The sequence below is a fragment of the Camellia sinensis genome, chromosome 11 (genome assembly GCF_055761805.1).
Source record: "Camellia sinensis isolate YWXY chromosome 11, ASM5576180v1, whole genome shotgun sequence".
In the NCBI taxonomy this organism is placed as follows: Eukaryota; Viridiplantae; Streptophyta; class Magnoliopsida; order Ericales; family Theaceae; genus Camellia; species Camellia sinensis.
In genome coordinates, this window is record NC_138971.1 from 20354250 (window position 1) to 20498428 (window position 144179).

The 144179-nt window shown below is 38.3% G+C and overlaps 2 protein-coding genes across 13 annotated transcripts; both read right to left on the reverse strand.

Moving 5' to 3' along the window:
• Positions 1–53374: 53374 nt before the first annotated feature.
• Positions 53375–69600, reverse strand: LOC114318651 (UPF0725 protein At4g28920). 2 transcript variants are annotated; one of them, XM_028265588.2, is made up of 4 exons: positions 69112–69600; positions 68824–68955; positions 68441–68637; positions 53375–53712 (listed from the first exon to the last, which is right to left on the reverse strand). In XM_028265588.2, the coding sequence occupies exons 1-3, from the start codon at positions 69391–69393 to the stop codon at positions 68446–68448; spliced, it is 606 nt and encodes a 201-aa protein (XP_028121389.2). In that variant the 5' UTR covers positions 69394–69600; the 3' UTR covers positions 53375–53712; positions 68441–68445. The 2 variants fall into 2 exon arrangements, with proteins under 2 accessions (XP_028121389.2, XP_028121390.2); XM_028265589.2 differs by lacking the exon at positions 53375–53712 and adding an exon at positions 59909–60363 and having other exon boundaries at positions 69112–69547.
• A 22826-nt stretch (positions 69601–92426) lies between these two features.
• Positions 92427–103260, reverse strand: LOC114318650 (uncharacterized). 11 transcript variants are annotated; one of them, XR_014343638.1, is made up of 6 exons: positions 102900–103248; positions 102606–102737; positions 102469–102492; positions 102298–102366; positions 94193–94232; positions 92427–92700 (listed from the first exon to the last, which is right to left on the reverse strand). XR_014343638.1 is itself a non-coding variant. In XM_028265585.2 (5 exons), exons 1-4 carry the CDS (start codon positions 103176–103178, stop codon positions 102328–102330), a joined length of 474 nt encoding a protein of 157 aa, XP_028121386.2. In that variant the 5' UTR covers positions 103179–103248; the 3' UTR covers positions 92427–92700; positions 102298–102327. The 11 variants fall into 11 exon arrangements, 3 of the variants coding, with proteins under 3 accessions (XP_028121386.2, XP_028121385.2, XP_028121387.2); XR_014343640.1 differs by having other exon boundaries at positions 93760–94232; XR_014343639.1 differs by having other exon boundaries at positions 93230–94232.
• Positions 103261–144179: the final 40919 nt, after the last annotated feature.

A 144179-nucleotide genomic window follows, 5' to 3' on the forward strand; every position in this document is an offset into this window, starting at 1 on the left:
CAGGGAATGATACTCAGGGAGAGCACTTTTGATCGCCATTCTGGCTTGAAGCAGACTTGATCTTAAGCTTGAGGTAGAGGCACACTCGCACTTCAGAGCAATGGCAAAACCTGAAGAGGTACACACGGAATGTAGTCTCGGAACTTACTGAAGTTGGAACAGACTCAGATGCTTGACATTTCCCTCTTTTCTTTTGCTTTGCAGTCTGGAACCAATATACCTTCAGATAGGTCCTGGTTTTATTGTTCCCACATGACCTGGGTTGAACCCTGCGGTTTTTATGAAAGAACAAATCTTGTTTTGCACAGATGTGGAGAACTGCACGGCACTCTGAGCACAAAACAATTCATTTTTGAAATTGAGAATGAATTCTTGACCGGGTATTGAGCCTACGACTGAACACAGCAAAACGACTCAACAAGGAAATAAAAGGCACACAACCTAAACACATCGAGACACGTTCGGAACGACTCAAAACAAGATTTGAGACAAACAAAACAAAAGACACGACATACAGACGTGCACAGGGAGCCTGTTTCTTCGGGTATTGTTTCCCACCCTTTCTCATTTGTGATTCTCACATCACTCGGCCCTCAAGCTCTGTTTTTCTGAAAAAGCCCTTTTCCTCACTTTTTCTCTCAGCGCACATCTCTCTATTCTTTAATCTCTCATTTTTTATATCCTTTCCCGGGGTGGTTGATGGATAAATAGATAGTTGCGGGCTCTTGCCCCTAGCATTCTGCTAGATTCTCTTCTTCTGCTTACAACAGTGAACTCTCCCGCAGAGGGGTTACACTAAGATGGAGTGTGTAGCAAATTTGCAGCTGACATCGGTTGATGATGCTTTGCTGGGGGAGTTTGGACGTAATCAGATCCGTCCATATGAGGGAGTGGAGTATCTTGATCCATTCCAGCTCATGCTTCGCACTTGGCTTGACACCTCATTGCTTGGAGGATGAAAGAGCTTTCAGCCCTTTGTTGTTAACATCAGTTGTGTCCTCTTCTGGAAGGTAGAGTACCCTTCTTGGCGAGTATGTTAAAAAAGGGAAAAGACAGGAAGCCTGACTTAACTGTGCCCCTAGTTCATCATTTTGACCATTTTTTGTTTTGGTTTTCTACTAAAACAATTTTGACCAATATGAGAGTTAGATTAACATACTTGTTCGATTTTTGATTTGAAAATCATGCAAGTCAGGCTATGAGCACTGAAAATTTTCCCTTTTTGGGTCCAAGAAGTGGTCCAGTTTTGGAAAAGATGGAATAATTTTCGAGAGATCAGTCAACCTCAATAAAAATTCTCAAAAATTATTTTTGCAAACGGCCAATGCTCAACAAGCACGGAACCTACTCTTGAGATGCGCAACTTCAGATCCGAAGGAAAATTGCCCCTTGCTTGGAAAGAGCTGCACGGCAACGGAAAGTTGCCCCTTGTTTGAATGGCACCGCGGCACACTGTATGGCAACGGAAAGTTGCCCCTTGTTTGGATAACATCGCAGCGCATTGCAATCAGTCCTCAGAGTAACGATGACAACCAAACTCTCGGATACAGAGAAGGCAAAGATGATCAAAACCATTACATGGACACAGTTGATTTTGAAGTGTTTTACGGCTGGACTTCGGAATGAAGTTGCCTACGTATCCCAAAGATGAGAATCAAGCCTTACGTAGTTCGGGATTAAGGTACACTCGGGTATTAACCTCTCCTTTTTAGGCTCTAACTTTTGCCAAGGCACCCGTTGCGGGTTTTCGACCTTGCGAGCTTTGTTCTTCTTCTTTTTTTTTCAATTTTTGTATCTTTCTTTTCTTTCATTCTTTTTCGATTTTCTTTTTTGTTCTTTTCTTTGCATCTTTCTTTTTTGTTTTTTTGTTCTCTTCTCTTTTTTGTTCTTTTTCTTCTTTTCTTGCTCTAACTTTTGCCTGGGTCGCCCTTCCGGGTTTTCGGCCCAGTGAGCCTCTCAAGGGTAAAAGTGTAGCTTTGTCCATGTCCAATGGTTTTGAGATCCTGAAATTATCTGAATCCAGGAGAATGGCTGTTGTTCTAGCTTCGTAAGCTTCTTCTGATGAGATCTGATCTTCTTGACCTGACTTTGGGTGCCTCTTGTTCGAGGGCTGCTTCAAATTTGGCCACACAGGCCTTACATGGCGGTTGACCGTTGAGCGTTCTGAATGGGTCCAAGGTTCGAAAAAAAATGGATTGAATCTTAAGGCTGAGAGCGATCCTAGGCTGCACAATCTCAAGAGCGATTCCACACAAGTCTTCACAGGACTGCGCAAAACATTTTGTTTTTGAAAGTTTTTAAGAAAGCGACAAATCGCTCGCGCTGAAGATACTGTGGAACCAATCTGGATCAAAGCTAGGGTCCTTCTCAGTACTCACGTTAACAAACATGATTTCATTCATTAAGGGCTTAGCACGCCTCTCTTTCTCTCAATTTGATCAAAGTTTTGCAAATCCTGAGGAATTCCTTCCTCTTTGTTTTCACCGTAGTGTTTGAAAAGTTTTGAAAAACTTAGGTCAATGCAATAATTTCAAGGCACAAGAGAGCAGGTGGAATGCACCTCCGTTTCATTCAAATCCTGGCACAACTAGCACACGGCAGAAGCAAACACAAGAGTGTGAAAATCATTGCTGTTTCATTCAAATCTGTTGGCACAACTGGCTCCCCGGCAGAAACAGACTCAAAAGAAAACAAAAGGACAAACACAAAACAAAATAGTGATATCCGAAGTAACACCCCCGGAATCACCCAACTCTAACAAAACAGGACTGACTCGATATAACAAGACAAACCCTTAATCAAAAAGACCGACTCAAAACAAAGAGACAGACTCAAAACGAAGCCAAAGAACTGACTCAAAACCCAAGTCAGAAGCTACAAAAACTAGTATTCGCAAATACTCATAACAATGCGTGCCAAACGCCACATCTTGGAATAAACTGAACGCCGCCCGCGGGTGGTTCATCCCTCGATCACATCACATTATCCCCCATAAGTTCACCGATCAAGTGCCGATAGACTTTGCAGGACCTGGTGCGGGGATGACCCCGTTGTCAAACAGATCTTGTACATCATGGCGCAGACGAAAGCAACTGTCGGTGTCATGACCGGTTTGTTGATGGTAGGCGCAGTATTTAGTCTGATCATGCTTTGCAAGGATAGGATCGGGTAGGGGCCGTTGTTCCAACGGTTTCAGATGCCCTTTCCGGATTAAGACCTCTAGAGCCTTTGACAAAGGCATATGAAGTGGGGTGAAAACCCTCTTGACTCGAGGTGGGTACTTGGTTCCTTGTGAGCTACTTCCGGACGCACCGGTGAATGGGGTAGCTGTTTTTGATACGATGGTAGTAACCATGCCCACATCAGAAGATCTTGCAGCTGCATCACCACTGGTGGTCGCATTCGAACTGCGGGAAAACGCCCTCCTGGGCTGCTTCTTCTCCTGGTCAAAAAGGCCCTGCTTCATAGCGTCCTCAATCTGTACCCCCATCTCATGCAGATCAGCAAAGGTAGGGAAGGGGAGAACGATCATTTTCTGCATAAGCTTGGGCTGGAGATTGCGCACAATCATCCGAATCTGGTCTTTGTCTGTGGGCCTTAAGGTCATCATCGAAGCCTTAGGCCGCCATCTGGTTACGAATTCTGAGAAGCTCTCCTTGGGTTCTTGCCTCGTTGTCTCGAGATCGCGGGTCGTGATCTCGATTTGTGTATTATATGAGTACTGCAGGATGAATGCCTCAGCCATCTCGTCCCAACTTCTCTTGACGTCATCCTCCAATTTGGCATACCATGCGGCCGCTACACCCGACAGGGTCCGGCCAAATAAAGACAGCTTCTGCAGTCTAGTGAGGCCCATTGGCCTTAGGACGTCTGAAAATAGTCGTAGGTGCACCATGGGATCCCCAGACCCATCAAAACGATCAATTTGTGGCATCTTAAACCGATTTGGCAGCGTCACGGCTGCGTCAGTGTATCCGTCTCCAATGTCCGGAATGGATTTCACACCTTGAGATTTCTTAAACAGCTTCTCAAGCTTGCGCATTTTTAATGCCACGGGCTCCACCTCGGGCTCGAAGGGAGAATCTGATTGGTTGATAGGAGTGGGTGCCTTGGATAGTTGAGGCAGAATCGGGGGTGGAGCTGGCCCGACTGGAATGTCCGTATCATCCTGGACGTGGGTTGCCTCCCCGAGTATGGGAACTCTTGGTGGGGGAGGAGCCTAGTGCGAAGTAGATACTCTAGTTTGCTGCTCCAATCTGGCAATTGCCTCTGCCTGTTGGGCTATGACCACAGCCTGTTGCTTGGCGAATTCTACTTGACGGACAGTGTCTTGCTGCATGGCTTTCATACTATCCTGGAGTTGGCGCACCATCTCTTCTAGACTCGACATACTGTTCTAATCTAAACTGAGCAACCGGTATATCTGTGTCGGTAATAGGCTCAAAAATCTCAGCCCGACTGCTCAAAGATCACTGATCTGGTAGCTGTTGTACTGGTGGTCTGTGCCTGACTAGCCTTCTCTGGCCCTGATTACCCTTAAACTGAGTCTACGACCTGGCAAAGTCTATCAATACAAATCCAACGAACCTCGGGAGATATTGGAGCCTTCTGAAGCTATAGTTCCAGGACTACCTTGCAAAAGAGAAAACAGGCAGCATCTCAGCCCAATTTCATTAGAACAGGCATAGGCGTAACTGAATAACTGTATTAATTCTACTACTGATCACTGTTCCCAAAAATCGCTGCCCCAAATCTGAATCTGATACCCACAGATATAACTGATTCTCAAGACATTGATACTGGCGTCCTCAGGTCTGATACTCAAACTTGCAAACTGATATGTACTTTCCTGTAGAGAAACACTCTAAAAGCACATAGCAAGTAAAGAGAGCCAAAACACCCCTATGTTGGGGTAGGGTTTCCTTGTCCTATTTTGTCAGGAGCTAGGGTTCCACTATGCACGCAGCAGTTTCAAAGAACCTATAATCGGGTAAGCAACCTGTCCTAGCTTGGAATGGTCACTATGGATTCCGAATATGCACTAGGTCGAATGGTTAAAAAGGGCGCCCCGGTAAAACCGGGGTTTGTGTTTCCATGCTGTCAGAGCCCATAACCGATCAGCCTTATGGTCATGCCTTGACAAGACAAGCCTCCGGCAAACCGTTCAGGAATGGCAGATGGCAAACACTGTGTTCCTAGGCGCACCAATGCACATGCAATGCAAAGAAACACATAAGTGTAATCAAAACAGGATATCATGAGTTCGAGTCATGCTCTCTAAATTTTCCCAGCAGAGTCGCCAGAAACTGTAGACGCGCCCGCGTGGGGCCCTCGCTGCTACAGTTCGAACTCAATTTTGTTGTCGCGGTTCTTAATCTTGAACCAAAGAGTCCAAATCCGGCAAATTGTTTTGAGAAACAGATTTTTTTTTTGAAAAGAAGTGCCAAACATGGACTGCTTTGCCAGATTACAGAGTCGCCACCTAAATATTTTTTATGGGGGAATTTAGGAAACCCTGACTCGGTGCCGAAGGCCACATGTCCGTCATCACCGGAGTTGTCTCGGCTCGGGAGCTTGGGTACGATCGGGGAAGGTCAGCTATGAGCACCCCCTTTCGCCCGGTCCGAAGACCGGCCTCTACTAACCATGATATCCGATTTTGAAAACATTATGTGTTCTTATTCCATTTATTAGCCTAGAATTACTATGTTATGCGCACAGCAAACAAGTATAGACTAGATTGCCTAATTTGGAAATAAGCATTGCATATCCGTTTGTTTTGAAAAGCGCTTTGGAATTTGCTACTCGCAAGTAGGCTAAAACACGGATTTCAACGAGTTTTCCCAACTCAAACAATCCAACCTTCACCCATAGGCATTCAAACAGTAATATCACGTAAGCACTTAGCCGCATGGCAAACATACTTTCATGGCAACATTCACACGCATGCGAGATGCTAAAGCTAAAATACTTACGTAGTACTCCGAGCTAAAAACAGGAACATGTCAGTAATCAATGCATGATCCAAGTCCATGTTAAGTGCCTAATGCATCGCATACAAAATGTCACTAGAGTAGGCTCGGCTAGTCTATGAATAACATATGAAAATGCACAACTAACATGTATTCAGTTTGGACTTTTGAAATACAGATGCGGTTAGCGTGATGTACCGAGCCTAATGCATGCAATACAAATGCATGAATGCACGCATGCATAGCATAAGGTATGCTAACTTAAACATGTCCTAATCTACCATCATAAGCAGGTAAATAAAAGGGAAGAAAGAAGTGGGGATTGGAAGACATACACACCACTCACCCACACTTATTACAGATTTACCCTCACTCGGAGGAATCGAATAAATAATACAAATTAATTAACTACGCAAGCTAATTAAATATTACAAATTACCTAATTAGCTAACAAACTAATTAAGCTAGGAAAACAGTAAATCGCCTCGGGAGGAGGGCCAAATGCAGCGCATGCTCGGGCCCGCTCGGAAATGCACCGCCATGCATAGGCTGCCTCTATTTTCCTTTCTTTACTCCTCTGGAGGCTGTCAAAACCTCAGTACTGCTTCCTTGGACATCGGGGAACACCACCGGCTGAATAGAATTGCCACCGGCAGTAGGATGTGGCCACCGGCCATTGGTGAAGCTATCGGCAGAGAAAGGATTGCCGGTCGGCACTTGATACTGCCGGTCGGCAGGATGTTCCTGCAGAATCTGCAAATGACAGCAACAGAGGGCAAGGCAAAGCATGGCAGCACAATTCAAGGCATATATGCACCAACCATGTCCCTTATCATGGTAATGACTCAAAAGGGCATGTGTCTCGGTTCTCGGACCACCAATCACGTATTTTCATACATGATGGCCCAAGTGACCAAGTGTGAAACTTTCATGTCAAATGAAATGCAAACCAAATAAACAAACCAAAGCCCAATTCCTATCATCAAATCAAGGAACAAGGCATGCATGCAAAATGTAATGCAACCTAGGCATGCAAGCTAAGGATGCAACATGGCATGGCAAGGCACTTATGCAAGCATACAAGCACACATGAGGCAATGCAAACCAATGAAGAGATGGGCTTATACATGATTTAAGCAACTCAAAATAGGCCTAAATCAGTAGCCAAAGTGCTATAGTAAGGGACCAAATACACATGCACACATACACATGTTTAAAGACCAACACTTAGGCACAAATGGGACGACTCTCAAACACATTCAAGAGGGTATAAACATGGACATATGGCATGCAAATTAAGCCTTGAAAATCATGTTAAAGCATGGAGCCAAATCAAGCAACAAATCAAGCCAAACATGCACTAAATGGCCCAAGTACGTGAAGCAAGTCAAAGGGGGCTTGAACCATGACCAAGCCAACCAAGCCTCACAAGGCTAAGGAGACTTAAAATAGGTTCAAGGAGGACCTAGACCATGCAAAGGGGACCTCCTAGATGGCATCTAAGTGGCTCAAAATTAATGCACGTATAATCACCAAAACATGGAGCATACTACACAAGCTTTCAAAGCATCAAAGAGGCATCCAAGGCAAACATATAGGCATGCAAATGGGACTGAAATGACATGGTAGATGGTTCCAAATCACCAAATCAATGCAAAGATGTCATGCTATACATTCACACGCTTAAGGCCAACAAGCCGGAATGCAAAGGAGCTATATTAAGCATGCCAAATCCGACCCAAACAACTATGGACAGACCTAAAACATGGCAAAATATGCACAAAAGTTTCACGAGACTAAGCCTAAAACATGCTCTAACAAGGGCTAACAACCTAAGGCATATTAAGGCAATATCATGGCATTACATGGTAGGTATGCTAAGCATGCATGGTGTACCAAAACCAAGTAAAAAAAAAGGCATAATATGACATATTAAGCACAAAAAACAACTAAGGCATGGTCAACATGAAGCTTAACTAGGTGCTCCCTCAAGAGGCCAAAAATGGTCCTTTTCAAGGACAACAAGGAGAGGGGGTGGCCCTCTCCTTTTGGAGACTTCAAGGCACCATCTCCACCACTGAAATCCCTCAAGATTTCAGTGGTGAAGAGGCCCAAACACCAAAGTCTCTAAACTTGCACAAAATAGCACAAAATGAGGCCTTTCAAGGCCTAAGAGGGATCAAACACCCTCAAACCACAAAACACTCTTAATAAACAATCAAGAGGACTAAAAAACAGAACTTTTTTGTATTATACACCAAGCTCAAAAATGAATTTAAGACAGGTAAAAATACAATGCAAGATTGGGGTAAAAAGGGGTAAGATTCTCACCCTTGAAGACCTCTTCACAAATGATGCTCCAATGGCCCTCCTTGGCTTGAATCCAACACCAAAAATTCAAAATCAGTCCCTTAGAACCTCAGTAACCAAAGTAAGGTGAAACACTAGGTGTTTGTGTGCAATAGTATGGACTAAATGCAATTAAACACACACAAGAGGGAAAAAGAGAGAGATAATGTGTATCAAACCCTAACCCTAGAACTCAAACCCTAAAAATGGCTGTCTAAGCTCTCCAAAATATCTCAAGTGTCCAACCTTAAAGCCAAGAGACAAAGCTCTCTCTTATAGAGCTTCTTGTCTTGTAAAGCTTACAAGACAAGCTTCTAAAGAGAGAAATCCCTCCATACACGTGTATGGAGGGGAGCATAAAGCAAGACAGCTGTCTTAAAATATCTGCAAAAGCAGATGCACCGTAGTCGGCCGGCCAAAAATGCCATTTTGGCCAAAAAGAGTGCCGACCGGCAACAAAGAGTGCCGACCGGCAATATACATTGCCGATGGCAGCAAAAACCAGCCGGTGGCCTCTAGCCACAGCCCCTTAGAGCCTATTTTGAGTACTAATGAGGCAAAAACCAACGACCATGAGGAGGCAGCAAGTTGACATTCTAAGTCAGCTGAGAGCAAAGGTGATGATGCTGGCTTGGGGTCCGAGAGTGGAGATGATACTGGCTCTGGCTCAAAGTCCAATTCTGACAGAGGTGCAGACAAAGATAGTGCCCCTGAGTCCCCTCCGAGGAAGAGGATGAAGAGGGCCTTTCGAGCATGAGACGACTGGTGCTGATTTCTGTATTTTTTCTTAGTTTCTTTTGTTTAGTAGTTGTACAGCTTCAGATAGTTTTTACTTTTGCTTTTGAAACTTGTACTCCTCTTTTGTTAAAAAACATGATCGGAATAAAACTTCACAGTTTTTTATGAAAAATGTTATTATTTTTGCATCATAAGCACCACATTTGCATGAAATGGAAATGGAATCGAACTTGCAACAAGAACACTTGATTGAAATAATGACATTTGATTGAAACCATGTTCATAATCAAGTAATGAGCCAACCAACAACTAAATACAAAATACAACTCAATAAGTAAAGAAAAAACAACTCAAACATATATATATACACACTTGCTAAACCTAAAAGGCTCAAAACACAGAGATCAAGACAAAACTAGGCTGCCAACACTGCCCATCACACAAGTAGACGGCAGACCAGACTGGGGGTTGCCGGCCACAAAAGAGGGGTTGTCGGCTAGAGGAGTGGATTGCCGACCACAACTACGACCTGTCGGCCACCTGTCGGCCACAAATGTGGGAACCACCAGATTGCTGATAGCTGGCCACCACTCACAGCCTTATCTTCTACAAAAAAGTTCTTCTTCATGATTTCCTCTTTAGAACTTCATTTTAGCTGTTGTTTCTTTCACAAATAGAGATATTTCTTGCCGAGAAGCTCACGGATTTGATAGCCACTTTAGACGGCATGAAAAAAGTAAATTTCTGAGGTTTCGGCATAAATACACTTTTTTTGTTAAGTCACACTCCACTTTGTTTTCTGTTCCTTCATGTCGCGGCCCGATGTTGGGATCCAATTACGCATCTATTTTGCTTCGAAACTCAAGAAATGTATCTGACTCTAGAAGAATTTCAAGCATTAATGGAAACCCGACGCGATGAGAAATTCATGCCTCGACCCTGTTTTGGCTACACCCAAGCTTTAGGACGAATGTGTGGGCTTACTTTGCATGAAACTCGATCTTTGGCCCATGACGGAGAGCTAGACATACCCAGCTTGATTCATCGGTTTTCTGACACCGGTGACAGAGGTGACCCTATTTGGTGAGGCTTTTGGAAACACGCCCTTTGTTTATGTGTACCTGAGCATTTCCTTCTTACCCCTAGTTTGGGCGGAACCAGCATTCAGTTGATCGAAGTGGCCCAATGTTTGAAAGAGGGTAACAACTGCATCGGTTTGGCGCTAGTTGAGACCCTCATGGGCCTAAATGCTTTTCATCGATGAGAGACCACTAGGTTTGTGGGGAGTCCACTACTTCTTCAGGTATTGTTTCCCACTCCTTCTCATATGTGTTTCTCACATCACTCGGCACTCAAGCTCTATTTTCTCTTAAAGCCCTTTCGCTACTTTTATCTCCACGCACATCTCTCTCTTTTTTAATCTCTCTTACTTTTTATCCCTTCCCAGATATGGCTCATAGATAAGCTGAAGGTGGTGGACCCTTGCCCCGAGTACTCAGCTCGAGCTTATTTCTTCCGTCAATCACTAGTGGATTTTCCCAACGAGGGATGGTGGTGCAGCTTGATGTGCAACAGGTCTGCAGGTGACATAGCTTGGTGTTACCCTTGGCTCAACCTACTTGAGATAAGTTATAGCATGTCTCGACAATGAGGCATACAGTTGATTGGCCTTACACACTGTGTGTTCTACTTTCCCCTCCGATTCCAACGTTAGTTTGAGCATGATCAGACTCGTCCAGACAAAGCGGTAGAATACCCGACTTCCTTTCCGATTCGTGCTTCATACTTGGTTCGGTACCTTGCCATTTGGAGGACGAGAGAGCTTCTGGTCCCTGCCTCTAGTTTTAACTATGCCCTTTCTGGCGAATGCTTGGCTTGGCTTGGCTCGAGGATGAGGCACAAGTCGGGCCATCTTTGGCTACAGAGGCTTCCACAAGCACAAGCAGAGAACGCAAGAACACCTGACTCACATATGCCCCTAGTTTATTTCTTTAACCTTTCTTTTCAAGTTTTATGATATAAAAGAAACTTTGATTTGTATCAAAGAGTTCGAGAACTTTATATTAAAATCAATGGAATTAAAGTTGTGAGCACTGAAAATTGTCCTTTTGGTCCAAAAAGGGTCTAAGTTGTAAAAGAAAATTTTTTGAGAAAAATCAACTTTTATTAACACTTTTCAAAACCATTTGCGAAAATGATCACCACTTGATGTGCGTGGAATCAATCCTCAAGATTACAACCCCGAACCACAAGATCATAACTGCCTCTGATTTGCATTCCTACTCTGCATTGCAACTGGCTCTTCTGCCCAAAATGAAGATCACAAGCAGACTCTTAGATAATGAACAAAGATGACCTGATCAGATAAACAAACATGACAGTTGAGTTAGAGATGATTACGGTCGAACTTCGGTATGAAGTTGCCTACGTATTCCATAGATAGGAATCAGACCTTACGTAGTTCGGTTCCGGTTCACTCGAATATTAGCTCTCTTCTTTTGTGCTCTAACTTTTGTCAAAGTCGGTCTTTCGGGTTTTCAACCTTTTTAGCTGAGTTTTTCTTTATTTCTAATTTTTCATGCTCCAACTTTTGCCTAGGTCGCCCTTTCTGGTTTTCGGCCTAGCGAGCCTCTCAGGGATAGTATTTCTTCAACTTGTTCATATAGATCGGCTGTGAAAATTCCAGGCCATCTAAGTCCATGAGAATAACTACCCCTCCTGACTAGATAGCTTTGATGATGTTTGAACCAGTCCAATTGGGTATGAACTTGCCCCTAGGATCATGAATGGGAGCTTGGTTGTCATTTAGCATCGTGTCTCCCTCCTTGAGATTCCGAGACTAAACTTTCTTGTTAAAAGCCCTGGCAATTCTGCACTTGTAGCCCTGAACATGATACAATACCTTCAGCCTTCTCTCATCAAACAACATTAACTCCTCAAATCTGCTTTATTGTTAGTCTGCCTCTGCTATCTGACACTCAGCGATAACTCACAGCAAGGGCACCTCAATTTCAATTGGCAGCACAACCTCCATCCCATAGACAAGAGAATAAGGGGTTGCTCCTATAGATGTCCGAATCGAGGTTCTGTAGCCCAGAGTGCAAATAGCAGTTTATCCGGCCAATCTTTATAGGTTTCCAGCATCTTTCGCAAGATAGTCTTGACATTCTTATTGGCGGCTTCAACGGCTCCATTGGTTTGTGAAAAGCCACATTGTATTTCTCCAACAAGTCTATCACCTCTTTCTTGAAGTGGGAGTCGTTATCTGATATAATCTCGTTCGGAACTCCGTACGGGCATATGATATTATTTCTGATGAATTTGGCCACATGTGATGCCTTCAACACTGCATAAGATTACACTTCCACTCACTTCGTGAAGTAGTCAATCGCGACCAGGATGAACTCGTGTCCATTTGACCCCTTCGGCGAAACTGCACCAATAACATTGATTCCCCAAACTGAGAAAGGCCATGGTGAAGTCATGTTGTAAAGCTTAGACGGTAGTATGTTCATGTGATTGGCATGAATTTGACATTTGTGGCATCGTTGAACAAAGCCAATACAGTCTTCCTCCATGGAGGACCAGTAATAACCTTGTCTAAGGATCTTTCTGGCCAACATTACGTTGTTCATATGCGCTTCTCATTCTCCACCGTGACTAACCTCTATAAAGCGCTTCGATTCTTTTTCCTCCACACACAACTTGTGCATTCCCAGATGACCTCTTTTATACAGTTTACCCCTGCAGATGATAAATTGGACGGCCAGACGCCGTATTCCCCTTTTGTCCTTGGCATTTGCCCCTGACAGATACACTTCCTTTTCTAGGAAGTTCTAGATATTGTAATACCGGGGTTTTTTGTCTTGCACTTCATCTATTGCGGCAACAGTCTTGTAAGCCGACATATATATCTACTCGATGATAATCAAACGCATCCGAACTCCTAGTGGAATGTCTACCATAGAAGATAGAGTTGCTAAAGCATCAGTGAACCTGTTATTCTCTCTCAGTAGATGTGTGAATGTCAACTTTTCAAATCTTGGAATCAGAATATCCAGGGCCTGATGGTAGACTTTCATCTTCTCTTCTTTGACTATCTCCATTTTCTTGATAAACAACTAAGTTTGAGTCCCCAATGACATCCAACCTTATTGCCCCTAGTTTCAAAGCGGCTTCTAAACCAGCAATACCACTTCATATTTCGCTTCGTTGTTGGACACCTTGAACCGGAGTTTGAAGGCTAAAGGTATATGGGAGTCATTGGGTGCTATCAGCAACATACCTATCCCAAAACCATACTGATTGGATGCTCCATCAAAATACATAGTCCAGATTTCCTCTTGAACTTGTAGAATGTCTTCATCTGGGAACAAGTATTCCATTGCCTCATCTCCTTCTACCCGGTGGTCTACCAGGAGCTCTGCTAGAACTCTTCCCTTGACCGAATTGTGGGTGACATACTTGAGATCAAATTCGAAGAGAAAAAGTAACCAATAAGCCAACCTACCCGTATGCACTAGTTTCTCAAAGAGATATTTGATGGGATCTAATCTCGAAACCAGGATTATAGAATAAGCTAACAAGTAGTGCCTCAACTTCTTAGTAACCCATACCAAGGCTAGGCAAGCTTTCTCCAACGGAGTATAGCGAGTCTCGTATTATAGCATTTTCTTGCTCAAGTAATAGATGGCTTTCTCCACCTTATCTTCAGATTACTGAGCTAACATGCATCCCATGGTTGACTCGGTTACTGACAAGTACAAAATCAGAGGCTTCCCCGGCTCGGGTAGTAACAACACAGGCGAGTTCCAGAGGTACTGCTTGACTTGTTCAAAGGCAAACTGACAGTGATCATCCCATCGAAATTCCTTCCCTTTCTTCAGGAGACCAAATAGTGGTTCACAAGTCAAGGTTAATTTGGAAATAAACCGTCTTATGAATTGCACTTTACCTAGAAAGCCTTGCACTTCCTTTTTAGTCCTTGGTGGTGGCATTTCTAAGATGCCCTTGATTTTGGAAGGATCTACTTCAATGCCCCTTTGCGTGATCAGAAAGCCCAGCATTTTCCCTGCCGTTATGCCAAACGTGCATTTCTGTGGGTTTAACCTCAACTTGTATTCTCTGATCCGTTGAAAGAACTTCTCCAAGGTGGTGTAGTGGCCCTCTCGTTCTTTGGACTTAACAATCATGTCGTCCACATACACTTCAACCTCTTTGCGAATCATATCATGCAGAATGGTGGTCGCAGCCCTCTAATAAGTAGCTCCAACATTTTTCAACCCAAACAGCATAACCCGGTAACAATAAGTACCCCATGGAGTGGTGAAACCGGCCTTTTCTCGGTCTTTCGGTGCCATCAAAATCTAGTTGTACTCGAAAAATCCATCCATAAATGACAACAGCGTGTGGCCAGTAGTGAAGTCTACCAACTCATTAATGTGCAGCAAAGGAAAGTCATCATTTGGATTGGCTTTGTTCAAGTCTCTGAAGTCGACGCAAACCCAAATTCTACCGTCCTTATTCAGCACTAGGACGATATTGGCCAACCTAGTCGAATACTTGGATACTAACAAGAATCCTGCATCAATTTGCTTGGTGACCTCTTTCTTGATTTCAGCGCCCAATTCGGACGTATTCTATGTAGCTTCTGCTTGATTGGTCGGGCCTCAAGGTCAAGAGGGATCTGATACTGTACAATCTCAGAATCAATTCCAGGCATATCTTCGTAGGACCACACGAAAACATCTTTGAAATCTTTTAATAAAGCTATTAAACGCCCGCGTTCCTTCGAAGACAATGTGGACCCGATCTGGACCAGACGCAGATCCTTCTCAGCACCCACATTAATAGCAGTGATTTCATCAGCATAGGGTTTTGCCAACCTCTCCTCCTTTCGATTAATCAAAATTTTCAAAACTAGAGGAATTTCTTCCTCTTCGTTTTCGTTAAAGTTTTAAAAATCCTGGTCAATACAATAAAGCAACGGCACAAAAAAGTACACAGAATCCACAGAGTTCTCATTCAACTGGTCCAAATCTTCAGTTACAGACTCAAAAGTAAAGTTGAACGAAGACCTAGACAGGATTTTGGTATCCGGGTTACCACCCCTAGAATTACCAGACTCGGACCTAAAAGAACTTGAATCTGATCCCGACCCCACAGATGGAGTAGGATTAGATTCTGGCTTGTCACCTGATTCAGAACTAGGCAGATAGCCTTCCTCCAGCTGCCAGATAAGATATGGTGCCTCTGATGCATCCAAAATCCCACTGGTGGGGTTCTCACCTGATTTTTCCCCGATCATGGAGACGGTAAGGTTATCCCCCAAGTTCTCTAGGTCAGCCACAGGATCTATCAGAAGACTAGCCAGTGCTGGCCCTACTCCAAGTTCACTGCCATCTGAGTCACTTTCCAAGCTTTGTTCAGCTTTGATGCTTGGTTCATCCTTTTTCTCATCATCGTTGTCCTGCAGCTGAAGGTCAAAGAAAATCTCGAATCCGGGGACACGTTGCCTCTCTAAATTTACCCAAGGCTCGGGAAAGTCACAAAAAGGGAAATCTTCTCCCTCCCGAACAAAATGGCCATTCAGTGTCCCTTGGATTAGCCTGTGGATTAGTCCATAACGTTTTCTGGCTTGCTTGGCCTTGGCTCAACCTTTCATTTCCTCCATGTTTCTGATCCAGTCCTCTTTGGTGGGCACATAGCCTAGGTCAAAGGCATGCAAGTTGTGTGGTACATCTGTCAATGCAGCAACACCTTTCCAGTCAATTTTTTCGAGTCCCATTCCTGGCACATGTTGGAGTTTGTTCATGAAATAAATAGACTGGGCCCTGACGTACATGCCTTCGTCTATGACTAGTGTGGTCTACACTAATCGGGCTTTAGCCATAGTGAATCCCAAGAGGAATACATCCTCTTCACCATGGTTGATCTCCAGAACTGGCGTAGTTACCTCTTGCGGGGAATGGATGGACGAATTCCCAAAAATAATCGCCACCCCTCCCCCCATGAGGGTATTTCAACATCTGGTGGAGAGTGGAAGAGATAGCCTTTACATGGTACAACCAGGGCCTCTCTAGTAGCAAATTGAAGGTAGCCAGCACATCTAAGACATCAAACTCGACCTCTTGCTCAGTCGGGCCCACCTGGACTCTGATTTGCACGGTGCCCATGACCTCTCTACTTGTATTATCATATGCCCATATTACTTAGGTTGTGGGAACAAAGTCCTCTGGTTTCTGGCCAATTGCATAGGCAGTGCCAGAAGGACAAACATTAATGGTCGATCCAGTATCCACCAAGACCACCGACACCCATTTCTTCTTGCACTCCACAGATATGTATAAGGGTTTATTGTGAGCCGAGCCCTCTAGCGGTAGCTCTTTGTCAGAAAAAGTAAGAGTTGGCCTAGCACCACTAGGAAAGACCAAACCCACAAGTTGCTCGAGCATGGTGTTAATGGACAATTTAGCCTTGTCCATTGCCAACAACACTACTTGCCGATGTACCCGGGAGGCCATGAGAAGACCCGAGATGGAGATGTCAACTTGGATTTTCTTCAGTTGTTTCAACGCTGCCTCTTCTTCCATTTGTTTCTCTTTATGTTTCTCTACCTCTTTGTCTTTTCCAGACGTCTCCACTTGATCTAGGTGTGGTGGCTTAAAATAATGCCCACTCTTTGTCAAATGGTCAAATTCTTCAACATACCACGTGTTGTCCAGAAGGCCCTCACCCCAGTCTTGGGTGCTGTGGGCCAGATGCAGATCATCATCGTCCCACCATTAACTGTCAGAGGTCAACAAATAGTTGCCCAATTTTGCTTGTATTACTTTCACATCATAAGTATCCCCCACGGGGTGTTGGGCCATTATAACTCCCTGGTTATCTTCCACCCTTTCTCGTTCAAACTGTTTCAGTGCAATTTCATGTTCCGTATCCACACTGCTCACAGTGCCCACTTCCTGGGCTGAGTTTTTCATACCAGCGTTCTCTAGCAGCTTTCCTTTTTCATCGACCCTTCCGGCCACTACAGCAATCTCTACTTCCTTTCCTTCTGGTTTCTTTCCAGCTTCTTCTTCTTTATCCGGCTCATCACTCAGCCATCCAGAGGTGTCAGTTGATCCGTTTAAGTCGAACCAGCCGATCTATACATTCCCCTGATCTTGCTCATCAAAGAATTGCAGATTGTCCAAGCCCTTTTCAAGTTCTGCTAATTCATCTCCGGGCCATCCTCCCTAATAACATTAACGCCTACCGAGACTGGCAGCACCAATTCCGGCTTGATTTGATCGGTTGACACAATGTAGCAACTTGGGTCATACACCCCATCAATTAAGTCCTCAGAACACTCCGGTAGTGGACTAGTAACTTCCTCCAAAGTTGACTCCCCATCCACTATAAGCATCACCACAGGCTTGGGTTGAGGGTTGGACGTGTCCATCATGCACAGATCTGTGCCTTCTGAAATAAACAACGTCGGCTTTGGTAGGTAGGAGGGGGTAATATATACGCTGGGGTCATAAGGGGTGGCCAGTGTGTGGATCAAGTTGAGATTTCGAGGTGGAGGAACTTGATTATGGGCTAGGAGTGGATTTGTGATCAAGTTTGGCTTCTGAGGTGGAGTGATCACCTTGTTGTCAATGAGATCTTGAATCTCATGACACAGTCTGAAGAACTGGTCGGTATCATGACCATGCTGTTGGTGAAACGAACAGTGTTTTGCGGGATTGTGTTTAGGTGGAAGACGATCAGGCAATGGGTGAGGCTCTAAGGGTTTGAGGTGCCCTTTCTTGACTAGCACCTTCATGGCTTGAGAGATAGTCATGTACAGTTGGTTGAAAGTCCTCTAGGATCGGACAGGGTTGGACAGTGTACGTGAGCTTGTATTAGCAAAGGGTCGGCAGGCTTGGTTGTGGTGACAACGCTTACGTCTGACGACCTCACAGTTGTGCTACTACCAGCAGCATTGGAACTGTGGACAAATGGCCTCTTGGCGGGTTCCTTATCCTCGGTGATAAGCCCCTCTTTCATAGGATCCTCAATTTGCACTCCCATTTCATAGAGCTCTATGAATGTAAATAGAGGTAGGACAATCATCTTCTGTAGCAACTTGCCATGCAGATTTCAAACAACCATCCTAATCTGATCCTTCTCGAAAGGCCTTGTGGTCATCATCGAGGCCTTAGCTCTCCATCTCGTTACGAACTCTAAGAAACCCTCCTTTGGCTCTTGACGGGTGGCCTCGAGATCATAAGTTGTGACCTCGATCTGTGTGTTGTAGGAGTATTGAGCAATAAAGGCCTCGGCCATCTCTTCCCAATTATGTTTCACAGAGTCCTCCAATTTCACATACCAGATGGTAGCTATCCCAGACATGGTTCGATCGAAAAGTGACAACTTCTGAGCTTAGGTCAAACCCATTGGCCGTAGGATATCAAAAAATAGGCACAGATGCACCATTGGATCTCCAGAGCCATCAAAGTGGTCGATGTGCGGCATTTTAAACCAATCCGGTAAGGTAACTGCAGAATCAGTATACCCGTCCTCTATGTCCATGATAGAGTTCACCCCTTGTGCTCTCTTGAATAACTTCTCTAGTTTATTGACCTTGAATGTAGTTGGGTCAACCTCAAACTCAAATGGAGCCTCGGTTTGATAAACAGGGGTTTTGGAGGCCTGTGCTGGGATTGGCTCTCCCGAGTTGCCCTGATTCTCCTAGACATTAGCAGTATGAGCAGTGGCCCCAGGTACTGAAAAAGCCACTCTAGGTGCATGGGATGCGGAGACCATAGCCGGCTGTGGTTGCTGTTATTGTAGACTGGTTATTACTTTGGCCTCACGGGCCGTGACCTCAGCTTGACTGACCGCGTCCTGCTGCAATGTATCGACTGTCTGTTACAAGTGTTGTATCAGTTCTTCCACATTGGATGGGGGATATTGTACCATGGGAATAGGTGCTTGATCTCGTGTTGAGCTGAAGGTAGACAACTGTTCCCCAACTGGACTAGACCCAGGTGAATTGAAGGGTGACTTCTGTAAAAACTGAACCAGTGAACTCTGTCTACTTCTCCTTTGTCTTGTAACCGATGGGAGCGAGGTAAATACTGGTTCTCCCTGAACAAGATCCTTGGCTTTGCAAATTCTTCCGACCCGTGTCCAGAGTACTTGGGGGATATCCGAACTTTCTAAAGCTATGGTTTTCTACCTAGCAAAAGAAATAAAGCAAAAAGAACAGCAATTAGAAACCGCACAGCACCTCAGCTAAGATGTTACCAACACAGATATGCTCAAAGCTGAAGGACTGTACTCAACACTGAATTCTGCCCCCAAATCAAATACCACAGGCAACTGATATGCACATCCTTGTACAGTTTCATTGTAAAGCACATACCAGTTAATTGAGAGCCAAAACACCCCTATGAGGGGGTAGGGTTACCCTGTCCTAATTTCGTTAGGAACTAGGATTCACTATTCACACAAAGCGGTTTCACCAAAATCTTGCATTTCGGGTGAGCATCCTGTCATAGTTTGGAACAATCTCTATGGCTTTTCGATATGCAACTAGGTCAAAATGGTCAAAAGGGTACCTCAGCAAGGCTACCTAATATACCTCTCACACCTAACACCGAGAAGTGAAATGAGGATCAAATGGTACAGCAGTAGTCCAGATCCAAGGGTTGTGTTGCCAACATGGCAGAGCCCATAACTGGTCAGCCTTTTAGGCAAGCCTCTGACAAACCAACTAGGAATAGCAGATGGCAAACACAGTGACTTAGGCGCACCAATGCAAATGCAATGCAAAGAACATATAAGTGTAGATAAAAATTCACATCATGAAGTCAAGTTCTCTACTTTCCCCAGCAGAGTAGCTAGAAACTGTAGCTCAACTTTTTTGCGCTCCTTTTGGAAGACAAATAAGCCCTACAATATCGAACTCCCGCGGTTCTGAATCTAATCTCACAAGTGCAATATGAAATAAATAAACACCAAAGAATTCAAATCCAGCAAATCTTTTGAAAAATCGATTTTGAATCAAATTGCCAAAAATTGATTGCTTTGCCAGATACAGAGTCGCCACCTAAATATTTTGAAAAATTTAGGAAACCCATGACTCGTGCCAAAGGCCACATGTCCATCATCACCAAGATTGTCTCAGCTTGAGAACTTAGGTACGAGAGGGGAAGGTCATGAATTGAGCACCCCCGCTCGCCTGATCAAAGATCAACCTCTACTAATCATGATGTGATTCTTATTAACATTATATGCTCTTATTCCGGTTATTAGGCTAAAGCACATAAAAGCTCACCTAGTACTCCAAGCCAAAATGATAAAAGAGTTAGAATAATGCATGATCCTAACTATGCAATATGACTAATACAATGCATGCGATATGCAATTACTAAGCTCAGCTACTAATATGGCACATGAATTGATTTGATAACATGGGATCTAAGCACATATTCAAAGAATGTATTAAGTAACAATGAAAGTTAGAATGATGTGTCGAGCTCAATGCATGCAAGACAAATGGATGCGAACATGAAGTATGCTAAACGAAAACATGACGCCCTAAACTAACCATCATAAGCTAGTAAGTAAAAGGGAGAAGACGTGGGGTTGGAAGACATACACATTATTACAAGTTTGTGCCCTCGTGTAGGAGGGTCCAAATAAACTAATTAGCTAAACTAATTAACTAGCTATTACAAAACGAATTAACTAAGTATTACAAACCGAATGAAACCAGCTATTCTAGCTTGTAAATATAACATCACAACTAATTAACTACTCTAGCTAATTATTACAAATTTAGAATTAACTAATTAATTAACTAGTTACATGAAATAAGTAACTAAGCTAACTACTCTAATTACTCCGCCTCGGAAAATGAGGAATGCTCATGCATGCACGCGGATCCCACCCGAAAAGGCCATTGTTTCTACCGCCAGGTGCTTCTGTCGCACAATAGAACTCTTACACTGTTCTCCACTTCAGAACCAACTCTGTTTCAACTCAACAGGGCACTGCTCAATTTCGCAAAGGGGGCCAGTGTAGATGTCCCCGAACGCCCCGGGAGGGATGAGCTCCCGTTCTGTTCATTTGGGGTTCGCTACAATTCGGACTCTCAAATTGTCACGGTTCTAAATCTGAACCAAAGAGTCCAAATCCGGCAAATCGTTTTGAGAAAACAGATTTTGAAAGAAGTGCCAAACATGGACTGCTTTGCCAGATACAGAGTCGCCACCTAAATGTTTTATTTTGGGGAAATTTAGGAAACCCTGACTCGTTTGCCTAAGACCACGTGTCCGTCATCACCAAAGTTGCCTCGGCTCGGGAACTTGGGTACGATTGGGGAAGGTCACTTCGTGAGCACCCCCGCTCGCCCGATCAAAGATCGGCCTCTACTAACCATGATATCTATTTTTGAAAACATTATGCGTTCTTATTCCAGTTATTAGCCTAGATTTACTATGTGATGCGTACAACATACAAGTATAGACTGGATCGCCTGAATTGGAACAAAACATTTCATGTTTGTTTATTTGAAAATGGTTTGATGGTGCTACCCGCAAGTAGGCTAAGACGTGGATTTGCCACCCTCGGGTGGGCTTAGAAAATATGATTTTCCCACTATCTAGTGGGCTTAAAACACACATTTGATGAATTGTTCCAATTCAAATAACCCAACCTTCACCCACAAGCATTCAGGCAGTTATATCACATAAGCATATAGCCTCATGGTAAGCATGCTATTCATGGCAGTCACTCACACGCATGCAAGGATGCTAAAGCATAAAACTTACCGAGTACTCCAAGCCAAAACAGAAGCTAGGTTAGAAATCCATGCATGATCATAACTATACAGAAATGTCTAATGCAACACATGCAAAAATGCAACTATAGCAAGCTCGGCTATTCTAAACATGGCATATGAAATGCTACAGCTAGTATGTATTCAACTTGGAATTGAAAATACGATGCAGTTAGTATGATGCGCCGAGTCCGGTGCATGCAAAACAGATGAATGAATGCAAACATTCTATCATACTGTACGCTAATAGAAACATGCCCTAATCTAACCATCATAAGCGGGTAAATAAAAGGGAGAAAGACGTGGGGTTGGAAGACATATATCACACACACGCACACTTATTACAGTTGTGCCCTCGCGCAGAGGGTCCGAATAAATAATATACAGTCCCAAATAATTACAGTCCAAATATGTACAAAACCCTAATTAATTAACAAATTAAATTAGGAAAGCAATAAATTGGCATACAAGCCAGGGACTGCCTCAAGTCTGCTCCGGATGATGAATGATGCATGCTCGGGTTGCCTTGTGCGGAGAATCCCTTGCGATGCCCTGGTTTCCCTCTGTTTGCAATTGTTCTTGGAATGCGTGCCAAGCTCCGGAAGGCTGCTGTCTCTTGATTTGCTATAACAGAGAGCAAGAAAGGGGCATGGCAAAGTATTTTCACATATGTATGCATGACTACTCTTTAGGGAGTGTAGTCTTCGGTCCTCGTGCCACTAATCACGCATATCGATACATGATGGCTGAGGAGTCGATTTGCACGACTCAATATGAAATGAATGCACATATAAACACAACAAAACCTAAAATCCATCATGGATAATCTAGAGTGTCGGTGACTAGGAATTGAGACACGTTCCGTCACTCGAAATACGAAACGTCCCTCGTTTCCCGTGCTCGAGCTAACTCCTATCCCAAGCACAATGCAATATGCATGACATGCATGAATGTAACTAATATACAACCTAGCATGCACAATGCTATGAGATGGCATACACAATGCACGATGTAACAAGGCATACGCAATGCTCTAACATATAACCTAGCATACGCAATGTTATAAAATGAAATGGCATACTCAATGTACAATGGACTTAAACCAACATGAGTGGACCTCAGCCACACTCACATTAGTATCCATGAGATGAAAAATGAGATACTCGAAATGCGTGCACACATGCATGCAAACCGAGGACCGAACCTAAGGCACCAAATGCCACGCTAACAAAGCATGGCAAGGTATGAAACATGATATGCAAACATGCAAATTTTAGTACCAAAATATGATGCAAAACAGCCCCAGAACATGGAAACATGGCACCCGATACATGGAATGAGACCCGAAACATGAAATTAGGTACATGGAATGACCTATGGCTATGCAAAGCATGCATTATTTGAACATGAAGTGTGAAGACAGAATCAATACAGTCCCAAAACAAGCATATTTAAAGTTTTAAGCAAGGCCAAAAGGTGAACACAAATAGGGCTAAGTTAACATGCAAAAATGGCCCCAAAAGAGAGATAATGAAGCAAGTAGAAGCTTTTGGCCCTAAATGTCCAAGAGCCCTTCAACAGAGTTCAAGAGGGGCTCAAAACATGGTGCTTTATAGTTTGAAACAAGCCACGAAAACAAGCACAAGTATGGCTAAACTATTGTGCAAGAAATGGACCAAAAGGGAGACAAAGAAGCAAGTGATGGTTACTGGCCTCAAAAAGATGAGGGCCCTTCAACAAAGTTGAAGAGGGGCCCAAAATATGGTGTTTTATAGTTAGTGACCAAACCCAAAACAGTGCACATGCAAGCTTAAAATACTATGCAAAATAAGGCCTAAAAAGAGGTTTAAACACAAAGAGCAAAAAGGGATCTTCAAAAAGCAAAAGTCCCTTGATAAAACATGAAGAGGGGGTCAAAATAAGGCTATTTACAGTTCGGAACAGAGCCCAAAAATACAAGCACAAGGGGCTAACAAAACATGCAAAAATAAGGCCAAAAGAGGGATAAAGAGGCAAGTGACAAAAGGAAGCCTCAAACTGTGAAGAGCCCTTCAACAATATTGAATAAGGGCTCAAAATAAGCCACTTTTCAGTTCATAATCAAACTCAAAACAGTTTATCAATAGGCCTAAAATACTATGCAAGAAAGAGGCATACAAGAGAGGTAAAGAAACAAGTGGTAGCTAGAGACCTTAAACATGGAAGGACCCTAAAACAAACATGAAAAAGACCTCAAAATAATGCTATTTTAAGTTAGGGTGGGAGCCCAAATATGAAAGAAAGTATGGCTAATATATTGAGCAAAATAAGGCAAGAAAGAGGGAGGAGAAGACTTACCCTTGAAGACCAAATCTTTGACAACTCTTGGACCAAGTTTGGTCGCTCCTTAGCTCTAGAAAATAGCTCCAAGTGGTTGGAATGGATGGTGGTGGTATGGTGCTAGGTGGTGGGGTAGAAATGGTGTAGGGTTTGGGAGGTTTTGAGGGTTGGAGTGTAGAGAGAGAGAGATACAATGTAGGAGCTCCAAACCAAAATTTGTAACCCTTTGAAATGCAGCTGGAGGTGCTGTTATAAAGGCAAAAGAGGGGGAAAAAAGGGGGGGAATGGAATTCAAGTTTCCCCCTAAAAGTGCAGCCCCCCGGATACACAATCTGGGGGGAAACAAAATACATATTTGTAATGTACCAGAGGAGGGGATCATGGCCGGCCGAGTATTTAAGTTGTAGGTGGCCGGCCGGCCCTCCCCATGGCCGGTCGGCCAAGGGTCAAAAGGCTCAAGAAGTATTAGTGGCCGGCCCCCCAGATTGGTGGCCTCCCATGTGTGCACAACACAACCATGTGGTCAAAAACTGGAGAAAGTAAACCAGGAGAGAGAAAAGCCCACTTTTCGGAGGGGTTCAAAAGGGGCAAACACAATTACTGGCCGGCCATGTGATATTGGTGGCCTCCCAGGTGTGTACAACACAAATATGTGGTTTGGGGCAAGAAAAAGTGGCCTTAGGGTGGTCAACATTGGCTTTCAAGTGAGAAAAACGGGCGACGGAGGGCGATGGAGGAATAAAACTGGTTGTCAGAACAATTGCTGGCCTCCCGCCCTTCTACGACCTTCTTAGCAGTGAAAATAAGGTCTCCACCAAAAATGAGCCCAAACCTGATGCAAAATGAAGGTTCAAGGGCCGAAACGCGCAGCCCGAGGCTCTGAAAACTGACTGTTAGGCACCGGAAGTGGTGTTCGACCACGAAGTTGGTCTCTCAAGCCACAGTGTCCCTCAAAAGGGAGCAAATAAGATGCATGCCAGAAACTAGAGTAAACGGAGGTGGTTAAGCGGTCCCGAACCGAGGCATACGGCCAACGGCTCCGAAAAATCGGAAACCGGACTCCAAACGGGCAAAATGGCCTACGACCACGAAACGTAGCCTACGGCCACTGAGAGATGATCTACGAGACCTATCCCTCCCTTCGGGAAGAGAAAACAGAGAAAACGGAGCCTGGTTCGCAAACCGAGGCAAGACACGAAAGAGCCCGAAGTCCGGAGGCAAGGCTCGCAGCCGAGACTCTGAAACTTCTGAACGATCACAAAATGCACCATCACCAAGCGCTCAATCGGTGACGTCTGAGTCTTAAGGTCGGTCAAAAATGAGGTGTCTACAGTTGCCCCTCTTTGACAGAACTCGAAAGTCACACGTGACGGGAGTGAATGTCAAAGCCCAGAGACGACCCATTTTTGACAAGGCCGAAGACTTAGACAAACAGGCAAGATAACAAAGATGTGCCCGCAAGCATGCCCGCAGGTAGGGGGCAAGATGCAAAATGATATGCAGGAAGATTTTGATAATTGGACTTATACGCTACGTGAAGCCGGTTTGAAAATTGGACTTATACGCTACGCGAAGCCGGTTTGATAATTGGACTTATACGCTACGCGAAGCCGGTTTGATAATTGGACTTATACACTATGCGAAGCCAGACATTACTCATGATCATGCAAAGAGAGCTGTAATGAAGCAATTATGCGAAATAAATGCAAAATTTTAAGCGAATACTAGGCAAGCAAGTAAACTCGAGCCAAACTACACCTCGTGCAGAAAGGATGTAAGAAAATTATGGAATTCTCACTGCGAATACAGTGTGCATGTGTGATAGATATACAGAGCGAACATCTGATTGATACACAAAAAGGTGAGCACAAAGTGTGATAGATGCACTAAGTGAACAAGTATGATAGATACACAAAGCGAGAGTGTGTGATTGACACACAGTGCGAACGCATGTGATTGATACACAAAGTAGGCATAGTGTGAGCGTGTGTGATTGATACACAAAGTGGGCAAAGCGAGTATGTGATAGATACACTATTTGAGCAAAGTGTAATTGATATATAAAGGGTGAAGTGAGCAAAGTGTGATGGAAACACTAAAGGTAAACACAAAGTGTGACAGATGCACTTTAGTGAACAAAGTATGATTGATATACTAAATGTGAACACGATGTGTGATAGATGCACTTAGTGAATAGAGTATGATAGATATACTGAAAATGAACAAAAAGTGTGATAGATGCACTTAGTGAATAGAGTATGATAGGTATACTGAAAATGAACAGAAAGTGTGATAGATGCACAATGTGAGCAGAGTATGATTGATATACTGAAAATGAACACAAAGTGTGATAGATGCACAATGTGAGCAGAGTATGATTGATATACTAAATGTGAACACGAAGTGTGATAGATGCACTTAGTGAACAGAGTATGATTGATATACTGAAAATGAACACAAAGTGTGATAGATGCACAATGTGAACAGAGTATGATTGATATACTAAATGTGAACACGAAGTGTGATAGAGGCACTTAGTGAACGAGTGTGATGGATACACAAAAGGTGAACACGAAGTGTGATAGATGCATTTAGTGAACAAGTGTGATGGATACACTAAAGGTGAACACAAAGTGTGATAGATGCACTATGTGAACAAAGTATGATTGATATACTAAATGTGAACACGAAGTGTGATAGATGCACTTAGTGAACAGAGTATGATTGATATACTGAAAATGAACACAGAGTGTGATAGATGCACTATGTGAACAGAGTATGATTGATATACTAAATGTGAACACGAAGTGTGATAGATGCACTTAGTGAACGAGTGTGATAGATACACTAAAAATGAACACAAAGTGTGATAGATGCACTATGTGAACAGAGTATGATTGATATACTAAATGAATGAAGTGAAGCGTGATTGATACACAACACGAGAATGTATGTGATAGATACACTAAAGTGAATACGTGCATGGTAGATACACAAAATGATAATGTGTGTGATAGATACACAAAAGTGAATGAAGTGTGATTGATATACTAAGTGAATGAAGTGAAGTGTGATTGATACACAAAACGAGAATGTATGTGATAGATACACAAAATGAAAGAAGTGTGATTGATACACTAAGTGAAGAGAGTGTGATTGATACACTAAATAAATGAAGTGAAGTGTGATTGATACACAAAATGAGAATGTATGTGATAGATACACAAAATGAAAGAAGTGTGATTGATACACTAAATAAATGAAGTGTGATTGATACACTAAGCGAACGAAGAAAGTGTGATAGATACACTAAGGGTGAATGAGGTGTGATTGATACACTAAAGAAATGAAGTGTGATTGATACACTAACTGAATGAAGTGTGATTGATACACTAAATAAAAGATCTCAAGCGGAACTTCTTTGAATGAACCGTACATACAATATCGTGCATGAATGAAAAAGAAACTTGATAGGTACAATGCAATATACAATGCATGATGTTTAAGGAACGCAATAAACAAGCGTAACGGCGCTTTAGAAAGCACCTCATGGGGTGAGTGGCGATGAACCGCTCTACTCTGACGAGGATCTCCCCTCGTGCTCTTCGAACACTAACCTTCAACTCACAGTACAAAGGCTCTGAAATACTGACAAGGATTCTTCATGTAGAACACTTTGGACGTTGCCTTTTTTCCTGATCATATTCACAACTTTCCCTATTCTCCAACAGGGTGACAGACTAGGTTGGTTCAGTATCCAGAATTGAGGTGCATACACGCTATCTCAACCTATGGGGCTTCCATACAGATTTCAAGCCGGGGATACACCCCTGGGTATTTAAACCAGAAACTGTAGACGTCCCCGAATGCCCCAGGAGGGATGAGCTCCCATTCTGTTCATTTGGGGTTCACTATAGTTCGGACTCTTAAATTGTCACGGTTCTAAATCTGAACCAAAGAGTCCAAATCCGGCAAATCGTTTTGAGAAAACAGATTTTGAAAGAAGTGCCAAACATGGACTGCTTTACCAGATACAGAGTCGCCACCTAAATGTTTTATTTTGGGGAAATTTAGGAAACCCTGACTCGTTTGCCTAAGGCCACATGTCCGCCATCACCAAAGTTTCCTCGACTCGGGAACTTGGGTACGATTGGAGAAGTCACTTCGTGAGCACCCCCGCTCGCCCGATCAAAGATCGGCCTCTACTAACCATGATATCTATTTTTGAAAACATTATGCGTTCTTATTCCAGTTATTAGCCTAGATTTACTATGTGATGCGTACAGCATACAAGTATAGACTGGATCACCTGAATTGGAACAAAATATTTCATGTTTGTTTTTTTGAAAATGGTTTGATGGTGCTACCCGCAAGTAGGCTAAGACGTGGATTTGCCACCCTCTGGTGGGCTTAGAAAATATGATTTTCCCACTATCTAGTGGGCTTAAAACACACATTTGATGAATTGTTCCAATTCAAATAACCCAACCTTCACCCACAGGCATTCAGGCAGTTATATCACATAAGCATATAGCCTCATGGTAAGCATGCTATTCATGGCAGTCACTCACACGCATGCAAGGATGCTAAAGCATAAAACTTACCGAGTACTCCAAGCCAAAACAGAAGCTAGGTTAGAAATCCATGCATGATCCTAACTATACAGAAATGCCTAATGCAACACATGCAAAAATGTAACTATAGCAGGCTCGGCTATTCTAAACATGGCATATGAAATGCTATAGCTAGCATGTATTCAGCTTGGAATTGAAAATACAATGCAGTTAGTATGATGCGTCGAGCCCGGTGCATGCAAAACAGATGAATGAATGCAAACATGCTATCATATTGTATGCTAATTGAAACATGCCCTAATCTAACCATCATAAGCGGGTAAATAAAAGGGAGAAAGACGTGGGGTTGGAAGACATATATCACACACACGCACACTTATTACAATTGTGCCCTCGCGCAGAGGGTCCGAATAAATAATATACAGTCCCAAATAATTACAGTCCAAATATGTACAAAACCCTAATTAATTAACAAATTAAATTAGGAAAGCAATAAATTGGCATGCAAGCCAGGGACTGCCTCAAGTCTGCTCCGGATGATGAATGATGCATGCTCGGGTTGCCTTGTGCGGAGAATCCCTTGCGATGCCCCGGTTTCCCTCTGTTTGCAATTGTTCTTGGAATGCATGCCAAGCTCCGGAAGGCTGCTATCTCTTGATTTGCTGTAACAGAGAGCAAGAAAGGGGCATGGCAAAGTATTTTCACATATTTATGCATGACTACTCTTCAGGAAGTGTAGTCCTCGGTCCTCGTGCCACCAATTACGCATATCGATGCATGATGGCCGAGGAGTCGATTTGCACGACTCAATATGAAATGAATGCACATATAAACACAACAAAACCTAAACTCCATCATGGATAATCCGGAGTGTCGGTGACTCAGAATTGAGACACGTTCCGTCACTCGAAGTACGAAACGTCCCTCGTTTCCCGTGCTCGGGCTAACTCCTATCCCAAGCACAATGCAATATGCATGACATGCATGAATGCAACTAATATACAACCTAGCATGCACAATGCTATGAGATGGCATACACAATGCAAGATGTAACAAGGCATACGCAATACTCTAACATACAACCTAGCATACGCAATGTTATAAAATGAAATGGCATACTCAATGCACAATGGACTTACACCAACATGAGTGGACCTCAGCCACACTCACATTAGTATCCATGAGATGAAAAATGAGACACTCGAAATGCGTGCACACATGCACGCAAACTAAGGACCGAACCTAAGGCACCAAATGCCACTCTCACAAAGCATGGCAAGGTATGAAACATGATATGCAAACATGCAAATTTCAGTACCAAAATATGATGCAAAACAGCCCCAGAACATGGAAACATGGCACCCGATACATGGAATGAGACCCGAAACATGAAATTAGGTACATGGAATGACCTATGGCTATGCAAAGCATGCATTATTTGAACACAAAGTGTGAAGACAGAATCAATAAAGTCCCAAAACAAGCATATTTATAGTTTTAAGCAAGGCCAAAAGGTGAACACAAATAGGGCTAAGTTAACATGCAAAAATGGCCCCAAAAGAGAGATAATGAAGCAAGTAGCAGCTTCTGGCCCTAAATGTCTAAGATCCCTTCAAACAGAGTTGAAGAGGGTCTCAAAACATGATACTTTACAGTTTGCAACAAGCCACGAAAACAAACACAAGTATGGCTAAACTATTGTGCAAGAAATGGGCCAAAAGGGAGACAAAGAAGCAAGTGATGATTGCCGGCCTCAAACAGAGGAGGGCCCTTCAAAAAAGTTTAAGAGGGACCCAAAACATGGTGTTTTACAGTTAGTGACCAAACCCAAAACAGTGCACATGCAAGCTTAAAATACTATGCAAAATAAGGCCTAAAAAGAGGTTTAAGCACAAAGAGCAAAAAGGGAGCTTCAAAAAGCAAAAGTCCCTTGATAAAACATGAAGAGGGGGTCAAAATAAGGCTATTTACAGTTTGGACCAGAGCCCAAAAATACAAGCACAAGGGGCTAACAAAACATGCAAAAATAAGGCCAAAAGAGGGATAAAGAGACAAGTGACAAAAGGAAGCCTCAAACTGTGAAGAGCCCTTCAACAATATTGAAGAAGGGCTCAAAATAAGCCACTTTTCAGTTCATAACCAAACTCAAAACAGTTTACCAATAGGCCTAAAATACTATGCAAGAAAGAGGCATACAAGAGAGGTAAAGAAGCAAGTGGTAGCTAGAGACCTTAAACATGGAAGGACCCTAAAACAAACATGAAAAAGACCTCAAAATAATTCTATTTTCAGTTAGGGTGGGAGCCCAAATATGCAAGCAAGTATGGCTAATATATTGAGCAAAATAAGGCAAGAAAGAGGGAGGAGAAGACTTACCCTTGAAGACCAAATCTTTGACAACTCTTGGACCAAGTTTGGTGGCTCCTTAGCTCTGGAAAACAGCTCCAAGTGGCTGGAATGGATGGTGGTGGTATGGTGCTAGGTGGTGGTGTAGAAATGGTGTAGGGTTTGGGAGGTTTTGAGGGTTGGAGTGTAGAGAGAGAGAGATACAATGTAGGAGCTCCAAACCAAAATTTCTAACCCTTTGAAATGCAGCTGGAGGTGCTGTTATAAAGGCAAAAGAGGGGGAAAAAAGGGGGGGGAATGGAATTCAAGTTTCCCTCCAAAAGTGCAGCCCCCCGGATACACAATCTGGGGGGAAACAAAATACATATTTGTAATGTACCAGAGGAGGGGATCATGGCCGGCCGGGTATTTAAGTTGCAGGTGGCCGGCCGGCCCTCCCCATGGTTGGCCGGCCAAGGGTCAAAAGGCTCAAGAAGTATTAGTGGCCGGCCCCCCAGATTGGTGGCCTCCCATGTGTGCACAACACAACCATGTGGTCAAAAACTAGAGAAAGTAAACCAGGAGAGAGAAAAGCCCACTTTTCGGAGGGGTTCAAAAGGGGCAAACACAATTACTGGCCGGCCATGTGATATTGGTGGCCTCCCAGGTGTGTACAACACAAGTATGTGGTTTGGGGCAAGAAAAAGTGGCCTTAGGGTGGTCAACATTGGCTTTCAAGTGAGAAAAACGGGCGACGGAGGGCGATAGAGGAATAAAACTGGTTGTCAGAACAATTGCTGGCCTCCCGCCCTTCTACGACCTTCTTAGCAGTGAAAATAAGGTCTCCACCAAAAATGAGCCAAAACCTGATGCAAAATGAAGGTTCGGGGGCCGAAACGCGCAGCCCGAGGCTCCGAAAACTGACTGTTAGGCACCGAAAGTGGTGTTCGACCACGAAGTTGGTCTCTCAAGCCACAGTGTCCCTCAAAATGGAGCAAATAAGATGCATGCCAAAAACCGGAGTAAACGGAGGTGGTTAAGCGGTCCCGAACCGAGGCACACGGCCAACGGCTCCGAAAAACCAAAAACCGGAAACCGGACTCCAAACGGGCAAAATGGCCTACGACCACGAAACGTAGCCTACGGCCACTGAGAGATGATCTACGAGACCTATCCCTCCCTTCGGGAAGAGAAAACAGAGAAAACGGAGCCTGGTTCGCAAACCGAGGCAAGACACGAAAGAGCCCGGAAGTCCGGAGGCAAGGCTCGCAGCCGAGACTCTGAAACTTCTGAACGAGCACAAAATGCACCATCACCGACCGCTCAATCGGTGACGTCTGAGTCTTAAGGTCGGTCAAAAATGGGGTGTCTACAGCCAGCAGGCTAGAAGTGGTGGCCTGCTGGCCACTACTGCCTGGTTCTTCCTATTGCCACAAAGAGCAAACAGTGCACAATACACAGTATTCTCAAGGCATGTTTGCACAACTTACCCCTCCTTACCATCAAGAAGCTCAAAGGAGTAGTAAATTTGGTTCACAAACCATCAATCGATGCAATTTCATTACATGATGGCCTATGAACCAAAGTGTGCAAGTTCAATGAATACAACAAATAAAGACTCTCAAACCTCCCCCTTATCATGGATTGATCAAGGGAAGTGGTTGACATTAACTCTTAAACCGTTTACATCACTAACAAGTATGAAACGATTCAAGACTCCAGGATTCAATTAATGTCCGATTGAACCCAAACCAAGTTATTATCTTACATCACTTTTAATTCCAATTTTATTACTTGATTTTAACTTACCAACCATTCCTTAGTAAATTAAGTCCAAAAGTGAGCTTTAAGTCCTTTAATGGAAAGAAGCATCAAACCAAGAGTCGTTTTAGACATGAGAGAAGCTTCATGCTGTTGGTAATGAACCCACAAAGGGATTAAACCATTAAGTACAAGACCTCAATCTCATGCTTTAAACAAGCAAGTAGCTTGAAGCAACTTTCAAAGCAAATGAAAAGCCAAGAAATGAGGGAGGTTGCAGAGGTGATTAAGAGTGATCACAAGTATGGAAAGCCGTAAATAAATACCATCAACTCAAATAGGATGGTGGCTAAGGCCTAAACCACCAAACCTATGAGGATTATTACACTATAAACATGCAATACAAAGCGCAAATGAAATGAACACCTAAAAACGGTCCTAAAATAGTACTAATACAGTCTTAAAATATGCTGGAATTAAGCTAACAAAAGCTAGAATAATATGCTAAAACATAGAGCATGTTAGGCTAGTAAACAAAGCATAAGGAGAGGAGGCTACTCCCTCCATTTTTTGACTTAAAAACAACATTTTAGCCGTTGAAATAACTCTGAAAATCAGTGTTTAAAAGCTAAAAAGAAAGATAGTGTAAAGATGGGAAACACAAGGGTAAATGCTAGAAAAAGAAGGGTGAACCACTCCTCCACCCTTTGAGACCTTAAACCACAAGTTTCAACCCAAAAATACAGTGTGTATACAGCCCAAAAATAGTGGAAAAACAATAGGAAAAATTGTAACTAAAACAAATCAACAAGTAAAGCCTTATACCTCTTGAAGAGAAGACCAATTCTAGGCAACAAATCAAAGCTTACACACCTCAAGAGCTCAAGATAGGCTCAAAGGTACCTCAACTCAAAGATAGTGAGGTTTGGTTTAGAGTGTATAGGCAAAAGCTTGCAAAAAGTTAAGAAATTTCAAGAGAGAGAGAGAGAGAGAATTTTTTCTCCAAAAATTCCAACATTTTTAATGCAAGGGGAGGCCTCCTATATATAGAAACGAAGCAACTCCCTTGGAAACATCCATACATATACGTGTAGGGAGATGCAAGCATCAGTGCAAACAACTGGCACAGTTGGTAGAAAATATCTGCAAAACACACATGTGGCCAGCAGGCCACAAATGGTGGCCAGCAAGTCACCAATGCTGGTCAGCAGGCCACACCCATGGCCGGTAGCCAAGGGCAGTGGCCGGCAGCCAATAGTAGTGGCCGGCAGCCCACAACCTGCCGGTCCCAAGGTTTTTAGGATTGAAAAGCTAGGGTTTTGGTCCCAAACAAGGTACAAGGTTCGCAGGGTTTGAAGGCTCAAAGTTGTAGCATTCCGCTGAGAACTTTGAGTACCTAACAAGCATATACATTCATCATCGGATGTGCAAGCGATGACGTCCAAGTCATAAGGGCCATAAAAAATGGGATGTCTACAGATAGGCTGTTGTATGATGATAAAGCTCTAAGCCTCTATTTGGGATGTGGGTTGGCTTTTTGATTATTTTAGCCTAGGGCTAAAAAGCCTCGTTTGGGATAGGCTTTCTGGCTTTTTTGACTTTTGTGAGAGAAAAAATAAAATGATTATGGTTTGGATGTGACATTTTGTCTTATTTGGCTAAAAAACTTATTTTGTCTTTTTGTGGCTAAAATAGCCCAAACCCAACCCAAAGCTTCTTTCCAAACGAACCCTAAAGGTCAAGATAGGAGAGTTTGGCGAGGAGGATGATGGGAAATAGAGGTCAGTACAACCAACATATGGTAGAAAGGTCAGAGGTAAGTCCATAGCCGCCTCTGTGATGCAAAAAATGGAGCAAGTCCTATGCTCAAGTTGTCAAAGAAGGAGGATCCTCATCCAAATCAACCATAACCATTAAGGCAACTGAAGAAGGAAATGGTTGGTTATATGAGAGTGTGATTGTAAGGCTAAAACCTACTTGCTCTGTGTCCGAGTTTAAGAAGGAATTGCAGAACAGGGGCCTGGGGGATATCAAGTTTACATTAGGTGGTGGTAGAGATGTTCTACTCTCTTTCAACTCAGTGATGATGATGAAAGAGAAACTTAAACATATGGAAGGATGGATAAAGTAGTGGAGTGATTCGGTAAAAGAATGGAAACATGGTATAGCGTTTGATCAAGAAAGGCTTGTGGCTTAGCTACTATGGGGTACCTCCAAATTTATGGAGTTGCAACACCTTTAGTAGCATAGGGAGGCTTTGGGGTCACATTGTTGGTATAGATGATAATAGACTAAGCCTTAAAAGCCTTCAATGTGGAAAGGTGAGGATAGCTACGTCATGTATGGAATCCATCAATTTTACCGTTGATTTGGATTGCAAAGGTGCATTGTACCCGGTGAAGATTTGTGAGGAATAGATTGTTATCTCTAACGTAATAATAAAGCAGTACAATTATCATCCTTAGCAATGGAAAAAGCGACAACCAGAGTTCAAACAATGAGGATGATGATCTCAGTACAGAACTGGGTAGTTGGCAAGTTGTCCAAGGTGGTGATGTGGATGCCAATGTAGATGATGGGGGCAAAGAGCTGTTGACATGCCTACAAGGGAGAAAGAGGCAGTGCATGCGGTATCAGATGACATGGAAAATATGAATAGATAGCAGAGTGTTTCTATGGTGGAAGAAACAAACAACATTATAGAGGTGTCATATGATGGAGGCGCACGAGATGTTCGTGTTGCAGACCAAATGGTAGGCTCCATGCATGGTGTGAGTGGTGGAAGACGAACTGTAGACAGTGAATTATTCACGCCTAGCTTCATTAGAAGTTTGTGTGAATCTAAATGCAATGGGCTTGGATTAAACCTAGCAGCGGTGCTAAGTAAGGCCCAAGGTGAAAGGAATACTGTTAGTATAACCCAGGAAATAGGTGGTACTAGTAGCCCAGGTAATCGAACTATTATTGAGAATAATAGTCAATCTGTTAGTGTGGTTTTGGCTCAAGACCAAGTCCAAACAGGAAAAGGTAGTGGAGTGAATTTTGGAAAGTTTGGGGAAAGTTCTCAATCTCCATTTCAGAAAAGGAAAGCTTGAAGGAAACAGAAGAGTAAAGGTGTGAGAAGAAAAGTTTGGAACAAGAAAGGAGATCTAGAGCTTGGTCATAATATAATAGGCCCATCAATTAATCTTAAGAAAGGAGCAGTCTTTAGATCTGCAATGGTTGTAATTTCACTCTCAATGGCAAGTGAATCCAGTCGAGGTAGGTTATTGCTCAATAAGGCCAAAGCATCTCTACAGACGGGGAGAGCTCTTGGGTTGAACTTTGAAATGGAAGAGGTTGTGAGCAAACTTATTGATTTGAAAACAAAGGAAATGGAAATGGTGCAAAAAAAAAATAGGAATGGAGTAGTTAGTTGAATGGCTATTCTAGGAGGTTCGGGAGTACTATTCTTTTATAAATGAAGCTATTATCATGGAATATAAAGAGAGTTAGGTAGGCCTGAAAAGCAAAGGAAAATCAAGAAGGTACTCAAGGATAGGAAGATTGACATGGTGCTTTTCAAGAGACAAAAAAGGAGGGAATCAATGCAGAGCTGGTGAACTCTATTTAAGCTGGTGAAAAAGTGGAGTTTATGTCAGTTGATTCAGAGGGTACAATTGGTGGGTTACTTTGTATCTGGAATCCTAAGGTTTTTCAACTCAATGAATGTTGTTACAATTGCAATTTTCTTCTACTAGTACTTACAATCTTTTTTAGTTTTAATTGTGTAGTAGTGAATGTCTATGGGCCAAATGATTATGCCAGAAAAAAAAGGGTGTGGGATATTCTAGTGAGGCTCAAAACACAATTCTTGTACCCATGGTGTTTGGGGGGTGATTTTAATGATATTAGGTGCATCTCTGAAAGAAAAGGATTCTCTAGGAGAGATAAGGGGATGAGAGAGTTCAATGAGATGATTGAGCAGTTTAAGGTGTCTGATCTATTAATGTGTGAAAGGAAGTTCACATGGTGTAACTCACATGAGGGTGACAGATGGAGCAAGATTGATAGATTTTTACTAAATCCAGAATGGTTGTAGGCTTTTAACTTTAAGTTGTGGGGTTTACCAAGATTGATCTCTAACCATTGTCCATCTTATTAATGGAAGATGAGAGAGATTGGGGCCCTAGACCATTTAGGTACCTTAATGCCTAGTCCTTGTACCCAAAGTTCTTGTCATTTGTAGAGAAAACCTACGCTGGACTAAAAGTGATGGGTTGGGCAGGGTTTAAATGTTTATTCAAATTCAAAGCCTTAAAATCTACCCTAAAGAAGCGGAACATTAAGGTGTTTGGAAATGTAGAGAACAAGCTAAAAGCTACAGAAGAGGAAGCTCATGTCCTTGATCTAGTTACGGAAGAAAGGGCATTATCTGCAAATGAACTGGCTAGGAGGAGAGTTTTGAAGGGTAATGCTTAGAAGCTGAATAAAATAGTGGAGATGATGTGGTTTCAAAAGTCTAGACTCAATTGGGCAACATTGGGTGATAGAGACACCTCATTTTTCCATGCTATGGCAAGTTGTAGAAGTAATAGGAATGCCTTATGCTCAATTCTAGTGAATGGGATTAGCATTGAAGATCCTTTAGGTATTAAAATAGAGGTGCTGAACTACTTCAGTAATCATTTTGTTGAGTCTCGGAAGATAAGTCCTTCCCTAAATGGCCCTTTTAAGTCAATTGGGGATGTCAATGACTCAGGCTTTTTAGAGGCAGAGTTCACAGAGGTGGAAATCAAATGTACTATCAAATCTTATGTAGGGAATAAGACTCCTACGTCAGATGGTTTTAATATGGGCTTTTTTTAGAAATGTTGGAATATAGTAAAGGAGTATGTTTTGCATTTTATGAGTAAAAGAGCATGTTTTGCATTTTTATGAGGGACTTTCACCAAAATGCTAAGTTGGTTAGAGGATTAAATAACTCTTTCATAACTTTAATTCCAAAAATTGAGAACACAACTAGCCTGAGTGAATATAAGCCAATCAGGTTAGTAGGTTCCCTAAATATAGGCCAATCAGCTTAGTAGGTTCCCTTTATAAATTCAAACATATACTGATTTTTTATTATTATATATATCTTTTTATTATTATTATTATTATTATTATTATTATTATTATTATTATTACTTAAAATTAATAATTTTATTTCCACAAAGAATATACAATAAACTATTTTCTAAGTATATTTAAAAATAAATCTAAATCTAAATCTAAAAGTAAAATTAAAAAATATAAAAGTATTAAATTAGTGAATCTAAAAAGAAAATAAAAATGTTATTAAAAAAATAGTATTGAAGACCAAAAAAAATATGAAAATCAAAAAATTCAAAACAAAAGTTTGAAAAACCAAACCAACCAAACACTATAAACTTCTCTTTTTTAAAGTCTTTTTCACTAATCTCTAATTTTATATAAATTATTCACAAATTCCTTTTAATTTTTATTAAATTTAATAATCTAATTAAAAAATGGTGCATAATTATGAATAATTAATTTCTTATTATTACATGTAGTATATTGTTACAAAAGATTTCACATATTATTTTTGTGATATCTTATATATGTTAATGTCTATATATATATATATATATATAAATATATAAAAAAATATAAATGTAAATTTATAAATGTTACTATATTCATACATTGTCAATTTGTAATGCTATATTACCATCAGATATTTTAATTTTCTAACATGTATCGCTTTAGTAATATAGTTATATTTGTTAGGAAAAAATTACGCAATTGTGTATTGTTCTCCTATCAACTTATGTTCAATACAAATATACATATATGTCATACAAATAAGTGTCCACAATAAACATTTTCAATAACAAACTAAGACTTTGCAAAGCACCTCCATCCACTACAAGAAAAAACACCTTTGGCGACTAAATTTTTAGTCGCCAAAGGTCCTATTTTAGTCGCCAAATGTCAAAATTTCACTTTTCCCGACTAAAAAGTTTAGTCGCCCGTGTTGTCGCCAATAAACGGTCGCTAATGCCTTCGGCGACTAAAACACTGTTAGTCGCCAATATATATGTCTTCAGCGACTAAAGATTTCGTCGCCAATAGTCAATTTCTTTATTGGAAATTATACCTTTGCCGACTAAACTGTTAGTCGCCAATAGTTCATTTTTATTTTATTATTTATACCTTTGGCGACCATTCACTTTAGTCGCTGAAAGTATTTTCAGAAAAAAAAAAATTTTGCCTCCGCTGCTCCCAACAGGTTTCGAACTTGCGACGTCCCTTTGCACACGCGAAACCCTTTGCACAACACTCCCTCCACTATGCCAGTACGTCATCACATGATCAAATATGCAATATATATTATTTATATACTATATTAACCGCAATTAATACAAAATAATATTTATAAATATAATTTTTTTAATTCAATATAATTTTTGTCAAAAAATAAATTATTTACTAAAAAAAAATTAGGCGACTTTTGGCGACTAAAACCATTTTTTAGTCGCTAATTGTATTATTTTGGGCTACTAATTATTTATTTGTCGCTAAAAAAACAAGTTCTCAATTAAAAATCAGCACTTTTGGTGACTAAACAGAAATTTCGTCGCCAAAACCACTACTTTGGGCGACTAAAATGGATTTTCGTCGGCAAAACCCCCACTTTCAGCGACTAAATTGTTTTTAGTCGGCAAAACTGCTATAATCAGCGACTAAACCTGTTTTTAGTTGCCAAAACCATACCTTTTCGCTAATAAATTATTTTAGTCGCTAAAAACCGTGACTTTTGGCTACTAAACAAACTTTAGTCGCTGAAAACCCTATATTAGGCGGCAAAACTTCCGTTTAGTCGCTAAAAACATGCTGTTCGGCGACTAAACCCTTTTAGTCGCTAAAAACCTGCTTTTCGGCGACAAATTCCAATTTAGTCGCCATTTCATGCTCTTTCAGCGACGAAATTTCATGTTTTGGTCGCCATTTCTGTTTTTTGTTGTAGTGATCACAACAATAATTGTACTTTTTTCTCCCTCAGAAAAAATCACATTATTAAGGGAAGATAAATTTTGAAATTCATAATAATATAATATCGCCTCAAACTTTTACTCATCAAAATATTTTTATTACAATGAATTATAATGGTGAGTAAGAAGAAAAATAAGAAGATGGTGAAACAAAAATTACAAAAGATCTATTGCAGCATACTCTCCAAGCAAAGTTAGACAAGCTGAAATAGGAATTGTCTTATCTGTTGTGAAATTCAAGAAAAATAATGTACCTCATACACAGATTTTAGTCAAATTATAAGAAAAAAATCAAATAATGCCTAAATATTATCGTAACAACTCAATGATATAGAAAGTAAATACATCAAATAAAAAATTTCGATCAATTTTTAGTATATGTTAATTACTTACAGATACCATAATAAATTATGTAACTTGACAGTTTCATGAAAGTGACCTTGCAAACATTTATAAGTATGGATCTATAAGTATCGTGAAAATAATTATGAAATACTCGTATCGATCGAAATATTAGGGTACAATATCATTCTATTTTCTTAAAAAACTATTCCGTATTTTTCATATAACTGAAAATATACTAATGACTAATATTATATTTTTCATTATGCGAGATATTTGTAGTACAGGAAACAAGACTCAATAACTCTTAATATGTAAAAATATAGTACATATTGATATTAATATATTCTTACACCAATAGTATGCAAATAATATGTAATAGTGGATTCAATGAATTTGTATTATGAGATGAACTATTAAAGAAAATCGTATAATTGTGCAATTAATTTCATACCTTCAATTCTATTACAAGTACGGATTATGAAAAATTGAAGTGAAAAAATTGATAGAAAAATATTTTTGTAATACTATACATTTAAAGGACATGTTTATTGCTTATTGTTTAAGATAAGATTGCAACCTCAACGATCTAGCTATAAATTAATATTAATGTTTATGAAATTTCTCATTTATCATTTAAATTATTCTACTGAGTATGTATTCATTTTTTACTTAGTTGTATTTTAGATACAGATCAATTTATCCATACAAGTCTCCATACTTTGTATACATATCGCATACCAATTTAAGAGACGCATAATTATCGTATTAACAATTGATGAAAAATTGCATATCGCGTGCAATGCACATACTCAACCACTAGTATAACATAGAAGTAAGAAAAAATATATATATAAAAAAGAGAAAAACAAAAATACTTAACTACACAGATAGTAAGATTTTGCACTTCCAAGACTTTATTGATTTGCAAAATTAACAGTGAAAAGATTACAAATCTTAAATATTAATGTAGGATTATTATTCAATTATGAATTAGTGAGATTAATAATTCATTCTTGTCCACATTTGTTTTGCAATAGATACACAAATATATAATCTTAATTATATGTATGTTTTATGTTATTAGTCGTAGCATTAAAAAATGCATCAATTTTGTTACATAAAATTACTATAAAAATCTAATTCAAATAATAAAATTTATGACTAATAAATTAATAATCTTAATCCTAAATCCTATCTTATAGTTCCCCAATCAAACAAGCCCCTAATCCTTGACGTTGATGCAAAGAATTTGGCCAACTGATGAAAAGCTACAATGAACAGTGAAAGTGAAACTGTGGTAACTGCTTCCCCAAGATTAAAATTAGAACATGATTTTAACTGGGATTTGGAAAATAAAATGGTGGAAATAATGAAAATTATAAATTAGAATAAAAAAAAGAAAAAGAATAAGTACAAGTATCCCAAGTGATAACTAAAATTGACAGTGGAAATATTAAATTCTACTTTATTGTTTTGGCTTCTATAATTACATTATTTCAAATAATGTAACGCGCACAAAATAACAACAATAAACCCATCAGATAAGACATGCATTTACATATAAACTAACCACACTCTTTTATTCATTAGAGCTCCATTACATAAGTATTACATGTTAACATCATAACAAAATGCCCTACAGGCTTACAGCTTTCCAAATTAACACTTGGTTACAACAAAAGAGTACTAACTCGTTTACACATTAAGCCCTAGGCTTGAAGTTACATGTAATACAATCAAAAGTTAAGCGACAAAAGTATGTCCGCCACTAGCCTCCCAGCTATGTCCTTGGAGGTGGCATGCTTCCTGCACCTGAAAATGATATTCCCATATAGGGTGAGCCACAGCCCAGTAGAAATACACTAAACCAACCATGGACAATGACTAAAACATTAGCAATTGATAGTTGGTCAACACTGATACAATCACATAAATTACATATTTATGTCAACGACTTACAAGTCCCAATTACTTTTCATTTTCCCTTTTTCAACAGATAAGCATGCTAGCTCTATCATCATTTCCACAGATATGTATAAAAACTATATCTCACATTCAGATAAGCATAAAAGCTATATCCACATTTTCAACAGATATGTATATCAACAATATCCACAGATAAGCATACAAGCTGTATCCACACTCTACAACAGATATGTATAACCACAATATCCACAGATAAGCATATAAGCTATATCCACACTTCACAAAGATAAGCATATGAGCTCTATCTTCACTTCTCTAGACAAGCATATGAGCTCTGTCTACGGAGTTCATCCCCTATCTCCTCCCAATACCTATCCGGTTTAGAGGTACATCCCCTATCTTCCCCTAAACCGCGGAGTACATCCCCTATCTCCTCCTCTACACATAACGTATATAAACACATTGGTTCTATATACAATCACACAATACACACAATTAATGTATTCTATCAACCGTCAAGTTCCATGACACGTTCCATTGATTAGTTTCCGTTTACCTAATCATCATGCATTGTCTACAACAATCTCGACTATCCTCCACCGATAGCCCAAAGCAGTTATTTCTAAAACAGAAAATAAATGCACAAATGGATATTCAATCAACATTTCATTTCCTCATTTCTCACCAATTAATTATCCCAATTAATTAAACAATGTAATTAGGCCATTTTACATAATTACCATTTCAACCCTTAGGTCCCATTTTCATCAATGATTCAACAATCATTCCATTTTTCTATGCCAAACATGCATCTAGGTTTATTATGAATGAACCCCAACTTTTGTAAAATTACACAAAAGCCCCAAACTTTCACAAAATTACCAAACCAAGCCCAACATCTCAAAATACCAAAATTTAAAGACAAAACCCATAGAGAGGAGTAGGATATCCCTACCTCAAATTCGGAGTCCCAAAGGAGAAGACGACAAAACCCAACGTGCTCCAAAACCCGAGATTTTCAGATTAAAATGAAGCCCTCGACGATCAACAACCTTTTTGTAAAGGCCAAAGGTGAGTAAATCACTCCTACTAGATCAAAACCTAGAGAGAAGGTAGAGTCTAGAGTGAGAGGCTCAACAATGGTGATTTTGGAAAAGTAAGAGAGAGAAGAGAAAGTGAAAAAGTGATTTGAAAAGTCACAAATTCGGGACTTTAACCCAGGTCTCCGCTCGAGCGTAAAACACCCCGCTCGAGCGGCCACTCACAGACTTCCGCTCGAGCGGCCAACCTCCCGCTCGAGCGCAGAATGCACTCGCCCAGCACTTTTGCAGAACCAGGCCTCCGCTCGAGCTCCCAATCCCTACGCTCGAGCTCACAACACTGCACAACAAGATACTGGATGGATGTATTCCCCGCTCGAGCGCCAACACCTCCGCTCGAGCGGACAGGCCAAAAATCTAGGCAACTAGTTTTGGTTTCTAAACTCAACCAACCTGAAACAAACCTGCCCAACACATCCTATAACTCAAATACAACGTAAGAAAGGATGTAAACAAGATAATAAACAACTACCAACATCCACGGACACATGTCCGGATCACTATACAACAAGGGTAAACCTGGGATCGCTATAACCTCCCCCCCTTAAAGAATTTCGTCCCCAAAATTAAGCACAAGTTTTCAAAAACAAGTTTTCCTCCATTTTAAACAATGTTACATTTTAACATTCAACAATTCGACCCATTACCGGTCATTCCATCCCTTTAACAAGAGACATATCACAATATGTAAACAACATATTTACTTCCAACATGCATCAACATTATGCACTATCTTTTCAATTTCAACAATATATTCAACACATATAGTGTTACATCCAACTACCATATGAGGCAAGTTCCAAAACATGCTTCCAATAATCAAAACATTCTCAATGTTTTACAACTTAAGACATATATAAAAGCTCTTAAGTTCAACATAATGTAAAATTTAAATACAAGATCACACATCAACAAACAAGTCCGGATATTTCTCACGGACTTCCAACTCACGTTCCCAAGTGGCTTCCTCCACTCCGTGATGTTTCCACAAGACTTTCACCAAAGGAATGGTCTTGCCACGCAGGACCTGATCCCGCCTATCCAAGACCCGAACCGGTCTCTCCTCATACGAGGCATCCTCATCTACCTCTAAATCAGTCCAATCCAGCACATGTGATGGATCTGGCTCATACTTCCGAAGCATACTCACATGAAACACGTCATGCACTCCGGACAACTGCGGTGGTAAGGCTAATCGATAAGCAACCTCACCAATCCTCTCAAGGATCTCAAAAGGACCAATAAACCGAGGGGATAACTTCCCACTCTTCCCAAACCTCATCAGGCCTCGTCTAGGTGATATCTTCAGAAAGACATGATCACCTACCTCAAACGCCAAAGGCCTCCTCCTACGGTCGGCATAACTCTTTTGTCGACTCTGGGCTGTAACAAGCCTCCTACAGATAAGCTCAACTTTCTCCGTCGTCTCCCTAACTAACTCTGGACCCAACAAAGGTGCATCACCCACCTCGGCCCAACACACTGGAGACCTACATGGTCGGCCATACAAGGCCTCAAATGGTGCCATAACAATGCTAGACTGAAAACTATTGTTGTAGGCAAACTCTACCAATGGCAAGTGCCTCTCCCACGTCCGGCTGAAGTCCAGGACACAACCCCGAAGCATATCCTCGAGGATCTGAATAGTACGCTCGGACTGCCCGTCAGTCTGAGGATGATAAGCCGTACTAAAGGTCAACTTAGTGCCCAAGGCACTCTGCAAACTCTGCCACAACCTAGCAGTAAAACGAGGATCTCTATCTGAGACGATCGTCACTGGGACCCCGTGCAATCTCACTACGTCCCGAATATACAAATCGGCAAGATGATCTATCGAATCTCTCACGCGCATAGGAATAAAGTGCGCCGACTTAGTCAACCGGTCTACAACCACCCAAATAGCATCACTACCCCGCTGAGTCTTCGGAAGACCTACAACGAAGTCCATAGTGACATGCTCCCACTTCCACTCGGCAATAGGCAAGGGTTGCAACAAACCCGCTGGCCTCTGATGCTCGGCCTTCACTTGCTGGCAAGTAAGGCACTTCGATACGAAAACAGCCACATCTCTTTTCATACCCCGCCACCAAAACTGGCGACCCAAATCCTGATACATCTTAGTACCTCCCGGATGCACCGCAAGGCGCGAATGGTGAAACTCTCGGAGTACTTCCTCTCGGCAAGACTCCGGTACAAACAAACGGTTTCGGTATCTCACACTCAGGTCGGGATACACCGTCAAACCCTTCTCAACTTTCCCACTGGAGATCTTTTCTCAGAGGGATTCTACCTCAAGGTCACCTCTCTGTGCCTCTAACACTCTAATCACAAGTGTAGGCTGCGCAACAACAGAAAACAAGGCCGCAGCCTCGACAGATTCGCCCAGTAGCAAATCAAACTCGCCAAGTGCTCCCAACATCTCCCATTCCCGGATAGCTATACAAGCTACATCACTAATGGATTTCCTACTAAGAGCATCGGCCACAACATTGGCCTTTCCCGGATGATAATGTAACTCAAAATCATAGTCCTCGATGAACTCCATCCATCTCCTCTGCCTCAGATTCAAGTCTCTCTGTGTAAACAGATACTTCAAACTCTTATGATCCGAGAATACCTCGAACCTCTCACCATAAAGGTAGTGCCTCCAGATTTTCAAGGCAAAGATCACAGCTGCTAACTCTAGGTCGTGTGTGGGGTAATTCTTCTCGTGTATTTTCAACTGACGTGAGCCATAAGCTACCACTTTCCCCTCCTGCATCAACACACAACCCAAACCCTCTCGTGAGGCATCACAATAAACCGCATAACCCAACCCTCTCTCCGGAATAATCAATACCGGAGCGGTGGTCAATCTAACTTTCAGCTCTTGGAACGACTTTTCACAAGTCTCACTCCACACAAACTTGACTCCCTTCCGAGTCAGCCTAGTCAACGGTGACGCTAACCTGGAGAAATCTTTCACAAACCGACGGTAATACCCAGCTAATCCCAGAAAACTGCGGATCTCAAACACACTCTTAGGCTGTGCCCAATCTTGCACTGCCTCAACCTTGGATGTATCAACAGACACCCCTTCCCCGGATACCACGTGGCCTAAGAATTTGACTTCCCTCAGCCAGAACTCACACTTCCCAAACTTGGCATACAGCCTATGGGCTCTAAGTAACTCAAGCACCACTCTCAAGTGTGCCTCGTGCTCCTCCTCAGAAGACGAATAGATAAGGATATCGTCCACGAAAACAACCACAAATCGGTCTAAGAACTCCCGGAAAATCCGGTTCATCAAGTCCATAAAGACTGCCGGTGCATTGGTAAGTCCGAATGACATCACCAAAAACTCATAATGGCCATACCGCATACGGAATGCCGTCTTAGGAATATCTTCCTCCCTGACCCTCAACTGATGGTAACCCGATCTCAAGTCTATCTTAGAGAAACAACGGGAACCCTTCAACTGGTCAAACAAATCATCTATACGGGGCATAGGATACTTATTCTTAACCGTAGCCCGATTCAACTTCCGGTAGTCTATACACAATCTCAAGGCACCATCTTTCTTTTTAACAAAGAGTGCAGGTGCTCCCCACGGTGAAACACTAGGGCGAACAAAGCCCTTATCGAGCAATTCCTGGAGTTGAACTTTCAACTCAACCAACTCTGCTGGAGCAAAACGGTAAGGTGCCATAGAAATCGGCGCCGTACCAGGCACTAAATCAATAGAGAACTCTATCTCTCGGTGAGGTGGCAAACTAACAAGATCTTCGGGAAAGACATCCGAATACTCACAAACCACCCTCGGTAATACAACCTGGGTCTCACCACTCTCACCACTCTCAAAGCTGGCAAGTAGACTACTAAGCTCACTTCGCCCTCGCGAATCATACCCCGGTGGCAAAACACTACCAACCCGGTCTCCCAAGAAATGGAACCACTCCCCGCTCAAGGTACATAATGTAACCCTCTGGCGGTAGCAATCAATAACAGCCCGGTATGACGATAACCAGTCCATACCCAAAATAACATCAAAACCCTTCATGGGTATGACAACAAACGGAAAAGGAAGCCTATAGTCGGCGACCTCTATATCACATCCTCTAACACCCTGTTTCAGAATCAACTCACCACCCAAAGGCGATACCACACAAATAGGAGATGCTAATTGTGCTAACTCCAATCCCAAAACAGATGCAAATGCAGCAGATACAAAAGAATGAGATGCACCCGTGTCTATCAACACATTAGCAACTGAGTTGCAAAACAGAAAAGTACCTCTCACTACTGATGGAGCCGGTACTAAATCCTGCGCGGTAACAGCATACACGCGCCCCGTAGGCCCCTGGTCTACCTGCTCACCTCTCGGAGCAAAAGACTGCTGCACAGACTGGGATGACGAAGCTCCCGGATTGGCCCTCGAGGCCTGCACAGACTGAGCTGGCTGAAAACCCTGCGTCTGCCTAGAACCAGACGCTCCCGAAGTGGCACTCAACTGTGGGCAAAACCTCTTCATGTGCCCAGGTTGTCCACACTGATAACAAGTCAAGAGCTGCCCCCTGCCCAAACTCTGACTCTGCGGTCTAACTGAAGAAGAAGCAGCTTTCTGACCCCCACCCTTCTGCGGGCAAACAGATACCTTGTGACCCAGCTGGCCACACTTGTAACAGGTGAAATCCCCCTGACCACCTCTCCCGGAGCCTGCACTCGGCACTGGAAAGGTCGATCTAGAGACTGCACCCTGAGACTGCTGAGGGTTATAACCCTTCTGTCTCCTGCCATCACTCTGACTATCCTGGCTCCTCTTGGAGCCTCTCTGACCCTCATCCTCCTCCTGCATCATAAGCTCCATATGAGCTGCAGCGTCCACTAGGTGTCTATACTCTCGAATATAAGACCCACCAATTCTCAACTTGAGGCCCCGCCTCAACTTCCGCTCAAACTCATAGCAACGGCGTTCCTCAGACGCCACCAGTTCAGGTGCAAACCTAGACAGACTGGTAAAAGTAGCCTCAAACTCGGCCACTGACAAGCCCTGCTGATTAAGCCGGCTAAACTGATCCCTCAGCTTCTCCCTAGCTGCTGCTGATAAAAACCTCTCCTGAAAAGCATTCACAAACGCCTCCCAAGTACCACCAACACGAGCTTTCTCGTACTTCCACCATTGACCCGCATCTCCCTTCAGTTGGAAGGATGCCAAGGTCACTTTCAGTGCTCCGTCCTCGATGCCAAGCATCTCAAACGTCTTCGTTGTCTGTTCAAGCCATTCATCTGCCTTAAGCGGCTCTTTAGGATCCCCGATAAATTCGTCCGGATTACACCGAAAGAACTCCCTCTTCAAGAAGGAAGGCCCTGTCTCAGCTGCCTGATTCCCAGCTCTAAGAATACCTAAAGCTCCTGCTATCTCTCTGGCCAAGGCACCCATAGCCTGCTGACCCACTGGCTCGGCCACATTGGCCTGACCAACTCCCTCCTGTACTGCCGGAATCTCACCCGGTAACGGTACTTCCTGCCTCGCAGGTCTACCACGCCTAGCACCTCTTCCTCGTCCTGACATCCTAATAAAGGCAACACAGAACGTTAGCACATTCATAAATGTGCCGAAACTAAACACTCACGTCCTAATGCATGGACAAGTGTAATTCACTCCACATCAGCACATAAACACATAAGCACTTACGAATTTCATTTCCGGATAATGATAGTCCCGAGACGTTACTAGAGTTCCGGTTAGAAACAGCATTGATCAAGTGCCTTTCCAACAAGACTCCCAGAAACTCAAGGATCCAATCAACATCCTAGAAATTAAATCCCATACCCACATAGTCACATAAGCATGTTATCAAATAAACACATAGCATATGGTACTACATCTACGTCTCTATCAAGCGAGACAAACCCATTGTGATCCTAATCACTTCCCACGTACCCAAAGTATTCAAACCCGGTACGCTCTGATACCAAGTTGTAACGCCCACAAAATAACAACAATAAACCCATCAGATAAGACATGCATTTACATATAAACTAACCACACTCTTTTATTCATTAGAGCTCCATTACATAAGTATTACATGTTAACATCATAACAAAATGCCCTACAGGCTTACAGCTTTCCAAATTAACACTTGGTTACAACAAAAGAGTACTAACTCGTTTACACATTAAGCCCTAGGCTTGAAGTTACATGTAATACAATCAAAAGTTAAGCGACAAAAGTATGTCCGCCACTAGCCTCCCAGCTATGTCCTTGGAGGTGGCATGCTTCCTGCACCTGAAAATGATATTCCCATATAGGGTGAGCCACAGCCCAGTAGAAATACACTAAACCAACCATGGACAATGACTAAAACATTAGCAATTGATAGTTGGTCAACACTGATACAATCACATAAATTACATATTTATGTCAACGACTTACAAGTCCCAATTACTTTTCATTTTCCCTTTTTCAACAGATAAGCATGCTAGCTCTATCATCATTTCCACAGATATGTATAAAAACTATATCTCACATTCAGATAAGCATAAAAGCTATATCCACATTTTCAACAGATATGTATATCAACAATATCCACAGATAAGCATACAAGCTGTATCCACACTCTACAACAGATATGTATAACCACAATATCCACAGATAAGCATATAAGCTATATCCACACTTCACAAAGATAAGCATATGAGCTCTATCTTCACTTCTCTAGACAAGCATATGAGCTCTGTCTACGGAGTTCATCCCCTATCTCCTCCCAATACCTATCCGGTTTAGAGGTACATCCCCTATCTTCCCCTAAACCGCGGAGTACATCCCCTATCTCCTCCTCTACACATAACGTATATAAACACATTGGTTCTATATACAATCACACAATACACACAATTAATGTATTCTATCAACCGTCAAGTTCCATGACACGTTCCATTGATTAGTTTCCGTTTACCTAATCATCATGCATTGTCTACAACAATCTCGACTATCCTCCACCGATAGCCCAAAGCAGTTATTTCTAAAACAGAAAATAAATGCACAAATGGATATTCAATTAACATTTCATTTCCTCATTTCTCACCAATTAATTATCCCAATTAATTAAACAATGTAATTAGGCCATTTTACATAATTACCATTTCAACCCTTAGGTCCCATTTTCATCAATGATTCAACAATCATTCCATTTTTCTATGCCAAACATGCATCTAGGTTTATTATGAATGAACCCCAACTTTTGTAAAATTACACAAAAGCCCCAAACTTTCACAAAATTACCAAACCAAGCCCAACATCTCAAAATACCAAAATTTAAAGACAAAACCCATAGAGAGGAGTAGGATATCCCTACCTCAAATTCGGAGTCCCAAAGGAGAAGACGACAAAACCCAACGTGCTCCAAAACCCGAGATTTTCAGATTAAAATGAAGCCCTCGACGATCAACAACCTTTTTGTAAAGGCCAAAGGTGAGTAAATCACTCCTACTAGATCAAAACCTAGAGAGAAGGTAGAGTCTAGAGTGAGAGGCTCAACAATGGTGATTTTGGAAAAGTAAGAGAGAGAAGAGAAAGTGAAAAAGTGATTTGAAAAGTCACAAATTCGGGACTTTAACCCAGGTCTCCGCTCGAGCGTAAAACACCCCGCTCGAGCGGCCACTCACAGACTTCCGCTCGAGCGGCCAACCTCCCGCTCGAGCGCAGAATGCACTCGCCCAGCACTTTTGCAGAACCAGGCCTCCGCTCGAGCTCCCAATCCCTACGCTCGAGCTCACAACACTGCACAACAAGATACTGGATGGATGTATTCCCCGCTCGATCGCCAACACCTCCGCTCGAGCGGACAGGCCAAAAATCTAGGCAACTAGTTTTGGTTTCTAAACTCAACCAACCTGAAACAAACCTGCCCAACACATCCTATAACTCAAATACAACGTAAGAAAGGATGTAAACAAGATAATAAACAACTACCAACATCCACGGACACATGTCCGGATCACTATACAACAAGGGTAAACCTGGGATCGCTATAAATAACATATTTAAGATTTCAATACTCAAAACTACAAAGAATTTCTGAAGACTTGCAATCAAATGGTACCCATAGTTCTAAAAAACGGTAAGTACGTAGCGTGCTGGCTAATTCATACTAAAAAAATTAGGTCCCGTTACGGATACCCATTGATATCGTAGTGTGACCGAAAATCAAAGCCATATCGGCCGATTCCTGTTACGTAATGGGTCGTAACCATTTTTCAAACTGTGATGGTCAATACTCACTGCGGTGTGGGTGTGGGATAGAAATAAACGGATTGAGCCAATCTCCATATTAGATAATTAAAAGATGAAATTGACCCTCAGATATATAACATTTATTTCTTTTATTTTTTTAAACATATTGAATATTTTTAAACGCGTATAAATTAATCTCGTGATATATAATAATTTTTTTTTCTTCTTCTATATTATCAAAATAATAAAAAGGTATATACTTTTAATATTTAAAAGAAAAATAATACATAACATCTATTTTTTTCATTTTAATTTTTTTTAAACATGTATAAATTAATCTCATGATATATAATAATCTCCTCTCTTTTTCTTTATCTTTTTCTCTCTTTTGTATGTGAAAAATCAAAAATGAAAATATAATTCTAATATCGTATTTAAACAAAATTTAAAATGATCTTGGTAAAATAAAATAAATAAACTTCAAATAAAAAATAAAATCGACAATGCTAGGTAGTTCAAAATTTTGTGGCTCAAATAGCTTAAATCACTCAAAATGATGTTGTTTTGAATGTAAAACGACGTCGTTTTCACAGATTTGAGCCATTTAAGCCACAAATTTTTGAGCTACCAAACATTTTCCAAATAAAACTATATTTCAAATTTATTGTTACTGTAAACAATTTAAAAGGACAACAAATAGGCCACACATCATTTTCAGCTAAATAGTTGAGGGACTATTTATCTCAGGACTAAAGCCTTGTTTGGCAATATCACTTTTTAGCTTAAAATTCAAAAAGTAACTAAAAAAATCAAAAAGTTAACAACCTATATCAAAAAGTCAAATATTTCCTTTTCTCTACTTTTTGTATATCTTTTCGTAAAAAATTAAAAAGTCATCCTAAATATACTATTTTTTTTTTTAAACTATTTTAGCTAAAAAATCAAAAAATTACTAAAACAGTATATTCCCAAACAAGGCCTAATAGTCTGTTACTTTGCAATCTGTCCTATCTCTGTTACTTTTTTTTCCTTTTAATTTTTTGTTTTTCTTTGTACACTGAAGTAGAAACGATTTTTTGTTATACTAGTAAATTGAAGCAGTAGAAACGGTTTTTAGTTACTCTTGCAATTTGTTTTCCTACTGTGGGATCTTTTCAATAGAAAATATTTATTTTCACTTGACTTGTCCTATATATCTTACTTTTTTGTCTTTTTAGTAGTAGAAAGGATTTTTTGCTTTGGTAAATTGAAGCAGAAGAAACAGGGCGGGGTTTTAACCCTGTTAGGGGCACAGGTGGTGATATAAAAATGATCCCTATTAGGGGATAGGAATAAGGATTGGAAAAAAAATAATGCTAGAAATCTTAAAAAATTTATCAAAACTTTTACTAAATATCTCATATAGGTGTGAGACCCACATCATGTAAGTCTCATGTAAGTCTCACGCCCATAAGAGACATTTGACAAAAATTTCAATAAAATTTTTAAAATCTCTCATAAACGTTGATTTGAGTCGTCGTTGCACTGTAGATGTAAAAAATGTGCAAAATAGTCGCGAGACTCCCACCACAACAGTTATACTACCAACTGAGCCTAGGGTTTGATTCTAATCAAGCACTATCATCAAAATATACAAAAAGGGGGAAATTCAATAATTACGCCAATGTCCCCCAAACAGACCATTTTCAATTAATGCGAAACACAACATGTGGGCACAATTTTTTCACACAGAACACCAAGTAAGCCATAGGCATAGTAAACAGACATCAGATGGTTTGACTTCCATCACATTGAAATGACTTCCGTAGACACCTCACACTTTCCAATTCAACAGCATGCGTATCGGGCAACTCCATCATTTAGGATGCTTTGGGCTTACGTTCTTTGACATGTTTGCAGTTAAAAAACAACTTAGACAAGCAATCTGCTCTAGTTGTTGTGTCATACATTTCACTTGTCAAACAAAACATCTGATGACATTGTTTCATAAATATTAGTTTAGATATTAGCTTAGAATATTAATCTAGGCATATACTAAATCAAGTAACAACATAATTGTCAATATCCAAAGTTTTTTACGTCAACAAACCCTGTTCAGCCTAACCAACACAACCCTACCACCACCACATGTACAAAGATTCTAATATTATATTCATTTTGTTTCATAGTAGCACACCCTTCCAACAACTGACTGGGACTCCATATGCATATTACCTTCGTGAAATCTTCAATCTCACCTGCAAGTAACCAAACTATATGATCAGCTCTAAAACAGAGGCATCTAAAGCAACCACTTGTTCACCAATGTTGGATTATACAAAACACTTTTATGGCTGTACAGTTTTATATGTGATCAAAACAAATATGCAAGTGCTTGCAACATCAATTTTTAGTGTTCAGTTATTGCTTCACCCACTATATTTGCCAGTTATTAGTAAGGATTTTATTCAAAATAAGATGCAGCATAGTGCAGTCATTTGTTTAGACTATGGGCAACCCAAATTGGTGTTGGCTCTCAGAATCTCTAATCATTTCAAGTTGTATCCTCAACTTTTACTTGGCCATCTAAACATTTTAAGTTCATAAATGCCTAGGCTCTAAGTCTATTTATGTCATTAGATTACCTTCTTGTAAAACATGACTAGTCAATACACCAAACACAAGAAAAATTGAAGACTGTTATTACACAAATTATAAACACAAACGTCATAGAAGGAAAGCTGATGAATTTTATTGCATTGAACGAGAAATTTGGAAAGTATCAAACTGAAATGAACAGTAAGAATAAATATATATAGACACATACATACAAATATGCAAGAATAAACGAAAATGAAAATTAACATACTCATAATGAACCCTTTCTAAACACAAAGTTAATCAGATCTAAAGTTGTATCATCTGATTACATAATGACTCAGCTTATTTATTTTTGTTTTTAATTGGTTTCCTAATATCAGATCAGGATATTGTTCAACATGCAGCGGTCATTTACTTTTCTTCTTTTTATACGGATACAGAATCAAGAGATACAACATCAAGCACAACTCTTTCAACACTGGTAGAAATATAAAACATACCTATCAAATTGGTTGATTAACTGTGCAGAGATAAAATTGAATAACTGTCTTGTGAGTCAGTGACTCATAAATTGTTCATCTAACATCTCAAAGAACTTTTGATGTGATATAATTTGGAATTAATTTTTGAAATTGGGATGCACATGCAAGACATAGAATTAATATTTGATCTTTGTATCCCACTAACAACAAAATCAAAAGAAAAATATTAGAAGTTTCAACTAAACTCAGCATTGTTGAAACAGATATGGGAACAAAAAAAAAAAAAAACAAATTGAAGTCACAATGTGTAATTAAAATGCAAACATGTTAAGAGTGTGATGCATAAGATACAAAAAGGCAATGCAGATGAGTATTGCATTAACACGGAACAATGATTCATGTGAAATCATACATAACATAGATGATAGATGTGCTAAAGAAAAAATAAAAATGAAAAAGAATAATTATAGCAGAAAACTAAAAATTAATTGTTAACAAACAATCAACGTGCTAATAAATAACACATAAATTAACCATCCACACACTTGGTTCAACTCGACTAAGACTTAATATAAATAAATAAAAAAAGGCGTAAATTAGACTTTCACATTTCACTAAAAGCATAAATAGCATCAACATCATAGATGGCCACCAATATTCATCTACAACACCAATATATCCTTAATGTTCAAAGATTTTATTAAATATAAACTCCAATCCCATTTCAACTATACCTGATTTCAGCTATACACCAACAACATAAAAGTCCAAATTCCAATGTTACCTTGTACAAAATAAGTAGGAAAAGTAACCAATTAGTCCCATTTTTCCTAGAAAAATACTAACAAGTCCTATAAATTTTCTAGTAGGACAATTAAGTCCTACTTTGAAAATTTTGTTCCAAAGTAGTTCAACACTAATTCTTTCTTTCAACTTTACCCTTTGTCATGGCCATTAATCACTATACACATAACTCAGTGATCATTGACACATTTCTATCATCCTTTTTTGTCCTTTCTCTCATCCATCATTACCAATTCAACATTAATTTTGATCTACAGGTAAACCCCATTAACAACCCAGCCACCATGAACAATCGTATTTGCTCTTGTCAAGAAAAATATGAATCAATAAAAAGGTAAATTAACGGAAAAATATGAATTAGTTCACAACATCAAAGAAAAAAATGTTTGAATCAAAATTATAATTGTACTAAAGGTGATTGTCAAAAAAAAAAATTTGCTAAAATAATCTCATATTAAACAGTAATGATTTATTAGGCTAAAATGGTAGGAAGAGAGTGGGTGGGTGGGTTTATATGAGCATCTTCACCAAGAAGGAGCTATGAGTATACTGATATTGACAACACATGTTTGCTGAAAATGCCAGGAGTTAGCAATAAAGCAAGCTATCATTTTTGCTCCCAAGGCAGATGAAGCAAGAAATGCAAGAGTAGGGTGCTCCCATTTTTGTTGCCATCAATGTCACAAGGACAAAGCTAGAGCGAGACGTTGTATAGAGCAATGCTTTTAAAGGCGAAAGTGCAAGGCAAGGCGTTTTACCCTTGTTGAGGCGAGGTGTAAGCCTTTTGAATTTTTTCATTTTTATAAAATACAAAATTAATTTAATATAGTATAAAAAGAGCAAAAAAAATAAGAATTAGCAAATAAAATTCATAATAGTCATTCTAAGCATAAAATCAAAATTAATTAATAAATCCAAGCATTATAAGAGCTTTCTAAGTCATACTCATTAATACTATAATAAAAAAATAACTTAAGTTATAATAATAATAATAATAATAATAATAATAATAATCATAATAGAAGAAGAATAGAGTATTAATAATAATAATGATAAATTAAAGAAGAAGAAACTAAGTTATAATAATATTAATAATAGTCTAGATGAGTACAAAATAAAAAGATGCTAAAAACTGTCTCTAGATATTTGAAGAGACAATACAGAAACAGAGAAACAACGAGAGAGAGAGAGAGACTCAACTCGAGAGAGAGACAGAGATAGACTTCGTCCCTTGAAACCCTAGTTCGTTGGAGAAGATTCGAAGACTGATTCGAAGTTGTTGGGACTCTGATTTGAAGAAGATCGACTTATAAGGTAAATACTCTATCGTTTCCGTTTTTTATTTTTGAAATCTAACCCCTCAAAGGCTTGAGCCTCGCCATCGGATGCGTGAAAAGAGCATAAAGCAGGAGAAATGCATACATCTCTGTGATTGAGGCATGCGCATAGCTGGAGTCTCACCTAAAAAGAACGCATCTGTGCATTTTTGTTGCACCTCACCTCAAGACGCGCCTCAAGTCGCACCTCAATTGCGCCTTTGAAAACCTTCGTATAGAGAGAACGCTAATGCAATAAAATTCTAGTATGGCATTTTCATAATAAAATTTTAAAAGGTAAAGGAGGAATATAAGAAAAATAGGACTTTTCTAAAAATATTTATGAAAAGTAGGACTAAATTGTCGTAATAAAAACTGGATAGGACTGAACCTTAGTTGCACGAAGCGGGAGCGGAGGCGGGGGCGGAGGCGGGAGCGGGAGCGTGGAAGCGTGAGCCGATAGAAGTTTCTTAGGTTGGGAGCGTCTCGGGAAGCGGTAATATATACATATATATATATATTTTTTTTTTTTTTAATACACATTATAAATATTTTTATTTTAATACACATTAATTATTTTATTTATTTATTATATTTTTTAAATAATGTGTTATTGGTAATTTATTTTTATTTTATTTTACATATATGTGTTTTTTTTATTAATATGTATAATATATACTCATATATATATATGTTATATTTGCAGGTGTTTATATTTTTTTTTATGTAAATATATTATAAAGATTATATATATTAATATTTTTATTTTTTTTATTATATATTTATATGTATATATATGATATATATTAAATAATAATGTATTAAATAATAATGTATTAATGTTTTTTATTTTTTTATTTTTTAAATATATATATTTATATAAAGATTTTATCTTTAAATATATTAATGTATTAATGATATATAATAATGTATTAATGTTTTTTTATTTTTTAAATATATATATTTATATGTTTTATCTTATATATATTGCTTACATTTTTTTTTTTGATCAGATATATATGTATATATCGGGAAGAACAGAGACGAAGGCAGAGGAGAGAAGGCAGAGAAAACGAAGGCAGAGACGATGACAATGGCGATGGCGATGGCGATGGCGATGGCGATCAGCAAGGAGAGGATCTGCGAGAGAGACGATCTGCGAGAGAGAGAGAGAGAGAGAAAGATGATCTGCCACAGAGAGAGACGAACTCGACAGACGAAAAACACAGAGAGAGAGACGAACTGACAAAAAACAGAGAGAGAGAGAGACGACCTTCGAAGTGATGAAAGAAGAAGAAAAACGAAGCAAAGGACATACCAGACACAACCAGGTTCTTCTTCACCTTCTTTCTCCTCTCTTTATTGACCAACAAGTTAGGGTTTTGGTTCTTCTTCACCAACGTTCCCATCTTGAACAGGATCGCGTTTCTCTCTCTACAGAAACGCAATTCCTACAAGTTTCTTTCTAAGAAACGCGGAATCGCGTTTCTTACGAAGATTCGCGACCTGTTACCACGATTCCTGCAACTAAGGACTGAACTGTAGTTCCATGGGAAAAGTAGGACTAATCTATTCACTATGTTTGGTTGTTGTTTTTCAAACTTAATTTTTTGAAAATTTTAGAGTATTTGTTTGGTTATTCCAAAAATTGAGTTCACTTTTCAAAATGATATGTTGAGAATTTTAAGGAGAGAGACAATTTTGAATATATATGTGTGTGTGTGTGTGTGTGTGTGTGTGTGTGTGTGTGTGTGTGTGTGTGTGTGTGTTGAGGACTTTTCAAATTGAAGTTTCTCTCCAATTTAAGGGGAGAGATAATTTAAAAAAAAAAATTTGTCACATGATAAAGTACTCTCATCTTATATATATATATATATAGACACATACTATATATATATGAAAACATAATATGGTATGTAGCCATTTATGGATACATATCTTACCACAAAATGTGTGACTTTATCATACAATTTTCACTCATTTCAAACACAGAAAACATAAAAAAAAATTCCAAATTGGAATTAAAAAATTTCTTTCATAGAATTAAATTTTCATAAATGTTATGAAGAAAATTTTGTAAATCGTAAATTTAAACATAAATCTATGATTTTGTAAGTAAATTTAAACAAATTTACGATTTTGTAAATAAATTTAAACATAAATTTACAATTTTTTTTAATGCCAATTTATAAAATAAAATAAAAATTTACATTTTCTGAAAATTACATTTTCTGAAAATTTGTAAATAAATTTCCAAAAATTACGATTTTTTTAATGCGAATTTGTAAATAAATTTTCTGTATAACATTTATGAAAATTTAATTCTACGAAAGAAATTTTTTAATGCCAATTTAAAAAAAAAAAATTACATTTCTGTAGTTGAAATGAGTGGAAATTTTATGATAAAGTCACACAGTTAATGGTAGGATATATATCCATAAATTTGTAAATAAATTTGCAAAAATTGTGATTTTTTTAATGTCAATTTGGAAAAATAATTTACATTTTCTGTGGATGAAATGCGTAGAAATTTTACGATAAAGTGACACAGTTGTGGTAGGATATGTACCCATACCAAATTATATTTTACTAATACATATATAGCATGGACATATATATATACAACAAAGATGATAATATTTTTTGATGTGACAAATTTTTTTTAAATTGCCTCTCCTTAAATTGGAGGGAAATTTAAAATTGCAATGATGTATTTTTTTGAAAACCAAACAATGACTTTTTCAAAATAAAGTTTTCAAATCACTTTTTAGAAAAAAAACTCCAAAAAAATGGAACCAAACATAGTGATTATTTTCCGATAAGTAAACAAATAAGTATTCATAAAGGCGCTGAAGTTGGTCATTTTCATTTATTAATGATAAATTAATAGTGCTTCTGATACAAAGAGTGTGAAGTTCCTCATGGGAGTGATTCCTTTTACTCGACCCTACCCACTACCTTGCTGAGAAAAAAGGTCCTAAGGGGCAGGAAGTGTGAATAGTAACCCATGAACTCATCAATAAAATTCAAGAAAGAAAAGGCCACCGCCATATGTAATGTTAACATACTCTCTAATCTCAAATTAATCACTATGTATTCTGATTTCATGTTTGTAGAAGGAAGGGCAAGACCAAATTAAGACTAGCAAATACATACCTGACAAGAGTAAAAATCACTTTATTTTTGTGAAGTCATGCTATATCATCCAATACTCATCTAATGTTTAGTCCAAAGATACACATTGTACTAAATTTGGGGGCAACAAAAAAACAAGGTTAGTTTGAGAGCTTTAATTCCGTTAAGAATATTGTTTTCGACACAATCCATTTTACCCCATGTGGCATGGCCGAGAGCACTTTATCTCACGCCTTTTAAAAATAGCCAAATACCATCCATGTGATTTTGGTACTAAAGTGCTACCATTACATTTTCCATCCATACAAATAGATATTGTGAAACACGCACTTGTTAAGAGAATAGGCTGAAAAAAATTTAATCAAGTCAAATTTAATCATTGTCTTCATCTTCCCCCTGCAATGTCCATCCTCCTCCCTCACCTCCCTCATCATTCCTCTTTGATTTGCTTTCTTACCTCCCATTATTCTTTAAAAGATTCACACCAAGAACCTTGTCCCAGCACTTCCAGTCCAGCCTTCTCCTTTGTAAAAGCCTCCATTTGCACCCCCACTTAATGTACAGTTGCTTCCTAGATTCATTCAACAGAGAAATCATTAGCCCTGCATGTATTCGTTTGGACGGAGGGATTGGAATCCATCGAACTATTAGTCCTGGATACATTGTCCCCCGACTATTTGGTTAAATTGAATTTGTATCCCATGTTTGTTTAGTCATGGGATTAGATGTCAAAAGAGGACTATTTAGATAGATAGAATATGAATCCTATGTTTGTTTGGGATATTATGGAGAATGATAAATGTTCAAATGACTATTTTACCCTTTTCAATTATTTAGCAAGTAATAGCAATATTAAACATATCTTTAATATTCTAATTATTTTTAACTAGATTAAATAAAAATTTATTTTATTTTTTTTTATTTTATTTCTTACACAATTAAATAATATATTTTAAAAAAATTAAATAAATTAAATATCAATAAAAATATATGTTATTTTTTTAATTAAAATTTTAAATAAATTTATTTTAAAAAATAATAATAATTAAATAATGAAATTAAATAAAATATCTATTAAAATTTAAATAATGAAATTAAATAAAATATAAACAAAATTTTAAAATAAAATATCTATAAAAAATTATTTTAAAAAATTAAATAAAAATTAAATAAAATTATTATATTTTTAAATTGAGATATTTAAAGTTTATTGAATTTTACTAAATATAATACATAATTAAATAGTAGATGGTTAAAATGGTCATTTTACTAAATATAACGCTATCATTCAAAATTCAAATGGCGCTATCATTCAATTCGAAATTCAAATTGAAAATGAGGCATTCTTATCACCTGATGACCCTCTATAAATATAAGGACCATCACACAAGACTGAGGAAATCAAAAGCGAGAAGAACAGAGAGAGAGAGAAAGAAATCAAGAGCTAAAGAAGTTATTACAAGAAAAAAGAAAAGAAGCCTAGAGAACTCAAGAACCTACGCTAGAATGACGATGAATAGGTAAAAAGTTCCAAACCCAAGGATTGTACATTGTATTCGAGGGTTCAACACCCATAACCAATTCAATAAAATATTTATTTTTCTTAAATTGTCTTCTGTTAATTTATTTTGTTCTTCATTAATCGGAGGTTTCATTTATATAAAATGTGTAATTAACGATCTGCATATTTGTAATACAGATCGGAAATAGGAACCTGCTATTCAAATAATCAACAATGTTTAGTCCAAAAACTAAACAGTGGACATTTGCAACATAAAATTTTGAAATGTGTTGAAACATTAATGTTTTAAAATTTGTATCTACAAATTCTGGTACGCCCAATGGAACTTATTTCTCCTCCCATCTTTTGAAGAACAAAAAATATATATATATAGTTGAAACTTACTGATGTATTCTTCTGTCATAGGAATGCTGAAGCAACTATCAAAAGACAAACTTACACTCCAGTAGTTCTGAAATCACCAAGGGTGGAGATAGCACCAATCACCCAAGGGGCTCCGGAGCGAATGCTCTTGGCTGTCCCAAAGGTAGAACCAGCGAAATCCTAAAAGGATGCACTTCTTTCCCCTATCGCCCAAGGGGCTCCGGAGCGAAAGCTCTTGGCTGTTCCGACGGTAACTGGTGTGACGAAGAAAGTCACACTTCTCCAAAAAGCTGAAAGTTTGAGAAAGATTACTGAAGATTATGTGAAAGTGTCGAAGCAGTATGCAATTGTGAGGGCTACAACCCGAACGAAGAGCTTTCTAATTTAGACAAAAAAGGCTAATCAGGTTGCAACTACAACCTTTGTTGCAGCTTCAACAGACGCAACAACAAATGTTGTGGCCCAACTATTCACAAGGGTAGAAGACTTCATTAAAATAGTGGAGTCTGCCCAGAAGAGCGCCTCCGCTAAAAACACGGCCATCATTAGGGCCATTGGGAGGAGGGTAATGACCCAAACTCTTATTGATGGAAAAAAAGGCCCCTGTTGTTGAAACAGTTGCGGCCTACGAACCGACAGTTCTGTTAGAGCACAAAATCTCAGTCAACTCTTAGGAGCCAAAGGAACACTCGTTGGCTCGACAGGGTTCGAATAAGGAACACCCGTTGACCCGACAGGGTTCGAATAAGGAACACCCGTTGGCCCGACAAGGTTCGAATAAGGAACACCTGTTGACCCAACGGGATTTGAATCAACATCAATTGGTCCGCTCTAAAAATGTAGGGACTGTTTTGAAAATTCACGAGGAATTTGCAAAAATGCAAACGGTTCCTTTTATGCCCCTAGGGGCTCGACTTGATATATCATCAAATGGTCCAATTTCGAAAAGACAAAAGCGAAGAAGAAATAAGGCCTTAAAGAAACTGAAACTAAGAACAGTGGCAACAAATGTTATAGGAGCTATTGAAAGGACTCTCTCGAAAGATGAACGCCAAAAACAAATTGAAAGTCTTGTCTTTGTTGGAAAGTCAAAAGGTGGAGGAGGGTAAGCAACCCTTGGGCAATATTTCTACTTTGATTGAACTATCTATGGAGGGAATAAGAAAAGGGCCTATAACAAGGTCTATAACCTGTGAGGCACAAAACAAAGCATCGCAATCAGATGCTTCAAATATAAGTAATGTTGTAGGGGTTGATAATCCTTTGTACGAACAAAATGATTCCATCTCATTTATTTCAACGAATATTGGAAACAATGAATTGAGAGATGTCAACAAAGTCGTAGTTATGATGACTGAGGTTGAGAAAGAAGGTAAAAATTCGCAGGTCCAACAAGACTAAGGTCTCGAGGAAAAAGTGGTGGCCCTACAAGAACAACTTGAGAGAAAAGAACGGGAAATGGCTGCTATGTTGGAACAAATGCAATAGTTGCAGGCCCAAATGACAGGAACTGGAAGTGCACCCAAACAAATGACACGACCTGTTGTGGGGACATCCGTAGGCATACAAAGCATACTAGCCCCAGGGGGCAATGGTCCTTGTTACTCTGCTCTAACTAGTGGTGGTATGAATCCAATGCTCATGGCCATGATTGATGATATGGTGAGGAGACAAGTAAAGAAAGTCAAAGAAAAAGATGATGAGAACTTTCGAATAATTACAAAACTTTACCCAGCATGGACAGTTGTTCCATTCCCTTCTGATTTTTACCAACCAGATTTCAAAATGTTTGATGGAACAAGAGATCCAAGACAACATGTGGTTCATTTTCTTTCAAGATGCGGGCCAATAGCCCAGAATGAGGCCCTGTGTCTGCAGCTATTTGTCCAATCACTTGAAAGTTCTGCATTTACTTGGTATGTTAATCTTCCTGAGGGATCAATCCCAAATTGGGATTCCATGGTGAAGGAGTTCCTTAAACAATTCTGCAACACACAAAAGGCAAGTTGGAGTACCAGAACTGATTGAGACCAAGCAACGTGACAATGAGTCTGTTACAGATTTCATAGCAAGATGGCGAGTTTTGACGTTTGCCTGTCCTCAAAATTTTACGCAATTAGAGTTAATTCGGATGTGTCTTAACAACTTCCAACATGAGCTCTCTACGGCTCTTATGGCTCAAACTTTTGAAAGATTCAACAATCTATGCACTAAAGCTCATGATATGGAGTTGCATCTAGCTAAACGAAGGAGGCCTAGGGCCGTTGAAGGGGTTGAGTCCTTGACTACAGCTACAATTGAAACCAGAAAGAAGGGTCCTGTTCTAGTAGGGGCTAAAAAGCCCAAGGAATTTAAAAAGGTGACTATGAAAGAGAGGTTGGAGAAGAAATATTCTTTCACGGATGGTCTAGTCAAAGACCTATTTGAAGATCTGTTGGAGCAAACGTTGATTGCTCTCCCTGAGGTGAAAAGACCACATGAGGTAGGAAAAACCAACGATCCAAAGTATTGCCCCTACCATCGTTTGATTAGCCATCCGATAAAAGAGTGCTTTGTTCTGAAAGATAAAATTCAAGAACTTTTGGACTCTAAGATTATCGAGCTCCCTCCTCAAGAGAAAGCATCTGCTAACCCAATCACTATCGGCAATGATAATGAAGGTGAATGGGTTGTTTATCAGTCAAAAAGTATGAAGAAAAAACAAAATGCCAGAGTGAAAGCTAGAAGTGTGGTTGCTTCGACAACACAAAGGCCAAAAGTTTCCAAAAAGCAAAAACCAAAAGTTTCCAGGAAACAGAAAAAAGCTAAAGTAAGTAAGAGAAAAGGAAAGAAGAATCCAAAGAAGGAAAAAGGGGAGAAATTGGTCCCTGATGAGCAATTAGAGCAATGTCCCCTTGTGCAAAATTCAACAAGAAGATGGTGGATAAGAACAAAAGAACTTGGAACGAAAAGTTACAAGAAGCTTTGTCGGCTTATCGGACTTCGCACAGAACTCCTACTCAAACAACCCCTTATTCGTTGGTTTTTGAAGGAGAAGCAGTGTTACCACTTGAGGTTCAAATACCATCATTGCGAGTGGCAATACAAGAGTCCTTAACAGAAGATAAAAGTGCAAGAGTGAGGTTGGCTGAGCTCGAGACCCTAGATGAAAGAAGGTTGTATACTCAACAGAACTTGGAGATCTATCAACAAAGAATGGCAAATGCATTCAATAAAAGAGTGAGACTTCGCTCCTTTAAAAAAGGAGACTTGGTACTAATGGTTAGAACACCCATGGTAGTCTCACAAAGAGCCAAAGGAAAGCTTGAGCCCAAATGGGAAGGACCTTATGTGATTGAGAAGGTTTATTCTAATGGAGCCTATTTGTTGATAACGATGGATGGTGACAAAACCATTCCCTCAACCAATGCAAGGTTCTTAAAGAGATATTACCCTTAAGAAAGCCTGCTAGGCTGAAAACCTTAAAAAGCGGCCTAGGTAAAAATTAGGGCACAAAAAAAAAAAAAAAAACCACCAACGATATTGTATGTGGTTAAACTGCTAAAATGCCCCACCAAAATTTAAGGTGATAAAACATTGGATACTTTTGGCCCGCAAGAGTATAAACTGTGTACGGCCAAACATAAGTCGAAGACCACCAACGGTATTGTATGTGGTTAAACCGCTAAAATACCCTACCAAAATCTAAGGTGGTAAAACATTGGATACTCCTGGCCCGCAAGAGTATAAACTATGTACGGCCAAACACAAGTTGAAGCCCACCAACGGTATTGTATGTGGTTAAATTACTAAAATACCCCACCAAAATCTAAGGTGATAAAACATTAGATACTCCTGACCCGCAAGAGTATAAACTGTGAACGACTAAAATAAGACAAATCAATGTATTGTATTGAGAAATTTCATAAAACAAATAAATCTATGATTGAGCGAAATTTCATAAATACATTATGTTCGGATGAATAACAAAATAAAAGTGTATTCATTCATTAAGAGAAGCCATAGCCCTTTCAAAAGCACGTTCCACAACACTGTGTTGTCCATTCTTCTCCTTGTACTGGCTCAAAACATTCAGAGCAGTCTGCACGTCTTCTTCTGATTTAGAAACACTCTGGGAAGCTCGTGCAAAATCACACATAAAGGATGCATGTTCCGCTTGGGTGGATGACAATTCCTCTTCAAGTTGTTTGAGTAACTCTTTAGTTTGAGTAATCCTTTGATTAAGACCCGCAATGTGCTCATCCAACTTGATAATTGAAGTAGACAACTGTTAATTGAAATGAAGCTTCTTCTCATGGTATTGGGCCTCAAATTCTGCAGTAGACAAGTTTGAAGAATCTGCAAGTTGGGTTTTTAAAGCAAAACACCCAAGGAATATCTCCAACTTCTCATAAAGGGAGGTGAAGTCTACACCCAAACTCTTCAAAATCATGAAAACGGTGTTTGCTACAGCAGTCATGCCATTAACATCCGTCATTGATTGGAGAGAAATAATAAGACCTTTCTAAATATGGGTGGCTACTTCGTTAGAGGAAATTCCCAAAAGAAGGCCTAAATAAAAGTGCAAAGTTGTCATGATTTGCACAGTTAAAAAAATTCACTTGTACAAATCAGGAGGGGCATTTGTTCGCACATATATCTTAACCAAATTTATGTTTAAATTTCAAATACAATCAATGACACACATAAAGCCTATGATAAGATTGTTGTAGTCAATCACTTCTCAAAATGATCAACTTGCTCCATTGAAGTGCATAAATAAAACGACATCGTATCTCAAAACGTTATTCAAAATGATCAAGTGACACGTGGAGCCTACGAAAGATGGCACCTGTAGAGCCTACAACAAGGACACCACACAGGATGAAACCCCAAGGATCAATCAGGTTAATCAAATATACGATTAATCATATAGCGCTATCATTCAAAATTCAAATGGCGCTATCATTCAATTCGAAATTCAAATTGAAGATGAGGCATTCTTATCACCTGATGGCCCTCTATAAATATGAGGACCATCACACAAGACCGATGATGAGAAAATCAAAAGCGAGAAGATCAGAGAGAGAGAGAGAGAGAAAGAAATCAAGAGCTAAAAAAGTTGTTACAAGAAAGAAGAAAAGAAGCCTAGAGAACTCAATAACCTACGCTAGAATGGTGATTAATAGTTAAAGGGTTCCAAACCCAAAGATTGTACTTTGTATTCGAGGGTTTAACACCCATAACAAATTCAACAAAATATTTATTTTTCTTAAATTGTCTTCTGTTTATTTATTTTGTTCTTCATTAATCGGAGGTTTCATTTATATAAAATGTGTAATTAACGATCTGTAATACAGATCGGAAATAGGAACCTACTATTCAAATAATCAACACTGTTTAGTCCAAAAACTAAACAGTGAACATTTGTAATATAAAATTTTGAAATGTGTTGAAACACTTCATGTTTTAAAATTTGTGTCTACACTTCCCCTATTAAGCAAAAGAAGCCCTTCACATTTTTCGACTGTTGGGTCCACCCTCAATTCTTGGTTATTGTTGCCAGAGTTTTGAGAAACCATGTTCTGGGCACTCCCATGTTTTGTCTATGCCAAAAGCTGAAAATGCTGAAAGTTGAGTTGAAGAAGCTAAGCCAATTAAATATGGTGACATCTCAAAGAAGGTGGAGGAAGTTAGATCTCAAATTTGAGGCAGCCCATAAAAGTTTTGATCCCAACCCCAATGATGCAGATTTGATTGGGGTGGAGAAAAGAGCTACAACTATATTTAATGAGCTGTGCAGGAGTGAGGACAGCATACTAAAGCAGAAGGCTTGAGCTCAATGGCTCAATTTGGGGGCCCAAAACACTCCATTATTTTTCATTTTTATTTTTTATTTTGATTGGCAATGGTATGTCTGGATCAAAGTCCGACTAATCCCTAGGAGTGCACAGGCCCTTGGCAAGGAGTAAACCACTCCATTATTTTTCAAGTTATCAATCAAAGAAGGGGCAGAAATATGATTATGGGTATAACAAGGGATGATGGAGTTACCATTACTGATGATACCAAGTAAACGCTAAGATTATTACCTATTTTCAGAACCTGCTAGGCCATAATGGAGGCAGTGCTGGGGCAAGCATAGAAGACATGAACTTGTACTGAAAGTGATCAATTAAATGATGCACAGAAACAGAAACTGGACATGGATGTTGCCATTGAAGGGATTAGAGAAACCTAGTTCTCTCTCAAAGATGAGATATCTCCTGGCCCCAATGGCTATAGTGCCTTGTTCTTCAAGATAGCTTGGCCTGTCATTTATAACAACGTATTTTATTCTATTACATCTTTCCTTTTCTTTTCCTTTTTTCAATTCTGGTGATGCTATCTTGAAAGAAATTACCTCTACTCTAATCACTTGGTTGGTTCCTAAGGTCCCTAATCCTACAAAACTAAATGAGTATGACCCATTTCTTGCTGCAACACAACACCCTATATAAGTGTACCTAACAACAGATTGAAGTCCCTCCTCCCATCTATTATTGATCTAGCCCAATCAGCCTTTGTTTCAAGCTCGATTCATATTAAACACAGATTTTCTGTCAACGGAAAGGTATTGAACCGATCAATTACCACACAATTCCAGTAGGACAAATATGCCACCAAAGCAAACAAAACTTGATATCAACACGGAATATAATTGATATAAAAGCAGCATAAAGGTGCCAGACCAATAAACATCATTACATAGGTACTAATGATATACCCAAAGTAGTTAATTTACCTCGATTATGTGCTAGTTTTCAGCCTAGAAATGAGTACTTCAGTGTGGGCAATCCCATCCCAGACACAAGCTTGAAATTCCATAGTTCCACCATCAACCGCAGCAGCATCCCTGACATCAAAGGTAATATAATACAAAAAACCAGCAACAACCGCTTCGTTTACCTTGACAACCTTCACAAACTCCAAATTCGTATGCTGCACACATATTTTACAATATATATGAACAACAAAGCTAATTAAAAACATTGTCTAATATATGTATCTATGTTATATATATTTTCTCAATAAAAATAAAAATAAAAATAAAAAAAGCGCGCACACGCGCACACACACAAAACAAAACAAAACAAAACAAAACTTCAATTGAATAAAGAAATACACCTCTTTCTCATTGTATTCCTTAAGAGCCAATTCGGAAAAAGCTTTGAGGTCGTCGGCAATCTCATTGAAATTAGAAAGAGGGGTTGTTGTACCGCAAGCAAAGGAGCGTGGGAACGACATCACATCAAAGCCCTGTTTGTATATGTATGTAAAGCCCACAAATTAATAATACAATAATAATAATACTAGTAGTAATTTAATATATGATTTAGAAGAAAATTGAGATAAATGAATCAAAGCGCACAAAAACAAAAACAAAAACAAAAACAAAAACAAACGCACACTTACATCGCTTTCAGTCATCTGTCGATGATGTTCTTGGTATTCCCTTTCAGTAAACTCATGCATTCCATCACTGTCGTCTTCCACATCTGAATCATCGTAGTTATAGACTACAATTTTTGATCTAGGGTCTTCTTTTTCTTTTTCTTTTTCTTTTTCTTTTTCTTCTTCTGCTGATGAACAAAGCGGTGGTGGTGAACCGTAATCCTCGCACCTTTGCTTCTTTGCCGGTGAATCACTAATCTCCCATTTGGAATCCTTCCTTTCGATGCACAGATCGGAAGCCATACACACCTTCCAGCACAGAAAATATGAGAACGACGATGAAAACCTAGACAACCGACGGACAACGGAGCTCAACCCAACCTAAAACAAAAACACCAGACCCGATGCAAAATAAAATAGGGCCGTGGGCCCATGTACCTTTAAATAGAATTGAAGTAAAAAATTAAGAGTGATGTGTGATCTTAAATAATTTTTTTTTTTTTTTTTTTATATATGAGATTTATATATATGTGATTTGTGTGTATCTTAGGTCTATATAAAATGTTTGGTAGATTATTTGAGATCTATAGTATTTTTTAAAAATTAAAATAGAATGGCCAAATTTTTTAAACTTTTTAAAAATTCGGTATCCAACTAATGAACTGACTAATTTCATCATCCACTAACGTGTTTAATTAAAGTCAGGACTTTTGCCCCTATCCTCAAAAAATTATATGCACTTACAAATCATAGAGAATGCACACTTTCATATCTTACATCCAGACCACCGGACCAACCTTTTCAAAATTTTATTTTACCCTCTCATGATTTAAGACTTTAGTATAATTAAAGATGAAAATAAAATATATAATACAAATAAATTAAAGGAGAATTTATTGAAATTTTTCTTTTCATGTACTAGTATCTTAATTAATCTATAAGATATTCTTAATTAATGAAATTTCACTGTGAAAAGTTTCATTGTAAATGTAAAGACATTTAAATTTTATATTAGCTTTAATTGAATTAGTTAGTGAAATTTCACTAACATAATGAAAATTTAATTGATGTTAGGGCCGTTTGGAGTTTGCTTATTTAGTGCATTTTTAGACTTTTTAAGAATAAATGTGTTAAAAAAATAAAGAAGTAATACAACCCAAATAAAAGTGCACTTATAAAAAAATAAGTACACTTATTTAGTGAATTTCCAAGTAATGAAAATTTTCCAATCTTTTGCAATTTTAGTGATATTGGTCAGAGAAATTTCACTAATTTAAAGACAGTGAAATTTCTAAGCTTATGTGACAATCAATGAAATTTCACTTTACTATAAAGTCACATTAGAAAGAGGTCACATGTAATCGACGATGGACACCAGCAATCGATGATTGTTGACGGAAGTTAAAGGTAAATGAGTAATAAAACTACATTAAGGATAATTTTATCCCAAAAAAATTGTGTCCTCAAATTAACAAGTATGTTTTAATTGTCTTTAAACTAATAAAATAATCAGTTATGGAACTCGAAAAATAACCCATTTTTTATTGGGGATTTTTTTTTTTCCTAAGTCTTATAAGCCTATAGGACATATATTTGGATGTTATTTACTTTCATAATTATTACATTATATGTTATAGATTCAAGTCTTAAAGATTATGAATGTATATTCATATGTAATTCACCTTTTGTAATCTTATAATGGATTGAATGAAATATAATCAAAAGTGGAGATTTACTATAATATTATTAACGATGTGTTAGAGATAATTTATCACTTTCAGATGATTAATACAATTGATATTTGGAGTGTATAATGAATATGGACGAGTCGGGTCTTATGAAATTGAGGGCATTACAGTAATCATTAATTTTTCTATCGAAACTAACACTACAAGAATCTGCACTTTTAATGACCACTTTTCACGACCAATATAAAAGTTGGTAGCTAAAAGTTACCTTTTGGCGACCAAATATTAATTAGTCGCGAATGATCATTATTTTTTGCGACCAAATATGAGTTGGTCGCAGAAAGTCATATTTTGGCAACCAAAAAATGAGTTGGTCGCAGAAAGTAGTATGCTTTTGGCGACCAACTACAAATTTGGTCCAGGAATGTCACATTTTGGCGATTAAAAAATAAGTTGGTCACGAAAAATCAAAAATAAGTTGGTTTTGGAATTGGCGACCAAAATTTTAGTCGCCAAAAACTTATTTTCCCCAACAAAAAATATTTTAGTTGCCATATATTGAGTTTTGGCTACTAAAACAATTTAGTCGCCGAATGGAAAATAAATTTAGCAACTAAAAAAAAATTAGTCGCCAAACTAGTACTTTTAGCGACTAATATTTTAGTCGTCATTGATTGAGATTTGGCGACAAAAAAAGTTTGTCGGCGAAAGTACCTTTTCTGCGACTAATCTGGTTTTTGGTCGCCAAAAGTTTGAGAGGGAAATTTGAAATGTGGAGGCGGGAATTTAAATTTTTTGGCGACAAAAAAATTTGGTGATGTAGTACAGAGAAAGAGATTAATGAGATATATATCTCTTTATTTTCAGGCCCTTTCTCTTTCTTTATTGGTGATGTAAAAAATTTGGTGATGTACTAATCTTGTCTCTTTATTTTCAGCCTCTCTCTTTATTTTCAGTCTCTCTCCCTCTCTCTCTCTCTCTCGTCACCTATGGTGGATCTCTCTCATCACTGTAGACGTCCCCGAACGCGCCCGGGAGGGTGAGTCCCGTTCTGTTCATTTAGGGTCACTACAGCTCAGGACTCTCAAATTTGTCACGGTTCTTAATCTGAACCAAAGAGTCCAAATCCGACAAATCGTTTTGAGAAAACAGATTTTTTGAAAGAAGTGCCAAATATGGACTGCTTTGCCAGATATAGAGTCGCCACCTAAATGTTTTTTTAATGGGAAATTTAGGAAACCCTGACTCGGTGCCAAAGGCCACATGTCCGTCATCACCAAAGTTGCCTCGGCTCGGGAACTTGGGTACGATTGGGGAAGGTCAGTTCGTGAGCACCCCCGCTCGCCCGATCAAAGATCGGCCTCTACTAACCATGATATCTATTTTTGAAAACTTTATGTACTCTTATTCCGGTTATTAGCCTAGATTACTATGTGATACGCACAGCATACAAGTATAGACTGGGTCGCCTGAATTGGAACAAAACATTTCATGTTTGTTTTTGAAAGATGGTTTGCTACTCGCAAGTAGGCTTAAAATGCAGATTTTGCCACCCTCAGGTGGGCTTAGAAAAGATGGTTTTGCCACTATCTAGTGGGCTTAAAACTCACAGTTGATGATTTGTCCCAATCCAAATAACCCAACCTTCACCCACAGGCATTCAGGCAGTTATATCACATAAGCAAATAGCCTCATGGTAAGCATGCTATTCATGGCAGTCACTCACACGCATGCAAGGATGCTAAAGCATAAAAACTCACCGAGTACTCCAAGCCAAAACAGAAACTCATTAGAAATCCATGTATGATCCTAGATACACAGGATTGCCTAATGCAACACATGCAAAGATGCAACTATAGCAGGCTCGGCTATTCTAAACATGGCATATGAAATGCTACAACTAACATGTGTTCAATTTGGAATTGAAATACAAATGCAGTTAGTATGATGCGCTGAGCCCGGTGCATGCAAAACAGATGAATGATGCAAACATGCTGTCATACTGTATGCTAATTGATATATGCCCTAATCTAACCATCATAAGCAGGTAAATAAAAGGGAAGAAAGACGTGGGGTTGGAAGACATACATCACACTCACACACACTTATTACAACATTGCCCTCGCACAGAGGGTCCAAATAAATATACAGTCCCGAATAAAAGAATATTACAGTCCAAATAATACAGTCCAAATAATGTACAAATTCCTAATTAATTAACAAATTAACTAAGAAAGCTGTAAAACTGGCGTGCAAGCCAGGGACTGCCTTGATTCTGATGAATGATGTATGTTTAGGCTGCCTTGCGCGGAAATCCACTGGGATGCCCCAATTAGCCTCTGTTTGCACCTGTTCTTGAAATGCGTGCCAAGCCTCGGAAGACCGTTGATTCTTGATTTGCTGCAACAGAGAGCAGGAAAGGGGCATAGCAATGTATTTTCACAAATGTATGCATGCCTCGATCCTCGTGCCACCAATCACGCACCTCGATGCATGATGGCCGAGGTGTCGAATTGCACAACTCAATATGAAATGAATGCATATGAAAACAAAGTAAAAACCTAACTCCATCACGGATAATCCGGAGTGTCGGTGACTAGGGAATTGAGACACATTCCGTCACTCGGAGTACGAAATGCACCTCGTTTCCTGTGCCCGGGCTAACTCCTATCCCGAACACGATGCAATATGCATGATATGCATGAAATGCAACTAAGATACAGTCCTAACATACACAATGTTATGGAATGGCATACACGCTACACGAGGTAATACACAACCGAGCATACACAATGCTATGGATGAAATGGCATACGCAATGCAATAATGGGCTTACACCAACACGAGAGAGCCTCAGCCACACTCACATAGGAGGCCATCAGATGAAAACAAGATAACTCGAAATGCGTGCACGCGTGCACGCAAACCGAGGACCGACCCTCATGCACCGAAATGCCACTCTAATGAGACATGGCAAAGACATGGAATATGATATGCAAATATGTAAAATTCAGTAGCAAAACGAGGGGCAAAACAGCCCCGAAACAAAGAGAAATGATACCCGATGCATGGAACAAGTCCCGAAACATGAATTTTGGCGCATGAAATGGCCTATAGCTATGCAATGCATGCATTATTTGAACATGAGATCAAAATACAGAAGCAAGGCAGCCCCTAGACAAGCATTTTTACAGTTCAAAGCATGGCCAAACAGTAAGAACAAATATGGCAAAACTAGCATGCAAAAATGGCCCTAAATATGAGGTAAAGAAGCAACTCACAGCTTCTGACCTCAAACAGATTAGGGCCCTTCAACAAATTTGAAGAGGGGCCCAAAACATGATCTATTACAGTTTATGGAAAACCACAAAAACCAGCACAGGTATGACTAAACTCTCATGCAAGAAATGGGTCAAAAGATGGCCAAAGAAGCAAGTGGTGGTTTCTAGCCTTAAACACAAAGGGGCCCTTCAACAATGTTGAAGAAGGGCAAAAAATAATGCATTTTACAGTTGATGGCCGGACCCAAAACAGTATTCAAATATGTTCAAAATGCTATGCAAAAATGAGGCCCAAAAGAAAGATATAACACAAAGTGTATAAGGGATGCCTCAAACCATGAAATACCCTTAATGAAACATGAATAATGGGTCAAAATAAGACTGTTTTCAGTTCTGAAAAGAGACCAAAAACAGAAGCACAATAGGCTGCCAAATCATGCAAAAATGGGGACCAAAGAGAGGTATAATGACAAGTGGCACATGGAAGTCCCAAACAGTGATGAGCCCTTATTCAATGTTGAAGAAGGGCTCAAAATAAGCTCACTTACAGTTTACATCATGCTCCAAAACAGATCACACATAGGCCAAAAATACTATGCAAGATAATGGCATTTAAGAAGGATAATGAAGCAAGTGCATCAAGGGGGCCTCAAACAGTGAAAGGCCCTTAAGCAAAAGTGAAAAGGAGCTCAAAAAAATTCCACTTTTAGTTAGGGCTGGAGCTCAAAACAGCAAGCATGTATGGCTAAGAAATGATACAAGAAAAAGCTCAAAAGAGAGGGAATGCTACTCACCCTTGAAGACCAAACTTTGATAGCTTCTTGGCTTGAGTTTGTGGCTCCTTAGGCTTTGAAGAACAGCCTCCAGCTGCTGGAATGAAGGATGGAAGGGTGGGGGTTGGTGGTGTAGTGTAAAATGGTGTAGGGTTGGAATGATGGAAGCTTGGAGATGGAGAGGGAGAGAGATTCAATGCAAATGGCTTGAGGGAAATTTTTTGTAACCCTTGGGACAGAGCTGGCCAGCCAAGTATATGGACCAAAGAGGGGGAGAAAAGGAGGGAAAAAGTGGGGGGAAAACAAGCCAAGTTTCCCCCCAAATGTTGTCCCCCCCGGATGTAGATTTTTTGGGGGAAAAAAGTATACAGCTGGAATATACACATTGCAAGGATCATGGCCGGCCAGGTTTTGGAGCTGCAGGTGGCCGGCCGGCCACCTCCCATGGCCGGCCGGCCAAGGGTCAAAAGGGCCAAGGTGAATTAATGGCCGGCCACCACAAATTGGTGTCCTCCCATGTGTTCTCAACACAACCCTGTGGTTCAAGATTGGCAACTGTAAAACAGGAGAGAGAATATGCCATTTTTAGGAAGGGTTCAAAAGGGTCAGGTGGAATTACTAGCCGGCCACCAACTTTTGGTGTCCTCCCATGTGTGTACAACACAAATATGTGGTTAGAAGTTCAAGAAAATGGTCCAATGGTGGTCAACATTGGCTCGGAAGTGAGAAAAACGGGCGTCGGAGGGCGCCGGAGGAATATTAACTGGTTGCTGAGACAATTGCTGGCCTCCCACCCTTCTACGGCCTTCCTGGTGATGAAACAGAGGTACCTGCCAAAAATGAACGGAAACCGATGCAAAACGAATGTTCGGGGGCCAGAACGCGCAGTTCGGTGCCCCAAAAACTGCCTGTTAAGCATCGAAAGTGGCATTCGACCACGAAGTGGGTCTCTCAGACCTCAGTTTCCCTCAAAAGGGAGTAAATAAGATGCATGCCAAGAACCGGAGCAAACGGAGATGGTTAAGTGGTCCCGAACCGAGGCACACGGCCAACGGCTCTGAAAAACCGGGAACCGGGCTCTGAAATGGGCAAAATGGCCTATAACCACAAAATATAGCCCACGGCCACTGAGAGATGGTCTACGGGACCTCTCCTTCTCCTCAGGAAAAGAAGCAGAGAAAACCGAGTTTGGTTCGCAAACCGAGGCAAGGCACAGAAGAGGGTTCGGAAATTCGGAGGCAGGGCTCACGGCCGAGACTCTGAAACTTCTGAACGAGCACATTATGCAACATCACCAAGCGCTCAATCGGTGACGTCTGAGTCTTAAGGTCGGTCAAAAATGGGGTGTCTACAATCACCCATAATCTTCTTCAAGGTGATGTAGCACAGAGAAAGAGGTGGGTGTTGTGTTCACCACCCATAATCTTCTTCAACATCAGTCTACTGCCATAGCAACTCCGCGACTATCCACCACCATTGAAGAGGAAGATCAGCAAATAGCAAAAACCCGATGCAGCATCGACACCCACCTTCGCTCTTCGCTACCGACGCTAAATTCCTCAAATCAGAGGTATTTTTCTTCAGTTTTTTGTACTCTGAATTCCCCAAATTAGAGCTTTTTTGGACTTGCAATTCAGTAACGATTGAATTGTATTATTGTATACGTACATACACAGATTGATGAGATATATATATCTATGATGAGAAAATACAAAGGGAGTGGTCTGATTTTTGTTCCATTGTGTTTGCTTGATGGGAAATTGTCTTTGCCTCTCTGTTTTTGAGTTTGGTTTGTGCTAATTCATGTGTGGTTTGCCATGAATTTCTGCTTCTGCTCATCAACTGTTTGATGCAATGCCTAAATGAAAAATTCACCACAGACCAAATTATCTGTCCTCTTTTATTTTGATTAGTGATATCTGTCCTTTGTTTTCCGTCTTCATGAACTAATTTAAATTCTGGTACAAATCTCTATGACAAGGTCATAACCTCCTTTGGTTTCTAATATTTTTTAAGGATCAAAATTCACAATTAGTCATGATAGTCAGCATGAAATATACTTAAACACCTAGCTGGTAACATATATATGTTTTATTAAAAAAAAATTATTTTCCTTTTAAGATTTGTAAAAACACTTTCATTATGAATTTTTGTTCATGAATGTCTTTGTAACAGGTTTACTGATTTAGGATGGAGAAATTGGGGCATCATAGGCTAACATGTTTGCTTGTTGTAGAGACCCTAATTTTTGTAATTACCATTAAATCCCTAACCTTCAGTTTATTTCAATAAAGCCCTTGAATTTTCATTTAATTGCGTTTTAAACCCTAGAATCGGAAAGCATCGCGGATTAATTCAAGTAAACCCTAATCGATCCCGGTAGATTAATAATCACCTTTAAAACCATATTATTAATTATTAGACCCTATAATTATAGATTAATCACTTTAAAATCTTAATTCCCGGTAACGTCGTTTTTGCTCGGTTTCTCGCCTTTGTTTGCGCTTTAATTTAATGGGATCCAAATTTATTATTTTAACTATTTTCTAAGGCTAGTATATTGTATGCTAAATATCAAGGTTTCACAAATTTAGACTTGGTCCCTATATATTTTTATTTTATTTCATTCCAACCCTTAATTGTAATATTTTATTAATTAATGTACTTGCATTATATTATGTTTATAAATACAAATATCTCATACAAATATCATATATATATATATATATATATGTCTTGGAGCCCAAGTTGTTGACCATGTGATGGATGAAAGGGCCATAATGGCAACTTTGACAATTTGCACTTAGGGAACTTAGTCCCCAATAAACCTTCCCAATCTTTTCTATATATATATATATGCACACTTCTCCCCCTTGTTATATACATTTTTAGCCTTTCACTAGAGGAGTGAGAGAGAGTGATCTTGGAAAAAAAAAAGGAGAGAGGGAGAGAGTGAGAGAGAAGAGAAGAAGAAAATGAAGAATTGTGTTGAGTCTTGTACAACAAAGGTAAACATACAACACCTCTTCTCTCAAGTTCTCTTACCACTTGTTTTTCCCCTCCTAATACATGCTCTTTGTATATATATGTTGTAGTCTATGCCTACACTCTTGTATAAGTGTGCATTAATCAAGAAATGGTATGCTTCACTTTCTTTCTTAAATTTCCAGCAGCAAATCATTTTCCTCTCTTGAATTTATTTTCCTATCAAAACTCCATAAACTCGAAATCTGTTTTTATGGTGCAATATTTGGTATGTCTAGAGTATGTGATAATTTTGGTAGGGCCTAAAGATGTATCTTTAACACCTAAACAATTTTTATAAGTTTGTTACTCACAGAACCAGAAAAATAGTCCACTTTCTCTATTTTTATAAAATTCCATAAAAATAATCTTGAGCCCAATTTTATGTCAAAATCTTAAACTTGGTGTTATATTTTAACTAAAATTTTTTTGAACTCAAGAGAGTGAGGGGTTTGAGAGAAAAACCGATTTGCGTAACGGTCAACGAATCTGGACAGATCTTGGTAATTCTGAATTATCTTAAAATCTAAAATACCTATCCTACTTTCGCAAATTGAGTTTGAAACTAGACTTATTTATCTACAAACTCACATGAGGCCAGGTAACTAGGGCCAATAAAAGTATTTTTTCAAAATTATTTTCAAACTGGTTAAAAATCTGGAAATCTGGAAATTTGTGTTAATACGCTCTTATTTGGTTTGCAACTCTTATATTCTATGTTTCTTGAATGTCTTAGTCTTGATATGTAATATGTGATAAATTGTAAATTTGCTTTACCATGAATAAATTACTTGTTGTTCAGTTTGGATTCATAATTATACTGACCATACTTTGCTATAACTGAGAACATAATGCACTTAATAACATAATGCACTTAATAAAGGGGAAATCAAATGAGATGGTAATGGGTTGCGATCATTGTATTAAATTTTATGAGATAATGAACGATGGATTCAAGAGTATGATATAGTGGAATGTGTTCCATTTTTGTGAAGTCTTGCGTAAGTGTGTTTTCGAACCCTAGCATGGCACGGGAGGTATTCTGGCTGCTTAACGGAAATGGGAGGCATAAGGGTGGCAGTGAGGGTCTCACACAGGGAGAGTATCCCTGGAAGCCCGTTTCCTTGGGGCAGACCGTGATGTCACCACTTGGGTATGTAACCTAGGTGCGTGGGCATCATTGGTAATTGTGCGATATGCGACGCATTGGTATTGTATTAACCAAGAGGGAGTCAGAATTGCCCGTGGCCAAAGTTAGTGGTTGGGTAGAAACGGCATTTCACGGGGAGTTGCCTAGAACTAACTAAAATTGACTATTATTCATGAAAATTGAAATTTAAATATAATCTCTGCTTGATTATTGCTTTCGTTGTATGTTATGACCATGCCGTTATGTTAATTGTGTATTTGGAATGGGAAAAGGGTTGGGGTGTGTGTGTTTACTGGGCATTCCAAGCTCATGCCGTTTTATGCCAGGTGAAGGCGAGTTTTACACTGAGAGCAGAATCCCTAAAAGCTTTGAGGACCCATGCTGTATATTTCCTGTATTTTGGATAATCTTTTTGTATCAAGAAACCGATCTGTATTTAAAGACTTGAAGAATTTTATTTGTAACTATTATTAATATTTTCTTTTAGTATAATTATTTGTATTTTGTGCTTAAAAATGATGTGGATCCACTAGTTAAGCCCCGTTGTATCGTTGTATTATGTTATCAAAATTTGGGGCGTCACACTTGTGGCATGGTCGACATTGCTTGTTCAAATCTTCTTCATTCATGCTGCAAATTGTAGTCAACATAATGGGTGAGAAACTAAAAGAAGCTTTTTATTGTGAATTTTCTTTCACTGCTTTTCTATTGGTTTTATTATGATAATCTCTTATATTGTTTCCTAACTTTAGTTACAATGTTTGACCATTAAAACCGTAGATTAATTGTTGCAAAGTTTACAAGTGAAACTGCTACAAGTGGTTTATGAAGCTTGGCTATGTTAAATGTAACTGAAGGTGTTGCCTTTGCTCATTCACTTTGATGCCACTTATGGTGAACCATAAGTGTCTTCTTTTTTTATTTTTATTTTTATTTTTTGGTTTGATCAGCAAAAAAAATCCTTTATTGTTGAATAAAGAAATCATTACACTTATTGATGAATCATAAGTGTCTTGATGCATTAAGAATTGATACACCTAGTAAACAGTATTAGTGAGAACACAAAATACAAACATGAATAAGAATAAGAAACAAAGATCAAATATAAATGAACACAAAAAATTTACATGATTCTTTCCAAAAACTAGTTATGGTTTGTAATATGACCAGAAAGTTATAATATCTAGAGCTAGCCTTTTCTCTCCTCAATTATAAGTACATAGAAATTAGAGCAACATGTGCGTAAAAATATCAAAACATCCTTACTCTAAAATTCGGGATCAAATGGTTAGTATTCAGTCCTTATCAGGATCCACACCACCCTAAAATGATGCTCCAGCTAATATGGCTTGATTCATCGCAACCATTCCTCTCCCGGTAGATAAGGCTAAAGTAGTAATTTCAATATCAAAAAAAAAAAAAAGGAACTCTAGAATGATATTGTAGTTCTTGTTAGCAATTTGAATTTGTTTTTTTGTTACACTGCAATCCTTGTATAAAATTACTAAAATATGAGATAATCCGATATCGGTAATTATATTTTTAAATCAAATTTGTATTGCAAAAAATGAATAGTTATTTTTGAAATTATTTTTGTCGTCTATTTTTGTAAAACAAATAGGAAAATTTAGTCAAAACCTCTCAATTTGACTCTTGTTTGGTGAGAATGACAGTCCAATATATTTTGCTTCATAAACCCCCTGAGGAGGAGGCACATTATTGAACAAGAGTAAAGTCAAATATCTTTTTTTTTTTTTTTCTTGAACAATATTGCCAGAGTAACATATTACTGTGAGACAGAGTGACATGTTACTGTCAAACAAAGTAACATATTACTGTTTACACAATTTTGACAGTAATAAATTATTATTATTATTATTTTAAGAATTTCATAGTCGAAATGGATCTTATTTGATAGATTTTGATGACAAGATTCTAAACATACTAATTTTATTAAAAATCGACTTCTAGATCAAAAAGTTATATTATTTTAAAGTTTAATGTTTTAGTAATAATGGTATGTGTTAGACTTTTCAATGAAATTTTCTTGTGCTTGTCATTAATGTATTAAAGTTTTATTATTATGAAGGGGCTTTGACCAAATCCCCCAAACAAATATGATTCAATAATTTTGATTTTTTATCTAAATATTTTACTCAATGAAGTGTTAAAATGTGAACAGTTAAGATTACTGAAATTAGTCCAAAAATAGGCTTATCAAGCTAAAATGCTCACCGAACCCTATATATTATAACACAACACTTTTAATTAGTCTTTGTTCATAATATATGTTGGAAAATATGTGTGCAGAATAGGAATCTGGAGTTCATGAAAGTTGTGAAGGCAAACATGGCAGTTTGTGTTGGTTTAGGTATTATATTATCTTTGACGTCAAGGATGCCGATGTTGTTGATGGTGGTACTATGGAATTTCAATTGTGTCTATGATAGGGTTGGCCATCCTGACGTACAAATTAGTAGGCCAAAAATTAGCACTTAGCCAAGGTAAATTATGTTTATTGGTCTGATAGCTTTCTATGCCTTCTCTATTGGCATTTATTTTCCATGTTGATATCGTTTTGTTTGGTTTAGTGGCATATTTGTCTTATGCTTATTTGATGATGTTTAGTAAGTATTTATAGAAGCTTTTAATTTATTTTACCATTATTAATATTAATATTGGTTTTAAACATTTCAGTTACAAAGTTATTATTAAGTTTTATTATTATAAGTATGTAATGATTAAATGTTAGTATTAATTCTTATAAGATTTTCACTTATATATATTTTTATGTTTTCTAAAGATGAAGGGTACATAAGAGACAGACAAGAGTATACATGAGTATAATATATATTGAAATTTTGTTGAAGAGTATAGTTTGATCTATCTTTTGTATTTTTGGACAGCTATGATTCGTGACTCGTTCATATCTTCCTGGTGAACGTGTACATCGGATGAGGAAGGCTGTGAGTGTTTGGTTTGTATCTTGGAGCTATTGCACTATGGTTGTACCTTCACGTGGGTGTAGCTTGACTTTTCGCGCTCCTTTCGGAAGACGAATAACCCTACAGTATTGGACTCCTGCGGTTCTGAATCTAATCTCACAAGTGCAATATGAAATAGATAAACACCAAAGAGTCCAAATTCGGCAAATCTTTTGGAAAAATCAATTTTGAATCAAATTGCCAAAAATAGACTGTTTTGCCAGATATAGAGTCGCCACCTAAATATCTTTGGGAAATTTAAGAAACTCATGACTCGTGCCAAAGGCCATGCGTCTGTCATCACCAAGATTGTCTTGGCTCGAGAACTTAGGTACGAAAGGGGAAGGTCATGAATTGAGCACCCCCACTCGCCCGATCAAAGATTGGCCTCTACTAAACATGATGTGATTCTTATTTACATTATATGCTCTTGTTCCGATTTATTAGGTTAACTTACTATGTGACGCGCACACAAGTATAGACTAATTTGAAAAAATTGGAACATTTGATTTCATGTTTGTTTTTTGAAAAGAGTTTGTGAATGTGCCACTTGAAAAAATGGGCTTAAAATAGACATTAATCAAAATATTCCAATTCAAGCAACTAACCTTCATCTACAGGCATTCAAACAGTTTATCACTTAAGTACTTAGCCTTATAGTGAGCATGCTAAACATGGCAACAATCACACGTATGTGATATGCTAAAACAAGTAAAGGCTCACCTAGTACTCCATGCCAAAATGATAAACAGTTAGAAAAATGCATAATCCTAATTATGTGATATGACTAATGTAACACATGCGATATGCAATTACTAAGCTCGGCTACTAAATGTCATATGAATTGATTTGATAACATGCGATCTAAGTATGTATTCAAAGAAATATTTAAAACTAACAATGCAAGTTATAATAATGTGTCGAGCTCAATGCATGCAAGGCAATGGATGCAAACATGAAGTATGCTAAACAAAATATGATGCCCTAAACTAACCACCATAAGCCAGCAAATAAAAGGAAGAAAGACGTGGGGTCGAAAGACATACACATTATTACAACATTTAGGCCCTTACGCAGGATGGTCATAATAAACTAACTAGCTAAACTAATTAACTAGCTATTACAAAATGAATAAACTAATCATTACAAACCAAATGAAACTAACTATTCTAGCTAGTTATTACGACATCACAACTAATTAACTCTTCTAGCTAATTATTACAAATTGGAACTAACTAATTAATTATACTAATTAATTAATTACAAAATTCTAATTAGCTAACTAATGAATTACAACATGCATACAACATGGAACAAAGTAACTAAGCTATCTATTCTAAACCAGTCTGCCTTAGGAAACAAGGAATACTCATGCATGCGCGCGGATTTCCACTCAAAAAAGCCATTGTTTCTGCTTCCAAATGCCTCTGTTGCACAGTAGAACACTTACACTGTTTTCCACCTTAGAACTAACTCTGTTCCACCTCGAAAGGGTATTGCTAGATTTTTGCACAGGTGGCCGGCAGGCTAGAAATGGTGACCTGCCGGCCACTGCTTCCTGGTTCTTCTTACTGCAACAGAGAGTAAACAGAGCAAGAGTAGGGTATTTTGAAGGGTATGTTTGCACAACTTACCCTTCTTTATCATCAAATAGCTCAAAGGAGTAGCAAGTTTGATTTACAAACCATCAATCGATGCAATTTCATTGCATGATGGCCTATGAATCAAAATGTGCAAGTTCAATAAATACAACAACAAGTAAAGACTCTCAAACCTCCTCCCTATCATGAATTGATCAAGGGAAGTGGTTGACATTGACTCTTGAACCGTTTATATCACTACCAAGTATGTAACGACTCAAGGCTCAAGGGTTCAATTAACGTCCGATTAAACCCAAACCAAGTTATTATCTTGCATCTCTTTTAATTCTAATTTATAATTACTCCATTTTAATTTACCAACCATTCCTTAATCAATTAAGTCCAAAGGTGAAGATTAAGTCCTCTAATGGAAAGAAGCATCATACCAAGAGTTGTTTTAGACATAAGAGAAACTTGATGCCGCTGGTAATGAACCCCAAAGGGATTAAACCATTAAGCACACGACCTCAATCCCATGCTTTAAACAAACAATTAGTTTGACCCAACTTTCAAAGCAAAGCAAAAGCCAATGAGGGAGGTTGCAGAGGTGATTAAGAGTGATCATAAGTATGGAAAGTCATAAATAAACACTATCAACTTAAATAGGATGGTGGTTAAAACCTAAACCACCAAACCTATGAGGACTATTACACTATAAGCATGCAATACAAATCTAAAATGTAATAGACAAACAAAAATAGTCCTAAAATAGGTCTAAAATAGTCTTAAAACATGTTGGAATTAAGCTAACAACAGTTAGAAAAATAAGCTAAAACATGGAGTATGTTAAGCTAGTAAACAAAGCATAAGGAGGGGAAGATACCCCCTCCATTTTTGGACTTCAAAACATGATTTTAACCACTGAAATTCAGTATTAAAAAGCTCAAAAAGAGTTGACGACAAGGTGGGAAACACAAGGGCAAAGGCCTTAGAAGCAAGGTGCAAAGAAAAGCTATCAACCCCTCTACCTTTAATGGTCTTAAACCACAAGTTTCAGCCCAAAAATATAGGTAATAAATAGTCCAAAAAATAGTAGAAAAGATGGAAAACAAGTGGTTTAGAGATGGTACAAAAGCAAGAGAAGGTATATCTCTTGAAGGGGAATGAACCTTTTATGTCATCCAAACTTAATCTTGGTGGTTTCTTTATGGTATAAAAATATTTAATTGATGAAATTTGCAAGTAATCAAGCATGTTGACTTAAATTTCCACTTTAGTTCACATCCCTTCTTTTATATTTGTGGGTGCTATAAAAAAAGGCTTGATAAAGGCAATATGTGGTAAGCTTGGGAGTCAAGCTTGGCATCACACAGAGCTACATATGCCTTATTGATCAAGGTTCTCCACCTCCCCACCTTTCCTTTATCATAGTGGGAAGCAAAGGACATATCCCTTGCTTCAGAGTTGAGAATAAAAACACAGAATGTCAATACATATCCTTAGAAGCAAGTCTGACCTCAAATACTTTCCTGAATTCAGTCTCTATTTTTCAAAAGCAAAGAAAACAAAAGTGACTAAAAACTAAAGGTTTAATTTCACTATTACCTTTATCAAAATTATATTTTTTTAGTTTCTTCTATTTTAGTCCCTAAAGTTCATAATTTTAACAAATGTGTGTCTAACTAGGAACGATTATCTTAATCAATAGCCGATAAAAACCTAATTTAATGTGCAAAAATGTCATTTCAAAACTTATTACTTAAACCATATACCACCAATTTCACACTCTCAAGTGTCTCAAGAGCTAAAATTCAAGTCCAAATTACCTCAGCAAGAAGCTCTCTAGGTTTGGTTTAGAGTGTTTGAGCAAAGGCTATGTAAGTTGCAAGAGAGAGAGAAAATTGTAGAGAGAAAGAATTTGCTTTTCCAAAATTATTTTCTTACTCCTAAAATTTTCCAACCTTAAAACAACGAGGGAAGGTCATCTATATATAGAAACATATGTGTCTACTTCGGAAATATCCATACGGAAATAACTGGAGTAGTGTGGGCACAACTGACAATAAATATCTGCAAAAATCTGCTTTTTTGCACTAGTGGCCGGAAAAACACTCAAAATGGCCAAATTTTGCACAAGTGGCCGGCCACAAAAATCTACTTTTAGACTCGATTTCAAATGGGCATATCTCCCTCATCCGGACTCGGTTTCTTGAGTCTAAATTGAAGCCCCGGAAGTATACTTTTCAATGTTGGCGGCCTCACATCTAAATTCTAAGTGTGCAAAGAGATATGCCTATTTTAGTGAAGGCTACTCAGTTTCTGTCCTAACAGATTGATGCCTAACTTTTCCCTCAACTAGGTTTCTGCCCTTCTCTCTTATTTTCTTCAACTCCAAACCTCAAAATAAGATGTTTTAAAGATTTTTTTCAAAGAATTCACCTCCCTTTCATTTATTTCCACTTTGCCCTTGCTAAGTTTACCGAAAAGTGCAATATTTTAAATAAAATGGGAGCCTCGGAACATCATAGAAACATTTGGAAAAATATTTTGAAAAAGAGAGTTTTGAGGTTTAAAATAGTTTTGGTCAAAAAAGGGGTGTAAGGTTGGGATTTAGAAGTTTTTCTTGCTGAAAAAATCGAACGCTTGTACAACATAACTTTCATCATCGAGTGATCAATCAGTGGCGTCCAAGTCTTAAGGGTTGTAAAAAATAAGGTGTCTACAATGGGGAGGAACAACAATTTTAGGAAAGTGACTACACACCTCTCAATCTCACAAGCCAACTCTTTCTTATGCTATATGAATTTATTTACTTTCATATTTTATCGTAAATCTCTTAATCATTTTATTAATTAAATTGTATTAGTGCATAACATTTTTCTAACAATCTAAAGCGGTTATGTTCTAAAAGGAAGTTTTGTTTAAGATTTTTTAGTTTTAAAAAAAAAATATGAGTATGGTGAAAGAACTAGCTGAATTTCCACTGTAATTAGGGGCTTAAGGATAAGAAGTTTAAAATTGCTATTGTTATGAATATGTATGACTTGAGTTTAGAATAAGTTGATTCATTATCTATGTTTATCTCTCTTCCTCTCCAGTATATGATGAGATGTTAATGGGCTTAGTCTTATCAAAAACAATATCAGTTAAAAGTACTAGTTTTATAAAATGTGTTGAGCCTATTTTAAAGATTAAAATAAAACTCACTATTTGTCAAATTAAAATTCATATTCTTAATTTGTGCCTTGAAGTTTTTTGTACATGGTATTCTTTAGATTAGTGGCTTACATGTGGCTCAATATTGTTTTCTTTTGTCCACTTGTATTTAATTTAATTTTTTTTTTTTTAAAAAAAAACACCATAATCTTTAGTTTGAATTTTTTTCCCCTATTATCTAACTATATTAAAAACATTATCTAAAGAAAACAGAGTGAATTGCATAATATAATTATTATCCTATAGCATTTCTAATTTGTTGCTAAGTGGTACATGGAATTGTTGCATATGTAATTTACAATTACTTTGTGTAATTGATAGCATGCGGATGTTGAAGATTAGTATTTGGATCTTTAATGTTATTTATAAAGATTTATGAAAATAAATTTGCCAAATTAGTTGGTTTTGAATTTTATTGACTAAACTATTGGAATTTGATAATGTTAGTGCTTGCAAATTAATTTGTGTTCTAAATTTTGTTGTGTAACAGTTAAAATTAAAGTGTGTCAAGATGATAGAATTTATGGAAAAAAGTGTTACTATTAAATTTTATAATAATCTACTTTTTTATGATAATTTTTATGTAGTAAAAATTGGTAAAGTTGAGATTTTGTTAAAATTCTTATAAGTCTTTGGGAAGATTGTAATGTGAAGTTAAATCTTTATTTGTATAGTTGATTAGTGTTTACTTTGTTAAAGTTTAACCTTTTCAAATGTTTAAAAATAATTCAAACTAAATGTTGAAAATTGGTACGAAAAATGTGAAAATATGGGGGTTCTATGTAATTATTTTCACACTTTAGTTGTGCTTATTTTATGTTATCGTCTACAAATGTTAAAAGATAAATATATTTGAAAGTCTGGATTAGTTTGAGGTTTTGGAAATTTTTTTGTTGAGGAAATGGTGTGAAAAATTTTAAAGGTATGAAATATTCTGAAATTATTTTGCTTATATAATTGAAGTTTTTTTTTTTTTTTTCAAAATTTCTGTTCAAACTCAAAAGGAAAAGGAAACTGAGATGACTATATCCAAAAGGACTATAATACTCTTGTTGTGTGATACAAAAATTTGAAATGTGAAGTGTTTGTGAGATTACACTAATATATGTATTTTGAAGAATTCTTATGTGTATTATGTAAAAACTAGGACCTATATTTGAATGTTTATTTTGGTTGAAACAAATTTGATAATTGTGAAAGTCTAGTGTTTATTTAGTTTGCTATGTTTTGAAAATGAATTATTTATTATTGTTTGAAGGTACTTGACTTGAGGAGAAAGTTATAAAACTGGTTAAAGATTTTTATCACAATCAAATGGCATGAAGATTATATATATTGCCAATGTGTTGTATATGAGTATAATTGATATTTGAGAGGCTACACTAACATGATTATTGAAGTGTGTGTTTGAAAATTTTATAGCTATATAAAGATAAACGTAGGAATGTTGCAATGGAAAAGGCTTGATAATTATATACTCCATGAGATGGAAAAATACATTGTTGATCAACAAAGAAAAAAAGAATTTTTGCATTCGAACTAGCATTGAGGCTAGATCTGTTATTTGTCGAGGAGGATGAGTGTAAGCCGTTAGGAAGTCACCTAGGGAGGTAACCCATCTTCCGTGATTGGAGATCCCATGAAAGAAGTTCAATGAGTAAAAACAATTCATATAGCATGACTTGATTCTAGTACTCATCTTTTAGGAGATACCATATTAAGGTTGATCTCCTGCACATCCCTAAGATAGTAGCGTTGAAAAAATGACTGGTTAGGAAGGGTTTTACCCTGAATGAATCCAAGGCAGACAATCTCTTACAAGCTGCATTCTGTCACTGCACCTTTGGAGGGTTCTACTAAGTGGGAGTTGTTGCAAGGCCATGACTTGGAGACTTGGGCTAGTCTCTAGTAATCCCATGAGAATTAAGATCTACCACATGGCCTTTAAGAGCCCTAACCCGCGAACTGATATCCAATACCAGTGCTATGTGTGACAAATTGAACTCTGGCTCAAAGGGTCTAGTTCAAGATATATTTCACTATGATCCTTTGGAGAAAAATTGTCAACACTAAAGTGTGGTTCAAGCTTGGAAGGCTCTCACACCTGTTACACAGTATACAGTTGCCCTTATATATATATATATATATATATATATTGTTTTGAATATAAAGTTTTAAAATTGTAGGGGTATTATATAAACTTTATGGTATTATTAAAATTTTTATTTTATTTATATTAAAAGTGGGGGAAAGTTGGAATTTTAATAAAAAAAAAAAATTATTTCTATTTAATTTATTTGACCGTTATTAATATTAATCTTGATTTTAAACATTTTGGTTACAAAGTTATTATTAAGTTTTATTATTATAATTATGTAATGATTAAATGTTAATTTTAATTCTTATAAGATTTTCACTTATATATATTCTAATGTTTTCTAAAGATGAAGGGTACATAAGAGACACAAGAATATATATGAGTATAATATATATTGAGATTTTGTTAAAGAGTATAACTTGATCTATCTTTTATATTTTTGGACAATTATGGTTCGTAACTCATTCATATCCTCCTGGTGGACGTGAACATCGGATGAGGAAAGCTGTGAGCGCTTGGGTTGTATCTTGGAGTCGTTGCACTTCGGTTGTACCTTCATGTGAGGAGGAACAACGATTTGAGAGCAGTGACTACATTCCTCTCAATCTCATAGGCCAACTCTTTCTTACTCTACATGAATTTACTTATTTTCATGTTTTATTTATCGTAAATTTCTTAATCATTTTATTAATTAAATTATATTAGTGCATAAAATTTTTCTGACAATGAGCCCTACAAGTTCGGACAATCCTCTCCAGTCCAAATTGAACTGAAGAGAAGCCTTACCTTGAAGAAATATTGCAGAAAACCATGACACAACTCAATTGTTGGAAAGAACGAAAATTTAAAAGTAAAATAAAAAGAAACTAGAAGATCGTTCCTATTCTAGTTAACTCAAAAATCAAAAAATGGAAGAAATAAAATCAATACAAGTGATATCTAAAATTGACAGTGGAAATATTAATGTATTGTTTGGTTTCTATAATCACATTATTGCAAAGAAATTGTTTGATAATTTTATGATAATTTTATGTGTATCAATGTGTTAGTGTATATCATAAATCAAATATAACAACATGATTAGAAAAATACTCACAAAAATCGTAAACAGTAAAAATTAATATTATGGAAATTCAAAATCTAACAGATGGTGATCGAGTTTTGTCTTTGCTATAATATGCTTAAGATGGAATTTCCCTCTCGCTGCAATCCTCTCGAGTTTGAATAGACATCCATCACCCATGATACAACAATCGAGAATCTCGTAGAAGCAGCATTTCAATTTGCGAGTTTGGCAAACCAATGTAGTGCGGTACTCTCTTTGAGAGAAGAACTTAGTGCAAAAAAGAGAAGCCGAGATGATTTCGATGCCAAATGAATGGAATGAAAGGTTGTATTTATAGATGAATCGATGGTTCTTCGAATGGCCATTGTGACTATTTGGATGCAAGAGACACTTCTTCCATGGAAAAGCTACAATAGAACAGTATCAGACATGATTGTTCTCAAAACAATGTGTTCAAATCTGGATCGCATCCAATTTGGTTTTGACCCAAGTAAACAAAACAATAATAAATTTATTTAAAAAAAATTTATTTTTAATTTAAATAAATTTTGTCTTGCAATCATGTTCAAATAATGTTTTTTAGAATCAATTTCAGATTCACCTATTAATTATTTTGTGCAAGCTAATACAATTAATTAAGGAACAATCATTGTCAAACACAAGACTATCAACTCAATGTAGTGAGTAGCAACCCACGAGAAGTATATGGTTTAGAAGCTCTCGTCTAACTTTACTGTAACTAATGACCTTTCCCCCTACTATATGCAGATCACCAAAGATGATTCCTCATCATTTTCTACCCACACCGTAGAATGTATACTGTATGGCTGAGTCTAGATTATGATTCCTCATTTTCTACCCATACAGTGGAAAGTATACTATATGCCCGAGTCTCAATTAGTTTTACCCAATGATTGTACATCATTTGACATAGAATCAACCATCATGTCGAGTATGGGATCGAACAAAATTTATCCAAGTATCTCACTGAAGAGATGGTGACTCATAATTCCCATTTTGTTCACACATTTTAATTGATATAGAATAATTAGGCCTACCATTTTATGTGAAGTCATTACATATTTTGAGTATGAAATCCACATATTTGGGTCACTCATATTTTGTGTATTGTTCACACACTAAAAAAATAAGAGAACAAAGTTATTTTCATAACTTGGGGAGGGTTACAACCAGTAAAGGACATAGTTCGCAAAATCACCTGGTTAGTATGATGGGCCACCAAGACATCGGCTGTGGAATGTGATGATATGCCACAAGGCATGTAAACACTAGCAAATTCTACCCAATGGTTTGCACCATTCCAACAGATTCACTAGATACCTCTCATGAGCCTCCAAGTGCTCCAAACACTAAAAACCTATTCATGAGGACATCTTGATGGATCAAAAGCTAAACTTGGGCCTTCAAGGTGAAGCAAGATGAGGATCAGGAAGTGTAGTAAATTGCTTGGTGGTAGGAGTGTTCACGGATTGATTTTTGACAGTTCAATTTGCCATTTAAACCCGTCTACATATCTGCAGTTTGGAAAAAATTAAAACAGCAATCACTCGCAGTTCATATTGCAATTTATGCGTCTAAGATTTGCGCATATGCGTGCAATTTGCATATTGGATTTTTCCTTTAAAAATTTATTTTTGAGTTTCTTTTCCACATTTTTTAAATATTCTTTTTGGGCCTTTTCCCCTTATTTTTTAAATATTATTTTAGACAATAAAATCACATAATTTTTATCATAAAATCATTATTTTCCAAATAATTTATCCCAAATAAATTACAATTTATTTATCCAATTTACTTCCTGAAGAAAACAGACCATAAACACAGGCCAATATAAATTAATTGACTCATTCATGTTGCGAAAAAAGATATAAACTAAACAATATATACAAATACGGGCGGATGAGTGTCTGTGACGGCAGGTAAAACTCACGACCCATCCGCAACCCGCAAAACCAAAAATTCTTAACTCACATCCGACCCTAACAATTAAGTGAAATACCCAATTAGGTGCGGGTGTTTCAAGGTGGGCGATTTCACAGGTAAAATAATCCTATGCTCAGTCCTACTTGGGGGTGGTATTGACTATTGAAGACAGGATAGGACTATGCACATAACAGTTACACTACCACCAACTCAGCCTAGGGTATGATTCTCAATCAATGCACTATATCAACAAAATACACAGGAGGAATTCAATGATTTTGTTAATGTCATTCAAGCAGAAACCCCACTTTAAATTCATGTGAAAAACACAACACCAAACAAGTCATAGGCACAGTAAACAGACATCAATCAGTTTGACACCAGCCTTCCATCTCATGAAAATATATTTTGTAGACACCTCGCACACTTTCCAATTCAACAACATGCATATCGGGCATCTCCAACGCCTAGGATGCTTTCAGCTTATGTTCTTTTACATGTTTAAAGTAAAATACAACTTAGACATGCAATCTGCTTTAGTTGTTATGTCATACATTTCAATAATAGAACAAATCATACGATGACATTGTTCTATAAATATTAGTTTAGATATCAGTTTAGAATATTAGTCTAGACATACACTAAATCAAGTAACATAATTGTCAATATCCATCAAGTAACATAATTGTCAATATCTACATGTACAAAGATTCTAATATTAGATTCATTTTGTTCACAGTGACACACTTCCAACGGCCCACTGGGACTCCATGTGCATATTACCATCGTGAAATCTTCAACCAAACCTATGAGCAACCAAAATATACGATCAGTACTCAAATAGAAGCATCTAAAGCAACCACTTGTTCACCAATGTTGATAACAGAAAACACTTTTATGGCTGTTCAGTTTTCTATGTGATCAAAACAAATATGCGAGTGCTTGCAATCTCAACTTTTATGTTGTGTTTGGATCATGGATTTGCGTAAGAATTTGGGAAGGGGAACAAAAATGTGAGGGAAATGTGAATAAAATATAAGTTAAATTTTTTATCCACTTCCCTCACATTTTCTTTTTCCTTTCCAAATCCCAACCTATATCGATGATCCAACCACAATGTTAGTGTTCAGTTATTGCTTCAACCTACTCTAAAGTTGCAAGTTATTAGTCTAGATTTTATTGAACATATGGTACAACATAGTGCAGTCGTTTGTTTAGACTACGGCCCTATAGGTAACCCATTATACAATTCGGACAATTTTCACATTTAGCATACAAATTGGTGTTGTCCCTCTCAGAATTTAATCAAATGAAGCTGTATCAACTTTTACTCACCCATCTCAACATTTTCAGCTCTGAAACCATGTCAGAGGATGGGTGGCCAAGATAAATCTAGAATATTTTGCATCCAAGGATGGGGAAAATAAGGTTACTCCACCGTCATGTGTCTAGGTAGATGGATGGAATGATTGCCTGGTGGGTTACTTCATTAATAAGAAGTTATGCTTTTGTTGTTACCTCTATTGCCGGGGAAGAGTGGTTACTTTATTGATAAGAAGTTATCTTTTTGTTGTTAACTCTATTGCCAAAAACTATGGGGGAAGAGTGGACTGATTCATGTTATGTCTAATGAAAAGGGTTTCTTCTTTCAATTCAGTTTTGGAAGGGAAGCCATAGCATTTTGGAGGGAAGCTAATGGTCCTAAAGTGGTGGGACTACAGACTTAACTTGTGGAAGGAAAGTCTAATAAAATTTCCTCGCTGGGCTAAATTCTACAACGTCCCCTTTGAATATTGGAATGAGCAAGGGTTAAGCCACATTGCAAGCATTATGCAAATTCCAGCTGAATCACAAAAGAGAATTACTTTTGCCAAAATCTGTGTTGAGATTGAAGTGGGTAGCGAACTGGTGGAAAACTTTCACCTGGACAACAGGAATGAGAATTTTGAAGGGGTCAAAGTGTACCAATGGGTGCTCAACCAGTCTTTGGTTTATGCTGTACTCAGGAATGACTGGAGAAAGAAACCAAAAGTAGAATGGAGGCACGTACAGAAGCCACAGGGGAGGCCACAGCCAATGATGATCATAATACCCAAAATGTGGGCAAAGATGACCTAATTCCAAGAATAAAGAGCAACCATTGGAGCAACATCAAAACTCAACCTAGGATGTGGCCAATTCGTTAAATGGGGAACATTATCATGAGGTAGGTTTTGATCAAGACCAAGCTATCTATACCATACAGGTGATACCAGGCGATTCAAACAACTGTGAAGTCTAGCAAATACTTTTGACAACCTGGAGATGTAGGAAGCTGATAACAAGACCCCAGGCCCATCTGTTCCAAATAAAAAGAAATGGGTAAGGCTTTATCTTCAACTTATAACAATAAGAGTAAGAATGGGAAGGAAAGCTGACAGTAGCATAACATTAGTAGATACATACACCACAAATAAACTTGAATTCCTGGTTGGTATAAATGAAACACCAACTAGAGACTTGAATTCCTGGTTGGTATAAATGGAACACCAACTAGAGATATTTATTAACAAGCCATACAGACAAATGATTTTTAAGAACTAAGTAAACATTACGTTATTAAAACAAGTTACACTTGAGAAATTGTGTAAATGTTCTGCGTTGAAGTTATAGTATACAATAGTTCTTCACCACAATATATATAGACACATACGTACATACAAACATGCAAGAAAGAATGAAAATGAAAATTAACATACTCATAATGAACTCTTTCTAATTGCACTTAAAGCTACTCAGATCTAAAGTTTTATCTTCTGATTACATAATGACTCAGCTTATTTATTTTTGTTTTTAATACTTTCTTCCTTTGGTTTCCTAATATCAGTTCAGGATATTGTTCAACATGCAGTGGTCATCTACTTTTCTTCTTTCTATATGGGACTCACGGTCAAGAGCAATAAAACTTCAAATACTACGCTTTCAACACTAGTAGAAATATAAAACATCCCTATTTGCTTGATCAACTATGGATAGATAAAATAAAAATAACTGTCCTGTGAGGCTGGGACTCATAAAATTTGTTCACTTAACATCTCAAAAAACTGTTGATGTAATCATTTGCAATTTTGCGATTCGGATGCATATCCAAGGAGGTATAGAATCAATGATAATCTGTGTATCCCGCCAAAAATGAAATTAAAAGAAAACTATTAGAAGCTTCAGCTAAACTCGGCATACCGATGAAAAGAAGGAAGACAAAAAACAATTTAAAGTTGCATTGTGTAATTAAAATGCATACATGTTAAGAATCTGAAGCATAAGATCAAGAAGGCAATGCAGGGCATTGCATTAACATGATACAATGATCCATTTGAAACCATTTATCCAAAAAAAATTATCCATTTGAAACCCTAAATAATATGATGTGCCGAAGAAAAAAGACAAAAAAGTATCATTAGTGCTAGAAAACTATAAATTAATTGTCAACAAAAAATCAACATGCTCATAGTAGCCCATGAATTAACCATTGACAGACTTAGCTCATTCTCTCTCAAAGATGGGAAAGCTCCTGGCCTCAATGGCTATAATTCCATGTTCTTCAAGAAAGCTTTGCCTATCATTTATAAGGAAGTGATTTCTTCTATCACATCTTTCTTTTCTTTTTCTCAGTTTTGGTGCTATCTTCAAAGACACGAACTCTACTCTCATCACTTGGTTCCTAAGGTCCCCAATCATACACTCTATAAGTGTATCTTCCCTAATGGATTGACGTCCCTCCTCCTCCCTTCAGTTATTGATCTAGCCCAATCAGACATTGTTTCTGGAAAAAGAATTGCGGTCAATATTTGAACTCGATTCGTATTCTACACACATATTTCTGTCACAGAATGTATTGATATTGAATCGATCAATTACCACACAAGTCCATTAGCACCACAACCACTAGGCATAATCAGTGGCCAGCACTTCGCCATGAACTGGAAGAAATTACCCGAATATGTTGTATGCAATCATTCAATAAAATGGCCACAGAGAGTCGAAACAGCCGAAAATCCAGTAACGTACCGCTGTTTGTGTTAGCGTCAGCCATTGTCTTTCTCTTCCAAAGCTGAAGAAGTGAAGCTTCTACAAACTCTCACTAAGTTCTCTATGCTGTGAATATTTTAGTATGTATATATACATGAACTACCTTTCTATGGTAAAGTGGCTCTCTGCATATCTCAAGAAAAGGAATGTTTTGAATTTAATAATGGAGGTAAATTCACAAAATTTTCTAAAAAAATGGTAATAACATCAATTTGGACCTGGACAACGGAAAGGGATAAAAGTGTACCAATGGGTGCCCACAGCCAATGATGATCCTAATGCCCAAAATGTGGGCAAAGATGACCTAGTTCCCAGAATAAAGAGCAACCATCGGAGCAAGGACAAAAATTACCCAGGATTCGTTAAATGGGGAACATTATCATGAGGTAGGCTTTGATCAAGACCAACCTATCTGTCCCATACAGGTGATACCATCCTTTATGGGGGGGGGGGGGGGGGGGGGGAACTCAAACAGCTGTGGAGTTCATCAAATACTTTTGACAACCTGGAGATAGAGGAAGCTAATAACAGGACCCCAAGCCCATCTAATCCAGATAAAAAAATAAAAAGCGGGGAAGGCTTAAAATGAAAGGGGGCTTCCTTAATTTCCCTATACATTAGAAGGAAATCAAGGATCATACTATTCAAGGGAATAAAATGTATCTTTATTTTGGGCTCTTGGGAAATAGAGTCAGAAGTGTTAATAAGGATATGGTCTTTGAATCTAAGAATGGAAGCTGGGGAATGTTGTCCAATTACAATGATCCACTTTGTAAAGTATATGGATCCTATGGAATCAAGATATGCTGAATGTAATGTGCATTAGTACAAATGACCAGGCTATTCATTGTCATGTTAGTGCCAAAAGAAAATGGACTGCTAAGTTTCTGCCATGTATGGTGATAATGCTCCCCAAAACAGACTGGACATTGAAGCTATGGCTGGTCTGTGGGGCTCTGTTAAATGGACCAGGTACATGCACGACTGCAATGACTGACAAATGGTCAGGTGCTTCGAGAGATTGATAAACCTCTCATCAATGAGGCTTGGACCATGAAATGAGGCAGAATTCCTAACTGCAGGAATATCTGACCATAGCCCTATCTTGCTAAAGTGCTGTCTGCCCCTGTTAAGCAAAAGAAGCCCTTCAAATTTTTTTATTGTTGGGCTGACCACCCTGAATTCTTGAATCTTGTTGCCAGGGTTTGGAGAAATCATGTTCGGAGCACTCCCATGTTCTGTCTATGCCAGAAGTTGAAAATGCAAAGTTGAGTTGAAGAAGCTATGCCAATCTAACTATAGTGACATCACAAAAAAGGTGGACTGGAGGAAGTAAGATCTCAATTGGAAGCAGTCAAGAAAAGTCTTGATGGTAACCCTGAAGTCTTGGGTGTCTATTACTGATGCCAAGGAAATGCTAAAATCATTACTTATTTTCAGCACTTGCTAGGCCATAAGGGAGGTGGTACTATGGTATGCATAGAAGACATGAATTGTACAATAGTGATCAATTAAATGATGCTCAGAAACGAAACAAGGACATTACTATTGAAGGGATTGGAGAAACCTTGTTCTCTCAAAGATGGGAAAGCTCCTGGCCCCGATGACCATAAAATGCCATGTTCTTCAAGAAAGCTTGGCCTGTCAATTTAAGGATGTGCTTTCCTCTATTACATCTTTCTTTTCTTTTTCTTAATTCTGGTGCTATCTTGAAAGAAATGAACTCTACTCTCACCGCTTGGTTCCTAAGGTCCCTACGCTATGAAGCATGGATACTTCGATGAACATGTCGTACTGGTGATGGGTACTGATACTTTGCATGGTACTTCTGCATGCGCACAAGGTACACAAAACACGTATGCAAATTTTTTTCTTCTTAATTTTTGGCTTACCATAGACACCAAGGATATTCCCATGCCATAAGCTGGAATAGTATTTTCTTCTACACAAAGGTAAAGTTAGGCCAAGTTTGGCATCTTTCCAAAAAGCCAAAAAGCCAAAAAGTTACTCAAAAAGTTATCACTATTCACCAAAAAAAAAATATTAAAAAATTAATTTTCCACAGTTATCACAACTCAGCGATCATGTTAAGATTGCACTGTGCAGAGTTTGTTAACTTTTGTAGCACAGTTTGGGTGCAATTTCCACACACTGTTGTTCGGCCTGTGGGGGACCATCATGAGTCCCGTTTTGATAATCTGAATCGTTCAATGTGTAGAACTCGTCGAGTACTATATACTTATAAAAAATCATGTTGATCGAATATCGATAATTACATGATCAAATCAGTTTTATATAAAAAAAATGGATTGGGTTATAATTAACAATTGAAAAAAAACAAATCTGATCAGATAGCTATCGATATCCGATCAACGTAATTTTTTATAAGCATATAGTACTCAACGAGTTCTACACATTCAACGATTCAAATTATCAAAATAGGACCCGTGATGGCCCCCACAGGCCGAACGAAACCGTTCAGTGCAATGCCCGAAAAGTAACCAATAATTTCTTACCATCAATTCAACCCCTTAGATTGTACGACTGCGAACACACATTTCTAATCTTCTCCTACACACTTCTTTATACAATTTTTTAATATACATTTTTCCATAAAAAGTCAAAAAGTTAACCCAAACATCCATTTTTTTTCCTCAACTTTTTAGTCCAAAAAGACAAAAAGTGCACTTATTTAGGACACCCCAAACAACCCTAAGTCTCATTAGATTTACTTTTTTATGCTTAGAATGATTTTAAAATTAAGCATTAGCTTATAAATTATTTAATAAATATAGTAACACTTAGTTTTGGTTTATACTTCACTTTTGACATTAAAGATGAATTGTAGGTTGGATCTTAACAAACTACACCATTTAACTAATTTTTGCATTACTTCAAATTAAAAATAACTATTTTTTTACGAACATACCCGACGTACCCATACCTTACTTTTTTTAAATTTTATCATATCAACATATCCATATTATACATATACATGTACACATGCTTCATAGTCCCTAATCCTACCCTCTAAAAGTGTATCTTCAAGATCTTCGCTAACAGATTGAAGTCCCATCTCCCTTTATTTATTGATCCAGCCCAGTCAGCCTTTGCTTTTGGACTTAGAATTGTGGACAATATTTGAGCTCAATTCATATTCTACACACATATTTTCCGTCACAGAAATGTAATGAATTGATCAATTACCACATAGTTCCATTAGCACCACAACCAATTGGCATAATCGGTGAACTCCAAGTGGTTGGCCTGGTGGCAAGGCCTTGAGTCTTTGAGGTGTAGTCCCTTCAAGGTTTATGGGTCGAAACCCTTTCGGTGCTAACCGAATATGTTGTATGCAATCATTCAATGAAATGGCAACAGTGAGTCAAAACAGCTGAAAAATCCAGCAATGTACTACCATTTGTGTTAACGTTATGCGTTATCCATTGTCTCTCTCTTTGAAAGCTAAAGAAGTGAAGCTTCTAAAACTCTCTCACTCTAATATATGTTCTCTATGTTGTGAATATTTTTGTATGTATATAAAGAAACTACCTTTCTATGGTAAGGTGGCTCTCTGCGTACTCAAAGAAGAAGGGGAAGTTTTAAATTTAATGGTGGCAAATTCACAAAATTTTCCAAAAAATAGCAATAACATCAATTGAGGCCAAGGCTATGAATCTTGTAGACTGTAGTACTGTTTTTACTATTTGTACCATGCAGGTTGCTACCATTATGTTTTCTTGATTACCATTTTTGGATTTATCACTATAACTTCTGAAATTTATTATGTAAAAACCGTATTTATTTATTTATAAATGTGGCATTTTTTTCAATGTAATTTGTATGCTGAAGAACATGTAACATTTTTACCATCTGATCATTCTTATTCTAATCATTAATTTAGAAATTCTCATAATTTTTTTTTTTAATCTTTTGTATTGTTGAGCATGCGTACACTAGCAAGAGATGATCATGCAACAAAATTAAACCTTTTGTTCAACACATTTTAATCGGTACAACACACTTAAATAAAACAAGTCTTGATACTTCCCACTAGTTTTCCCGGTCCTAAAGTTCTTCCTAAGATGTTAAAGCAGCTTCAAACCTAAATGACATTCATTCTCTATCTATCTACATGTGTCTAAAGTATATTGAGAAGACAAACATAAAAAACCAATTTAAGCTTTGACGACGATGGTGGGGCATGTTACAGCTTGACCTTACAATACAAATTCGCAGTCGTTGGTGATTGATAGCTATTGGTATCACCAACACTTCTCAATTCTTAGGGCTTCTTTGTAAGAACTATGAATATAACATGCATGCACCAGAAGGAACTAGTACAAAATGGCACAGTTGGACTATGCTAAAAATTGCCAAGATAGCTGAAAACAATCCAATAACTTAACCGGCATTGGATCGAAGGTCTTCTATACCGTTTTTTCTAGTGTAACACTACATTTCGAACAGTATAGGTTGGCACGGTACAAGATTCACAACCATGGTTAAGGGTGATAAATCGCTAACTATAAGGGGGAGTTTTAATAATTGCTTCATAGTTTAAACTTTTAAGTAGTCGTGTGATAAAAATGGAATTGTTTAACATATTGATTTTTTTGGATAATTTGGGGAAAACAAAATTCTACACAACTTCAAATTGTGGGGAACACCAAATATTGTTCTCCCTTTAAATATTAGTATAAATAAATTAATAATGCTTCTGATACAAAAGTAAAGCCATTGACTTTACCAATAAAATACAAAAAAAATAAAAAATAAAAATAAAATCCCACCATATTTAAAATTAACATACCCTTTATGATCCTAAAGTCATATTATATCATCCTACAGTCAAATAATGCTTAGTCCAAACCTATACATATAGAGAACTAATTCTGGTGGCAAATAGATCATTTGATAATGTTGTCAATTTTCTGTTTCCTATTAACATAAAATAGGAACCATTTTTTTTTTGGGTAAAAAACATAGAAAGGTGTACACATATACTTTGAAAACAAATAAAAACAAAAGCAAAGACACATGCTTGATGAGTTACTGAAGGTGAAGGCCGCTAGTGGAGGGTGGCCAGAGGTGGTTGCAAAAGTGCCGTTGGAGATCACGGGGGGTTGCTGAAAGGCGGCTGGAGGTCAGAAGGGGAGACGGACAGTGGCCATGTGTCTCAATGGGAGAATGGCCAAATCCCTAGAAGTGGTGGCTAAGGAAGGGGGGGATGGCAGGGAGAGAGGCTAGGAAGCACGGATACGGATACATGATAAGTCAATATGGATACGATGATACGCCAAAATCTAAAAAAGTAGGATACAGATACAGCGGAGATATGTTCGTAAAAAAAAATCATTTTTTATAATTTTAATAATGTAATATGCATGAAAATAAAACCTAAAGCAAATTAATAAACAGAGGGATTCATATTAAGCTAAAAGTCTTCAAACAATCATAAAACATCCAAAACTAAAAATAAAAACAAATGCAAATTAAACATCATCTTTACATGCCAATACTAAAAAACGAACGAGAGCAGAGAGAAGAAATATGAGAGAATGAGAGAGAAGTGAGAGAGACAATAAGGATATATCAATTTGAAGAAACGTGAGAGAGTGAGAGAGAAGTGAGAGAGACAATAAGGATACATCAATTTGATAAATTCTATTACTTGAACTCTCACTATATTCCTCTTATCAAATAACTAAACAAAACATTAGAAGTAATACGTGACTTCGAGTATCAGATACCTCAAAATGAAGTATCCGATACTCCAAAATTAATAAAAAAAATTAATTAAGAAGAATCTGATACATATCCGCTAGTATCCAATGAGTATTGATATCCGATAAGTATCCGATATAGATACGTCTCCCTTTTTTTAAAGTATTTGTGCTTCAAAAGAGAGAGGAGAGAATGAAAACTCATTTTCAAGACAAATGAAAACACCCTTTTTTTATTGCAATTTTTGAGATTTTGAAATCAAATCAATTTTCTTGGAAACGAAAACATTATACCAAATAAATTTCCCATTTCCCATTTTCAAAAAAATGAAAACAAAACAAGTAATTAGAATGTATAGATATAAGAATGTTTCAAGAAATGAAATCCTTGTAAGCTGCAGATTGTTATCTGGATTCTATAAGTACTTACTAAACATCATCAAATAAGCATAGGAATAATATGCCACTAAAGCAAACAAAACTTGATATACATGAAAAATACTTCATATAAAATCAAAAAATAAATGCCAATAGAGAAGGCATAGAAAGCTGCCACACCGATAAGCATCAATACTTAGGTACTAAGCATACACTATGTAGTTAATTTACCTTGACTAAGTGCTAATTTCAGCCTACTAATTAGTACGTCAGTATGGCCGATCCCATCCAAACACAAGCCTGAAATTCCATAGTATCACCATCAACAGCATCAGCATCCTTAACATCAAAGGTAATATAATACATAAACCCAGCACACAAACCCCTGTTTTCCTTCACAACCTTCACAAACTCCAGATTCTTAAACTGCACACATATTTTCCGACATATATTATGAACAACAAAGGCTATTTCTCAAACCAAACAAACAAACAAAACAATGAAAAAAAAAAAAACTTTAATTGAATAAAGAAATACACCTCTTTGTCATTGTATTGCTTGAGCGCTAATTCCGCAAAAGTTTTGAGATCGTCGGCAATCTCATCGAGGTTAAAAACCGGCGCTGTTCCACCACACCCAAACGAGCGTGGGAAGTACATGACATCAAAGCCCTGTATATGTATATGTATTGTAAGCCCACAAATTCTATTACATTACAACAATAATAATATAAATATATGTATACAATAAAAAAAATGTAAATAGGATTTTGAAGAAAATAGAGACAAATGAAAGAGGGAAGTATTAAGAGAAGCTAGATAAGATATACATACATCACTTTGGGTTAACTGTCTATCATACTCTTGGAATTCCTTATCAGTAAACTCATGCATTCCATCACTATCATCTTCCACATCTGAATCATCATCGTAGTTATAGAATACGATTTTAGATCTAGGGTCTTCTTTTTCTTCTTCTGCTGATGAACAAAGCGCTGATGGTGATGGTGGAGGTGGTGGGGAAGCGTAACCCTCGCACCGTTGCTTCTTCGCCGGTGAATCTCTAATCTCCCATTTGGAATCGTTCCTTTCGATGCAGAGCTCGGAAGCCATACCTTCCCGCAGAGAGACACAATACAACAACGAAAACTAGACAGCAGACAAAAAGTAACTCAACATATTACTGTTATAAAAGTGTTTGAGCCTATCATATTTTTTACATTTTCTAAAATTATGAAAAGCCATACATAAATCAACTATTCCCTTCTTATTTGTTTTTTACTTTTTCTAAATCTCAATTTTATCTTTTTAAATCGGGATTTTTATTGATAAGTCCAATTTAGAAGTGTTTTAACCCAAGAAGTCCATGAAGGAATTTTTTAACCCATTTAGTCCCATGTATGTATAGTTTTATTCCATAAAGTCCATTTTCTTGATTTACACTATTTTCTTGGACACTTATGCCCTTATATTCAATTTTGATACCTTTATAAATATTTTTTGAACGATTAGCAATTTAATGATGTGAATATTCATATTTTAAAATTCACATTGGTAGGAATGTAAAATTGGCCCGTGGGCGGCCCGAAACTCGCCCGCGAGCCGGGGTGGGCCCGGCCCGTTGACAATGTGAATATTCACATTGACATATTAACATTCACATTAATAGGAGTGTAAAATTGGCCTGCGTCCCGTGGCGGCGCGAAACCCGCTCGCAGCCCATAGACGGCCCGAGCGGGCCCGAACCAGCCCATTGACAATGTGAATATTCACATTGACATGTTAACATTCACATTGATAAGAGTATAAAATTGGCCCGCGGCCCATGGGCGGCCAAAAGCCCGCCCGCGGCCCGGGGAGGGTCCGGCCCGGCCCGGCCCGTTGACAATGTGAATATTCACATTGACATGTTAACATTCATATTGATAGGAGTGTAAAATTAGCTCGCGCCTCGTGGTTGCTCGAAACCCGCCCACGGCCTATGGGCGGCCCGGGGCGGGCCCGGCCCGACCTGTTGACAATGTGAATATTCACATTGACATTTTAACATTCACATTGATAAGAGTATAAAATTGGCCAGCAGCCCAGGGCGAGCCCGACCCGGCCCGGCCCGTTGACAATGTGAATATTCACATTGACATGTTAACATTTACATTAATGGGAGTGTAAAATTGGCCCCCGTCCCGTGGTGGCGCGAAACTCGCCCGCGGCCCATGGGCGGCCCGGGGCGGGCCCAGTTCGGTCCGTTGACAATGTGAATATTCACATTGACATGTTAACATTCACATTGATAAGAGTATAAAATTGACCTACGGCCCATGGGCGGCCAAAAGCCCGCCCGAGGCCCGGGACAGGCCCGGTTCGACCCGTTGACAATATTTATATTCATATTGACATGTTAACATTCACATTGATAAGAGTGTAAAATTGGCCCGCAGCCCGTGGGCGGCCCGAAGCCCGAGGCGGGCTTGGTCCGACCCGTGACAATGTGAATATTCACATTGACATGTTAACATTCACATTGATAGGAGTGTAAAATTAGCCCGCGCCCTGTGGTTGCCCGAAACCCACCCACGGCCCGTGGGCGGCCCGGGACGGGCTCGGCCTGTTGACAATGTGAATATTCACATTGACATGTTAACATTTACATTGATAAGAATGTAAAATTGGCCCGTGACCCGTCAGCAGCCTGAAGCCCGACCACGGACCGGGGCGGGCCCGGCGCGTTGGCAATGTGAATATTCACATTGACATGTTAACATTCACATTGATAGGTGTGTAAAATTGGCCCGCAGCCCGTGGGCGGCCCGAAGCCATATCGCAGCTCGAGGCGGGCTTGGCCCGACCCGTGACAATGTGAATATTCACATTGACATGTTAACATTAACATTGATAGGAGTGTAAAATTTGTCCGCTGCCCGAAGCTCGCCGGCGGCCCGGGGTAGGCCCGGCCCCAAACCCGGGCCGCCCATGAGATGCGAGTCAATTTTACATTCTTATCAATGTGAATGTTAACATGTCAATGTAAATATTCTCATTGTCAACAGGCCGGGCCGGGCCCGTCTCGGGCCGCCCACCGGCCGTGGGCGGGTTTCGGGCAGCCACGGGGCACGGGTTAATGTTATACTTTTATCAATGTAAATGTTAACATGTCAATGTGAATATTGACGTTGTCAACGGGCCGGGCCCGCCCCGGCCCGGGGCTGGGCTTCGGGCTGCCCACGGGTTACGGGCCAATTTTACACTGTTATCAATGTTAATGTTAATATGTCAATGTGAATATTTACATTGTCAACGGGCCGGGCCGAGCCCGTCCTGGGCAGCGGGCGGGCTTCGGGCCGTCCACGGGCTACGGGCCAATTTTACACTCCTATCAATGTGAATGTTAATATGTCAATGTGAATATTCACATTGTCAACGGGCCGGGTCGGGCTCACTCCGGGCCGCTCACGGGCTTCGGGCTGCCCATGGGACGCGAGTCAATTTTACACTCTTATCAATGTGAATGTTAACATGTCAATGTGAATATTCACATTGTCAACAGGTCGGGTCGGGCCCGCCCTGGGCCGCCCACGCGCCGTGGGCTGGTTTCGGACAGTCACGGGGCGCGGGCTAATTTTATACTCTTATCAATGTGAATGTTAACATGTCAATGTGAATATTCACATTATCAACGGGTCGGGCCGGGCCCGCCCACGAGCCAAGGGCGGGTTTCGGGCCGGCCACAGGTCGCGGGCTAATTTTACACTCCTATCAATGTGAATGTTAACATGTCAATGTGAATATTCACATTGTCAACGAGCCGGGCCCGGCCCGGCCCGGCCCGGCCCGGGGCCGAGCCCGGGCTTCGGGCTGCCCACGGGTCACGGGTTAATTTTACACTTTTATCAATGTTAATATTAATATGTCAATGTGAATATTTACATTATGAACGGGCCGCCCCGAGCGCGCCCCGAGCGGCGGGCTGGCCACGGGCCACCCACGGGCCACAGGCCAATTTTACACTCCTATCAATATGAATGTTAACTTGTCAATGTGAATATTCACATTATCAACGGGCCGGGCCGGGCCTATTTTTTTGTCCTGTGGGCCGGCCCGGCCCGACTCGAATTTTTCCGGGCACCTACGAGGATCGACATGGGCCGTGCCCCTACACATTGACGATATGAACATTCACATTGACGGTGTGAACATTCACATTAGGGGTATTTTGGTAATTATGTCACCCATAGGACTTATTGAAATATAAGATAATAATGTGAACTAAATGGAACATAAGTAGATGAAAAGGGTATTTTGGTCTTCTTATCTCAAATTGGACCTAATGGAATAGTTAAAAAGAATATGGGTTGGATGGAATAAAACTCTTAGAAAATGGATTTATCAAAAAAGCTCCCTTTTAAATCTATTATATTTTTTAAAAGTCATAAAGAGTTATATATAAACCAACCATTTCCTTCTTATTTTTCTGTGTTGTATTTAAAAATTCATAAGTTACCTTCATACACTTGCTTTTTATTTAAATTATATTTTATGAATTATAATATTTACATAATACTTTAATAATCATGTATGATGTCAAAATTTTAAACAATAATCACTTTTGTTGATTTTATTTTTTATCTGTTTTTCACTTTTTGATTTTTCATATTTTCTCACTTTTAGTGATTAAAGATATTGAAATTTCTTCATATTTTATATTTAAATTATACTTTTACATGAAAATATAATATCTAATAATTTAAATAGAATTAAAAAGTAAAATATTAATAAAAAATTTATAAATTCAAACATGTAATGATTTTTTATTATTGTATTTTTTTTGTTATTATTATTTAATATTAATAATTTTTTTTCTAAAAAGAATACACAACAAACTATTTTCTAAGTGTATTTAGATTAAGTGAACCTAAATCTCAAAGTAAAATTAAAAAATAAAAAAGTAGTAAATTAAGTGAATCTAAAAAGATAATAAAATGGTTATTAAAAAAATGTCAAAGACAAAAAATATGAAAATCAAAAAATTCAAAATAGAAGTTTGAAAAAACAAATCAAACCAACATTATAAACTTCTCTTTTTTAAAACTTTTCTTCACTAATCTCTAATTTTACACAAATTATTCACAAATTCCTTTCAAATTTTATGTGAATTTAATAATTTAATTAAAAAATAATGCATACACCCAAAAAATATAACACTAAACATCTACATTATGATATTTAATTTTGAATAATAAACTTCTCATTTTTACCTATATTATATTATTGTAAGGATTACACATATTACTTTTGTAATATCTTATATATATATATATATATCAATGTCTACATATATAAATATAAAAAAAATATAATTGTAAATTTATATATGTTACTGTATTCATACATTATCAATCTGTAATACTACCTTACCATCAGATACTTTAATTTTATAACATGTATCACTTTAGTAGTATAGTTATATTTGCTAGGGAAAAATTACGAAATTGAATATTGTTGTCCTATCCGCTTATGTTTAATACATATATACATACATGTCATACAATCAAGTATTCACAATAAACACTTTCAATAACAAACTAAAACTTTGCAAAACACCTCATCATCACAATAATTATACCTTTTTTTCCTCATAGAAAAAATCACATTATTGAGAAAAATGAATTTTGAAATTCATAACAATATGACATTGCCTCAAACTCTTACTCATCAAAATATTTTTATTACAATGAGTTATAATAGTGAGTAAGAATAAAAATAAAAAGATGGTGAAATAAAAACTGTAAAAGATCTATTGCAATAGACTCTCTAAGCAAAGTTAGACGAGCTGAAGCAGGAATTATCCTATTTATTGTGAAATTCAAGAAAAATAATGTACCTTATGCACACATTTTAGTCAAATTACAAGGAAAAAAAATCAATTGATGCCCAAACAATATCGCAACAACTCAATGATTAGAAAATAAGTATATCAAATAAAAAATTTTGATCAATTTTTGTCATATGCTAATTACTTACAGATGACAAAATAAATTATGTAACTTAATAGTTTCATGAAAGTGACCCTACAAGCACAAACACTTATAAGTATGGATCTATAAATATTGTGAAAACAATTATGAAATTCATATATCGATCGAAATATTAAGCTACAATATCATTCTATTTTTTTTAATAAAAAAAAATTTATTTCACATTTTCTACATAAATGTAAATATACTAATAACTAATGTTATATTTTTCAACATGCAAGATATTCGTGACACAGGAAACGAGACGATGTATAAAAATATATTACATATTGATATTAATGTATTTTTGCACCAATAGTATGCAAATAATATGCAATAGTAGGTTCAATGAATTTGTATTATAAGATAAACTATTTAACAAAATTGTGTAGTTGTGCAATTAATTTCATAGATTCAATTATATTACAGGTATGAATGATGAAAAATTGAAGTGAAAAGTTGATAGAAAAATATTTGCTTAATACTAAGGGGAATCGAAAAGTTGCGTATGCATAAACAAAAATATCTGCCTAAAAAATTCCTCTGTTTTGCTACTGAACTTTTTGTTTTGCAGTCAGAAAATTAATCTATTTTCACCCTTGCCTCTGCTCTATTCTGCCATGAAAATGGCACTGCCTGCAAAAAGTAAAGTGGCCGGTTGGCCTTGAAAAGTGGTCGGGCGGATGGAAAAGTGGCCGGCCGGCCGGCCACTGTTTTTAAGGGTCTACCCTGCTGCTACAGAAATGAAACAGAGCAAAAACAAAGTATTTCCAGAAGGTGTTTGTCCCTTTTGCCTCCCTCTATCATGAAACTGATCCAGGAAAGAGTAGGATCGATTCACAAATCATCGATTGACGCAAAGTTGTTGGTGATGACATATGAATCAACGGGAATCGAAAAGTTGCGCATGCATGAACAAGAATATCCGCCTAAAAAACTCCTCTGTTTTGCTGCCAGAACTGTTTTTGTTTTACAGTCAAAAAATTAATCTGTTTTCACCACAGCTTCTACTATGTTCTGCCATGAAAATGGCACTGCCTACAAAAATAGAGTGGCTGGCCGGCCTTGAAAAGTGGTCGAGCGGATAGAAAGGTGGTTGGCTGGCCACTGTTTTTGAGGGTCTGCCCTGCTACTACAGAAATGAAACAGAGCAAAAACAGAGTGTTTTCAAGAGGTGGTTGTCCCTTCTACCTTCCCCTATCATGAAACTGATCCAGGGAAGAGTAGGATCGATTCACAAATCATCAATTGGCGCAAAGTTGTTGTGTGATGATCTATGAATCGATGGGACAAAGGTTCAATAAATGAAAATAAAAGACTAACAAAACATCCTCCCTATCATGGAGTTATCTCAAGGGAAGTGATAGACATCGCTTCTCGAATCATTAACATCACTAAAGAGTATGTAATGACTTGAGATGCAATATGTTTAATTAATGTTCGATTGAATCCAACTTGACTTTATTATCTTCTTTACCACTTTTACCATTTTTATTAGCCTCTTTTAACATTACATTTCCATTCTTTATTCATTTTGTCCAAAAGTGAGTGTTATGTCCACTAATAAAGAGAAGAATCAAACAAGAAGTTGTCTTTGGGCATGAGAGAGATGTAATGCCTGGTAATGAACCTCCGAAGAAAAGAAGAAGAAAGATTAAAGAATACAAAGATGTTCATTGAGAGAAAAGTAAGGAAAAGGTTTCGAGAGAAAATATAGAGTGATTGCCGAGTGATGTGAGGAATCATAAATAAGAAAAGGTGGGAAACAATACTTGGAGAAGTAGTGGACTTCCTGCAAACCAAGTAGTCTCTCACCGATGGAAAGCATCTAAACCCATCAACGTCTCGGCTAACGCCAAACCTATGCAGCTCTTACCCTCCTTGAGGCATTGGGCCACCTCGATCAACCTAATGCTAGCTCCACCATAACTAGGGGCAAGTAAGAAGTGTGCAAGTAGACAAAAATAGAGGGCATGTTAACGATAACCTCGCCAGAGAAGGTTACCTCTATCTCCAATACTGAAAAATCGATGAATCTAATCAGGGATGTCCAACTCCCCGTCATGAGCCAAGGACCGAGCCTCGTGTAAAGTAAGCCCACATAGGCCTATTTGGTAACCATTTAGTTTTTAATTTTCAGTTTATATTTACAAAAAAAACTGTCATAAAAACTTGTTTGATAATTTTTTTGGTTTACAAATGATTGTCTCAGTTTGTAAATTTAAGGAAAAAACGTAAACTCAGAAAAAGGGTTTACGTTGGTTTTTAAATAGAAATTTAAAAATTTGACTAACAATTTTTTTTTCAATTAATTTTTTTTCAATTAATGTGTTTTTTCAAATAATTTTTTTTCCAATTTTTTTTTAATTAATTTTTTTAATTAATTTTTTTTTTCAATTATAATGTGTATGATCCCATTGTCATAAATAATAAAAAACAAATATAAATATTTTAGGCCTGAACAAACATAGTTTTTAGTTTATGTTTTTAAAAATTTTCAAACATTTTGATCAAACCAAACGCGTTTGTAGTTTATGTTTTTCTAAAAATAAACAAAAATCAATTTATAAAATTTTTGTAAACATAAACAAAAAATGTAAACGTTGCCAAACGCTACATATTTAAAAGACACGTTTATTGTTTATTATTTAAGATAAGATTGTGATCTCAACAATCTAGTTATACATTAGTATTTATGCTTATAAAATTCTTCAGCCAAGTATGTATTCATTTCTTACTTAGTTGTATTTTGGATATAAATTAATTTATCCACACAAGTCTCCATACTTTATACACATATCACATACCAATTTAAGAGGCATGCATAAGTATAGTACTAACAATTGATGAAAAATCATGTGCCACGTGCAAAGCGTGTGCCCAACCACTAGTTACTATTATAAAAGTGTGAAGGATTTGTCATATTTTCTATTTCTTTTAAATCTTAATTTTATACTCTCAAATTTATTATGTTTTTTTAAAAGTCATGAAGAGTTTATATAAAACATTATTCTCTTTATTTTTAGAGTTAAATACTTAAAAACGATATATCTCATTCTGAGAGTCTTTTATAAAGATAAACAAACTGCCTCTTTTCTTATAAATTTTTTTTAAAAAAAAAGGGTCTCCTGATTTTTTATATTGATCATGATTGAACAACAAACCGATGTCATGTTTTGCTCTTTCTTTTTTTGCGTATTTTGTAATCGAGCAAGACACTTACTCATCTATGATGAACTATGAGTTTGTTTCTTTCCAACTGAACTATGAGTACTAGACTCGTTGTTGTGAAGGCATCCCGCTTTGGATCTTTCAAGATCAATTCTCATGAGAAGTAGATTTATATACCTTTTCTTACTAAAAAATAATTATTTTTTTAATTTTCCGTGTCCGCTTCTATATTGATATACATAATATTTACAATTGTCCATCATGGATCAAATCACTGTGAATATTTTTGGTTGAGTCTTAAAGTTATATGCATTCATTCGAATTTAAACAGAGGAAAACACATAAGTTTTTAAAATAGAGATTTGTGTTGCATCTCAAAAGTTCGCATGTTATTTTCATACACTTTCTTTTTGTGTTAAATTATATTTTGTAACATCCTGAAATAATTAACAATAAAACCATCCACGATATTAATAAATGGCAATACATTTCTGAATATGATATCTTTACATTCACATGACTCAATTGTACAAAAGATGACATATGCAACTATACATTCACAAGCCCTAACCTTGAATCTATAGCATGTGCCATAAGCTAGAGATATGCAATAAGATTAAACATATATCTTTATACCCTAACGACTACAATTTTCCAAGGTGGTATTTGGTTACAACAAAAGTGGGTCTAAGCTTAATATAGTTAAAGCCCTAAGCTTGTACAAAAGTAAATATAACAAATAACAAAAAAGAAGTCTTCAACTCCAAGTTCCTCCCAAGTTATGTTATTGGTGGAGGCATATCATCAGTACCAGAAAAATGGTTTTCCACATAAGGTGAGCCAACGCTTAGTAGAGATACTCTAACACAATGTATTAATCTTAACAAAGCTATAAGGTGAATGCAGATGTAACACTCATGTCAAAACATTTTATATCTTTTTCCAAAAACATGCAATGCAGGTTATATCACAATTCATGAAAACATTTCATCTACAATAGAAAACAGGGTAGTGATTACAAGCTTTGGGAATCTCTATGTACGTGTCTGCAAGTAGGCTATACATACAAGCACTACCAATGCCATTTTTACCGGTACGAACTAGAAGGCTCGACACCTGTAATGTCCCGAAATAAATACAACAGCCTATCTGCAGTATCAATAAGTGACAATAATGATAAAGTAATTATCTTCCATTAAGTTCAATTGAGCTTACAAAAAGGGTAACATCTACAAGTATACATTCACAAGCCTAGCCATGAATGTATAGCATATGTTGCAAAATACAGAAATAGAATGAAAGTTTGAACATATAAGAAATTCCCTAAGGGCTTACAGCTTTCCAAGTCAATACTTGGTTACAACAAAAGTGGATTTAGATCCAAGAGTGTAAGGGGAAGAGAAGATTCCAGAGGGTTAATCTGGACTGTTGGATTTTTTAATCCAACGGGGCTCTTTTGTCATTGGAATGCACAAATTGAGCAACGATTCTTTTTCTTCTTCCAATTCAAAAAAGTTTAAAATGACTCTTTTTAACGGCTCTTTTTTTGCCTCCAATTCAAAAAAAAGGGTCATGTGTTTACTCCCTATAAATATAAACAACCAATCTCAATTTGAATTCACAACTTTCAATCTACATAATTTTTTGTTTGTTTGTTTACATAATAAGATGGAAGGTTCATCAAAAACAAAGAAACGAAAACATTCACCACTCAAGAAGATGTGGCAATTTGTAGAGTTTGGTGTCACATTACTAAAGACCCAATTCTTGGGAATTCGCAATCTCATGCTCGTAATTAAAAAACATGAAGGGATATAATGAATACTGATTGGTGAAGAAATATAATTACGTGGTACTATTATTGTATAATTTTCTAATTATTAGTCGTTGCAATAATGAATTTGAAAGAGGGAATATATAAATGGTCTTCAAAAAATAAACAAACATGACATTAATTTGATGTTGGGAGACACACTAGGAGAATTTAATCTTTTAGCCCTTAGCTTGTACAAAAATACGTATGACAAATGCATAAAATGAAGCCTTTGCTCCAAGTCCCTCCAAGCTATTGCCTTGGCGAAGGCATATCACCCGCACCTGAAATGTTTTTCCTACATAGGATGAGCCAAAGCCCAGTAGAAAAACTTCAACACAATTTATGAAGTTTAATAGAGATATAAGGCGATATGCATATGCAATGCTCATATAAAACATTTTATATTTCCTTTCAAACTATGTAATGTCAGGTTTATATCAAAATTCGTAACCACTTCCATTACTTTAGAATACAGGACAGCGAATCACATTCTGGGAATTTCAAGACAATACAACCTTTCCCGGAAATTTTGTCTGGAGGAAACCATAAACCGAGACCCATGTAAACGTAGGCTATACAAGCACTACTATTGCCATTTCACATAAATTTTGTCCGCGAGATCGGCACCCATGTATACGTGCGATTTTTAGGATTTTCACCATGGACACTCAAACCAACTTATTTCAACAAGATTACATTCACTTTCTAGATTTACCGATTTTTCTCAAAACAATAACATTTTCAATGTTTAATGCAAATGAATAAGAAATTGGTTTTAGTTCACCTAAATCCTCATGCAATTTCTATAACAATCGTGGCTATCCCTCACCGATAACTCAAAATAGATAGCTCTAAACAGTTAAACAATTTTCCATAAAGATAACTTTCCAAATTCCAAGATGTGAGTGGTAATACATACCTAACTCCACCATCCTCGTAAATATTCACCCAATTCCACATTTCTAATATCCACTTCGTATATTTATACAAAATCAGCATTTAAGATATTTAGGGCAAAGCCCCTTATTCTTCCAAAATCAATTCCATAACCATTTTCAAGATTTCATTTGAAAACCCCTCATTTGATTTTTAAGCCCAAAACCCTAGTTTTGACCAAAAATCCCCAAATCACAAAGTTTTTTTAGAAATAGCAAATACCTAAGTTAAAACCATAAGAAAGTGTAGAAAATCCCTACCTCAAGCTTAGAAGAGGAAGAAGGAAGAAAAATTCAAAAATCGACAAAGACGAAACAACGATTTGCTCCGATCAAAACGAAGACCTCGACAAGATCTACACTTAATCCCAAAGGAGCAAGGTAAGGTGATGCTTCTAAATGAATAGATCTGAAGATCTAGTGTGAGAAAAGTGAGTTTAGAGAGAAAGAGAGATTCACGGTTTAGAGAAGAAGTGAGAGAAGGTAAAGTGAAGAAAAGAGAAATAAGGCCCTAAAGTCAACCCAAAAGAATAAGTCAAAACCTCCAAAAAGTAGGGCACAAAACCGAATTGAAACCTGGAAAGAAAAAAAAAAAAAAAACACAAGGGTCAACCCTCGGACTAGAGGTGTCGACCTTCAGAAAGAAATGGCAGAAATGCCAACATTGGCAGCAGACAGGGTGTCGACCCTCGGACCAGAGGTGTCGGCACCAAATTTCAGTAGCTAATTCTAGTTTCAGCAGCAGACAAGGGTCGACACCTCTCAAACTGGTGTCGACCCCATAGGCCAACAACAAAAGATAAGTGTTGACGCCACCAAAGGCTAGTGTCAACCCTAAATTCTAGTAGCTATCCAAGAACATAGCAGGAAGATGGTGTCGACACCACCAAGGCTGGTGTCGACCCTAGGAGCTGAATAATACAAGGGAAAGGAAGTAGTGTCGACACCAACCAGGATGGTGTCGACCCCTGAAGCCAAAACCAACTATGAAGAGAAAAGAACGACCGCCACGAATATGGTTTCCCTGATTCAAAAGCAATAAATGGGTTGGGTCTAAGCCCAGATCACTATAACCTTCCATCTTTAAGGAATTTCGTCCCCGAAATTTTAAATTAATAACAATATCATATTTAAACCAATTACAATAATGATAGTAATTCATTTTTGTCTTCATGATCCATTCACCGGTCATTCATTCTCACCACCATGATAAACACGTTCTCATCACTGATTACACAATTCACATTTCCAAAACATATACAATGTTTATATTACATTAACATGATAAGACTTTCAATACAAGTTCAAACATCGACAAATAGGTCTGAATATTTCTCATGGACTTCCACCTCTCATTCCCAAGTTGCTTGCTTAACCTCGTGGTGTCTCCATAACACCTTTACCAAAAGAATTGTCTTATCATGCAAGACTTGGTCTCGAGTCTCTAAAACTCTAACTGGTCTCTCTTCATACGAGGGATCCTCATCTACCTTTAGCTTGGTCCAGTCCAATACGTGTGATGGATTCGGCTCATACTTTCGAAGCATGCAAATGTGAAACAAGTCACGGACCCTAGAAAGTTGTGGCGGCAAGGCTAAACTGTAAGCTTCCTCTCCAATCCGCTCTAGGATCTCAAAAGGTCTAATAAGCCTAGGAGACAACATCCCGCTCTTCTCAAAACTCATCAAACTTCACCTAGGTGATATTTTCAAGAAAACGTGACCTCCTACCTCAAAGGGTAGCGGTCTCCTCTTACGGTCGACATAGCTCTTCTAATGACTCTAAGCTGTGACTAACCTCTTACGAATAAGTGCAACCTTCTCCGTCATTTTCCAAACTAACTCAGGACCTAACATAGGTGCATCACCCACTTCGGCTCAACACACGGGAGATCTACACGGTCGGTCGTACAAGGCCTCAAATGGTGTCATGCCAGTACTCGACTAGAAGCTATTGTTATAGGCAAACTCCACGAAAAACAAGTGTCTCTCCTACTCCTAAAGCATATTCTCAAGGATCTGAATGGTACGCTTTGACTGCCCGTCAGTCTAAGGATGATAAGCGGTGCTAAAAGTTAACTTAGTGCCCAAGGCATTTTATAGGCTCTGCCACAACCGAGCTATGAAATACAGATCTCTATCCGAAACAATAGTGATTGGGACCCCATGAAGTCGAACAATGTCCCTAATATAAAGGTCGACAAGATAATCTACCGAGTCACTCGTGAGCATAGGTACAAAGTGCACTGACTTAGTTAACCGATCAACTATCACCCAAATGGCATCATTACCCTGATGAGTCCTTGGAAGACCTACAACAAAATCCATCGTAACATGTTTCCACTTCCACTCAGCTATAGGCAAGGGTTGTAACAAACCTGTTGGCCTTTGATGTTCGGCGTTCACTTGTTGACAAGTATGGCATCTTGATACAAACAAGGCTACATCTTTCTTCATTTCCCTTCACCAGAACTGGCGGCTAAGGTCACGGTACATTTTTGTGCCTCCCAGATGTACCGCAAGGCGTAAATGATGGAACTCTTGGAGTACCTCCTCTTAACACAATTCCGGCAGATGGTCAAGGTATCTAACACTCGAGTCAGAATACACGTTCAAGCCCTTCTTTACCTTCCCACTAGATGTCTTCTCCCAGAGGGTTTCCACCTCAAGGTCACCCCTATGTGCTTCTATAACTTGGCTCATAAGTGTAGGTTGTGCAACTACCGAAAACAAAGCTGCCAACTTAATGTACTCACTAAGATGCAAGTCAAACTCACCAATCACACCCAACATCTCCCATTCCCGGATAACAATACTCGCTACACTGCTAAAGGATTTTTTACTCAAGGCATCGGCCACTATATTGGCCCTTCCAGGATGATAATGCAACTTAAAGTCATAATCCTCCATAAACTCCATCCACATTCTTTGTCTTAGATTCAGATATTTTTGTGAAAACAGATACTTCAAACTCTTGTGATCGGAGAATACCTCAAATCTCTTACCATTCAAGTAATGCCTCCAAATCTTTAAGGCAAAGATCGCAACTGCTAACTCTAGGTCATGAGTAAGGTAATTTCTCTCGTGTGTTTTCAATTGCCGTGAACCATAGGTTACTACCTCCCCCTCCTACATCAAGACACAACCCAAACCTTCCCGAGATGCATCATAATACACCGAATAACCCAAACCCCTCTCCGAAATAATCAATACTGGAGTAGTAATAAGTCTAACCTTAAGCTCTTGGAACGACTTCTCGCAAGTCTCACTCCACACAAATTTGATTCTCTTCCTCGTTAGCCTAGTCAAAGGTGAGGCTAATCTAGAGAAATCTTTCACAAAACGACAACAATACCCGGCCAACCCCAAGAAACTATGAATCTCACAAGCGTTCTTACGTTGTTCCAATGTTGTACTGCTTCTATCTTTGAAGAATCTACAATCACCCCTTCTCCGGACACTACATGGCCTAAGAACTTGACTTCTTTCAACCAGAATTCACACTTCCCGAACTTAGCATACAGTTTGTGGACTTTAAGCAACTCGAGCACAACTTGCAAGTGTTCTTTGTGTTCTTCCTCAGAGGGCGAGTAAATCAAAATGTCGTCAACGAAGACGATCACAAAACGGTCCAGGAACTCTTGAAAGATCCTATTAATCAAATCCATAAACATGGTAGGTACGTTGGTTAACCCAAAAGGCATCACTAGGAATTCATAATGGTCATATTGCATACGGAATGCCATTTTCTAGATATCCTCCTTCACTCTTAGCTGATGGTAACCCGATCTCAAATCTATTTCAGAAAGCAATAAGACTCCTTCAACTGGTCAAACAAATCATCTATACAAGGTATTGGATACTTGTTCTTGACAGTTACCCTGTGAGCCCCCTGAAAATTTTATTTTCTTAAAAGTCCCTTACTTTTAAATTATTTCTTTGAAATCCCTCAGTTTCTTAATTAATTGCAATTCTAACCCTAGGACCAAAATGCATGTGCCAACTAAAACCACGCAAACCCTAATCAATTTCAATAACTTAGGAATAAATTCTAATACCCTAATACTGATTAATTGACTCCCTAAATATGGAATTACCACTCGAAAATCCTAGATTTTTTCGATTTTCATTTTGTTCGTCGATAGATTGCCTTTTTATTTGAAACAAAAATCCAGACCGAATTAGACTCTCTAACCGTAATTTAATTTAATTCTACACTAAAATAAATATTTCAATTCATAATAAACCCAAAACCCTCACATTTTTATTAAATAACACAAAGACCTACTTATATATACACTTGTACCCTAAAATCTTTTTTTAAACATTTTATTTTAGAAATTCCAACAATTGTACAAATATATATATATATATATATATGTATATAAAACAAGTCCCTCAAATCTCTAGCTATGGCCGACCAATACCTATGTAGATGAAATGAGTGTACTTTTAGAGGTAAGCTTGCATAATTCAAGGAAAAAATCTTTGACTTGGTGCAAACTTATATATATATATATATGTGTGTGTGTGTGTGTATGTATGCAACTAGTTGGCTTGATTGGGAGGAAAACCCTGACTAGATCATGTTTAGGAACCTAATTAAGGCCTCTAATCCTCCACTATTCCATTGAATTCAAACTAAATCCAAGCTATCCAATCCAATTCCAACCAATGGGCATTTAGGACCTTTTGAACCAATTCATTATAAAAACAACCCCTCCCATAGCATTTTACATGCAAGAACACAAACATACACACTATATTCAGCTGAGAGAGAAGAGAGGAAGGAGGGTAAGCTTGGTAGAAGAGAGGAGAGAAAGAAAAAGTTTGCTAGCAATTCCAACAACCCTCAAGTAAGCCACAACACAACTCTTTCTTATTTCTTTTCCTTTCAAATACATACTCTTAGAAGTTTTAAACATTTATTTCAGAAGTGTTTTGATGGTGTTCTTGTGTTAAAAATGAAAAGAGTTGAGCCTTGATTCTACCCTTCTTATATTTCTCTTAATCAGTATAAGACTACATTTTTCCATATCAAACTCTTAAAATTTCCAAAGGCACACCTTCACCTTAAATTTCTGAGTTTAATACATATTATTTAGCATGTCTTCATCACAAGAGAAGTGAAAAATTTCCCCTAGTTTGTAACGGCCCAATTTTCATACCCAAATGATAATACATTTACTTCAAATCAAAATAACATAAAAAAATAAATACCCTTATGGGTTTACAAGTTTCCAAGGCTAAGGCCCGGTTACACAAATCGGTTATTCAAACCCACACAAATATAGCCCTTGGCTTACAAAACAGAGTCACGTAAAATGAGAGCATTGTACTCCCAACACACACACTTTCACGCCTTCAGTTAGGCGAAATCACCACTCATTTTCCTGCACAAAAATCCCGTAGGGTGAGCATAAAGCCCAGTATAGAATTCTTAACAAAGTATATACATTTTACACAAGTCTCAAGAGATGGAATGCTTATGCCATGCCATGCCTTTTTGAAAGTAAAACACACCTTCATCTTTTGAAAACCAACATGCTCAATGATGTCATGCCATTTTAACTACTCAACATTTATCAAATTTTATTTGAAGGGCGGTAAATACGACTCTGGTAATCCCTAGGTCAGTGTCTGCAAGTAGACTATACAAGTACTACCAATTTGTCATTTTTATCAGTATCAATTGTAGGGCTCAACACCCATAATCTGTCATTTTTACCAGTATTGAGTGGAAGGCTCGACACCTATTCTCTACACCACCTTTCAAGACTTACCACTATATTTACCTCAAAACCATTTCACGAAAACTTGCTTTTTAACGTTCCTTTCTCAATGCAAGTTTTCAAATCAACTTTCAAAGTTCAATGTAATCAAATGAATTGATATGCTAATGCAATGATTAATAATACAATGTAATATTTCTTCCACTTTCAATACTCCCACACAATATTCCCATTGTGATCAAAATTCTCATTTCTCACTTCAATGCAATTTCACAAGATGAATAAATACTTTTCTTTCAATTCATCCAAGGGATAACAAAATTCCCGCATTTCCAACAGCTTAGTCATTTCAAGACTATATCAATAGTTTTAAACAACAATTTCCAAAACTTCAACATTTATCTTATTCCATGGAAAACCATCATTTATATGTAATAAATAAATTTTTTGGAACTTCGTTTATTTTGGCACACAAAATGAATATAACAACATATTCTAAAGATTTTCAACATCTTTCTTAAAAATCCCCAATTTCTAGGTTTTCTCACCAAAAATCATTCATCTTCAAATATTTGGGAAGATCTCACCAAAAACATCTTTCTTTCATCAACATAGTTCAAAAACCCAAATTTTTATTTTTAAAGGAAAAGAAAGTAAATCCACTTCCAAAATCACTCATCTTCTTAAATCAACAATCAATTTTCAAAACTAACCAAAGGATGATTTCGAAAATCATCTTGATCTTGCAAAAACATATATATCACTGAAAGAAAATCCCTACCTCAAGCTTAGAAGAGAAGATGAGCAAAACAAGGTTGAAACTCCAAAGTTGTCAAAACCAACTTTTACTTGGATCAAAACGAAGCTCTAGACAAGATTTACACTTAATCTCAAAGGACCATGGTGAAAAGGTCACTCTAGGTGAGTAGATCTAGAGATCTAGGTGCGAAAAGTCAAGTTTTAGAGAGAGAAGAGAGAAATCACAGTTTGAGAGGAAAAGAGAAGGAAGAGTAATGAGAGGAAAGTAGTTTGGGTCTATTTATAGTAGTAAAGAATTGCCTTAAAGTCAAATAAAAAGGACAAGTCAAAAACCCCCAAGAAATAGGGCCCAAACCAACCCAAAAAACTGAAAATTATACGTAGGTGTCGACCCTTTGGGCACAGGGGTCGACCCTTCAGACAGAAAAACAAAGACTGTAATAGGCAAGGTGTTGACCCTTCCCAGACTGGTGTCGACACCAAAAAACAGCAAGCAAATTTTGGACAAGGGTCGACCCTTCCCAGACTGGTGTCGACCCTTGTGGCCAACAACAAAAAGAAGGTGTCTACACCTCTAAGACCGGTGTCAACCCCAGAACAAGATTTTTAAGTTCCCAAATAACTTTTCAATGTAAACAAGCATGAACGAGCAATCCTAACAAGTTTAAATTGATTTGTACTCCTCCAAAACTAAGATACAACTACACTAAAAATTCCCAAAATAAAATAAAGGATTCAAATGCACTTTCCAAAAGCTTTGAAGGGCACAAGTGCTACATAGTTGACCTCTTTTCTCACCAAATTTCTATTTTCAAGAATTGTGCTAGAAAAATCTATTTTACAGCCAACTTGCAAAAATTCTAGAAAAAATGTATAAAAATCTTCTGGACCTCCATTTTATGTCAAAATATTCCTTAAGGAGTTAGATTTCAAGGAAAATTTGTTTCATTGAAAACGAGTGAGCAATTTGTGAGGGAATTCGATTTTTGTAATGGTCGACGAATCTGGACAGTGTTGGAGTATTTTTGAAATAACTAAAAATCTGGAAAAGCTATTCCATTTCTGAATTTTTTTTTGAAAACTAGATAAAATTCTGTACGAACCATAGGAAGGCCAGATTTGGGAAAAATCTGAAATAATTCTTTTAATCTTGATCTTTAAGTGACTCTGAATCTGAAAATTCTGTTTACATTGATGTTTTGTGCTCTTGACTTTATGAATGTGCTTAATTATATATAATCATGTCTTGATATGATTTTATACATGTCATGGTTACGTATTTTTTTGTCCTGTAATGATGCTTACACTTATGCAAATTTATTTTCCTTCTCGCTTGTACTCACTAATTACAATAATTAATCTAACAGAAAACTTAATGGGGGTGGCTAATGGGGTTTCGATTACCCAATTATTATTATGAGAAGAAGTTATTAGTTAGTGGGATGCGTTCCCTCTGGTAAGTTAAATCTTGCACAAGTGGTTATTTCGGAACCCTTGAATGGAGCGGTTGTATTCGGACCCTAGGTAGTTCGGTGTAAAGAGGGATTTGGGCAAGGCCCATAATTATTGTCTCTTTTGAGGCGCTACGCGATACATAACCGTTGGTAGGCATCCGAGGTAAGGTCTACAACAAAAAAGCAAAAAAGGGGGCATATCGAATAATTCGCGTCTAATTCTTGGAGTTGGGAGGACGAAATCTCTTTGAGGGATTTCTAGACTACTAATAATTAACCATATAATTTGTGCTATGAACTTAAATGCCATGATCCTGTCCGCTGTTTTTTTATTTTTTTATTTTTATGTTGTTGTGTATTGAATCGGGAAAAAAGAGATAGGGTATGCGTGCGTTTACTGGGCATTCAAAGCTCACAGCGTATCATGCCAGGTGTCGAAGAGGAGCGCACAACAAAAGACGACGAACCAAAAACTTTCAAGGACTTTTGGCTATTCTAGATAGTTAGAATTTTCTTTTGTTGTTTTGTAAAGTCCATATGAAACTTTAAATTTTCTTTTGAATGTAATGTTGATGGAACGAGCTTTTGTAATAAAGGATATTTGTAATCATTCTATTATTATGTATTTATATTTCAACCCCAATATAATTCTCTACGTTGCTTATGAGACCTTGTGTTAATACCTCTTAAGATCTGTCAAAAAGGTAGTGTGCTACCTTAGAAAGGAGGCTAATTTGACTCCTCCAGTGATCTGGGATCTTACTTGGTTATTTGCCATATGACTCATTAGTGACTTTCCCTTGACTACAACCCTTAGTGTAGATTTAGGGCATCGCATACCTGGTTCAACTTTCGGTAGTCAATTCCAAGTCGCAGTGTACAATCCTTCTTCTTGACAAAGAGAGCCGATGCTCCCCAAGGCGACGTACTAGGGTGGATAAAGCCCTTGTTTAACAATTCTTGGAGTTGAATCTTCAACTCACTCAACTCGGCGAGTGCAAATCTATACGGTGCCATGGAAATTGGTGTTATGCCAGGCACTAAGTCAATAGAGAACTCAATCTCACGGTGAAGTGGTAAACTAGTGAGATCCTCGAGAAAGACATCCAGGTATTCACAAATTACCCTTGGCAATTCAATTCAGACTTTGTCACACTCACTACCTAAAAAGTTTCCAAGGGGACAACTAAGCTCACTCCGACCTTGCGGATCACATACCGGTAATGAAGCTTTATTGAAGACACCCCATTTTGACCGCCCTTAAGACTTGGGCGCCTCATTCTGAACACTCGAGGATGAAATGTTACGCTGTGCAATCATTTAATTCTTCAGTAAAATGATTCGGTTTCAAACTTTAAAACCTAAACCTTGCACCCCCTTTGGACTAAAACCTTATTTTTTTTTCTAGCCTAACCACTTAGAGAAGAGCTCGCCAACAAGTGGCCAGCAGGCCATTTTCAGGTGGCTCGCCGTACCTTTTCATGGCCGGCTGGCCATGTTTGCCGACAACAGATATTTTATAGCTGCCAGCTATTCCCATGTGCATACTTTGCAACAACTGTCTCTTTATAGATATTTCCGACGTGAGATGTTGTTTTTCTACAAATACAAGACCTCCCCTCATGGTTTGGGGTTAGAAAATTTTGCCAAGAGCCATAACTTGTCCAACACACTTCCCTCCTCTCTTGCATTATACATAACTATACATACACCTTCTAAGCTAAAAATTGAGGCATTTGCTGAGGTTCTTGAAGATGATTTCAGATCCTAGAGAGTATTAAGCTTGTGGTTTGTTAATCAAGAAAAACACCCTCTCTTTAAAGGGGTAATCTTTGAACTCTTTAACCATATGTTCTTCCTCTTTTTCTTGTATTTTCATACTGATTTCAGAGTTGTTTTTAAGCTTGAAATATGATTTAAAGTCACAAAAAGAGGAGGGGTTAGCCACCCTTCCTTAGGCCTTGTTTCATAACTTGTTACTTTGCCTTTTTGCACTTTGTTTCTTTTGGTCTTGGCCACTGTTTTTTTTTTTTTTTTAGAGTTTTGGGGCTGTTTAATGTGTTTATTTAATTTATGCTTTAAATATTACACTTGTGTTGTTGTGAGTCCTCATGGATTTGGTGTATAGGCTATAAATTCCAATCCATTCGAGTTTTTCGCCCTTTCCCTTTATTTTTTTTAATAGCTTTCATATATATTCATGTCATTGTAATCATCCACCTTTTCATTAGCATTCTGCAATCTCCCTTCTTTCTTTATTTCTTTTGATTAAAAGTTGTATCAAACAAAAGATTGCCGCTTAAGGCATAAGAAAGAGACCCCTTATGCTAAATGGCTTAATCTCTTCAGAGGTTCATTATCAAGGCATTACATCTCTCTTATGCTAAGCATGATCTTTTGTTTGACACTTCTCTTTATCGCTGGTGCATTACTTCTGAGGGACTAATTTTCTATTTAGACCCTTGGAAATCATAAAGGAAAGAGTTGTTATAGTTCATTATTGGGTTTGGATTTGGAGTCATTATCGCTCTTTTCATGTTTGACTCCGAATTCATTATCGCTTGTAAATGAGTTTGATTCTTCCTTCGTAATTTCCCCCGTAGAAAAGGGCTTGAAAAGCTCATTTCTCGGGTCAAGTCATGCTTGTTATTCTTTATTGCTTTGGACTTAGTGGATGTAATCATCACCTTTGGACAAAAAGGAAGAAAAGATAAGAAAATGGAAAGGTAAAGTAAAAAGGCTAATAAAATTGGAGTAAAAAAGAGATAAAAAGATAATAAAATTTAGTTATGTTCAGTCAGATGTTGTACTAAACCTATTGCTTCTAGAATCATTGCATGCTTTTTAGTGATGTTCGATAATTCATGAAGCAAGTCTACCTCCTCCCATGAGGTAACTCCATGATAGGGATGAGGTATTGTTTGTCTTTCGTTATGTCTATTAAGCTCTTGTCCTATCGCTTCTAAGATCATCATGCAATAAATTTGCAACGATTGATGATTTGAGAATCGAATCTACTTCTCCCTTGATCATCTTCATGATAGAGAAGGGCAGAGAAGATAAACATCTCCTGGAAACACTCTGTCTTGCTCTGTTTCAGCTCTATTGCAACATGCAACAAATTTGCAATGATTGATGATTTGATAATTGAATCTACTCCTCCCTTGATCATCTACATGATAGAGAAGAGCAGAGAGGATAAACATCTCCTGGAAACACTCTGTCTTGCTCTGTTTCAGCACTATTGCATCACGGTATTCCCTAGAAACAGTGGCCCGCCGGTCATTACTCTGTACGGCCGACCATCTCATCAGGCTGGCTGGCCACCCATTTTGTACGACAGTGGTAATTTTGTAGTAGAACAGAACAGATCCTGAGGCCAAAACAGAACAATTTTCTGACTGTAAACAGGGCAGATTCTGGTAGCAAAGAGAAAGGTTTTCAGAGGATGTTCTCGATTGTGCACATGCAGTTCATCGCCTCCCGTTCAAGTCTATTAGCTTAGTAGCTTTTAGATTCATATGTTATAATTAATTAGTTGCTTTCATTTGAATTTGTAATAATTAATTAGTTTGGTTCATTAATTTGGATTTGTAATAATTAGTTGATTAGGACGTTCATTCGGACCCTTTTGTGCGAGGGCAAACTTGTAATATTTGTATGTTTTTCAACCCCCATTTCTTTCTCCCTTTTATTTACTTGCTTACCGTGGTTGCATGTAGTATCATGTTTTCATTTCATATCATTACCATGACTTGCATTCATTTTTGCATACATTAGGGTTTGGCTCATCATACTTGATAACATCGATTATTTCTTACTTGAATACATGCGCTACCACATATGTTGAATTGATTCATATGCCATGTCAAGAAGCCAAATCTGATAGTTACATTGTGTATATGTTGCATTAGTCATGTACATAGTTAGGGTCATGCATTATTTTTAACTAACTTTTTCTTGGCTTGCCTCGGAGTACTGGATGATCATTTTTTTTTTGCTTTAGCATATTACATGTGTGTTTATGTTGCCATGTCAAGCATACTATCATGAGGCTACGTGCTTTTTTGAAATACCTCTTTGAATGACTATGGATGAAGGCCATTTCACTTAAGTTGGAACGACTTTGATAAATGTACCTATGAGCTCAATTTTTGTTCAAGTAGCACATATTCAAAACTATTTTCAAAACAAACATGAAATTAAAGCATTCCAAAGTGAGCGACGTGGTCTATACTTGTGTGCCTCACATAGTAAGTTAGCATAATAAAATCAGAACATGAGCCGAGACACTTTGGTTATGACGGACAAGTGGCCTTTGGCACGAGTCACGGGTTTCCTAAATTTTCCAAAATTATTTAGGTGTCGACTCTGAAATCTGAAAATGTAGTCCATCTTTGACATCTCTTATGATAAATGGATTTTCTAAGATTTGTCAAATTTAGACTTTCATTTGTGTTTTTCTGTTTCACATTGCACTTGTGATTTTCTATTTCACATTGCATTTGTGAATCCATATTCAGAACCACAGGAGTCCGAACTGTAGGGCTATCGTATCCGAGAAGACTAAACCCATCCCAGGAGCCTGAAAAACGAACTATAGTTTCTGGCGACGCTACTGGGGAGTTTAGAGAACTTGACTTGGACTTCATGGTGTGACATTTTATTTACAACTAGATGTTCATTGCATTGCATTTGCATGGTGCTCTTAAGTCATTATGTTTACCATCTGATATCTTGGACGACTTGCCGGAGGCTTCCCAAAGCTTGGCAAAAGGTTGGTCGGGCGTAGGCAATGTCACGTTGGGAACATAACCCTTGGATCTAGGTTACCGCTATACCACTTGATCCTCCTTTCACTTTTCGGTGTTAGGTGTGAGAGGTTTATTAGGTAACCTTGCTAAGGCACCCTTTTGACCAATTGGCCTAGTGCATTTAGTAAAGCTCTAGTGACTGTTCCAACATAGGACATGATGCTCGCCCATATACAGGATTTTGTGAAACTACTTGCTTGAAGTAGTAAAACCCTAGATCATGCCAAAGCTAAGACAGGGTAACCCTACCCCCTCATAGAGGTGTTTTGGCTCTCTTTACTTGGTATGTGCTTTACAGTGAAACTGTATAGGGGTGCTTCATATCAGTGGTACAATTGATATCAGTTTATGGGGCATAATTCAGTAGGGAGTACAGTCCTACAACTATGATCATATCTGTTATGATAAAATCTTGGCTGAGGTGCTGTTCGATTTCTGATTGTTGTTTTTTCTTTATTTCTTTTGCTATGTAGTCTAAAACCATAGCTTTAGAGAGTTCTGATATCCTCCAAGTACTTTGGATCTGTGTCGAAAGACTTTGTAAGGTCGGAGATCTTGTTCAGGGACAACCAATGTTTGCCTCACTGTCACCAGTTGTAAGACGAAGAAAGGTCAGACGGGGTTCACCAGTTTAGTTATTTCAGCAATCATCCCTCAACTCACCTACACTCAGTTCTCCTCAAGTACAGTCACCTACTCCTAGAATGGCTCACTATCCATCATCAGATTTGGAGGAGAAGAATTACTGATTCGTTTTCAGCAATCAGTCGACTTACTCCAACACGACATGGCCCGTCAAGTCGAGGTCATGAATAGGTTACAACAACAACAGTAGCAGCTAGCTGCGACTTCTACTTCGCGTACACCTAACGTGGCTATCCCTATACCCGATACTACCGCCAATGTTGATACCGCTCAGGATCCACAAGCCGAGGGTGTTCTGGTTTTTCTCGTTTGGGCAGATCCAATCCCAATACAGATGTCTAGAGCTCTAGTTTAACAAACTGTGGCACCTTTTGAATTCGAGGTTGACCCGACCATGCTCAAAGTCAACAAACTTGAAAAACTGTTCAAGAAGGCGCAGGGGGTTAACTCTATTTTGGATATAGAGAATGGGTCTATTGAATCCACTATTACTTTACTGGAGCAGTTCAAAATGTCGCACATTGACCGCTTCGATGGCTCTAGAGATCCAATGGTACATCTACGTCTATTTTTTGATATCGTGCGACCAATGGATTTGACCAAACTTCAGAAGTTGTCACTCTTTGGTTGAACCATGTCAGGTATAGCTGTCATCTGGTATGCTAAATTGGAGGACTCTATGAAACAGAGCTGGGAAGAGTTGGCCGCGTCTTTCGTTGCCCAATACTCCTACAACACGCAGATTGAGGTCACAACTCATGATCTTGAGGCAACATATCAAGAATTGAATGAGGGCTTCTCAGAGTTTATAACTAGGTGGAGGGCCATGGCATCGATGATGACCACCTGACCCTCAGAAAAGGACCAAATCCGGATGGTTGTCCGGAATCTTCACAGCAAACTGCTCCAGAAGATAATTGTTCTTTCCTTGTTCACATTTAAGGAACTTCATGAAATGGGAGTTCAGATTGAAGACCAGATGAAGTAGGGTATCATTGTAGATGACAAGGAGCCGGCCAAGAGCCCTTTTATTTGCAGGTCCAATGCTATCAGGGGTAGCACAACTACGAGCCTTCAGAGGTGAGTGTTGTCACCACTACCAAAACAGCCGACTGCTTTGCCAATATAAGCCCACAAACTTTCAATCCTACTCGACCTCTAGGTAGGACTTTCAACCAGCTTTATATGACTCTATCTCAAGCTATGCAAGTGTTAATCAAAAAGGAGTATTTGAAACCCCTGGACCCTCGACCATTTCCAAACCCTCTTCCCCCCAAACATGATCCCACCAAGTACTGTGCCTTCCATCAACAACATGGCCACAAAACATATAGGTGCTTCCGCCTACGTCATCAGATCCAGGATCTCATCGACAACAAAGTTATAGCTCTACCACAAAAGCTAAACACCGTAACTAACCTACTACCCAACCATAACCAAGTACCACCCCCACCACGCACTAACTACATCCATACACTACCTATTTCCTATGACCCGAGCATCTATATCACCCTCTCCCATCTACCAAAGCCAGTATTGTTCATCCCTAATGGCACAGAGTTGTGCATGATGAACACATCCAACTCACAATCTGAACCTCATAAATCTATGGTGACAACGCCCGAAAAAGAGGAGGTTTTGACCTTGGAAGGAAGTGCCAGTCTATCACTGGAAATTCCCAGGGAGTTATTTGAGAAGGAATATGACCCGAGCCAATACATCGTTCCTATTGCTCAACCCAGGCCTAAGGTAGTACTGCTGACCTTAGTTGACGTTAATGTGGTCAGGGAAGATAGCCCAAGCCAAGGGCTGAACGATCTTGCAGATCTCGAGGAATATTTGGATAACCTCTAATTCTTTGAGGAACAGGACTAAGGCAATGTGCAGATTGGTTGGCTTGATCTGAGCCTATCGGTTGATAATTAGGGATGACTGAGTGATGAATCTGACAAAGAAGAAAAAACCAGAGTTAAATCTGAGGGAAAAAAAGTTGTGGTAGTTGTGGTAGCTGGGGAAGTCAAAGAGAAAGCAAAAGTGCTAGAGAGAAGTGGTATAGAAAAACAAAGCCCATAATTGGGTTTTGATACAATTGAAAGTACTAAACTAGAAATAGTACTAAGGCAGTTTGAATAGGAGCGGATTAAAGAGAGTTAGAAGGCTACAACACCTTGCCATCCTGATGGGGATAATTGTCCTGTGGGAGTGATTTTAGTGGAGCTAGACAACTGTTTGTCGACAATTGAAGGTAAAGGTGAATGGTGGGAGGAGAAGACTAGGGGCACCATATCCCGGATAGTACTTGGTATGCAGAAGAAATAGACCACCTGACTAGGAGTGGACGGTATTTCAAACCTCCACATTTGGATCAAGTGGAACCCTTAGGAAAAGATAGGGAGATTGAGAAGGAGAATAAGAAGAAGTTGGAAGAAGAGCTGGTTCTGAAACAATTAAAACAGATCCAGGTTGACATTTCCATTTGGGGCCTCTTTATGGCTTCGCGAGTACACCGATAGGCGGATTTGTCGGTGATAGATAAAGCCAAGTTATCTATCAATACTACACAAGAGCAGTTTGTCAGCCTGATCTTCCCAGGTAGCACCAAGCCTATGCACACCTTTTCTGATAAGGAGCTACCATCAGAAGGATCGACTCACAACAAACCACTGTACATATCTGTTGAGTGCAGAGAAAAATGGGTTCCAGTGGTTCTAGTAGACACTAGTTTTGCTATCAATGTTTGTCATTCTCGCACCGTCTATGCAATAGGCCCTAAGCCAGTGGATTTCATTCGGATAACTCAGGTGATCCAGGCATACGACAATATGAGCAAAGAAGTTATAGGGACGGTGAAAGTGTAGATCCAAGTGGGCCCTCCCGAGCATAAGATTGAGTTCCATGTGCTTGATGTACCGGCCAACTTCAACCTACTTCTGGGGAGGCCCTGGTTGCATTACATGAAGGCTGTGTCCTCCACCCTGCATCAAATGTTGAAATACCTTAATGAGGAAGGAGTTGCTACCGTTTTTGGAAACTCATCTATTTATCCACCGCCAGAGGTTACTACACCTTTGCTGGAAATCAATCACAGTGATGAGGATGTGTTCCTTTTCGGTTTCACTCTAGCAGAAGCCTAAGTGGTACAAACTATCCTAGCTGAGGACGAAGGCATGTATGTTAGTGCTCAGTCCATTTATTTCATGAACAAATTGCGACATATTCCCGAGATGGGGCTTGGATTGCGACAAATTGCCACACAATCCGTGTCATGACCCGAACCCGCCCCCGTGGGTTAAGGACATAACCGGCCAGCAATCATGAGATTACCTACAGCCTCAAACCAAACCAAACGTATTTTAATAGAGTTAACAGAGTTAATGGGGGCCAAACGGAAACAATTTAAAGCTTTGTCCATAGAACTGTGCTTACATGGCATATCATAACAAACCATACATATGCATATTAATAACTCACAACAAAATATGTACTACATAAGGTTCTGTACATACAGGATCATATAAGTCTAAGTCAACCCATCACGACTATATACAACAGATGCAAAGTCTTCGCCAACATGACAGTATATAAATACGTAACAAAAGGGTGAAGACGGGTCTCGTGCGTGAGACACAAGGGCTGACTCTCCCAAAACCTTTGTTGTTCCACATAGACTTCACTGGGGCTGGGTTTGGACTTTCCTTGGCTCACCTACAAACATATGAATGAGCGTGAGCGAAAGCCCAGTGAATAATATCAATTAAAGAAGCTATATAGACGATATGTAGAACAACATGCTTCAAACGGCCTTAGGCCCAATTCATATTTCTATTTAACATATATACACAATTTAGGTCAAGTGACTGCGGTTCCAAACAAATTGGTCTTTAGCCCATTCAAACTTTCATTTGTGTCAAAACGGCCTTTGGCCCATTCAGATGACAAAATGGCCTTTGGCCCATTCACTCGTTCATGTCGAAACGGCCTCCGGCCCATTCATTCATGTCAAAACGGCCTTCGGCCTATTCATTCATGTCAAAACGGCCTTCGGCCCATTTATTCATGTCAAAATGGCATCTGGCCCATTCATTCTTGTCAAAACGGCCTTCGGCCAATTCATTCTTGTCAAAACGGCCTCTGGCCCATCCATTTATGTCAAAACGGCCTCTGGCCCACCCATTCATGTCAAAACGGCCTCTGGCCCATCCATTTGGTATAGCAAACATTGTCTGCCAATCGAATCAATGAACTTATAAAACTTACATAGAAGTAAGCAATTGGACAACAACATATTTCAGATATCTCTGTTAAGATATTACTCATAGTGATCGGTTGGTTGGTTTGCCCTGGAGCTCGACCCTACACATTCCATGAACACAAAAGGGTCACAAACAATTTGATCTGTTCTAAATTCACATTTTCCTCTTTAGGCTTCATTCTCATCTTTTTAACTCAATTACAATGTTCAATTCATGCCTAAGAGTACTTGGAAATGAAAGAGAACAGAAAATGAAACACAAAATGTCTTTTCAAAATTTCAACAAAATAGGGTCCCCGCTCGAGCGCAGACCTCCCCGCTCGAGCGGACCCTTGAGGCCTGCAAAAGTACTGGATATGTCAAATTTATGCTCGATCGCGAACTCTAGTGCTCGATCGGAAGGCCTCTCTATATGGCTCCCCGCTCGAGCGGACACCATGTCTGCAGAAAATACTGGGAACACGAATTTCACGCTCGAGCGGGAATCAAAATTCTGAAAAATCCAGAACATGTTCTTAAGCTTCAATTCGACATTTAAAGGTTCTAGATGCATGCTTTTGGCTCAGACATCACATATACATGTACTAACGTGGTATAAACACCAAATCACAACACAATGAAGCTCAATTTCATGAATCAAACACATGCATGTCCCAAATTGACTCAAACTCATCACCAACACACTAAATTCAAACATTTAAGGTTCATACTTCCATGATTTGCACTTGCATGTGGAATATACATAATATCCTCAACTTAATTGGTGAAGAGGTGATCAAATATATGGACTTAAACCAAAAATTCAACATGGATCATACAGATTGTGCTCAAATATGGAAATTCATAGTAATTTCCTACATGCATGCATCTATTGACTTTATATTCAACAAATGCAACTCAATTCATGATCTAACCCACCATTTAATATTCAATTCACAACTCACAATTCAAACTTATGAATTAAGGGTTGATTACTCACCTAGGAGCTTTAATCTTCCAAACTTGTACTTAATTCTTGAGTGTAGCTTCAAGATTACCAAGTTCCTTAGCAAATCTCTACTTTGAGCCTCTTCTCTCACTAAATCCGGCCCCTCTCTCTCTCTAGAGCATAATTTCCGAAGTAGAACTCAGAAAGAAACAAAAATGAGAGTGTAATGGCCTTAATAAGAGCTCCCTTGGTCACATTATTTTAATATAAAATAACTGAACACTAATTCATCAAATTCAATCTGATTAATTTGATCCGAATTAATTTTCAATTAAATTTCACCGTAGGCTTTAAAAATTATGCTAATCACAATGGCGCAATCAATTTCGGGTTTCGTGGCCGATAAGGCCTTCAAATTAATTTTCAAAGCAGATAATCAAACAGATATTCTTACGGTGAACAGATAGAATTTCAAAACCACATATTTTCACATAATGGCACATAAAATCATATTAAACACATAATCACATTTATGTTAAGGACCAATTAACATATTACGGAACAGGGATATCACAGTCTTCCCCCCTTTAGGAAGTTTGGTCCTCCAAACTTATTTTACCTTCGTTGGGAAACAAATGTGGATAGTGTAGTCGCATTTCCTCCTCTTTTTCCCATGTGGCATCCGTCCTATAGTGTTTTTTCCATTCAACTTTCACCATTGGGATGGACTTGTTTCTCAGTTGTTTCACTTGCCGGTCAATAATTCGTTCCGGCCATTCAGCGTACTCCATATTTTCATCCAAAGCTACCCGGTGATAATCAATCACATGGAACGGGTCTCGGAGATAACCCCTCAACATCGACACATGAAACACATTATGGATTTGCTCGAATCTCGGTGGTAAAGCAACTCTATAGGCCACTGGGCCAAGCCTTTTTAGAATCTGAAAAGGCCTAATGTAACGGGGCGACAGCTTGCCCTTCTTTCCAAACCTGACTTGGCCTTTCATTAGGGACACGCGAATAAAAACATGGTCACCAACCTCATACTCAAGAGGTCTTCTTTGAACATCTACATAATTCTTTTGTCGGTCCTAAGCTGTTTTGAGCCATTGCCGAATAATCTTGATTTTCTCAGAATTGTCTTGCACAATTTCAGGCCCAAGTAAAGCTCTATCCCCGACTTCTATCCAACAAATAGGTGATCTACACCTTCTACCATACAAAGCCTCGTATGGTGCCATACCAATGCTGGAGTGGAAGCTGTTATTGTATGGAAACTCTGTAAGTGGCAAATAGTCTTCCCAACTCCCCTGAAAGTCCAAAGCACACATCCGAAGCATATCTTCCGAAGTCTGTATTGTTCGTTCTGATTGCCCATTGGTTTGTGGGTGGAATGCAGTATTGAATCTTAGTTCTGTCCCCATAGCTTCCTGCAAACTCTTCCACAATCTAGATACAAATTTCAGATCTCTATACGACACAATAGATACCATAACTCCATGTAAATGGACAATCTCATCAACATAAATGGTAGCCAGTCTATAAGCATTAAACGTGGTTCTAACTGGTAGAAAATGTGCAGATTTAGTCAGTCTATCAACTACAACCCAAATAGAATCCATACCTCGAGAAGTCCGAGGTAGGCCAACAACGAAATCCATAGTCACATACTCCCACTTGCATTCAGGAATAGGGAGAGGTTGAACTAGACCGCCTAGTTTCTGATATTCAGCTTTGACTTGCTGACATTGAAGACACTTGGATACATATTCTGCAATCTCTTTCTTCATTTTAGGCCACTAATAGGTTTGTTTCAAATCCCGATACATTTTATTATTACCCGGATGCATAGCAAATACGGATCTGTGGGCTTCATCTAAAACCCTCTTCTTTAGTTCCGAAATATTTGGGATACACATTCTGTTCTGAAATCTCAGCACTTCATTCTCAATGCCAAACTCTACTTTCGGACTTGTCTCAAATTCATCAATCACTTTCTTGAGGAATTCATCATCTTTCTGCTTCTGCTTGATTTCGTCCATGATTGCCGGTTCGGCTGTAATAGCGGCTATCAATTCGCCTTGTTCACACATTACCACTTCAATTTCAGACTTCTCAAAATCTTACAAGATCTCTTTCTGTTCAGTAAGCAAACAAGCCATACTCCCCGTTGATTTTCTACTCTAGGCATTAGCAACTGTGTTAGCTTTCTCGGGGTGATACTGAATCTCTAAATCATAATCCTTTATCAGTTCCAGCCATTTCCTCTGTCGCATATTCAGCTCCTTCTGCGTGGAGAAGTATTTCAGACTTTTGTGATCCGTGTAGACTTCACACTTTGCTCTATACAGATAATGCCGCCAGATTTTCAAAGCAAAAACAACCGCGGCCAATTCTAGGTCATGTGTCGGATAATTCTTCTCGTGTGGCCTCAACTATCGGGAGGCGTAAGCAATAACCTTTTCGTTTTGCATTAACACACAACCCAAACCTTCATAAAACGCATCACTGAAAATTACAAAATTCTCCGTACCTGAAGGTAGTGTCAAAATTGGTGCAGTGGTCAATCTTGTTTTCAGTTCATGAAAGGCAGCTTCTCTTTCGTCATTCCAGTCAAACGGTTGCCCTTTTCGTGTCAATTGGGTAAGAGGCACAGCTAATTTCGAAAAGTCCTTCACAAACCTCTTGTAGTACCCAGCTAAGTCCATGAAACTACGGACTTCTCTCACATTGGTCGGTGTAGGCCAACTCACAATCGTCTTTATTTTCTGCGGGTCCACTGAAATTCCTTCCTTGTTGATTACATGCCCTAAGAAAACAACTTCATCCAACCAAAACTCACATTTCTTTAGTTTAGCAAATAATTTCCTTTCCCGAAGTATTTGTAGGACAGTTCTCAAATGATGCTCATGTTCAAGTCTATCTTTAGAATATATCAAAATGTCATCGATAAAAACCACAACGAATTCGTCAAGGTAGGTTTTAAAAATTCGGTTCATTAAGTCCATAAATGCTGCCGGAGCATTAGTCACTCCAAATGGCATAAAAAGAAACTCAAAATGTCCATACCTCGTTCTGAATGCGGTTTTCTCAACATCCTCTGCCTTAACTTTCAGCTGATGATACCCGGATCTCAAATCAATCTTAGAAAACACCTGTGATCCCTGCAACTGGTCAAATAAGTCAATAATACGGGGTAGGGGATATTTGTTCTTTATTGTTACCTTGTTCAATTCCCGATAATCGATGCACAAACGCAAAGTTCCATCCTTCTTTTTCACAAACAATACTGGTGCACCCCAAGACGAAGTGCTAGGTCGAATGAACCCCTTGTCAAGCAGGTCTTGCAACTGTTCTTTCAGTTCTTTCATTTCGGCAGTAGCCATTCTGTAGGGAGTTTTAGAAATAGGCCGGGTGCCTGATAGTGAACTCTATCTCCCTATCTACTAATTCCCCTGGTAATTCATTTGGAAACACATCTGGAAATTCTCTAACAATAGGGATACTGTTCAATTCAACATTCACAGATTGTTCAGACAACACATAGCACAAATAAACCTGACAGCCTTTCCTGATCAGTTTGCATGCTTTCATTGCAGATATCAAATAAGGTGGAGGCACTACCCCATTACCCACAAACAAAATTTCTGTATGTTCTGGTGGTTTAAACACAACCCGTTTTGTCACACAATCAATGGTGGCACAATATTTAGTTAACCAATCCATGCCCAAAATTATATCAAAATGCCTAAAGTTCAAGGGCAACAAATCTACATATAGGATAGCATTCTCAATACGCATGTCACAAAACCGGTATATGGATTCACGCAATACAAATTCCCCAGATGGAGTAGAAACACACAGCAGATATGGCAGTAATTCTAAAGGTCTATTCAGTCTAGATGCAAATGCACATGTCACAAAAGAGTGTGTGGATCCGGAGTCAATTAACACAAAAGCATCCTGATTACATATAGAAATAGTACCTGAGACAACTGCGTTGACATTCCGTGTATCGCCCGGAACAAGCGCAAAAACTCTCTCCTGTCTCACGGTATCCCCGATGATAGCGGATCTCAAAGTATTTCCCTGCTTCAGGATCGATGCAGTTGAGCTAGCAGTTAGCTTTCCACCATTCTGATTACAATCTCGGGCCATATGCCCTTGTTTTCCACATTTGAAACAGGCTCCTGACACACGGTAACAAACTCCATGGTGCTTTCTGCTACAAATATTGCACATGGGAGCTGTGTCTCGGGAAGAATTTGAAGTTTTTAAGGAGCCCGTATTTTGCTTTTTTGAAAATTTCTTCTTTGAGAAGAAGCCTTGCCTTTTGTTACTTTTCCAGTCAGTTGTTGACTTAGTCTGTCTAGCTATGTTAGCCTCTGATATGATGGCCCTGTCTAGCACCCCAATGTAGGTCTCCAGCTTGAAGACATTCACTCTTTCTAAAATGTCACTTCGGAGCCCACCTTCAAAATGTCTCGCTTTCTTATAGTTAGTGTCAATCACGTGTGGTGCAAACCTGGCCAATTCAGTGAATTTGGTCTCATACTCAGCTACAGTCATGTTGTCTTGCCTAAGTTCCATGAACTCTGCTACTTTCCTATCCCGAGCACATTGTGGGAAGTACTTGTCGTAGAAAATCTCCAGAAATTTCACCCAGTCAACATCCTTATGATTTTCTCGCATTAACATCCACCATCTTCTTGCCTCGTCTTCTAGCATAAAAGTGGCTAGAAGTACTTTCTGTGTCTCTGAACACGGGAACACTTCAAACAGTTTCTCAATGCCGAGAACCCATGCCTCGGCTTTCAACGGATCTAATCCACCATAGAACTGTGGTGGTTTCATCTTCTTGAATTCTTTGGTGAGAGCTATTATCCGATCATCATTCTGATTATCTGGCACGGGTGGTGCCAGAGGTGGAGGTGGCGGATATGGTTGCTGCCACTGCTGTTGCCACTCTTGTTGCTGCCTCAAAGTTTCTGTCATTTCCTGTATCAGTCTTTCCATTCGGTCTATTCTGGAAGTAGAGGACTCTTCTATCTCATCACCTCTTGTTCTCACCATCTGATTAAACTTACATTATACTTTATACAAAAGATACACAAATATGCACCTACTAGGAAGCACACATATTCAAACAATTGCAATGCAAGCAATTCCCAAACTTATCGCACATAATCGTTCATATCAAAATAGTTAAGCATATTCTCGATGCTTCCAAATTCATACTTATCACATGAATGCATCCTAAATCTTTTCTAGACGCTTATTGCTCCTTCGGACAAGTGTGTGAGTTATTAACTCGTGTTTTGATACCACTCTGTCATGACCCGAACCCGTCCCCGTGGGTTAAAGACATAACCGGCCAGTAATCATGAGATTACCTACGGCCTCAAACCAAACCAAACGTATTTTAACAGAGTAAATGGGGGCCAAACGGAAGCAATGTAAAGCTTTGTCCATAGAGCTGTGCTTACATGGCACATTATAACAAACCATACTTATGCATATTAATTCATAACAAAATATGTACTACATAAGGTTCTGTACATACAGGATCATATAAGTCTAAGTCAACCCATCACGACTATATACAACAGATGCAAAGTCTTCACCAACATGACAGAATATAAATACATAGCAGAAGGGCGAAGACAGGTTTTGTGCGTGAGACACAAGGGCTGACTCTCCCAAAACCTTTGTTGTTCCATAGACTTCACTGGGGCTAGGTTTGGACTTTCCTTGGCTCACCTACAAACACATGAATGAGTGTGAGCGAAAGCCCAATGAATAATATCAATTAAAGAAGCTATACAGATGATATGTAGAATAACATGCTTCAAACGGCCTTAGGCCCAATTCATATTTCTATTTAACATATATACACAATTTAGGTCAAGTGACTGCGGTTCCAAACAAACTGGTCTTTGGCCCATTCAAACTTTCATTTGTGTCAAAACGGCCTTTGGCCCATTCAGATGACAAAATGGCCTTTGGCCCATTCACTCGTTCATGTCGAAACGGCCTCCGACCCATTCATTCATGTCAAAATGGCCTCCGACCCATTCATTCTTGTCAAAACGGCCTCTGGCCCATCCATTCATGTCCAAACGGCCTCTGGCCCACCCATTCATGTCAAAATGGCCTCTGGCCCACTCATTTGGTATAGCAAACATTGTCCGCCAATCGAATTAATGAACTTATAAAACTTACATAGAAGTAAGCAATTGGACAACAACATATTTCAGATATCTCTGTTAAGATATTACTCACAGTGATCGGTTGGTTGGTTTGCCTTGGAGTTTGACCCTACACATTCCATGAACACAAAAGGGTCATAAACAATTCGATCTGTTCTAAATTCACACTTTCCTCTTTAGGCTTCATTCTCATCTTTTTAACTCAATTACAATGTTCAATGCATGCCTAAGAGTACTTGGAAGTGAAAGAGAACAGAAAATGAAACACAGAATGCCTTTTCAAAATTTCAGAAAACAGGGTCCCTGCTCAAGCATAGACCTCCTCGCTCGAGCGGACCCTTGAGGCCTGCAAAAGTACTGGATATGTCAAATTTACGCTCGTTCGCGAACTCTGGCGCTTGATCGGAAGGCCTCTCTACATGGCTCCCCGCTCGAGCATGAACTTCCCCACTCGAGCGGACACCATGTCTGTAGAAAATACTGGGAACACGAATTTCACGCTCGAGCGGCGGTTTTCCCGCTCGAGCGGGAATTAAAATTCTGGAAAATCCAGAACATGTTCTTGAGCTTCAATTCGACATTCAAAGGTTCTAGATGCATGCTTTTGGTTCAAACACCACATATACATGTACTAACATGGTATAAATACCAAATCACAACACAATGAAGCTCAATTTCATGAATCAAACACATGCATGTCCCAAATTGACTCAAACTCATCACCAACACACTAAATTCAAACATTTAAGGTTCATACTTCCATGATTTGCACTTGCGTGTGGAATATACACAATATCCTCAACTTAATTGGTGAAGAGGTGATCAAATATATGAACTTAAACAAAAAATTCAACATGGATCATACAGATTGTGCTCAAATATGGAAATTCATAGAAATTTCCTACATGCATGCATCTATTGACTTTATATTTAACAAATACAACTCAATTCATGATCTAACCCACTATTTAATCTTCAATTCACAACTTACAATTCAAACTTATGAATTAAGGATTGATTACTCACCTAGGAGCTTTAATATTCCGAACTTGTGCTTAATTCTTGAGTGTAGCTTCAAGATTGCCAAGTTCCTTAGCAAATCTCTACTTTGAGCCTCTTCTCTCACTAAATCCGGCCCCTCTCTCTCTCTCTAGAGCATAATTTCAAAAGTTGAACTCAAAAAGAAACAAAAATGAGAGTGTAATGGCCTTAATAAGAGCTCCCTTGGTCACATTATTTTAATATAAAATAATTGAGCACTGATTCATCAAATTCAATCTGATTAATTTGATCCGAATCAATTTTCAATTAAATTTCACCGTAGGCTTTAAAAATTACGCTAATCACAATGGCGCAATCAATTTCAGGTTTTGTGGCCGATAAGGCCTTCAAATTAATTTTCAAAGCAGATAATTAAACAGATATTTCTGTGGTGAACAGATAAAAATTCAAAACCACATATTTTCACATAATGGCACACAAAATCATATTAAACACATAATCACATTCATGTTAAGGACCAATTAACATATTACGGAACAGGGATATCACAATCTGCATGCTTTTGGATTGGGCTATGTACCTACCAAAGAAGACTGGAGAAGGAATGGAGAAAAAATAACAGAAAGGACCAAGGCCAAGAGAGCTGGGAAACACTACGAGTTGCTTCACAGGCCAATTTGGGAAACATTAAATGGGCACTTCATCAGAGAATGAGAGGATTTCCCCTTCTGTGACTTTTCTAAGCCTTGGGTGGATTCCTCAACAAAAAAGCGTTTCCCCGGATTTGAAATCTTTTTCAACCACCAACTTTAAGACAGTGACGAAGAGGGGGCTGATCCAAGTATCAACGCCGGCTAGAGTAAAGATGACGATTCAGACAGCAGTGAGGCTGGAGTAGGGGTAGCATTGGCTAATCTCCTGACAGATACAGAGAACTTGGAGGATACCTTTATTGTTTCTATGATCGGAGAGGAACTAGTTATGGACTCCACTAGTTGCATTTTGGATTCGTTGAGGGCGCCAGGCCTCACTTAGCAATTGGAGAAGGGCTTTATTATAAGTTCTGAATAGGATGATGAGCTTGAGTCTGATTTTATCGAGTCTGTTGAGTCGGAGTCAGATTTGAGTCAGTCTGAGGAGTTTGAGACTGGCACTTCTGGAGATGGTAACTTGGGTGCCAAAGTCCTGCTAAGGTCTTTTATTAGTTTTTCTTTTGAGTCAACTGTAACAGAGGACCCGGACTTTATCAATGCGAATGTAGTGGACTTAACCTACTTCTTTGTACCTTTAGTTTGTTGCTCTGATATTGATTTTCAAAATTTTGACTTAAATGAAGAGGAATAAATTCCTCGGGCTTTGAAAAACTTGATTGACCAAGAGGAGAAGAGGTGTGCTAAGCCTTGCACAGATGAGATCATTGCAATTAACGTGGGTACTACGAAAGATCCACGCTTAGTCCAAATTGGGTCCACGTTGTCTTCAGAAGAGCACGAGCGTTTAATCGCTTTATTAAAAGATTTTAAAGATGTTTTTGTGTGGTCCTACGAAGACATGCTTGTAATCAATCCATTGCCACACATTGATGAGTTGGTAGACTTCACCGCCGACTATGCCTTGCTATCATTCATGGATGGGTTTTAAGGGTACAACCAAATCTTGATAGCGCCTGAAGACAGAGAGAAGACTGCGTTCACTACACCATGGGGTACCTACTGCCACAGGGTTATGCCATTTGGGTTAAAGAGCACCGGGGCTACATATCAGAGGGCTACAACCACAATCTTGCATGACATGATCCATAAGGAAGTTGAGGTCTATGTGGATGACATGATTGTAAAATCCAAAGAGCAAGAAGGCCACTACATCACGCTGGAAAAATTCTTTGAACGAATCAAGGAGTATAGGCTAAGGTTGAACCAACAGAAATGCACTTTTGGGGTGAGTGTAGGGAAAATACTGGGTTTTCTGATTACGCAGAGGGGAATTGAAGTAGATCCCTCTAAAATCAAGGCCATCTTCGAAATGCCACCATCGAGGACCGAAAAGGAGGTGAATGGCTTTTTGGGGAACGTGTAATTCATAAGACGGTTTATCTCTAAATTAACCTTAACTTGTGAACCACTATTTGGTCTCTTGAAAAAGGGGAAGAAGTTCCGATGGGATAATCGACGTCAGTTCGCTTTGAAGCAAGTCAAGCAGTATTTTCAGAATATGCCTGTATTGTCACCACAAGAACTGAGGAAGCCACTGATCATGTATCTATTCGTAACAGAGTCAACCATGGGGTGGATATTAGCACAAGAATCAAAAGCTAAGGTGGAAAAAGCCATTTACTACTTGAGCAAAAAGATATTGGATTACGAGACCTGCTACACTTCTCTGGAGAAGGCTTGTTTAGCTTTGGTTTGGGCCATTAGGAAGTTGAGACACCACCTGTTAGCTCATTCTGTACTTCTGGTTTCGAGATTGGATCCCATCAAATATCTTTTTGAGAAACCGGCGCTTACAGGTAGGCTAGCTCGTTGGTTGCTTCTTCTATTCGAGTTTGACGTCAAGTACGTCACTCGCAAGTCGGTCAAAAGAAGAGTAGTAGCAGAATTTCTGGCAGACCTCCCAGTGAAAGGAAATGAAGCAGTGGACTCCCTATTCTTAGATGAGGAGATCCTGTAGGTCGAAAAGGAGACATGGAAAGTGTACTTTGATGGAGCAGCTAACCAATATGGTTATGGGATAAGCGTGCCGCTTATAGCGCTCAATGATTCTCATATACCCCTAGCTATCAAACTCCAGTTCAAAGTATCCAATAACGAAGCAGAGTATGAGACACGTATCGCTAGATTAGACGTTGCCCTAGAACTAGCGACAATAAGGTTGGATGTCATCGGAGACTCAAACCTGGTTGTTTCTCGAGCCAATGGAGATTGGAAGATTAAAGAAGAGAAAATGAAAGTTTATCACCAAACGCTGGACATTCTGATTCCAAGCTTTGAAAAATTGACATTTACGCACTTATTAAGAGAGAACAATTGGTTTGCTGACGCATTAGCAACTTTATCCTCTTTGATAGACATACCTCCTGGGGTTAAGATGTGTTTGATTATCATTAAGTAGAAGTATGCGCCTGTTTACAAGACAATAGCCGCAATAGACGAAGTTCAAGACAAGAACCCCTGGTATCATGACATTTGGAACTTCCTGGAAAAGGAAATGTACCTACAAGGGGCAAATGCCAAGGATAAATGGGGAATACAGTGTCTGGCCGTTCATTTTATCATATGTGGACGTAAGTTGTACAAGAGAGGTCACTTGGGAATGCACAAGCTCTGCTTTGAAGAGGAGGAGTCAAAACGTCTCATGGAGGCCATCCACGGAGGAGAGTGTGGAGCACACATGAATGGTGTAATGTTGGCTAGGAAGATCCTCAGGCAAGGCTACTATTGGTTAACCATGGAGAATGATTGTATTAACTTTGTTCGGCGATGACACAAATGTCAAATCCATGCTAATCGCATGAATATCCCGACGTCAAAACTCTACAACATGACTTCACCATGGCCCTTTTTTGTTTGGGGAATCGATGTCATCGGAGCGGTCTTGCTAAAGAGCTCGAATGGACACAAGTTCATTTTATTGGCGATCGACTATTTTACCAAATGGGTGGAGGCGCAGTCGTATTTTGTGTTGAAAGCATCACACATGGCCAAGTTCATTAGGAATAACATCATCTGCAGGTATGGGATGCCAAATGAGATCATATTGGACAATGCCTTACACTTCAAGAAGAAGATGATGGATTTGCTTGAGAAATACAATGTGACTTTTCATAAGTCATCAACATATAGACCACAAACCAATGAAGCCGTTGAGGCCGCAAACAAGAATATCAGAACATTCTACGAAAGATGATGGAAACCTACAAGGACTGGCCGGATAAATTGCCTTCTGCACTTTGGGGTTATAGAACGTCAATTCGAACATCTACAAGGGCAACCCCCTACTCTCTGGTATATAAGATGGAAGCTGTTTTGCTGATCGAGATCGAAGTATTGCTGTTGAGAATTATGGCCGAGTGTCAGATAACAGAGACGGATTGGTAGCAGAACAGATTCGAAGAATTAATGTTGTTTGACGAAAGAAGGTTGAAGGCGTTGTATCACATCTAGGGATATCAGTGTAAAATTGCCAGGGCCTTCAACAAGAGTCAAATCCAAAAACCTCAAAGAAGGAGATATGGTGCTCAAAGACAACCGAGCTCCCATCCATGACCCTAGGGGCAAGTTCTGACTCAATTGGACTGGTCATTTCATCATCAAATCTATCTAGTCCGTAGGAGCAATCATCTTTATGGATCTAGATAGCTTGGAGTTCTCACAACCGATCAATA

Excerpts from the sequence above, each read along its gene's own strand:
- LOC114318650 (XM_028265584.2), bottom strand. The coding sequence starts at position 103,178 with ATGGCTTCCGAGCTCTGCATCGAAAGGAACGATTCCAAATGGGAGATT. Across the intron at positions 102,738-102,899 it reads GACAGTTAACCCAAAGTGAT|GGCTTTGATGTCATGTACTT; the intron begins GTATGTATATCT and ends ATACATATACAG. Across the intron at positions 102,493-102,605 it reads AGCAATACAATGACAAAGAG|TTTAAGAATCTGGAGTTTGT; the intron begins GTGTATTTCTTT and ends ATATGTGTGCAG.
- LOC114318651 (XM_028265588.2), bottom strand. The coding sequence starts at position 69,393 with ATGGCTTCCGATCTGTGCATCGAAAGGAAGGATTCCAAATGGGAGATT. Across the intron at positions 68,956-69,111 it reads GACAGATGACTGAAAGCGAT|GGCTTTGATGTGATGTCGTT; the intron begins GTAAGTGTGCGT and ends ATATACAAACAG. Across the intron at positions 68,638-68,823 it reads AGGAATACAATGAGAAAGAG|CATACGAATTTGGAGTTTGT; the intron begins GTGTATTTCTTT and ends ATATGTGTGCAG.